The sequence below is a fragment of the Symphodus melops genome (assembly GCF_947650265.1).
Source record: "Symphodus melops genome assembly, chromosome: 6".
Lineage (NCBI taxonomy): Eukaryota > Metazoa > Chordata > Actinopteri > Labriformes > Labridae > Symphodus > Symphodus melops.
The window spans coordinates 15,645,534-15,767,429 of record NC_136696.1 but is presented as its reverse complement, the minus strand read 5'-3'; the positions used below and the strand labels follow the sequence as shown (position 1 = coordinate 15,767,429).

The 121,896-nt window shown below is 40.7% G+C and overlaps 4 protein-coding genes across 7 annotated transcripts in view; 2 read left to right on the top strand and 2 right to left on the bottom strand.

The window, feature by feature from the left end:
* The first annotated feature begins 748 nt into the window (after positions 1-748).
* On the top strand, positions 749-27,232 carry fkbp16 (FKBP prolyl isomerase 16). Its single transcript, XM_079345898.1, has 8 exons — positions 749-1,497; positions 1,701-1,870; positions 2,532-2,620; positions 22,916-23,133; positions 24,466-24,647; positions 24,821-24,898; positions 26,599-26,739; positions 26,823-27,232. Exons 1-8 carry the CDS (start codon positions 1,095-1,097, stop codon positions 26,907-26,909), a joined length of 1,368 nt encoding a protein of 455 aa, XP_079202024.1. The 5' UTR covers positions 749-1,094; the 3' UTR covers positions 26,910-27,232.
* A 106-nt stretch (positions 27,233-27,338) lies between these two features.
* Positions 27,339-37,990, bottom strand: rasef2 (RAS and EF-hand domain containing 2). The gene is made up of 17 exons (XM_079345895.1): positions 37,448-37,990; positions 35,524-35,676; positions 33,126-33,216; positions 32,787-32,882; positions 32,197-32,274; positions 31,992-32,107; positions 31,822-31,890; positions 30,779-30,860; positions 30,576-30,646; positions 30,290-30,479; positions 30,093-30,194; positions 28,698-28,842; positions 28,533-28,614; positions 28,322-28,436; positions 28,119-28,232; positions 27,932-28,008; positions 27,339-27,858 (listed from the first exon to the last, which is right to left on the bottom strand). The coding sequence occupies exons 1-17, from the start codon at positions 37,759-37,761 to the stop codon at positions 27,765-27,767; spliced, it is 1,989 nt and encodes a 662-aa protein (XP_079202021.1). The 5' UTR covers positions 37,762-37,990; the 3' UTR covers positions 27,339-27,764.
* A 279-nt stretch (positions 37,991-38,269) lies between these two features.
* sema4ba (sema domain, immunoglobulin domain (Ig), transmembrane domain (TM) and short cytoplasmic domain, (semaphorin) 4Ba) lies at positions 38,270-85,656 on the bottom strand. Of its 3 annotated transcripts, none has more exons than XM_079345892.1 (15): positions 85,100-85,656; positions 61,385-61,773; positions 49,247-49,407; positions 49,008-49,070; positions 48,012-48,110; positions 47,422-47,533; positions 47,110-47,226; positions 46,729-46,886; positions 43,967-44,148; positions 43,152-43,302; positions 42,746-42,956; positions 42,541-42,656; positions 41,989-42,146; positions 41,781-41,872; positions 38,270-41,576 (listed from the first exon to the last, which is right to left on the bottom strand). In XM_079345892.1, the coding sequence occupies exons 2-15, from the start codon at positions 61,500-61,502 to the stop codon at positions 40,801-40,803; spliced, it is 2,514 nt and encodes an 837-aa protein (XP_079202018.1). In that variant the 5' UTR covers positions 61,503-61,773; positions 85,100-85,656; the 3' UTR covers positions 38,270-40,800. The 3 variants fall into 3 exon arrangements, with proteins under 3 accessions (XP_079202018.1, XP_079202019.1, XP_079202017.1); XM_079345893.1 differs by lacking the exon at positions 85,100-85,656 and adding an exon at positions 77,043-77,405; XM_079345891.1 differs by lacking the exon at positions 85,100-85,656 and adding an exon at positions 77,118-77,405.
* A 30,405-nt stretch (positions 85,657-116,061) lies between these two features.
* The window catches only part of znf710a (zinc finger protein 710a), a 6,735-nt gene continuing 900 nt past the window's right edge, over positions 116,062-121,896 (top strand). Inside the window, exons 1-5 of one of the 2 annotated variants that reach the window (XM_079346845.1) lie at positions 116,062-116,171; positions 118,050-119,573; positions 120,288-120,479; positions 120,563-120,737; positions 121,159-121,896. The exon at positions 121,159-121,896 is cut by the window's right edge and continues 900 nt beyond it. In XM_079346845.1, coding sequence (XP_079202971.1) covers positions 116,127-116,171; positions 118,050-119,573; positions 120,288-120,479; positions 120,563-120,737; positions 121,159-121,328 — 2,106 coding nt within the window. In that variant the 5' untranslated portion in view covers positions 116,062-116,126 and the 3' untranslated portion in view covers positions 121,329-121,896. The remainder of the gene's footprint in view (positions 116,172-118,049; positions 119,574-120,287; positions 120,480-120,562; positions 120,738-121,158) is intronic. The other variant, XM_079346846.1, reaches the window with a different exon arrangement.

Sequence of the window (121,896 nt, the reverse complement as noted above, 5' to 3'; positions counted from 1 at the left end):
TTTTACAGCCGGGGAACAAAACGGTTCTCAAGCCTGAGCACGATTGTGTATGCCACTGAACACACTCCTGGTGAATGTGCTTTCCAGAGTCCTTCTCTCTGCCACTGTCACCAGAGAGTCCAGCTCTGTGTCCACCACAGAGCCAGCCTTTTATCACCAGCCTGTCCAGCCCAGTTTCATCCCTCTTCTTACTGCTTCCTCCCCAACACATCAAGATGACACTGGTCTCCAAATCACTGTTACAAAACACTGATGTATGTATTTAAGGCATAGAGGAAACAAAATTATACAAGTGGTTTACATGAAGATTATAAAAGAGTCAATTAAAGTTTGGCTCATGGTTTAAAAATACATACATTCTTTAAGTATTTAAGAATATTAATAGAATACACTGGACTGAATGACACACAAGCCATGATACATTTATTTTTAAGCAGTTTACACCATCAGTAAAATAATCAGTTGTCTCACATCTTGCAAATTGTAACTGTTACAATAAAGTAAACCGAAAACAAATCAGCAAATCTAATCAAGCAAATAAAGTTCGAAGTGGTTTCTTCTGAGATCTTATTGGTCGATTGCATTCATGGAAACAGCAATATGGGGCACAACGGTGAAGTCATTAAGAAGCTTACAGACGTTCTGGCAGATTAGGTTTTTCTCTTCTAATCCAGCAGATTACCACTGCACAGCCCTGTTGGCTGGGAGTGCTTCGATGTGCCGCACAGTTTCTTTAAATTGATCATTTTTTTGTCGCTGCGACATTGCTTGCTCACAGAAACTGAGACAGAAGAGGAACAAGCAGGAGTAAGCAGAGGTCAAAGTGTGTCGATGCACAGCTGTAGGCGGATGGAACCTTTTAAAATATTGTGGATAAAGCCGGGATTTCGGGGATGAAGTCCAATTTGAAGCGTAGCGTGGACTTTTGCAAATTTTAAGTATAAAGAGGTTCTTTTATTTTGAGAGCGCTTTAATAGCAGGAATAGATTCACAACAGAAATAATAGTCTACACGTTTGTAGAAGCTGGCTGGAAGAGGAGGATCATCTCCTTTGAAGAGCAGTGCATGTGGTATCCATCGCTCTCTGAGGGGAAATGGAAACAGATCAGTGTCGTCAAGAGCATGAAAACCCTGCAGGAAAGCCAACAGAGCTTGAGGTAAGAGATGCCATTTCTGAATCTGCTGACAAGGACAGCCACACGAAGCTTCTCTGTCGGCCTGCAGAGGAAAGTGAGGGGTTGTGTGTGAAAGATCCAGCTGAGACCAAATGCCCTTCTCATCCTGAGAGAGTAAGTGGAGTTGCAGAATACAAGAAACACAATCTGAAAAAAACAAATAGCTGGAAGATGGTTCGATTCCAGGACCCGTCAATGGATGATCAAGTGTTGGAGAGGGACAGCTCAGGGGAGAGTCTCTTTCCAGAATACGTGATTGAGGAGTGGACCTCCTCCACTTTTGAGAACCTGTTCATGGCAGAAGACTGGCAGGATATCACAGGTGAGCGTAAATTCTTATAGCTTCTCTTATCCGTCATTAAACACAATATCTGTTTCTACATCGAGCCGCAAAAAGAGAAAAGGATCAGAATGTGATTTAGATCAGGTCTTGGTGTTTGTGGGTGTTTGTCTAAATGTGTTTAGCAACAACTAGCAGATAATCCTTGCTCCCCACTGTTGACTTACTCTTCTTTCCTTATACAGAGGATCGTCTCTTAAGAAAGAAGGTGCTGGAGTCCAGGGGCCTTCATGCACTACAGCCTACCTGGGGTCAGGAGGTCACTGTGAAGATGCAATGTGTCCTGGAGGACCGTACTGTGGTGGAGAAAGACTGCAAGCTTGTCTTTGTTATCGGAGAGGGAGATGTAAACCAGGTAAATGCCTTTAGGTGCTTGTATTTCATCACAGCTTGTCAGTGACCAATAGAGACTGTGAAAACAGTTTGACAAGTTACAAAAGTTACAAACTAATGACACTGCTCTCCATTATGGAGGCCTGATATATATATTTTGTGTTGCTTTGAAAGTTGCAAAAGAAACAGGACTAGTTTGCAACAATGCTAACAATTAACTCTTACCAAGGATCGTTCGGTTAAAAATGCTAATATCACAGAATATAGCATATAGAATTACTATATATTACATATATTACTGTATGACGGTCTTGAGGTTGCAATGTAAATTGAACATAATAGGATGCTAATATGTTCTAACTGGCAATAGCAATATGTCTGAAGCTAAACATGCCAACATTATACTTATAATACTTCCATGTTGATGATCAGCAAGTATACTCTCTATTTACTTAATTTGGGAGGTTTTCAATCTTACTGTTGCCTGATAGAATGCTAATGTGTGCTTATTTGCACTAGCAATGAAGTCAATGTAGCGATGCAGGACTAATGGAAACATTGGGTGATAAACCGAAGCATTTATCCCAAGTCAGGATAAATCCACTAAATACTTCAAGGTGTTCTGTGTGATTATGTAAACAATAGATTTCGATATTAAGTGAGTTGGTCTTTGACACCTGTAGGCCCTGGAGGAGTGTGTGATGTCCATGCAGAAGGACGAGATCACATTATTGTTGGCAGATTCTCAGTATGCCTATGGACTTTTGGGAAGGTAAGAACATCCATACAGTATATTGTCATGTAATTGCACACTGTTGAATTGAGTAGCCTATTGAAGCAGAACCAACTCTTGTCCATCTAGATTTTTTAAAAGTATAATCTCAACAAGAAGCCACGAGTTCTTGTACCTGTTGCTGTGGGGGGTTAGCCTGGTTATCCAGAGGTAGCAGGGTTAATGAGCCATAAACAGGAACAGATGGCCTCCTCCTGACACCATTCTGAGGCCGCCTAACCAGGGTGTGTTTGTAACCTCCAGACCTATGGGAGGACACCACTCATATTACCACCAATGGCTTTGGTTTCTAACCTTTACACCATTTAAGAGCCTGAATAAACACAGAGGAAATTGGTGTTACATTGGAAAAAAAGGCCTTTATTTGAATGTTACTTTTGCTTTAAATAACGTTAAATAACTTGAGGCACATGAGAACTGGATGTTGATATCACTGTGATTTGACAAGACTTTGTCTTGTATAAGCTTTTATATTAATTATAGGCGGTATTTTTTGTGCTAGAGCAACAGTTAAAAAGTAATGGGACATGTTTTTAATGTGATTTAATTTTTTGTGACCGAGCTTTTTGATCAATTATACAGTATTGTCTTAAACATACAAAATATGACAATACATTTAATTCTGAAAGCAACCATTTCAAATATGCCAATGTTTACGTAAGCCTTCTCTCTTTATAAAAACTTCAAAATTATAAGCCATGTTCAAGGATTTCACCAGTCAGCTCCGTCATCTTAAACAAAGATGTGTTTTAATGTGAAGCTTGATTATAGCCTAAGGCCCTGTTTACACGACACAACGATTTTGGCCAAGAAAAGCAGCAACCTTTTTTACTGTTCATTTACAAGGCAACAGCTTTTTGGGTGCCTGTAAACTAAAACTTTGGAAAATGGTCCCACAGTACAACCTTTTGGAAACCACACCATCTCTGTCACTGTCTGAAATGGTAAAATGCCTCCAAAAACTGAAGTTACACATATGTTCATTTCTGTTACAGACAATAGCTGTGCACGACTCTTTGCTCATGCACAATAAGGTTCCAGTCAGCAGCCATGCACGAGTCAGTAGACTACAACAACATCAACAGAGGACTCCCAAGTTCTGTTTGTGCTGTGTGTAATATGCAGCCAAGGTTGGATTCAAACCAATGGCTACTGCAAAGAGGACTACAACCTACGTACAAAACCACTCGGCTATCCAGAGCCCAGCATTAGCCATTTCTGTATCTACCTTATCGCTTAGTGACAGAAAGTTTTTCCATTTCAATGTCACACTGCCAACTACGTCTTCAGTTGTTTTTGCAGAGCCAATTGCATGATGGTTGTTATCATAATGTTGTTTTCTGAATAATTAACTTTTTTGAAAAAGAAAAAAAGACTTGATGTTCAGGGTCTCTTACAAATGTGACCATTCACTGGCAGGATGAAACTGAACAGCATTGCTGAACAGAGGACTATTCCAAAACAACAAACTTGTTTGTTCAACCAAAATTATCATGCAGGGATAAAAGCCCATAAAAGGTACAGGATTTAGATGTGTCAAATCCATTATTACAGGCAGAGAGATTGAAGCAGAACATTGTTTACGACATAATGTTCAAATGTTCTGAACACTGCAGCGAAAGCATTATTTTTTTGTGGCTGCGTGTCTGCATGAGGTCCTGTTTTTAAAATTCCGATCTGTGTGAAGGGGATGATGGGACCTGAAGGGGGTGTGTGGGTCTCTGAGGTGTTATCTAGGATTTCACTGTCTGGCTGTGTGAGTAAAAAAAATAGCAGGCACAGAGAGGTTAGCTAATGATTGTTTTGATTCAGCTGATTAGGACTGTGTGCTGTGGAGTCTAATTTATCCCTGAAAGACAGGAGAGAATCAGCATTTCATGCCAGTCCTTTCAACACAAAGTAAACAATGAGGTTGCTCGTTGCTCACATTGGGATTTTTTTTGCTCGTTGAGTGGATGCAGTTCTTTATTATTTGGAATGACAAGGAGAGTCAGAAACAGTACAAAAAAACAATGAAAAATGCCACCAGCTTATTGACATATATATCTTGTTTTGCTGTTTTACCAAGATTTGAATGAAAAGATTGACACAACAGTCATGTCTCTGTCCTTAGTTTGATTCTACAGATCGCTTCACTGACCAGGCATACACGTGGTGAAGCATGGGGAAAGAACTACAAGCAAATGATGTCTATAGCTTGTTTTATCCAGACAATAACTGAAGCGTATGAATTAGAATTTCCCACTCATCTATCCATTGTGTGCCAGATATGTATTGGTTAAGAGCACAACATACAGGGACTATAGAAAGAAGATTACTCAGTGACACGTATGTACGGTATTGTAAAACAGCCAACGGATTTAAAAACTTTGTTTTACTAGAGAAAGAATAACTTTATTGGAGGAAATTTAGTTCTGAGGCAGGTAAGCGTTTAATCCATGTGCTAAACTTCAGTGTCATATAAACCTTATAGACACAAGAGTGCACATTATTTATTTTTAGATCTAACACAAAATGTCTATTTCGTTCGAGCAAATAAGCTGACAAAACAAAGAATCTCAGGCAGTGATGTTGCCGAGTTTGACAGGCTCAGCGTGTCTGTGCTGTAAATGACTGATGCAGTCTGGAAAATATCATTAGCCTCTCTGTTGTCTGCCAGATGCATTGATTGAACTCTGTCAGTCGCCTGTTGCAAACAGTGCTGCTAAGGGCACTTCACAGTTATCAGACAATGTACAAAGCTGGGTAGTGAGACACCATGATTCAACAGAGCACAGTCGAGAGGTCTGTGGCTCAGTGTGTGGGTGATGGGCATGCAGCAGAGTCTGATGTGATCAGGGCTGAAAATTGGAGAGAGCAAGGGTAAATGAAACCCCTGGAAAAAGTCTGGCGCATTTACCTAACTGTTTACAACAGATGGGACTAAATCACTAAAATATATATTTTTTCCTGTCATTCAAGCCCTGAGCCTTTGAAAGTGGAGCTCAATCATAGTTGCCTTTTCAAAGAACAGACTGCATCCTCTCAGTTAGTAGACCATTAACAGAAAGATGCTAACATCTGTTGGTCTGCGGACAGGAGCAACTCTAACACTCATTTAACCTCCTGGGGCCAAAGAGCCTCTTCCTTATCAGCCCTTTATGGACATACAGTCAAGAACATTTATTGGCACTGGCAGCTGCTTTATTTTTTTGTTCTGATAAAACAATATCTGCCAAACAAGACAGCAGAGTAAAATAAGCCAGTGCTACTTTCATTTCACAGTATCCAGTACATGGATATGTGAGCTGTGTATTGAAGGTAATACAAGCCTGGATGCCCTTAGTGTACAACTGCTGATTCACAAATCAGATTCACAAATGTGAAGTTGTGAAGTGATGTTGGCTGACTTTTAACAAAAGGAGGCTTTAAATCCATTCTTGGCAGTAGCGATGTCGCTGTACTGTTACTCTTGGCACAATTCTTAATTCAAAGCTCAGGTGGACAGAGTCAGCGTAAAGCATTTTACAGTTCCTTTTATGTGTCTTATGTTGCCTGTGAAGCCTGGAAAGTGATTTCCATTGTCTTCTTTTTTTTTTTTTTTTACATTAGATGCGGTCACAAAAAGAACTATGAGGGTTCTAGAATTGAAGCCTGGCGTATTCCACTAAAATACATGAAGTTAATAACCTATAAATAATCACATGCAGAAACTGTCAACCAAAACATACAGTGTATTATACAGTCAAATACTACAAAAGTATCTCATAATGCAACAAAAGAGACACTGTGCAGACAGCAGATGGCTAGCATTGTCAGTTTCTAGAAAACAAACAAGTTGTACTGGTGAAGGGGTGGGGGTGGGGGATCTCTCTCTCTCTCTCTCTCTCTCTCTCTCTCTCTCTCTCTATCTCTCTCTCTCGCTCTGAGCCTGGGGGAGGCCGTTGGCCTGATGGCTGTTTGAGTCTTATAAACACTAGATTTACTGATCTGTCAGTGCAGTGGCAGGGTGGAGTTAAGATGAGTGAGGCTTTGGTTCATGGGAAAGTACTTCAACACCTACAATGATGATGAGTAGTTATTGAGCAATATTCATCATCAGTTAGCAAGTAATCAGACTTTGAGTTTGTCACAGTATATAAATTGTGTACGGTGTCTGATAAATAATCCTTCAAATGACCTTATAGATAAAAATAGCTAATAAAGTCTTAGTTTTTTGTTTTTCATCTGTCCACATCACTTTATCATGACGACAATAGCATCACAAATATAAATATAGTTATTATGAACTCATTAACAAGATTCAAGAGTGTTGTTTTAACAGTCCATTCCAGTTTGTCTAATGTGCATGGTAACAATGTACTAAGGGCGAGTCCAACCCCACATTTACTACTGTAATGTCACAAAATCATGTATTCTATTTAATGATCATACATAGGTTTTAGGCGTAACATGGCCTGAGCAGAGGGTCTGCAGGAGAAGCAATAATCCACAAGAGCTAGAAGTAAAGCAGTAGGCAGGTTTGAACTTGTCTTCTTCTAGATCGTGGAGACATTATAATGTAAGAAGATGTCTCTGTGTTTGAAAACAAAGTAGGTTCATGAGTGTTGTATAACGATCTATGTAGGCACAATCTACAATCTTCAATCTACATTTACACCACATGTCACACCCATTCACACACTGAGGGCAGAGGTTGCTGTGTATGAAGACCAAGTAACTAATTGCATTCATACGCCGATGAAGCAGTGGTTTCAATTCGGGGTTAAATGTCTTCAGATATGTTGCTGCATCAGCTGGGGATCGAACCCTCATCCTTCCAGTTGAGAGATGATAACTCTATCACTGAGCCACAGCTTAAACTATCTGATGACAAGGAAAACGAAAAATAAATGTGACAGCATTTCACTGCAATGTGATTTTTCATTCCCTCTTCTGTATTTCCTTTGAAAATCCATGGAACTTTTGAAGTACTCCGATTTAGTTCTGGATCAAGGAGGTTGACAACCCAGCCACAATATAGCTTGGTTAAAAAAAGTGAAACCATTTAGTCATACAGTAAGTAATGTTGATGCAGGAAGATGATAAGGTAGAATGCTACACTAAAATTAACATTGAAAAAATGAACATTACAGTTCCCTTACTTGGCTTTGGCACACTTCAGAGAGATGTGCTTCAGCACGGTACTCTCTGTGTTGTCCTCTGATATGCAGACGCTGACTCAACTTAGTATCCCTTTTTTCTTTTTTTTCAAGTCCACCTGTTAATAAACTGAGCAAGCACCAGTGGGGGTGCAATCGCGTCATCATATTGGATATCCCAAAGGTCAAAACTGTGAGCTGGTTCATATTAGTGTGGCGCAACAACATGGTCTGATGCTACAGTAAGTTAAAGAAAGGAAGTGTACCGTGCCTGAGCAAGGTACGGAGTGGTCAACTGGACTTCAGGGTTGAAGCGTGCCTGGGCACAGTACGGATTGCCAGTGTGACTGCACCCTGAGACACACCCAAAGGCAGCAGGGATTGCAGATATAGAGAGGTAACAGTGGCATTACTCACAAAAAGGCATGACTGACTAGGCAATATGAGACATTCACAAAGCAAAGTGGAAATGTGACAAAGAGGTCAGACGTATGATGGTTCAAGGTGGACGATGACTGATACTTGTAGGTATAGCTGCAGTTTGATAGAAGTATGAAGTGCTTAGCGTGTGCTTGCTAGCACAAATGTAAATGCTATATTTGGTCCATTATGTCTCTTTTGTTAATCTTCTACTCTGAATGTGCATTTTCTGCTTTCCCTTGCTATTACCAGCAGGCAGACACAGTGACTCACCCACAGCAGAGCTGCTCTGGTGTCAGTCACTTATAGGCGTCACAAGCCTTCCTCCCCTTTGGCTTCAGATACATAAGCATGTTGTCCACTCAGAAAATCGGTGAGGTGGAGTTCCTCTCTGTGGTGAAGGTGGTGTGACTCATTCTGCAGAACCACCTGTGTGAAATGAATTATGTGACCTTTTAGTGGCTCCTCTGTAGGAAAACTGTGATGAAACTAAACTGTTTTGATTTACTTTGGACAAAATATCAGTTTTTTTGGGGAGAAACTGACACTAGTTCAAGAACACGTTTCTTTGTTTTACTGCTTGCTATTGACTGAGTATTCCAGCTCGAACCAAACTCATAGCAATGTCACGTGACTTGAACACTTTTACAGCAGCTTTTGTGCTCTGTGTGTGTGTGTGTGTTTCCCAGCACAGACCCAGCAGGCCACACCCAGACCTCACGTTCCAGGAGGAGGCCAGCAAACTCTGACAGCAGTAGCACGCTCTAAGATAACATCAAGCTTGGCTCTCAATCAGCAGGCTGTACTCTATTTGCAACTACCATTGCTACATCAGTCTGAAGCGTCAGTGTAGATCTAAAGCTGAATAGAAACGTGAGTGATTTAAATCTAAACAGATAGCAATTTTTTAAACAAATGGAGTAGTTTTGTTGCTGCAGCAGCAGCACATTAATGCCACTTAGACCAGTGTTTGAAATGTGCACGTACCTCGTCTAATCTCTCTGGATGTTTACTTTTCCCCTGACTGCTAGCAGGCTTATCGCTCTCATCGACACAGCTGTGGTTGTAATATTGTTCTGCCGTCAGTTTTATCTGCTTCTACTTTTCTTTGTCAGGGGGTAGTTAGTGGGATAGTAAATCTCCTAAACCAAAAAAAATGACAATTATTGTCTTGAGATAGATTAAAAAAGGATAGCGAACAAGAATGTACAGTAGTCAACAAAATCTAAACCGCTTGTCATTTGGATGGATTGACCAAACAAAAACAAAGAATTGAGCTGAACCACCAAAAGCAAAACTTGACTGTGTACATCCATTTGCCAAAGGGTTAGGGGTGTTCATGTGTTTTTCTCAGAAACCTAATGGGCCTATTTTGGGTCTGAGATTTTTTTGATGAAAGGGCAAACCTATTGAGTTTTGGAGGACTGGCCCTTGTTAGCTTGATCCTGATCCCAGTCGTTCTAGATAGATGTCAGAGAAATGTTTCAGGACTGTATCTTCTATGCTAGAAGGGTCACAGAAATCTTAAAATGCAATGTTCGAGGTAATTGGAGCCTAAACTTTTATTTTTAACAAACAATATTACCCACATAAACTCACTATGTATCATTTTTCCTTCTCTTTTCGGAGGATATTTTTGAAATAATTTTACATTTCATATTGACTACTAACATTCTTCTTCGTTTGAAGGTGCATCGTTTTTCTATGGTACTACTGCCAACAATGCCATAGCTGGGGACTGAACCCCAGAACTTTACTTGAAAGGCTACCCACTGTAATACTTAGCCACAGCAGCACTTGGTAAAGGTCTAGATGTTACCATCAAAATATACTAAAACAACTTAAATTACACATTGTGATTACATTAATATAATACTGGTATATGTCTGATTCCACCACTAAATGATCTTGAGTCTCAGCTTTGGTTGAAAAGGAACCTCATATGCACTTGTGTGTCATGGCTGACATATCCTTTTAGCTCAGTTTCTATTGTTTAGGCCTTATTAGTTCTCATCCTCTTGGCTGATGTTGAAATATTCAACTGTTCCAAAATATATATATATAACATGATTCCTCTCAAAAGTGTTCACATTGCTCAAAGGATTTAGGTGTTCACAAATACATCCATTATTATCTTCCTTGGTGCTATAATAGAAACTCATCTGTAGCTGCTTTCCTGCCCTTAACTCAGATCTGTTACTCTCATGTGTTGATGTCCCACATGCTGCATGTGCTGGAACACAGACAGCACTGTCATGCTTCACTGACATCACCTCCAGTTCACTAGCTGTGCTATGTTGTATAACCACGATGTTGCGACAGGATTGTTTTCCAGAGCGTGGCATGCAAGAGGGATACAAGACAAGCACACGTGAGACAGCACTTCCCTACCACCAGCACCTTCAGACCAGGCACTCATTTGAAATCCTCCTGCTGTGTACAATACACAAAATGAGAGGGGGATTAGTGGAGTATGACAAAAATAGATGGCTGCACAGCACTGCTTTTAAAAGTCGCCGATAATGTGTTCTTGATAACAGGGGGCAGTGCTGTCCTGTCTTGAGTAAATAAAATAAAATAAAACACCTTATGATAAAAAAAATAAAAATAAAATAAAGATAAAGGGAGTTTATTGTGGAAAGAGCAGGAAAAAGGTTCTGTGTCACTATTGCTCCCTCTATATTACCTTTGGAAGTAAAGTAATTAGTAACTTTGGAACCAATCTGCCAGCCGCATTGAGTTGACCAATCTTTTGGCAACTTGAAAAAGGAATATCTGCGGATGAAGACCAACAGGGGGATGTTCAACAAATCAGCACAAATGTTGGGACACACTCCATTGTCAACTTTATGTCCAGTGTTGCTGAGTTGTGTGCTGGAACTGAGAATTAGCTATTATGCCATTATCGTCCTTGATCAGTGTTGACTTAAAATGACGTCAGGTTCAGGGAGATACATTAGTCTCGAGTGATTGATTAGCGATTGATTCCATACTGAGGCCGTTTCAGGTGGAGATAACATTTTTCTCTGATACAGTGTATGGCTTTAACTTGGCAGAATGTTAAATGTGTATCCCTATAATCATTATGGTCACCAACAGCATGTTAGTAATCAATAGAGATTGCGTCACATTAGAAAACGTACACCTTCAAGTTTCACCATTTAAACCAGCTTGTACAAACTGTTGTCTAATTCAAACATGGCTTTTTATTCATGGCTGCTTTCAGTCGGTTTTTTCGTGCACAAACTCAGACGCTGTTTCTGGAATTCTTTGACTTCTAGGACCACGTAGTCCCACTCCTCATTTTTCGTTAATTCTAATGACGATTTAGCAAATCCAGAAACATGATTACAGTTATAAAACAGTGCAACCTTTCTTGTTTAGACTGACCGTGTTGTAACTGACACAGAGTTGACAAGTAATTCATGAGGCCTCTTTAAGCATTCACTGATGTGTAACGCCAGTAGAATTCATGCAGATGGCAAAGTGAAAGAGCAAGCTGTTATTTATAGTTGCACACTGGGCAGTCCCAAAAAGTCTACCAGGTCTAAATCAAATGGTTAACATGCTTTTCTTCTTATGCACTATGGCAGAGGCAGACAACGGTGCATTAGAGCAAAAAAAAAAAAAAACTCCTGTGTTTGTAGATCAATGTGGTGCCACTCTAGAGGGATATGAGGTGTCGTATATTGTTTGCAAGCCTGGAGAAAAGAGTGTGTGTGTGTGTGTGCGTGCGTGTGTGTGTGTGTGTGTGTGTGTGTGTGTGTGTGTGTGTGTTTGTGGATGAAAAGTCTCGTCAGTGGGGACGTGGAGTGTGACTCATCTCGTGGAGACGTCATTGCTCCGTCATCAGTCGTCAATAGCAGTCTTTTACACACACTCTCTCAAACACACACACAAACACACACACCCGACAAAATATTCATCTCAAAGTTAATCATTGGCAGACTCCCGCCGACAACCTCCTGAGCAATCACAATCAGATGTGCTGTGATTAAGCTTCAGGGATTAACAAAGTAGATCTCATTATAACTGAAACAATGAGATGATTTATAGCACTGATGGGATTAGCTGCACTACAGTGATGTTTTATATTGTCACTCCAGATGGTGAAGGACAACGCAAGTAAGCTCATGTGTCGCAAAACACTGCATTATCTGCACATGAAAACAAACATGCTGGAATTCCTCGTAAATAGGTCTGCAGGATGAGTTTGACCTCTGCCATAGCCACCAGCTCCGGTCAAGTAAATTCAAGCCCTCCCTCTTTAGAAATGTGGCTCTCTGACTCATGATTGATGGCTCAGGTCTTATAGCAAAGCCATCGGAGAGAGACTGAAGGATTGTGCTAATGGCCTTGCAACATTTTCTTTACAGAGGCTGCTCCACCTCTACAACATGACTAATAAATCAGGAGTGCAGTTTGCTGCCATTGATTCACATGCTGCACATGGAGGCAGGGAGGTTGCTGCTTGAAGACACGCTGGGTCTTTATTGGTTAGATGACAGACGCACACTCATCATATGAGACGTATTTCTCATGGACAGCGGTATGACAGAAGGTAAATGCTAATAGTGCGTTTTTTGTTTGATTAACCTACCCTATAGAACTTCAAATAAATAGTAAGTATGTAAAACATAATGTATTTCTACTCTTCGGACATATAACCAAAAAGCAAAGACGTAGAGGCCCAGTGCAGCTTCACAGGTGAACATAAGCAACAACTGGTTTAAAGTCTTGTCTCATTTAATATCCACTCTGGGAGTGTGATAACTTCTGTTCGTTTGTTGTTTGTTTAATTTGCAAAATGATATTCAAGAAAAGGTTACATTTTCTTATCAGGAGTTATCTGGTTTTGGCACATGCATGTGTGACAGCTCGGACCCCGAAGAGAAATTAATTTCCGATGAATATCTCTTTATGACATTTATTCCTCTAACCTAAATGTCACACATGAAGCAATGAGCTGCTTGTAGTCACACATGGTAATGTTCATGGTTTTATAACACACACAGAAACAAACAAATGAATTTCGCCACTATAGATAAAGCCAAATTCCACAGTCTGAAAATCAAACTTTGATCTTTGATCTAAAAGTGACTTGCACATCTTAACAGAAAGCATAAAACAATCTCCAAACATTTGTGGATTCGTAGGAGAGGCAGACTTTAGTGTGAAGCGCAGCAGTAATAGAAGCAAGGACTTTCATCTTTAAAAGGGAAGGATTTTTGGGCTCGTTGTTTTGGAATTTGTCGTAACTAAGAAAGCTTTGAAATTCAGAAATGAAATCCAAAACTGTCAGAGATTTGTTTTTTCATAATCGACAAAGGATCCACTTTTTTTTTTTTTTTTAAATTTAACCTCAGAACCACAGATAGTCAGAATTAACTGAAGGTTAACCTCACACCAAGTGGCTGAACAAGAAAGTTCCACTTGACCTCACTGAGCACACCTAAGAGACGTCTACTTGTTTGTATCGATTGATAATGGTGAGTCAATATACCAGGATGCAGTAAGATTTTTCCAACAGATGAAACGCAGCCTAATATCCAAGATAATGACCTCTGTTGTTATATTTCTGTGTCAGGTCGATCGATCTGTCATCCCTCTAAACGCAGACCCAAAGCCTTGAAGTTCTTTTGAGGAATTATTCATCTTGATGCTGCCACCTATTCCAGACCAAACCTGTGAGGGATTTCACATCATTGCATTAGGTGAAATCTGAAACCTGTTCTGCTGTGAGTCACAATGCAGCTGCTTGTTTTAAGAAACGTTCAACTTCCCTTATTCAATTACTCATGTAGAAAAAGGGGTGGAGTGCTCGTCTGACACCACCCAATTTAGTCGATGAATAATTTGACGGGAAATTTAAAAAAGCCTCTCATAAAACGAGGCTGATGTGAAGGATATTGAACTTACTTTTCCTCACACTTTGTGTTTCTTTAAATATGAGCTGCTAGCAGCAGTGAGAGGCTTTGTCAGCCATTGTACATTGAGCCTTGCAGCTCTCATTAGACCAAGGCTGCCAAGTTCTATCAAAAGTTTAAAGTAAGACTTCGGGGGAAGGGACCGTCAGTCGCTGGAAAAATAAATAGGGCAGTGTGAAGCCAGATATATACTAATATGTCATTTTAAATTAACATTAAGAACATCAGCATTCAGTTAACAAGAGGTTGGTGAAGAATTTCAACCGTGAAACTGAAAGCTATAGGAGGCAGATTTTGAATAACGGGTGTATTGTGGGCATCAAGCTAACTACTTCCTGCATTAAATGGAGGCATAAAGCATAAAATAAAGTACACCCAAAATTTGAGCTGCTTTTGTGCTAAGTATCTGTACTTCCATCATGTGTAGGAAAATATTAAGGCCATATTTAGACTTATTTAGCAACAAAACAGCAAGTATGGTCCTGTACACACTGTCAATGCAGAAAGATCTTCATGGTAATTTCTGTAATATCAACTGTATTTCTAATTATTACAGGCTTTTTTGCAAGACACACTCATTGCAGAGAAAACAAAGGTTGGTATAAATATCCTCAGATCATGACATCTGTAAACATTGAACTTAAAGGTACCATGTCAAGTTCTTTTCCCACTATTTATCTTCGTAACTATTATTTTGAGAAAGAAATGCCAGTGTTGTTTGTGTGTTGTACAGCTTAGGGGTCATTCAGTTCACATCAAAGCTACTCTCGATCAGTAAGAGACAGCTTTAAAACGTTGATCAGCTTTTGTAACCAAAGACTTTCTTTCAGTTGGTCTGGACTCCATACCTCAATGCCATTAAAAAAATCCACTCTATACCCTGCAGGTAGTCCGGGACTAAGATTGGATTCATTTTAACAGGCTAAAGAAATTTGCCTGATTATACAGAGACTTGTGATCAACAGCCAAGATGTATGGAGCAGCTTCTCTTGATCCCTCAAAGCACAAGCTCATTGCCGTAAGGGGAAATTAAGAACAAAAAGGAGAGGGAAGCACATGCCACGGCAGCAGCTGATGAAAGGTGTCATGTGAGTCAGTGATTAGAACCACACTAGCGCCGCTACGAGCTCAGTCAATGAGTTTGTTTTCTAGACCTCTGACTCGTAATAGGAGGATGTTATGCGTCAAACAAACTGGTGCGGCAACAGGCGAGGAAAAAAACAGCTGTGACGTCTCACCAATGCCAGGATTAAAGCTAAGCTTCTTTGCACGACTGTATCTCTGTGCTGTGTCCATCAAAGAGTCAAAACAGACACAGCGATGAACGACAGCAGCAGCAAACCTATTTTCACCGCTGTAAGAAAATAAACAACCTCATAAATCCTCTGGATTTTGTATTATCACAGAAGCTGCTCACAAGATTTATTACTGCTATATAATAGTTCACTATCTGAGGTTGTAACCATAGAAACCAGCTTGAGATACAGGGCTGGCCTTTACATCTTTTGAAACAGAGAGCATGACGTCAAAGTGACCACTGTTTTCCCTCTGAGGGAGATTTTCCTTTCATTCAGAGCAGTGAGGGGCCTGCTGGACAGATAACAGGGTGAGTCAGTGGCTCTATTATGCACCTTAATGAGGAAGTTTGGGAAGCCAAAACACGTATCAAATTCAGCCTTTGACGTGTGCATAACTGCCCCTGACACACACAGGGAAAACCTGTGGTTATCACATCACTGAAATGAACACATGGAGAGTGGAAGCAATCCTCTTTTAATCTAATCTGTTTACAGTCACAATATGACAATTACAACCATGTCACATAAACATCAGGCTATATAAAAACACTGCTGCATGACTGAAGTGTCTACATACACATGGGAAATTATTTCTGCTCAAAGGTCAGAGTGATTTTTTTTCGGAATATGTTTGATGATACCATTTTTGAAATGTTCCCTCTTACTAAGAGGGACAGTAAAAAATAACCTAATTGTTTATTTCCCATGGTTTCTCATCCCTCACAGGTTTTTTTTAGGGAATCCAAAAATAAAAGCCACAAAACGTAGCCCAACTTAGTCAGGCACCGAGCATCACATAAAACCTTAAGCTGCTGTTTAAACAATTTCTTTAATGACCTTAATCAGCAGACAGCTATAAAGTTTTATTATGTGATCTATTAAGGGAAGGGAAAGACATATTTGTTTTTCCTTTGGGCCAGCTCAGGTTAGATCGTTTTCCGTTTTCCAGTTTTTATGCTAGGTTAAGCTATCCATCTACAAGCTGAAGTGTTCCATCCATCAGAAATATTAAATATATATGTCAATATACAATACAGAATAAAACATAAATAAAATAATCTGTAAGTAACAAAGCTCAGAGTAAATAAAATAATAAGCTATACAAGCACAGGGCTGACTGTCTGAATAATGTTTGCACATGTTCAGTGTTGAACATGTAGATGTTGCACACAGGACTCAATGACGACAGGGATCTCGAACTCTCAAAGACGTGACTTATAGAGTGTGATGGCCACTGGCAGGCAAGACCTCCTGTGGTGCATCGTGGGGGAGATGAGTCAAGCACTCAATGTGCTCCTGTGTTTTGCCAGCACATCAGGCAGTGGGTGGGAGACATTGTCCAGAACTTTGACAGGATCCTTCTGTCTGACACTGCTGTCAGAGAGTCCAGCTCCACCCCACAATGTATGGCCCTTCAAATCAGTTTGTTAAGTCTACTAGCTTCAGCCTGCTGCCCCAAACGTCTGACAGCAAAAGGACCTCCAAAGGACCTCAGCCTCCTCAGGTTGTAGAGGCAGCTCAGCTCCTTCTAGTAGACGGCATCAGTGTTCTTTGACACGAACTGACAGTTATGAGAGTTATCAGTTCCCTCATCCAACTTATTACTAAAAGACAAAATATTATCTGAAAGGGTTAAAGCCAACTATAGCCACTCAGTCCCTGTATAGTCTCAATGTAACTTTAGCAACGTTATGTTATATTAGTAACGTTATCCTGCAGTAGTCTGTAACTGTAAACTATGCCACACAAACTGCGTTATATAACTCTGTTTGGTCTTAAAAAACTGAAGAGACAATCCCTGAACTTACTTTTTGTTTGGTCTGACTCATAAAACATTGTGAAAGCTCAGTATGGCTGGCCACCTGAATTCGCTTCTGTCTTTGTGTTAAAGTGCTGTCTTAGCTGCTGACTCAGCGAATGTGTCGTATCTTAGGCTCAGCTCAGCCCTGATCTCTTCTGTCCTCGGGCTCTGTCCTGCTGTTTATTCTTTCCTGCTGACATTTTTTTCTCGTTTGGGTCAGTTGAAAACTTGCTGGGTCAATTCTCTGCAAGACGTTTTTAACCTGAGAGAAAGAAAAAAAAAATCTCTTGTTTGTTCATTCAACTACATGGAGACCTGCATCATTAAATCAACAAAACAATGTGACAAAGGAAACATTTGATATCTTAAATGGCATCATTATTGCAAGGCTGTTTAGAGTTTTTACTTAAGCAAGTATTTTTTTTTCCCTTTGGCGATAGAGTGCCACTGTTTAGCACTAACGTGTTTAGCCATGCTGCATGCATTATAATTGTGGCGTCACTCAGCATCATGCATTTTGCTGTGATGTTTTAACGACAAGGTGGGTCCTGCTATGCTGGGTTTTTTATGCTCACCATATAAAGTGTTTTAAATTAGAAATGTACCAGCCTCAGTTACAACTCTGGGACACTTCCTAATATAGACCCAAACATGCATTAAATATGGAAACTCCATGATAATTTTAACTCCTGTTACATGACAATACTCTCAGAAGACTTCCTTTAAATTACAATAATAGCACTAATGTCAATACAAAAGATCATGTTTGTTTGATTTTTCTTTTCATGGCAGGGTCTGGTCCCACAGTGGCAGGTTTATGTTTCACCGGGATCTAACTGGGATCACCCCATTTACCATGCTTGCTTCCTGTTTGCACTAATAAGACCCTGGGGGCTCATTGGCTGAAGTCAGAGTGATGCTAATCACCATGACCCACATGACACAGTAAACCGTATAGATCTGTCAACGCACTGGGATTACACTCAACAAATTGCCAGTCATGATGTCTTTGTTTCAGTCTCATGACGGCAACAAAGAAGGCTTACCGCAAATGTATATCCCTGTTTACTTTTACAACACCATAACTACCTCTCCACTTTTTCTGCTTCTCACTCGTTCACATTAGCTGCTCAGCCTAATGACATGTGTGTGTGTTTTGTGTGTGTGTGTGTGTGTGTGTGTGATTTCGGTTTAGGACAACACCTGAGTTAAGATTCATTTACTTTGACGTTTCACATTAGTTTAAGCACAAAGCAACTGTGCCTGCATCGATAAATAAGAAATGACACATCTCTTTTCATCTTTGTCTGTGTTTATCTGTCTTTATCTGTGTGAGTGATGAGCAATGAAGTGTGTGTGTGTGTGTGTGTGTGTGTGTGTGTGTGTGTGTGTGTGTGTGTGTGTGTGTGTGTGTGTGTGTCTGTGCGTGTGTGCGTGCGTGCGTGCGTCCGTCTGTCCTCAGGATAAAACAAAATTAGATCAATGTTTAATGACACCGTGAGTAAAAGGATTTTTTATGTAGAGTTATTCAAAAAGTGTAAACAAAATGCCTCTGTGATGTTTAAGGCCAGGGGGAAATTATGGTATAATGTGAACATAGTTTCCTTTCTGTCTTTAAACAACACAATGGTTATTTAACCTGTTCCTCATTGAGAGTCAACATCGTCGGCTTATACACAGGCTGCTCTGCTCCTGTAGATTTACGACTCATAACTCTCATGTCTCACAAATATTGATAATGATAATGAGATTATGACGATAATGAGTTGTGTGTGAAACAATTATTTGCTTTATATTTCTTCATGTTTACCTTATTCTATTTCATAGAGAATGCAGGATGTATAATTGATGAACTCCACAGTGTCGTAAAACAGTTGCAACTGCGGTATGTACACCATTTTAGGTAGTGGTCATCTACCCTAACCCTAACCTTCTATCTATCCTAACAGAAATGACCCAAGTCTGATCATAGAACTCTTCAACATTTCCCCACCTAATATTTCATTACATCCTATTTTCTGTGTAAGAGAATATTACAGTTTTAACTCCACTATATTTACTTGAAATTGTATTATATACAGTATTAGAGAGGACATGTACACCTTTTTTACCTGTTCAAACAGTCCCTGTGGGCTGAATGAAACATCTGTTCTGTGCTTTGGTCAAAATATAACATGAATCAAGCAGCATACCCTGCATAAACCAGCTCTGTCAGAACGCTCCGTTTTGGTGCGTGTGTCTCTTTAAATGCAATGCGCCCCCCCCCTGAGTTACCCAGTAGACATCACTTCTTCAGTAGTGAGTATAAAAAATTACAGACCTCCACAAATGTTTTGTGGGGTGAAGTCCATCGGTGGAGAAAACAGTGGAGGGGAGCGAGGATTTTTTTTTTGTTTTTATTTTTTTACAACATTCCCACTTATGATGTCACAAGTTGAGAACATTGGAAGCAGAGCATTTTTCACTGGGTTGTAAGAACTACGCAGAGCACAAACAAAGGACTGGATGGATTTCTTTCAAATTTTGTGGGTCGATAGACGCTCAGGTTACCCAAATATATGTTCAAAAACACTGTAAAAGTAGATTTTGCATAATATGTACCCTCTAATAGAGGGTAAATGAGAAAACAAACATTGTAATCTCAGGATAAGGAGACAAATTGATCAGTTATCATGGGATAACCAGCTTTGTTATACAGAGATAATGTGAAAAAAGTTCCAGGTGTCGAGAAAACAACCAAAAATGAGTCATGATCACAGAAAAACAGAGTGAATGCAATGTATCAAACTAATCCTCCTCCCTGAAAGAGCAACTGTCAACAAGTAAACCACCGAGATATTTCAGATGCACCTTCAGTATTTTGGATATTATCTATGAACATATAATTCAGAAAGCCTGAGACAGCCACTTCCTTGTGTATCACTTCACTGATCTGCTCAGACTAACAAACAGTGTGCACCTAAATAGCATCGCTAAGCCTTCAAAGAGTAAGTGTATAATTTATTAATTGACTTAAAAACATCCAGCTTCGCTGAGAGTTCAGAGGTGAATTCACAGAAGTCCAATAATCTGGAGCTGGGCACAGTAGGCAGGACACGATGTGAATTATTGTTACACTGAGCGTACTCTTACATAATACACAGCCTGCAGAATATTGTGTAATCCTTTTAGAAAATGGTAAACAAGAGTATATGAGGACACAGCTACAGAATTCATCTGCTATGCAAACAATAATCTCTAAGGACGCCACTTTGCAGTGTTGAGTGATCACAGGGATCTGGATCAGGTTTTGGAGTGCCGAGTCTCAGCTGCAGGTTTCACACTTCGGTGTTCTCTCCTGTGAAAGCTGACAAGGTCCGGGTGAAAGGTTAATCTAACGCTACCTGCTGCCATGACCTGGCAGTAACGAAGGACTACACCTAATTCTGTTTGACAGACATGTGTTATTGATACAACAGGTTTGAATTATTCAGGACGTGACACAACTCCTATACTACTGTATATCTCTGCAGCAAACAGTGGGTGGGTGGAGCCTTCACATTGCTGTACATCCTTCTGTCTGACTTTATCTTTGTTTGGGACATTCACACTGACATGATCTTCTTTTAAGGCGATGGACTTTAATGTTAAAAAGATTGTTTTATTTTGGGAGCAAAAAAAACCAAAAACAAATTGTGTTTGGATTTTGAACATGAATCACTCACAATTTCTGTTTTTGTCTTGTCACAATAAATGATGCAGACAACTTTCAAATCCGCTCCTCAATATGTACTTTGTCATTTCTTCACTTTCTTGACCTCTCTCTCTCTCTCTCTCTCTCTCTCTCTCTCTCTCTCTACACACTGTGAGCCTCTGCAGAGTAACTGATAATGGTTCATTGTGTGCCATGTGGTCTCAGGAGTCAGATGATTGGAAACCAAATTAACGTTCCCTCTGAGTGACTCTTGAGTATGATGAAGCAGTCAATTGCTCATGGGTTCATACCAGTCTCATATGTATTACTGAGCCAGTCATTCACTCATCTTTAATGAGAGTGCGAGTTGTTGAAGCCAGTGGAGATCTTATTCGTATTTTAACTATGAGAAGAGCAGCCATCAAAGATTGTACAAAAAAGAACTGGTACACAGCTTTATGTTTAACAACATTTATTTGAAGCGCTCAAGAGGACGCCGTTTCACAAACCTCATTCAGCACAGATGTGGGATAAAACATGTTTGTTTTAGTCTTTGAAGATGGAGGACATCATGATTTCTGATTAAACTGGAAAATGTCTGGCTCAATTGAGTCATTGCTTTGAGGAATGTTTCTCCTGAAGGCAGATAAAAACCACAGCAGATTCATCTAAATGTCCACAATTCACATCTGAGCGTGAGAAAAATGCTGTTGTTGTTTTACATTACATCCCCAAATGTAAACATTTCAAATCAAACCCCCAGCTCAGAAAAAAACAAGCTGTCTTTTGGACAAACTGGAATGCTGAAAAACTTGGATCATAATCGCTTGGAGAGCATTACTCTATTTTTAAAATGGAGATTTAAAACGTTCTCCACCATTTTTGTTAAGTGTTAAAATAGTTTTAAAAGCACACCTATATGAGATGAACCACAGTTATGTACATTTTTTTTCTTTATAGAGGTACATAAAACACTGTTCTGTGATTGAGTGTTGTTTCTAAAACTTTTCAGAAGAATGCACCTACTGTGAGATCTAACTCGACTAGATGTTGCACTGCGTGTTTTTGGTATAAGATAGTCCCTATTCTACACACGCCTTAAACATATACATACAAATTTATTAAGACAAGGCCACATTACTACAAAAACATTACATGTGCACGTATAAGCAAAAGGCTGTTATGATTAAAGTAGAGTTGGTTTGAAATGAGGGCAAGGCCGATTTTTAAACACGTATACCAACATCTGAGTCTGGATGAAGCTGTGGATGTTAAGTAGTATCAGTGATGTCATGTTAACATTCACGATGCATTGTTTTAATAGGAGATAGACAAGATTTGAAAGCAAAAAAGGGGAGCAGATGTAATGTAATTCAGGTTTGTAGAGCATCAGAAATGTGGGTTTGTGGCTGATGGAGAGTTTACAGGAAGTCAAAACAGCTGTGTGTTAACTAAAGCAGTTTGCTTTCTATAATGTACCTGCATGCACCCATGATGCAACAAAATTGCAACGACATTTGATTTATGTTATTGAATTAGCATTGCTTAGTCACCAGCTATTTGACATCTGCTTTTATTTTTAAATTAACTTTCTTGTAAGTCTGCTTTTGCTAAATCACTTCATATAAACTCTGTGTACATTTAGATTTTGGACCAGCAAAAAGATGTTGTCCTCCAACCACGGGTGGTTGTGGAAAAGAAGATTATTATATATATATTTTTTAGAAACAAAACAAATAGAATGGTTTTAAACCTTTTACACACACATTTTTTTATTTCAGTATAAAGGGATTTAACACTTCTGCATTTCACATTTTTCACATTTCATCCCATTTCATGTGTGAAGCTATAATAGCATGTTTCTCTCGCACTTCAAAACAAATTGATTTCTTGGTCAAATTGATGATGACCCTTTCAAAGATTAGCACATTTTCATTTTTTTTTCAAGGACATATGACCCCAAGTTAACTCCTTCCTCTGTGATCAAATAGGTCATGCACCTGTTTTGTTTTTTTTGGTCTTTGTTTCCATGCAGGGAGCCTGATATTCCAGCTTGGGCTCCTTTACTCTACCAGCTGCAGCTGCTGGACATCAGAGAGAAACCAGACCCCTTCACTCTGCCTGTCGCAGATCGCATTCGCATCGGCAACCAGAAACGAGAGCGAGGGAACTTTCATTTCCAGAGGGAGGAATACAGCATGGCTGCCAGAGCCTATTGCATGGCTTTAGATGTGCTAACCACACAGAGCAAAGGTATCCCAGCATCTCAACCTGAATGTATTCATAGGAAATATTCAACCTGGCTGCATTTACCATAAACCTGTTGTAAGAGTTGTTGTGTTCTTTATTTTCTCGAGAAAATGGAAACAGTGTATAAACATTTACACGCACATGCATCTTAGGTTTAAAAGACATCATTTTACTGAGTCAAAAACACATTTCAACACCAATCTGAGCCCATAATGACATAAGAGATCAGTGCTCCCTTCAGTCTGTCACCACACTAATCACACTGTCACCATGCAGAGACGCATCTCTCTGAGCAGAGTGCCTCCAGTAATGTGTGTGCTTAATTCTTTTGCATAATCAGAGCTTATCAACTTTTATATGATTTCCACGTCCTTAATCACTCCAATCATCGACAAGGCAGGGTGGGCCTGTGAGAGAAATGTGCCTGAACAAGTGTGTGAGGAGAGAAACATGAACTGCTTCATAATGTGTCAATGCCGGAGGACCAGTGAGTGAACTGTTGGTGGATCTGAGAGGAGGAGTTCATCAGGGCATCAAGATGGTGCAATTAGAGTTTATGAAGACAACAAATAAATAGTAACGCCGAGGCACTAACATCTTCGTCTTTGTGGCAACAATAAACTTGTTTTAGAAATATGATTCATGAAATTAAGAGGTTAATACACTATTCAAGTTCATTTCTCATTTATAATGTGTAACTTAAAATCTTATGTAAAAAAAAAAAACCTGAATATTATCAGCTCAGTACCAACAGGCAGAGTAAACTATCAGCTGACAGTAAAGTCTTTCATTCAGAAAGGAGGCTCGAGATTGGACTTGTATTTGCTATGAGACAAAAACACTGAACCTGATGTACTTTAATCTTGCCCTGTATCTGCTGGAATGGTGAAGAGGCTTCTGAGTTTAAACACATCAAAGTGCACCCACACAGATGTAGTCCTTGGTTGCTAATATAGGTCACCTATCATGCTCTGGGCCTGGTTTAAAAAACCCTTTTCACTAACGTGTGCTCATTACCTGGGTCACTGCTGTATTCAGCTGGACATATTTGTGTCTAATGATGAAACCATACAGTTGTTAGAGCAGGGACTGACACACAATATCCAACTGAACAGAAAAACAGAACATGAACTGTCATTATAATGAAATCCAATGAGAGTTAGCCTGAAAAAAGGTTTAATATTTTTGATGTTCTTCAAGTCCTTTCCCAGATTTGATCTCTCTGCATGGTCAGTCTCTTTAACTTGTCTTTTTTTTGTTTTCACTACTTTTGCAGTATTATTAAAGAAGTTCAGTAAACATAAGAGGTTGTGTCGTGTTTGTGTCTGGCCACAGATGGCAGTGATGTTGGTGCAAAGGCAGAAGAGCAGGAGGTGAAAGACTACAGAGTAAAGTGTTTAAACAATCTGGCCGCTGCTCAACTCAAACTGGAGCAGTACGACGACGCTCTGCACACAAGCAGAGATGTTCTGACCCTCGAGCCCAACAACGTCAAGGCCCTTTTCAGGGCTGGGAAGGTAAGGGCCCATCCTGTCCCAAATGAATACACCATGATTTGACATTATAGTAATACTTAACATGGATCATTTTTTTTTGTTGAAAACACATTTTGCTGCACTTTTCTGATCTATCTGCCTGTTTTAATAGAAGCTCCTGCTGCACTGCTCACACTTTTGTTTTCCTCCTTCAGCTCCTGTCAGACAAAGGTGAATACAAAGAGGCCATGGAGGTGCTAAAAAGGGCCTTGAAACTGGAGCCCACCACCAAGGTGAGATGGGTGAGCTGGTCCATGCTCTCTCCCGTGTCTCACCAAAAACACACATAGGCCCATATGCATGTTATTTGCTAAACAAAAACAAAAAAAAAGTTTTAAAGGTTAAGAGATAAGTGTACTGACTAACTTGGCCAAGTTCATAGCTTTACCCATGCACTTTTACCTTTCTATATTTAAAGGTAGGGTTGGTAATGTTTAAACCATATTTACATCTGGACATTAATCATTAAATTCAGTTCTCCAAAACCCAAATGAAAAAGAGCAGTCATCCCTAGCTGAAACAACTCTAATCTAACACTGTTGTGAGGTCCAGATGGAAAGAACCAATCAAATACACTGGTTTCCAATCTTCTACGATCCAGCATGATTCTGTAATCAACACAGAAAATCATGGCAGACCGTCCTAAAGATTCAAATTTAGTTTGGACCAAAGTCAAGAGCAGTTGAGATATTGAATCCATAAGTCACAAATTTCAGTTGATAGTTTAAGTTCATGTAGATATATTGTGAGAGTAATACCTGTTGAAAACAATATTATGTTAAATCTCCAACCTGTCAAATCTGAATTTTGAAGTCTAATGTTAGTTTCAAATACAATCAAATTCAATTTACGGCCTCATTTGGAACATGTTATTCCCAGTTTCCTCTCGTCTTACTCCACTCCTTTAAATTTGACAACAGCTTGTCATGTGCAAATATGAAAGTGTCCAGAATTCAAAACCCTCGTTTGTTTTAAGAAAGTACAGAGATGCCTGGCTTGTTTCCCACCGAGCTGCTTCTGTTCGGGCCTGTTCTGCCTTGTTTGTGTGGTTCTTCTAATCTGCCAAATACTCTAGCTAACTGCACATCTGGCAGTCTGCAGATGTGACCACACAGCTCTGAGATGTCCGGCAAAGACGGTAAAAATAACATGTGCATGAGCTGAGTATTGTTACGCCAAAGCTCGGCGCACCAAAAGTAGTAAAGTGAAGGGAAGTGAGAGCCAGAGCCAACCTGGAGCAACAATTTAAAGTCCACTCTCGGTAAAGTTTTCTGCTCAGTGCTTCAGAAATGAAGAGCTATCACATGTTTTGAATCATTATTTAGGCTCTTTGGGTTCACTCACTGAGTGAGTTTGAGGAGAGCATTTCCCTCAGCTGTTTACGACAAACTGTTCCCAGTGCTCCAGTAGCCTCTGACCTATAGGGCACACTGCCACCCACATAAATATGTCTGCTCTTGTCTAGACAAAATGACAAAAATATCTTCTTCTATGGTAATTACACCCTTGTCTCAAGGCTGATTAAATAGGTTGGAGAAAACTGATTTAGCTTGTATGGGGAAAGTTTTTTGTACTGCAACCATAGACAGTCAAAAAAACAAAGACCTAATGAAGTGAGTTGAAAAGAACAACTTGCAAGAACAAACATGTTTTTATTTTACACATTTACTGAGAATTTACACCAGCTAATGACACTTTATTCATAAATATAATATGCTTTTTGTATTGACAACATAAAAAAAGTTGATTAAAATGACTCTGCTGCGTTCTTATTTTAGGCCACAAGTCATCAATGCTTTTTGTTTCAGACCTCTGCTCTCCCCTGCTGGACATTTTTAGAACTGCAACAAAACATTTGTCAATCAAAGGTTTCAGATGAAGCAAGCAGCTTTTTAACAGGAGATATAATCGCTTTCCCCCTGCTCTTCTTCAGGCAATCCATGCAGAATTGTCTAAACTGGTCAAAAGGCAGTCAGGAGGAAAAGACGTTCAGGGGTGGAAACCGAAACCAGCTGAGATGCTCGGAGACAACATTGCACCTTTTCTGATTCCTTCAAAGAGAAGAGAATCATCTGTAAGCCCCAAACGATAAGTCTTAAAAAAATTTTATTCTGATAATGTACTGGAGTTTCACTTTTCTTTGTCTTGTTGTTTTAGGGACTCTCCTGGAAGTTTATACTGGGAGCTCTGGTTGTGGCCTTGGGCAGCTTAGTGACGTCAATGGTTCTGACTGCAAAAAACTAAAATCCACAGCAGGAAACGCTCAATCCTCAACGTCAGCCTCCTCCTTTTCATTGTGTGCAGATGCAGGGTTAGGTCACCTGTCCTCTTAGGTCAGTTCATCTCATAAGAGTTTTTGATTAAAGGAGTCTCACACTGTAGAAAAACGGATCTCTGAAAGGGGTTCAGTATTTAGTATACTTAACTGTGAATGTCCAACATACACTGTTCCAAAAGAGGAGAGATTTCAAAGTTTTTATAATTTATATAACCAGCTATGTGTCTGTATTTAAAGGAAAAAATATCACAGGAAAAAAGTCATTCTGTTAATAAATTACTAATTGACATTGTTGAGACTGCAAAGTGATATTTCTCACAATGATGCTTAATAAAAAAATGTGAAAAAACATCTTCTGTTGTTTTTGTCACAACAGAAAACAATTAAAAATGTAATAATAGTAAAAATACATTTTATTTAAAGATGCCTTTCAGAAAACTCATCTTACAGAGCAGAAATAAAAACAAATGATTACATCGATAAAATTAACATCCTGTAAATGTAAAGACATTTACAGGATGTTGTGGATTTATATCACGACTTCCTTTATTTATTTAAATTTATTTAACTTGCAAATAACTTAAAAACCTAAGAAAAATATGAGTATGATCTCATTACAAGTATTTATATCTGTGCGTCTTCATTTTGAACATAGAAATAACATTTATGAAATATGTTGAATGCTTGAGTTAAAAAAAAAATCAAAATTCAAAAAGTTAAAAAAAAAAAAAAGATAAAGAAAAAAAGTCTTCATCTCAGAATACAAAAAACACTTGGTCCTTCATTGCTTCTTAGTTTTCAATGTGGTCTGTCCTGTACTGTCAACAGCAGCCGTTCAGACTCTTCTTCTGGTTGACTGGACTCAGTCTGAGCTGGGAATGGGACTGCCGCCTCTTGAAACTTTTCTTTACCTCCCTGTGAACAGATAAAACACGTCAAAGAAAAGGAAAACACTTCATACTGAAGCTGCTTCTCTTTGGCCTCCTACCTGGCCAGATGAAGCACGGCCTCCACGACGTTAGTTCCCTCTTTGGCACTTGTTTCGCAGAACAAGGCGCCGTACGTCTGCAAGCAAAGCATTGACACAGCTGAGTTCGCTTAGTTTATTTACACACCTGGGAGGCTTTGCGTCAGTATATACACATTTTCATCAGGGGGAATGAAAAGTTGCACACCTTCGCCAACTTCTCTCCGTGCATGCTGCTCACACACTTTTTCTCTGGGAGCTGCTCCCGGAGGTCCACCTTGTTTCCAATAACACACATGGGGATTTTTTCGTCTGTTGAATCCTGAATAAAAACAAAAGGTAACTATGAAATACACTCCTGCTGTTTGGGCTGGGTCATTCTATGTCACTAATTCAACATTCAACACTGACTTGGATCTGATCCACCCAAGCTCTGACATTAAGAAAGCTGCTCTCTGAAGTCACATCGTAGAGGAGCAGGACTCCATGAGCTTTACGGAAATAGGATCTGGCGATGCTACGAAACCTACAGTAACAGTAAAAAAAACGCTGCGTTTAGTTCAGTGTTGTATCATTATTTCTTCCAAAAAGAAAGAAGACGTAGTAATAGCTGAGGCCGTACCTTTCCTGCCCAGCTGTGTCCCATATCTGCAGATTCGTCGTCTCTCCATCCACCAGCAACTTCTTCATCTGGAAATCAACTCCTGAGAAACAAGAAGCAGATTTAGATCTCTGAATTCTCAAAATTGGTATTGAGTTTGATTCAATGTGACGTGTCTTCACTCACCCAGAGTCGTCTGAATGTCTCCTTTGAACTCGTTGAGCGTCAGTCTCAGCAGGAAACTGGACTTCCCTGATCCTGCGTCTCCAGCTAAAACCAGGCGGTACATTGGAGCAGGTTCCCCGGTTACTTCTATGTCTTCTTCTAAAGGCTTAGGAACAGAAGATGACAAGGTTAACCCAATTATGTGGAAATAGTTGTGTATTGTACTATTTACTATAAAGACAAGATAACAGTAAGCCATGATTATGCTTGGAAGGAACTTTTGCTTTTGACTTTTGTTAAAAAACTCGCCAGTAAACTAAAACCTCACTAGCGGACTTTCTTTCTTTCTTTTTTTTTTCCAAACATAAAATGTAATCTAACAGAACTCTTACACATTGAAAATTACACATTGTCTTGGTTGAAATTTCACATAAGTCTTGTTTTTGACAGCATTTCATCATGTACACATTATAATTAAGGCACCTTAAAGCTGCTCTATCTAAAGAAAAGCAGCTTTGTAAAACACATGGATTTATACTGCTGTCATCCCTGATAAATATATTTACCAAGTAAAAGGTCTCATATTCTGCTTTTTCTGTTTTATATGCTCTTTAGTGTGTTTTCCAGGTCTCTTGAGGCACAAAATCAAAGTCTGTGAAAACGCAGCTTCTCCTACGTCCTACTGTAAGCAGGAGCTGCATGTAATGCTCGGTCCCCAGCCCCTCCCTGAATGAAATTTGTGACGTCTTGTCAGTGTGATGTCACTGATCCAAGCCCATTGGCTCGTTTTCGCTACACCAAGCTGATGTGACATCCGTGCTGAGGGAATAACCAATTACAACAGAGCGGAACGGCCGACCAATCATATCAGACTAGGCCCACGTGGGGACGCTGATCATGGGGGATTCAGAGTGTTGCAAACACAAGCAGATGAGAGACGCTTTTTTTTCGAACATTCGCGATTGTGAACATACTTGGAAAAATGCATATTAAATTAGATATATAAACCCTAAAAAAAAGCATAATATGGGACCTTTAAATGTCAAACATGTTGTACTTGGTAGCTAAGCTTGTTTATAATGTCTCCATGGAAATCTAATCGCGTCATTAGACAGTAAATATTAGATGAATTACAGTTCGGACCTGATGCTTACATTATTGCCTCCTAAGCACAGGTTTGGGATCTCCATAAAGAGTTTCTGTGTCAGTGTGAAAAATATTTGTGTGACTTTCTTGATCTTCTATCATGACTAAAGAGATTAAAAGTTTTATTCACAGTGTCACAAAATAAAAAAAAAAGGGTTTAGAGCCTCTGATTTACACAGTCGTCAGAAGAACAAAAAATGATCGATCTATTTTTAACTGAGACTTGATAGGTTCTCATAAAATTCCTGCTTACTGCAGACACTGTGTTACCTTTGACGAAAAAGCAGACAAACGTCTTCGTAGTGATGACGCAATGGAGCTCGCCTGACTGGGCGCCACAGAGACAGCAGCTTCAGATTTCACTTCTGATATCTGTGGAAAAAAATGAAAAGCACTCATTTAAAGTTACAACTCAACAGCAAGTTGAAATTGTTTGGCAGAATTTTGAATCTGATGTGCGTTCTGACCTCTACATCCGAAGGGGCGCACGAGTAACTGTGGTGAACGGTTTCTGCCAAGCTCCTGTTGTCTTCGCTGTCGTAATCGCTGCCTGCGCTGTCAGCCGTTTCCATGGGCATGGACACTCCACTGTCCAGGTACTTATCAGCCCAGGAGGCCACGTGAGAGTATGTCGTTTTGCTTGAATCCAGCTCCGAGCTGCACAAAGATCAGACGCACACTGGCTCTAGTAGTGACAATTTAATTCACTGAGATCAATCTGCAGATTCAGAGGTGTGTACAAACTTTCTGTACCTGCCGTGGTTGAATGTGCTCTGTCGGAGCGGTTTCATCCTCCGGGCTGGGATCTCGTTTCGGGGAGACAGCTGTTGAGCAGATTAGAAATGTCAGGTAGGAAACTTTACACCTCAACCCGTGAAAACAATTTACTGTCAGCTTTTATCTGATGTAAAACCACGAGGGATGAGGAAATATGTTGTCAGCAAAGAGTGACTTACCCTCCTTTTGGCTGCAACCGTTTCACTGGCTAAAGCTGAGCGCAGCCCGTCGTTACTGTCATAAAGGTTTTTGTTCATTTCCCTAATTATGGGTTGAAGGGAGTACAAGACAGGGTCAGATAGGTGCAGCAAGATTTACTTTAAATACAGCTGGATAACCTGAATGGATTTCAGACTGCAGCATACATTCACAACCAGAGAGACAACTAAGTATTCAAGAGCCATTTAAATCATGCATCGTCCACTACGTAATAAAAACGCTGTGAACTAAAGGAGTCGTTTACAAAAATAGGATAAAAACATGGCAAAAGTGTGTAAAACTTCCTACTATTTTACTTTAATAAGTTAATACAAGCACTTATACATGTTTTTAAATCACAAGATAATTAAAATATCTAGATACGTAAAATACAACTGTTCATTATTTTCATTGGAAAGCCTCCAGGTAGAGTTCGGTCCTGTGTCCATCCAGCGTCTTTTCCGGGCAGAAAAGCGCTGGCTGTGCACTTGGGAGTGTTTGCATGAAGCGTTTGTTAGCTGAGAAGAAAAGCGCTGAGCGTCCATGCTGTCTCTATGACAACAGTGTGTTGACAACGGCCGCTGTACGACAACTCCTGCATGTTTTATATTTGAGATTTTTTTCTTTTTTTTTTCATCCCAGCAGACACGAAGCAAAGAGGTACAGCTACAAGATACGATCCGTAGGTGGCTGAATTACAGGGAATATCATACTTTTTGAAAATGTGGACGTCTTCAAAAAGAGGCATTGACTTCTACAGTGCCTTTTCTGAGAAGTTGAAAGATTTTCAACTTGAGTGCTAGGAGCGTGTGCACAAAAACGACAGAGCGCTGCTTAAAAATGGACGCCGGGGCTTTTTCTCCAGACAGCAGCTTTCTGTTGAAAACGCTGTCTACCCATTGTAAACAACTGAAAAAAGACGCTGGCACTGAGAAGAAAACTCGATGTGGACACGGGGCTTTTTCCCCCCATGAAATCCCTCCCTAAACGTCCACAGCAGATAATATGTTGTGAAAAACTTTACTGAAGAATCTGGATCTGGCTGGAGTAGGACTGGTATTCCTCAATCATCCTCGTCAGTTCTTCTTTTTCTCTGTCCAGAAATAAAAGTGACATGTCATTCTGGTGTTGTGATCTTATCTCTGGATTATATTAGGTGTTATATGTGACCGGAGCTTTGAGACGCTGCCTCACCTTTCATGCTGGGCTTTGTGGTCTGCATACATGTTCTTCAACTTGTCCAGGTCAGAGTGCAGGACGGCAATGCTTGTCTGGGCCTGCAGCAGAGACCCTCGCAGCTGCTCATTCTCCTTTGAGGAGAAATAGTGATTTACCGAAACAATTCTATACAACTTAACATATTGTATACACATGTTTGAATCAAACCAGAACTCCTTACCTGAGAGAGGTCGCTGATTTGTCTGTTCAGTCGGCTCATCTCCTCCTTAGATTCGTTAAAATTTGAATCCTCTTGGCTCTGGAGGACAGAGACAAATAGTATCTCAAACAGATCAGGAATGATCTATACTGTACAAAGGAAGATCAAGTGTAGGCCAACAAGAACAGAAAGACATTACTTAAACAGACAATTAATAAAGATTTTCCTTTTTCTTACTTTTTTGAATGTTTAAACAAGAAATGTAAAATGTGACCTATATTATGTCTTGACTATCAAATATTTTATTAACTTACAAATGACAGTTTGTGCCCTCTTACAGATGAAGACGCCCCATATCAGCCATAACCTACAATCTTAAAAGGGACACATCATCCATTTGTATTTTTTTTTTTTTTTAATGGTCTTGCATCCCACCCTCATTTTCCCCTAAGATGGCAAAGCTCCTTATTTCTTGCCTGAAAAGGAGCCGGTGGTCTGTCAGAGCGGCATGCTGCATAGTGTTTCAGTAAAAGTAGTTTGAAGGCTCTGTCTTCATTAAAACTGTTCAACATGGAAGCAATAAGTGACGCATGGTGTGTGAGGAAACCGACCTTCAACAGTCTTTCCACCGCTGCATGCAAGTCTGTGACCTGGTTCTGGTGCTTCCTCTGCATGGTGGCCAAAATCCCCTCCATTTTCTTGCGCTCCTGCACACATGAAACCAAAGCAGTGAGGAAGGTGCAGACTGGCTCGAGCCTGAAGAGAGGCTTTCATCTGACTCTACAGAGGCTCTTTGTGCAGAGATGTGTGATCTGCTGCTGTGTGCTGCCCAGCAAAGACACAGGTAGCCCACAGGAACCAACTTAGAATGTGTAGAGAGTTGAACTTTAAATATGCAGTCTTTCACTCCATCGCCTCTTCTGAAACTTGGCTTCATCCACTTGACTTACCTCGCCTCTCACCCTCTCCTCTGTCTTGGTCAGCTGTTGCTGTATATCCTCCTCCAGCTCTGTCAGCTGACTGTTGTTCATCTCCTCGGCTCTGTTTAAACCAAAAAAAAAAAGGGGGGGGGGACGTTTAAGTGTGTGGAAAGCAAAGAAGGACTCCTGTTCATATGCCAGTTCTACCAGACTGAGTTCGCTACAGTTGTGGCTGTCCTGCTCTCATCAACAAACATGTGACCCAACCAGAGTAGAGGGAGGGGAAAGTAACAGCATTAGAAAAGCAGACTCTGCATGTGGAATCACTGAGTAAGTTGTTCTCTAAAGTGCTGCACATTATATTTTAAGTTTTATGTCAAGATGACAAATTCATTCACCAGGAGGTAAAAGTACCATAGACCAATAGAGAGAGATGGACAGTTTGTTAAAGGGTTTGAAAAAAAAAAAAAAAAAAAAGACAGGGCAGCTTTTTAAGTTTTCCTGCTTCCTCATGCAAGGAATGTCACCTTTCTCATACTTAACCGTAAATGAACCAGAGAAGGAAGCAAAGAAAGAAAAAAACCGCTGACGTACATTGTTCTCTCCTAAGTGAAATGCCGACATTCAACAGTTAAATAAAAGGTTCTATGTGACGGATAACAATATAGATTTTAAGACTGAAATCCCATGTTCCTTAAGTGTGCATAACAGTGTTACCACTCGGATCAAGCTTTAATTCATTTTTCAGTCAGGCATCTTTTCTGTGAGCAATCTGGCAACAGTGAGGACCTCAAGACATGTCCTGAGTCAAATCATTGTTCTTCTGTTACTGTATCTTGTCAATACTTAGCCGTCTGTCTATGTCACAAGTTATGATTCTTTTTAAAAAGCATTAACTTGTCTCATGACTTTTTTCAGGAACTGGCCAAAGGGTCGTTTGCTATACAAACAGGACGGTGTTTTTAGAGCGTCTCCTTCACTGACCGTCCTTCAATTTAAATGGAATCATGCCTCTAACAACTCTTTAAGTTTCCGTCCTCACGTAGGACATGAAATGTAGACTTTCGGCTTAGAAGTTTCTCAAAATGTAAACAATTCTTGTGAAACTGGAGTACTCTCTTTTCTTCACAGATGAAGTATAACTAACTAAGTGCACATGCTGTTATGATGATCACCTGAAGAACAATCTTTATCAGAACCAATGAGCGTGTGATGGAGAGGAGCAGCAGTCTCCGCTGCTCTGGTTTTCATCCAGGAAATGAAATTGGTGGATTCATACATGACTTTAAGGTTCAAATCAATAAACAACAGGATCAGACTCAAAACACTGACGACTCATCAGAAAGGTAAAGTGCACACGGACCTTCCTGAGGATATTCAGAGCACCATCATTTGAATTTGTCAATCTTTGCTGTTCTTGTTCTGCAGTACGAGTGTGTGACTTTTATAGGAGAAATAGAAAAAGAGTCACACTTCAGTCACTAAAATGTTCTTAAAAGTCAGGAGATAAAGTTGTTCCGCCGTGAGCTTTACAAACATCTTCACCCTACGAAAGTGAAAAAATCTGTACAATAACCACAGACTCAAGGTCTGCACTCGTTAGTGTCATGGTCACCCATAAAGGATTTGACCAGCTGTGGAATATGGTGAAGATTTCCTTTTATGTTCCTGAGTTATAAAGTAGAATATGTGCTGGAAAAGTGTTTGAGGACATTGTGATGTCGGCTCATCCTCAAGTCAAAGTGGATAATTATTCAAAATGTTCTTCTGATTCCACAGCAACAAGTCCTACACTCAACATATAATATCTTTCTAAATAGCACAAACAAAGATGTGTTAAACGTTGAGAGAGTGTTCTGTCTCTTTCGCACACAGCAGCCTTCGGTTAAAACTTCCCTGAATATTTTCTAGTCTCAGTACATTTCCAAAACATCAATCATTTAAATAACAGTGTATTATTTCAATACAAAGCATTGAACAGTTTGACAACCTTCGTACGGATGAACAGAAAACTGAATGCCACTGGCTACGGTTAAGGCTTATCGATCCCCAGATACAGTTCCATTTCTTTCCACATTTATCTCAGTTCAGTTGCTACTTACCAATTTACAGCAACATCTAAAGGGGCAAAACAGATTATACATTCAATATGTCAAATATTAAAACTACATTAAAAACTAAAAGGATTGTTGATTCCACAAAACCACAAACAAAGGTCAAGCAGTTTGCCAATGCTCTGGAGTCCATATGATTTACAACCACAAGAGGGCAGCAGTCGATCGCTGAAGTGTAGTCAAAACACAACTTCAGAACTTCTGGATTTAGTAAGGTCTACTCTGACAATTGAATTACCTCAACAACTGATGGTCTTACAACTTGCATGTTTAATATTTGATTAGCATTTTCTTATACAGAGGTTTGCATTTACCGCTTCAAGCTCGTCTCCAGCTGTTCACACTCCAGCTTGCTGTCCAGACTTTGACTGAGCAGAGAGTGGATGATGTCCTCATACTGCTGCAGCACAGTCATGTCTGCAGAGGTGTAAATGGACTGGTAAAGCTCGGCCAGCTGCTCTCTGAGACTGAAGGAGGAGAAAAAATATACAGTAGTTAGTATACCAGCAATAAGAGGGTCAGCGGACATACGCCACCCAAAGTCCACTTTCTTTTTTGAAGGCCACTGTAATAGGAAGTAGTTTAATAGCAGGTCACAACTAAATTTAACCTCTCTAAACAGTCATTCAACATGATCCACATTTTTCTCTAAACTCAACATGTTTGAATACATATTTTCAGTCCTTCTACTTTTGTAACATAAGCTACTGCTACACCACTCAGACTGCAATGGCACTTATGGCAATAGAAAACATTCACTTTATTACTCCACAGGCAAGGACAGCAAAACATAGAAGCTGTCGGTACATCAGCACCATGTGCACACTTTAGTGGTCATGCCAGAATGCACACTCAGACTATCTTTTTCAGACACTTGCTTTAAGTCACATTATGTAATTAATATGTTGAATTCAAGTGACTGGACATTATTTACAAAAATAAGTTCTTTTACAGGTGCTACATTACCAATGTCAAACATGAACAGTTTTTATTCAGATGAAGTACTAAGCTATGTAGTTAGCTATGGTCTACTTTGTCTTAACCTGTTATGAAATAGTGTGACAGTGACAACCTTTTATTAAACAAATAATATGATGTGTGTCTAAGGCTCTATTTGATGATCACGAATTAGGCTCAGCCGCAGGCAGCGAGCAAACTGATACTAGGAAGGATATGACCTGAAGATATATTAATTAGACTCTCTCCTGTCCATGTTTTAAGGCCTGCAAACACACCTGGACAAAACAAAGTGATTAACCTATTGGAAATGTTTTTTAGATCAATCTTTAAATGTAATCTTTCAACTTGATCACTATTTGGTTTACTTGTAAATGATTAACCCTCGAATCTGTTAACTTAGGCTACACAGAAATATAAAAATCTCATTAATGATTATGGGCTCTCTCTCCTCATGTTTTTTTTTGTGTGTGTGTGTGTGTGTGTGTGTGTGTGCGTGTGTGTCCATATGGTTTCAATAGTTGCTTTCTCTGTTCATATACCTTTCCACCATTGGAATTCATCAAGTGAATTTAATCGATAAAGCACTTAGTTTTCAGTCTCCTTTCATTAAGTTAATAAAAACAAAACATAATTCAACTATTTACAAAGATGACATATTACATTACATACTAATTCTAAAGGCCTTTATCTAGGCCATGGCTACATGAGGTGTTTTGACTTTTGAATAAATGACAACCTCATTAAGTTAAAGTAGCATAGGCCTTTAGCACAGACTACTGAAAGGAATTTTCTTATTGTTCATGACAACCTGCAGCATACTTATTGTAATGTCAGGCTACTATCTCCATGACAACAGCGCCAACAGGCCTACCAATCAAAAAGTGAACCTTGAAAATGTTTTTTTTTTTTTAAAGTGTGATTTGAGCTTGCCTGGAATTTGTGGTAAACTGTCAATAATAAGGGGACTCTAAGTTGAATTTATTAAGTCAACGTTAAAGTACTGCTTAACTAGCCTTAAACATCACTTTCTGTCATGTGTGACCTATTAGGTCACGTCATTTTCATGATAGCCTACAATGTGTAACTTTTCTGTAGGCCTACGGCGTATCAAACACGCTCACAAATAATGTTAAAATGTTTACAATCAGACTGGAGCGCACCTGTTGAAGTAAGGTGACAGTTATCGACGTAAACAACGGCCCCAGGAGCAGCAGGAGCCGCGGGCCGGCTGAATAATGCTCAACATGGAGTGAGCGGAGCCGAATCATGTTACTCTACCTTTCAGAGACGGCGCACTCCGCATCTATCCTGCCCAAAAACTCTCCCCACGGACTGTTAGGATAATTGATCGAGCCGGCGGTGTCTAAAGACGCCAAGTTGAGAGTCTCTGAAACCTCCTGAAACCTGGACGAAAACTTGCTGTAAGTGATGGATCCGTCTCGGTCCTCGTCGAATTTGTTGAACAGAGTTTGTATTTCAGTTTTGGGGACGTTCAGCTCCTGGCAGACGACGGTGAAGTCCTCGTACTCTATCTTACCGGACTTGTTCACATCACAAGCAGAAAACAATCTGCGCAGGCTTGGTCTGTTCATGGTTCAATGTTTAAAAGAAAAAAAAAACATGCAGAGGGAATAAAAATGTGACGCTAAAATGCCAAAACATCGGCTGCGTGACGACCCCAATAAAATCCTGTGTTCAACTTTCAATGAAGGTTTTAGACAGGTAGTAAAGAGGCGCTCATTGGTCCGTGTCTCCACGTAGGCGGGTTTCGTCCCAACAAGTTGACCCAATGTCCTAATTCCTACTTGCTGCCATAGCAACCGTCGTTTATTTGATTGAATCCAGAAAAGATGTCACCAATATGTGCACTGGAACATGGATACAATACAAGTACAACAGATACGTAAGTGGCTCTATTTGTCTTTAAGGTGTGTGCATGTGACAGTTTTATCAGACACTCCTCTTAGTTCCCCTTTTGCAGAAGTTGTCTGACTCCACCCTCAAAGATTAAAGAGTGACACAGGTGGCCTACTAATAAAACCTGAAACACTGTAGGCTATGTAGAAATGTTTCACTTCATAAAATTATGAGCCATTCAAATAGAAAATTATCCATTTGATCTTTATTTGAAAAATTAAAATAAAGTGCTTTTTATATACAATACAAAAAAAAAGAAGAAAACAGTAGTGATGTATGATACAAAAAAATACAATTCACAATATTTTGGCAGCTGAATTTACAAATTTTTCTTTTTTACATAAAAACTCTTTTACTTACAACACATGTTGAGAAGAGTCTGAGCAACTTGTACTGTCACAAATAGAAGGCCAGACTACAGTGGTTTTATTTAGAGAGAGCAGACGACATACTACGATACTGGTGGCGTTATTATTTTTTAGGCTTGTATTCAGATAAAAGCATGTTCAATACCTGCACATATTTCACTCAAAATCAATGCCACTAAATATTTGTTCTGCATGTCGATTGAGGAGTGTTCGGATGAGAGCCACTTCACAAAAGCTGCCATTTGTTTTGTTTTTAAATAACAGTCAGAGCATGAGTGTTTCTTGACCTGGCATTGATTATAGGTGACCAGTCCTCGAAATTCACACCGAGTCATTTTTGCAGTGCCATTAAGAGAAATGTAATGTAATACTTAAGCTTATCTTTAATCCAATATTAAAACAAAACGTCCACCAGTGGTTATTTATGTGCTACAGTTTTAGAATAAAATCTCATCCCTGACAGATGTTGAAGCCACCGTAACAAATGATCAAATAAAACTCCTCATGAAGCCACACAGTACAATCTTGACAGTATCCAATCACACGTGTTTCCATGTTTTCACTCTTGTGTCTGAGCGTGAGCAGTCTCGTCACACCTGAAGCATAGTGTTCGACTCAACAGCACTACAACCTGGTGGGTTCAATAAGCCCAAGAGGCACATCTCTTGATTATTATTTCTGAAGGCATTATTCATTTACCTCAAGGCAGATTTGTTATCAAATCCAGAACCTGCATTATACTAAGGCTTTTCAGCATCATGTGCAAATCTAATGCATTCTGAGTCGAGCAAGTACTCCTTCCTGCATTTTTTGTGAGATTTGAATTTTGAAGGCTGCACAGCCAAAAACGAAAATAAGACTCCCATGGTAATGACAAATGCTTTAAAGTTACTCTAACAACTTTTATGGTTTATTATTCATTATGTCTGGAACATGTGATGGTTAATCAAGATGATGTTTAATAATGGGATGACAATGATTATTATTGCCTTTTTACAGTGGCCTTAAAGAAGTAAGCAGAGGGCATGTCTGCCATACTTCAGCTCTCACCAGTTCATGTGTTTATCAAAGATGATGCTGTAGAGATGTTTGTTATGGTTATTTACGTCAAATAACCAGCAGGTGCATTATTCAAATGTTGATTATACTTTCTTGAGAGAGTATTGAAGAATGACACGTTGAAGAATGGCGACGAAAAATGTCTTTGCATCCTTCTCCCTTAGACACCAGCAAAATGGCGAGAACCTCTTGCATACGTAGAGTTAGTGTGATGAAAGCAAAGAGTGTGTGTCTCTGTGTGTGTGTGTGTGTGTGTGTGTGTGTGTGTGTGCGTGTGTGTGTGTAAGCTAACTCTGTCCCGAGGAGAGGCCGTCTTGGTGTTTACCTCCACTTCACATTGTTTGCTTTGCATAGACTGCCTATCTCAAGATAATACCTGGAATGAGAGTTTTCCTTGATAACATTTAGAACAGAAAACACTGGAGAAAGTCGAGTCTCTCTACCAGCTAACAATACCAATAATAATAATAAAAAATATATATCTAACTACATAGGTTTTTTTGGTGTGTGTAGTGATTAAAGTGGTAAGAGTTTCTACAACATGTTCACTGAGGTGATTGCTTATACTGTATGTGTCTTCTTTATCTATGCTCTGTATCATTTATCTGTTGAAGTGTTATATTTAACAATAAGTATATCTGTGAATGCACACAGCCTCTCTAAAAATCTCTGTCATGACTTTTTTTTTTCTCTCCTTCCTGCCACTGGATTGTTTTGTATATTTTGGTGTGTGTGTTTACTTTGCTACAGAACAGTACATCGTGCATAGCCTCAGCAAAGGGTACGCTCTTACCATACAAGAGAAGAGGAAATAACACAGCACACACTGCGTCAGCTGTCAGCGGAAACCAGCTTGAATCTCACTCTGGCTTTCAAAGCACTGCCAGTGGATTTTATGGACGGACCTGGTTGGCAATGCTGTGAGAATCAGAATCATGAATCACTGAATCATGGTCAGGCCACCTACAACCTACGCTTGATACATTCCCCGTGAGCTGTGCGTGCAAAAACAAGTCTGAAGGCAAACTGGAACTTCTTCAGTGTGCTTTGAATGCACTGAGTACGAGGGAGTGAGAGGACAGTAATAAGAAATGCACATGGACCACAGGGATAGAACAAAAAAACAAAAAAAAAAAAAGTGCAAAATCTGTGTAATGAAATATCTCTCCACCAAGGGCCTGGTGCTCCTCAGTGTCCCCTCGTTTTTTTTGTTTTTTTTTTGTTGTGTCTTTCTCAACAAGTGCACCAGTTGAAAATGAGTCACTCCACTTTTGCATGAAGCACGTCTCAAACTATTGAGTCTTTTATCTCAGAGCCTAGTCTGACTCGTGGCCGTGGGCATGTGGGAGAGATCTCTACGTGGCTTTCCCTCAAGTTCAGAGGCCTCTTCTCCGATTCGGAGAAGCTCTTGCTGTTTTCAGGCGACGAGCACTCGTGCGGTGGAGTGCTACAGATGTAGTTGTCGTTAAGGGTCTGGTACCCTTTGTGGTCGGAAACCGACGCTGTGACTGCGCTGCCGTTCAGTGGCAAGTTCTCAGTGGGTTTCCCGACCACTATTCTCGGCTTTTTCTGCTGCATGTTCGGGCACTCTCCCTCCTTGAGTATGGACTTCATGTGGTCGCGGTGCCTGTAGATCACAAACAGAGAGAAGACGAGCAGAGAAAACGCCAAGAGGGCACACACCACTATCAGCTCGTTCCAGTAGGTCTTCGTGTTGATCTGCGGCGAGCGTGCCTTTCCTGGCAGGATGATAAACTCCTCCTGGGAGATCTGCGGCGTACGCGAGTGGCCTGTCAGGGTGGTGCTCTCCTGCTTGGCCTCGCCCCTCACGCAGTAGTTTGCCAGCAGCTGTTTGAAGCCTTCCTCCACTGACCAGCACTCGTAGGTCTCTTGCCTGTCAGCCTGAGCTACGACGACGAGCCCCCCCTCTGGGCTGGGGTAATGGAAGTGACCCGCGCTCTCACTGAACTCCCACCTCCTTTCAGCCAAATTAGAGCGCAGCTTGCAAGGCAGCACTTTGAACGTGTTGGCTGGGATGATAATCACCTGGCAAGACAACGTTCCTGTGGGAAAGCAGAGCAGAGACATACGTGGATGCAGTCAGGTTTTGCATTTAATAATCTCAAGATCGGTATTCAGAAAAATAATACTTTGATGCCAAAGTATATTTCTGATCAGGACTTAAACTGGGAGGTAAAGCGTGCTTAAAGCCAGCACAGAGCTGCTCTGGGCGTCTACGACAGTCAACAGAAGAGGAGGTCACTTACGTGTAGGTGGAGGTTTAGCAAACCGTGGGCTTGGCACCGTCTTGTTGCAGATAGCTGACGTGTCAGCCTCGTCAACATCCTGCTGCCACGCACTGAAACACACATTTTGAAATGCTCTTACCATCTGTGTTTTACATCGTTTGAGAAATGTTTCACTTAAAGCTGACACAGAACTGCGTGTGCGTGAGTTGACAAGAGGGATGCGTACTCGCTAAGAGCAGCCTGTCGGACATCCACACACTGCCTCCCGTTCCAGCCACAGTAAGGATCCCTGGAGAGGATGCACTCGCCGCAGCTCTGATAGTTTGTGCAGTTAGCGACTGGGACCTCCACCACTTCAGAGAAAGAGGAGACATAAAGCCGGCCCTGTGGAGGAGAGATGGCAGAGCAGGGGACAGGAAGACAATTCCCCACAGTTAGACAATGTTCCTGATGAAATATATAACTCTGTCTGATCCTGATCTAAAGAACAGCAAACGTTGCCTTCCTTAATAACCATTATTAGTATTAATTCTGGCCCAAAAGTATAATAGAAAAGCTGCAACTTAAGGAGATTGTTACAGTCCCAGCTGTTTGCAGATCCCCTGAGGGACGGTTGCATGTAATTATCTCATCGAACATGAGCTCTGCTTTAGGCTCTGACTCGTCACGGCTCATGGAATCTCTAAACTGCCAGTGAGTGTGTTTAGTCAGCTGGTCATGAGAGAACTCTGTGAAACGAGTTGGGCATGTTTCTCTCGCTGTGTGCACTCTGCCGTACCTTTTCAGTGTCCAGCTCAATGTGCTGCACCGGTTGGGAGGAGCTGAAGAGGACCATCTCCTCGATGATGTGCATCTTATTCCCCACGTTAATCGCTTTATGAAGCCTGCCATCATCTACAACACACAAAGGAAACCCGAATGAGATGAAACTAGCGACACAGGATGATTGAAAGGGCCGTTGATCCATTGTAAGAGTAGAGTACCTGTTCCAATGAAGAGCACATGATATGCCTTATTTGCCGGCTTGACTCGATGGACGGCAATCTGCGTGTATCGAACATTACGTTTCAGCAGGAGAGGCTGGCTGCGGATGACGCTGTCCATCAGGAAGTGATCTTTGACAAAATTCAGCACCTTGTCGGGCATGTGCAGCGAGGAGGAGATGCCCTGTTCCCTCAGAGCATTTGTGATGCACTGCGGAGGATATGTCACGTCAGATGATGACACCAACTGTCGCCGCAAAGCACTTTGATATTTCTCATCTTTGACTTTTTTTTTTTTTTTGGTTCAGAATATGATGGAATATCTCAATCTCCTGCACGCTTGATATGACATGACAGGCTGCACTGTACTGACACCTCCAGCAGAGGGCAGCAGGGGGTTACTCACCACTCCAGGTCGAGGCTCTGGCACCGGGTGGTTGTAGGTATACCACTGTTGAGTCTCTCTGTTGACCTCACGGTATCGCCCACTGAATGCTTTTTCCACCTGGTCCATAGTAAAAGAGCAAACTGCAGAGCTTCCTGAGGCACCTTTATACCTGAGGAGACAAAATCAAGCTTCGTCTCAATACCAATGAATCATCTATTTCAACCTGATCTTATAACCTTCAAGAGAGGACAACGTTATCTACTCAGAGTCTCAAAAACACTCTATTGGGTATGTAACTGCACATGCAACCATCATTCATTAACCAAAAAGAACACAATACTTGAGGACCTTAGTGTCCTTGAAGGCAGCTTCTGTAGAGCCTCACATGCATTTTTTTTTTTTCTTTTTTTCATATACTTTATTAATCCCGCGAGGGGAAATTTGGTTTTCACTCTGCATTTAATGGAGAGGTCTCAGAGTGAGGGGGCTGCCCACAGAGAGCGCCCCAGAGCAGTTGTTGGGGTTCGGTGCCTTGCTCAAGGGCACCTCGGCAGTGCTCAGGAAGTGGACTGGCACCTCTCCAGCTACCAGACCAATTTCCGGACTTGGTCCGTGCCGGGACTCGAACCGGCGACCCTCCGGTTCCCAACCCAAGTCCCTACAGACTGAGCTACTGCCGCCCCTAGTTCCCTAATTTTGATTTCAATCAAATATTCGCGTTAAATAACATGAACTAAGAGACATTTGTTCATACTTGTGTTCTCATAATGTGAAGGTCTCACTACACTAGATTTGTTGATGTGTAAATCAAAGCCGAGGAAGTCCGTCCTCACCACTGAGACGTGAAGACTCCGTAAAACACGGTGTGTTCCCACCCCTCTGGGCTGGGCGTCAGCACGAACATGTCTTGGATTATGTTGAAAGGGAAGCCATCATCAGGCAGAGAGCACAAGAGCTGAGCCTTGAGAAAGGTCGTAAATTTCTTCTGCAGGACCCTCTCGCCTCCTGTGTCCCCCTGCAACACAAGACGTTGAGAGGTTTCAGAGCGCTCTCATGCACGGCCAGTAGAGGGTGCCAGAATGTCAGTCTGACAGCTGTGTGAAGGGATGACGTTAAAAATGTAGCTGGGGAAAAAAGAAAGAAGAAGCTTGATTTGACGGGATCTGACAGGCTTGTAAAAGGCATGAAATAATGATGTACATCATACAGTGTGTTGCCATGGCGTGGATGCATAGCATAAAATACAATAACATATTATATGATCAAGAGTATTGGCAACATGACGCAGAGGAGGCATTTATCAATACTTAGATAAAAAAACACATATCAAGAGTTTATCCTGAGGCAGCAGATTTGATGTCAAAGCTTTGTGAAGTGAAGTGTATTGAATAAAATAGAAAAAGAGTTTAACAGTGACTTTTGGTGTGAACAAGCCTTAAAAAATAATAACTGACACCGGGCCTCCTTGACATGGAGAGACTAATTTGACTTTGTACTTCAGGATGTCTTTGCTAAATGGAGAGCAGCTACCTCTTTGACACAGTCACAATTTGAGGTGAATGCAAAACAGTCCAAAGGGAGTTCAGAAAGTTTGACTGCAGATGAGATCCTGACACAAACGAAGGCGCTCGAGATTCAAAGGGAGGGGGGGGATGTTGTCGTGAACCACCTACACTGTCTCACACCCTCAGGTCATGGTAACATTTTCTACAATTACCCCCACTGGTATAGATCTACCAAGATGAAAGTTGCTTCTTTAGACGAGTAGGTATTTTTAAAACGTGAAACGCAGAAGAGGAAGGAGAAACCCTAACTGATCTGAACTACCCTTAAAAACCCTTCATCATCAAGCTGCACTTGAGTCCACTCTACTGTTACATTAATCAAAGGAAATGGCAGCACTTGATGGAGAAGGAAATGACACATGACCATCATGAGCTTCTGAAGCAATTACTTATTGAACTAACCCAGGCAGATAATGAGCAACATGCAGTGTACTCTCCAGTCCTCCCAGCTAAACCTAGTTTTATAATTTAATGCCGCTCTGTGCTTAAACTGCCTGCTGAATAATTGAAGCAAATGCACCCTGTTCATTAATCTTTTGTAAAAGCCTCTCTTGTTCAAAAAAAAAAAAAAAAACATGGCAGGAAGAGAATGGTGGCTTCTTTCTGAGAAACAGAGATGAAAACATGTGTTTGTTTCGCTCTACTTGTTTCCTGCTAAAACGCTGTTTATCATTCCGTAGTTAGCCTTGTGTACTAAACACCTGAATAAACAAACAACAGCGGGACTGAAGCTAACATTACAAGTCAAACGAGGGATAAGAGAGGGAGGGAGGATTTAAACTAAAGAACGTATTTGAACAGGGATCACTGTGTTGTGTTATCTAAACAGACTGACACCATATATCCGCTGAGCATTTACATAACATGTTAAAGCTTTATCGTGCTCGACGTGTGTGGGAGGCACACTCCCATAAAGTGACGCATTATTACTCATTTCCTTATGGGTCATCTGTCTGAGGATATTTCGAACTCGGCGCATATCTCAACCCTACGTGTGAAAACCTCTGAGTCAGGTCTTTCATATCTCTGTTCACTGGACTGCTTTTCCTCAGCTGGATCTGTGGAGAAAAAAACTGAGTGGATCATTTCGTGACACTGCAGCAGCCTCAACCTTGTGGGCAGTCTCTGACTTCGACGTGCCTGTGAGTCACAGCCGTACTTTTAAAAGGTACCACTCTGAGCGGTTGATATTTGAGGAACGCTGTGGGAGGAGTCCACGTTTTCACATCGCGCTGATTTTGGAACATCTCGACGTGTGCGTGAAACACAGCGGACTCAACATTTTAGTGCGCACCGGTTATACATAACACGCCTGGAGATAAAAAGGAAAAAAAAGAACATAAAGGCTCTCCATGTATACCTGTGAGGTTGTGATCAAAATACTAAATACAAAAAATCCTAAATTCACCAGTTTTGAAACACAAACAAAGTCTAAGCAGTCATCAAAAGACAGCAATAACGTGAGTATTTAGTTATGAACACAACTGTTTTCACTCAGACAGGCAGCTGTTTGATCAGGAGAACAGGATTGTGACATTTAAGAAACTAATCACACATTAATATACATTATGTACACATAATGGGTAAGGACTGAATTTCGGTGTGAAGCTCTTAGTTTAAGAACGTCAGCTGGTTGACAGATACAACGTTTCTCTGCATGGATCTTTTGCCAAAGTCCTACAGGCTACCGAGTTCTGTCTGAACACAAATATTTAGTGAAACATGATAAGAATTGAGGGAGGAGAGGATCGGGAGAAAAAGAATCAAACAGAGGGAAACATGCGAGAGGAATGTTTTTCTGTAACAAGAGAACCTGCGTCACTGCATGGAAAGACTGAGCTCGGCTTGTCTTATTAGAGCTGTAAGAAGACTGCACACATACTGAATGCTCGTGTAGGAGAATATATTGAACTGAAGCACAAAAACAGAGTGTTCCATTTGATTTCTATGTCAAATAAGATGGTGTCAGGGATGGTTGCTGAAGTAGAAAAAAAAAGGCCCCATCATATCTGCCTTCAAGGATCACTCACCTTACACACGCGAGCAATGCGTGACACAATGGTGTTGTCAAAGAAATCAAACTCCTTTCCTGCTTCACTGAAGAAGAAGTAAATCTTATCGTCATCACCCACCACGTTGCCCTTGGGCAGACTCTCCTGTATGTAGGCAGAGCCAACAAAGGCCGGGTCTGAGAGGAAAAGAACGAGAACAAAAACGGTCAACCTGCAGGTTATAAAACTCAAACATCCAGGAAAAAGTTGCTCCCTTTTTTACCGACTTATCTACACACTAACTCTGACGGTAGGTGAACACTTTTAATGTCTGGAATCTCTGATCATTTCATATGATGGACCTTTCATGCATCATATCAAACATTTAAAGACAATGATTCGTGGTCATGCTTTCTGTACCTTGGAGCCAGTTGAGTGAGTTTTCCGTTTTAAGAGCAGTCCCTTGGCTGAGACTCTTGTAAATGATTGGTTCATTTCCTTGGAAATTACTGACTGTACCAGCATACAGCTCTCCATCTGCGATGCAATGAAGAAGACCAGTTTAATCACAGTCAAGCAAGAGGGAAAAGGCAACTTCAGTGTCCTCCACTCTAATGAAGTCCAGATGATACGTCTTTACTTTGTCACCATATTCACCGCCTTTACCTTTACTGAAATCATCAGTCAAAACGCTTAATTTAATGGGCAGCTATCGGCCTTTCTGCGACCTACCAGCCATGATTGCGGTTGACTTATACTCCGGGTTGAACGGACAGCGGCTTCGTCCGTCCTCTGTTACAATCTCACCGGTCTCACTCTGGACCAGGGAGAAGTCGGCAGTGTTCTGGAGAGGGACACAAACACACATCACATGTCACAGTTGAGATATAGAGCTGTAACCTGCTCTGACAGAGGCTGCTGTCTGTTTGTCCCACAGCGAGAAGGTGGTCAGTGAGTCTCTGGGTAAAGTTGAAGCGCAGGTCATCCCTATGTGTTTGTAATGGATTCTTCTAAAAGGCTGTAAAAAGATTTGTAGGAAACAACTGAAAAGTGGGTCGATTCTTATATAATCTTATAACATACATTAAATATTTGGATCCATTTCCCTGAGGTACAAGAGGTAATAAAATAATGCACATTCAGTATATTGTATCTCACTTGGATCGGGCCTCAGCCAGCCTTCTATGTGAGCTGAGAGGCAGGAAGCAGCAGCAGATTTGAGATGCTCTTCATTTACATCAATGCAACAAATGAAAACTGCTGAAACTACAAGACAAGAACAAGTGTCTTGCCAGATGTGACTGCTTTATATAAACACTTACTATGTAAGCACAGGTGGGGCTGAAGGCGTACGTTCCACAAACATACAGATGAGTGCTGTTCAGCGGCAGTAAAATCTTGATGTAATTGAAGCAATCCGTCTGTCAGAGAAACAAAAGAATTTGGGAGTCAAATCAGTAGGTCGACAAACAAACATTTAAAGAAAGTTTAATGACGTTATATTCTTTTTGTCTGGATCTTTCCATTTGTACTAAACAATTCTCCACATTTTTTTGCAGGAGGGCAAGATAACTGCAGATCCTTGAGTGTCCACTAGAGGCTGGCTCCAAAAGCCCCATATAAACACCAGATTAAAATGTCTGTTTTGACAGTAGAAATATGTTTACGGTTGGGAACAAAAAAGATTTAAGTCTAATTCGTTAATGTTTTTATCAGCACAAACTGTACAGGGGATTCATTACTTTGATTTTATGAAGGATATGAATTATTCATTGTTAAGGATGTGACTGATCTGTCAAGAAGCGGCGAACTGTACGTTTTTCAGAAGGCTGACTGAAAGTTTGATAGAGCGAGCGTTTCCAATGTGGCGACCACCAAGGATTGGATTCCAAACAGCCCATCAGAAACCAATGGGTGACATCACTCAGGATTTGTCCATCTTTATAAAAAGTGAAAGGTCAGGATATAGTACTTTCTCTAAGTGAAACTAAAAATGTGGTTTTGTTTTTCTCAGCATTTCTGGAATGTGTTTTTTTTTAACATTTTAAACAAAAAGATCCTCATGGTCAGGTGTTCCTCTTGACCATAATCATAACTTTACTTTGTTCTTGGCCTAAGTTAACCTTTAAAAGTTGAGATGACAAAAGAGTCTCATTGATCAAGTTTGTTTGAAAGGAATGGAAAAAAACCCAGTGTTAGAATGGAAAGTAACAACTGATGGTCTGTGTTGTGCAACGGTGTGACGAAAGAAGCAAACTTGCAGTAATGTAAATACAAGTATTAAGCTATCTGAGCTTTTACACCAGCGGTTCACTCGCCTGCAGGTCTTTGCCTTTGAAACTGCACTCGGCTCTCTTGTTCTCTGGAGTTTTCCACGTGAGCTGGAGGAGAGAAACATTTTCAGATGAATGCTAGAGGAAAATCACAGTGACGTATGAGACTGTATCAAATGTATAGCCATATTCTTATTGCACCACTGGAGTGCAGTTTGAACTACATTAATACTGATACAGTATACTGTTAATGAAGCTGCAGTTTACAGTCACTTGGCTCTTACATTTCTTTGTAGCTTGACTGCACTGATATCACTGAGGTTGAGAGCAAAGAGAATCTCCCGAGCGCCGATGTAAAGCATGTTGTCTTCTTTACTGAGGAGGAGGGACGTGTAGTTCGAGACCCCGCTGACTGAGAAACCTCTGGTGGTCCTCTCCCTCGCATCTAGACAAAAAAAAGAGGAGAAACGTCGTTGTTGAATCTGAGCATGCTAAACATTAAGAGGTTATCATGCAGTACATTATGATGGCTAAAAGCTCAGGCACTTCAATGTGCAAATGGAGGCATTTTGAAGAGGCTTCGGCTCAGGTAATCAAACTTGATGCATACCACACAAGTTCTGTACATTTTCTGTCTTAATTAAAGACATTAGCATAATGTGTCACTCCAGGAGAGGCTCGCAGAGTCAGCTTGTTTTTTCGCGACAACTGCTCAGCCCAGAAACCTTTACTGTTTTTTAACGTTGATGGAAATGAGGTTTCATCAAAAGAAATACAGAGAAAAACAACTTTGCATAGTGTTTGACTTAAAGTGGGGATGTTAAAACCACATCTTGAGGATTTCAGGGCATTTTCAAGTCTAAAGATTGTTTGCTCTGGTTTCGAATCATAGCCCAGTTTACTTACATTGTTGCATAATTACCTCAATTATTGCCTATGTTCACACCTTACAAGCAGACCAAAACATGTGATATGCAAGGAAATGCTCTCTAATTGGTTAGAGCTTCCTTGACGTTAAAAATCCAGGAAGTAAACAAAGCCGCAGCATGCACTATCCAGAGTTAGAATTTCCTTAGCTACAAGCTATGTCAGTCATTGGAACAGTCACATGGAATTGGCCAGGTATACATACATCAGAATAGCAGCAGGCAGTTTTTATCAACTTGTGTTCTCATTGGCTATTATAGGCTGGAAGGTTGTAATTGGCCAAACAATGTGTCACCCAAAGGTCAGATTAGGGCTTCCAGCATCGCAATTGAATGATTTGTATTCACAAACATAACATATTACAGAAAATAAAGCGGGATATTGGGAAATCAATGGATATATATGGATTTAATGTGTTTGGTTTATGTCTTTAATTAGGGACCTTTGCCAAAGCAGCTGGTGTGTAGTTTAGTGGATAGATGAGTAGATTTTTGCTACTGCATTGATTGGATCTTGAAATGCTTCACGTGGTTGGAATGGCAGGAATCATATCCTTTTTAGGGATGTAAGGCATAAGCAATATTTACGGTTACAGGTACAGTTGTTTGGTCTGCACCAAGGTTCGATTGGCAGCTTTCATGCTTTAAACTTGAAAAAAGTGGACACAAGTTTTTAATCAAACAGGTTTGGTGTAAAAGCGCCCTTAGTATTCCAAGTATCTTTAGTTGAATTTATCCGACTATCAATGTGGAAATTGGACATCAGCTTTGAATGAGAACATACAGCAGCTAGGGGAGAATTAAAGATCTTCAGGATATATCCAAAATTAAAAACCTAAGGAAAAGAAATATACATGTCTGTGCGTTTGAGAGTACAACTGCACCTTTATAATTCTGCAAGTTCCTCATATACTGTAAGTGACAGGAAGAGAGGAAACACAGGGAAAAGAAAAAACTCCTATTCCCACAGAGTACATTAATGGTTTTCTCCCGTTATATCAACACCTCCTGACTGTAGACAAGAGTTAGGTCATCAGCTTTCTCTAATCACTTTTTTAAAGTTCCTGATGTGTACCACAGATCTGCAGCATGCTGAAGTCTTTTACCGCTCTCTCTGGTTTAAAAAAAAAAAGTTTCTAAATTGCATGCCAACATAAACAGAAGCAGAGAGCTGATGGAAACCTGATGTGACTAAACAGGACCTTTGCCCCCGTGATGTGACGAAGGAGGAAACAATAACAGACCAAGGAACTACAGTCATTTTATTGAGGGAGGTACTCAATTAGGAATGAGAATTAGAGAAATGCTGTCTTATGTAAATGTTTCGACTGTATGAAGATGAGTGCAGATTGAACAGAGTGTTTCACTTTTGAAAAACATCAAGGCCCTGCCTAGAGTTAATATTTTCCTCAGACTCTCCTCTTGAATCAACATCCTCCCTCTGAAGAAATGTGAAATAACATAACATGCTGGACTTGTTCCACTGTACTCATGATCTTTTAATTAAAGAATACATTTCAGATAACCGCTAATAAAACAAATTCAATCAGGGCTTGGTCTGTATCTATATTAAGTAATTGACATAGTGTGACTTGTGTGTATAATATTAAGCATTCTTTTTCTTTTCTTTCCTTTAATATAAATATGTGTTAAACCCACTGATATATGTGATCTAGTTCAGCTGGAAGGGGTGGAGTGGCTGTTGGTAGAAAATACATTCATTCAATTAAATCAGTGAAGAAATACATTCAAAATCTAGGGTGGGAAACCTGGGGCGTATACATCAAGCTTTCTAGTACCATGAGTTACTCCTACAAAGCTCTCAAAGAATCAGATTCTTAGAATCATGACAAGAGAAAAATAACTCTCAACCCTCCTCCCTCCCCTGCTACCAATACAAAGTTCTTCTAACCCTAAGTGACTTTCCCTTTTGAAAGAGAGGCATTTGTTTCATACTGGATGAAAACCACAGTTGCTGGTGGTAATAATTAAACTTGTGGCACATCCTGGTATAAAACAAACCCAGTCCAGAAAGAGTGAGGTGTCATTAAGTTGTGCTGAAAATTGGCACACTGTGTGGTTCATACCCTGTGGAACATGTAACCTGGTATAACCTCACCTCAGTGGGAAGGGACAGAAGGGTGAATGACTTCCTCTCCCTCAGGAAAACAACAGCCCGTCACCATGGCAACACAGGCCCATATTGTAGTTAAATCTGTCTCTAAAACCACAAGAGGCTCTGCTCGACGTACTGTACATGGACTCATGGGGATGCTCTCTTTCCTTGTCACTGTGATTTCAGCATAAATAGAGTGCTGGTACAGTTAGCCCCCTCAATTTTCTCCCCACAGAGCCTTAGGCAAGTTTAACAGCGATTTACAGAGCACGAAAGACAAAGGCCAAACGCTGGAATCAAAACAAAAGTTTTGACGGATTTTCACAGAGAAGTATATCTATTCAGTTATTGTCTGGAGTCAGATCACCACTATCATTGTCGGCAACCACAGCTGACAAAGAAAAACAAAACGGCCTCTGTAATTGAGTATCATTAAAGAGATCCAGGAGGGTTTGTGCCCGCACAAAGAATTCCATTCACAATGTTAGGAGCACAGTGATCAACTTTTAGGATAATCCCTTTGGTTAACATGCCGGGGCGCCGTTAGCTTAGCAGTTATGACGCCAACCCCGTGTAAAAGGGCAACAGTCCTAAGCACAGCAGTCATGGGTTTCGAATTCGACCTTAGCTGCAAGTCTTGCTCTACTCCCAGCATATATTGTCTCTCTTCAGCTGTCCTATCTAATAATAAGAAAAATAGATTAAAACATGCCATATTCCTCTGAGGTCATTATTAGACAATTCTTTCCCATTCTCTAATAAAAGCTTTAAGGAATAAATACAGGAGTCTTAAAATGACATGCTCAAATTTTCTTTGCACTGATTATTTGTATGTATATTTTTTCTGGCATCTTTTTTTACTTCATTTTTCTTTAAAGCCTGACATTTCACTTATAAAAATTAGGGAAATATATTTCTCTTGGTGGAGACCAAAGCAGAATATATTTCATTCTCATTTTTGAAAGAAGGTATTTGTCGAAACACTCCCTAATGCTTTCACACAAGAACAGGACGAGATATGTCCAGAAAACACAATGATGAATTGAAAAGGTGTCAGAATTAAGGGCAGAACTTGTTGTGATGTTAAATTGAACCAATCAACAAATTCTTAACAGTTTACCTAAGACAGATAAGCAGCAAAACAGTCCTGACACCACAAAACCCAGATAGAAAAAACTGATGGAGGTCAAACATCGTGCAGCCGTTCTCAAATGCCATCACAAGCTATTGGGTGTACCTTACTTGAACTTGTCTGACACCACAGTCTCTTAAAAATCCCCTCAATTGTTGTCTGTCTGTTTGAGGTTGTATCCTGAGGGGCTGCTTTATGACAATGTAGCCCCAGAAATGTTGTGGTGGACATCAGGAGGGGAACAGTCAGGGGGGCAGCAAAGAGGCAGGGCAAGAGTGAAAGAACTCGGACCTGCTCCAGATACTGACACAAACTACCAGCAGAATTTACATGAGAGCAACACTATGGAAATTAAACTTCTTAAAATAGATGTTTCAAAGGTCAAGTTAATAGCACAATAACTTTGAACAGGGAGAATGGCATCTCTACCATGTCCACACTGCGGACTGATTGCCTGTTTACTGCAATGTTAGTTGGCAGCAAGCTGAGGTCATCTTGCGAGAATTCCCTATGCTTTATGGAACCGGTTTATACACTACCTGCAGTTTTAAAAATGATCCACTTACTGTTTTACTGAGACAATGACTAAGGCTAAGAGCAGGAAGATGGTGACGGCTGAAGTTGAGAAGAGTAATAGAGAGAGTGACCGAGCAAGAATCAGAGTACTGCAGATATTATTCAGACTTTGATGTAACGTTAGGCTGTACTCTTACTGGTGTCATCGTTGTCTTATGTTTAGCAGCTTTACCTGAAGTAATCTCTTTCCTTATCTATCTTTAAGTTAGCTTTCTACTATTGGAACATTTAAAGCCTATATAGCGTTACCCTGTCCAATGTAGCCAAATTAAGCCACAGCACATGGTTATCATGGCAACAGTTAAATACACAAACACATACTCCACATGCACAACAGTTTGCAAATAATGGCCTCAAGACGCTTGCAGAGTCACATTTGCGCAAAATCCAGTAATAGTCCTGGACCTGTCAGTCAGTCAACATAGTTGTTTGGCTACTCGCAATGTCATCGCACAATCTGCTTGTAAACAAATGCATGTTGTCTAAGTGGGACAGCGCAGTTGCACTCAGACCCCTTAGGTGGGCGCCAAAGCCCACCAAACCAAATTCCTACATATTGTTGTTTTAAGTAAAAAAAAACAACAACAAAAAACAGCTTGCCTTTCATGTGAGCTGAACCATCAATAAGCTTTGTATCCAAGAACAGATGGTCACGTCTTTTAAGGTTATGATTAGGGCATGAACATGAGCCTTGTGACTTCTGTTCCTTTTTTTTGTTGTCATAAGATTTCTACTTATGAACTTAAAATCATTTTCCGAACAAGTAGCCCTTTTGAGTCAAATTTTAAAGGACATCAGGATAGAAGGACACTGAAGGTAACAAGAGATTAGACATACAACTCATCTTATAATAATTATCCATGTGTCCAAATGTTTTGTCCTTGTGTACAAATGAGGTTAAATCCAAGAGTAGATCATAAAGAATAAGGAGCGAACAAACAGGACTTAAGTGGACATCAAAAGGCGATTTGTGATTGGCAGCAGCAATGCTTCAAGTTGCAGTTACCTAAAGTTTGTGTTTTGCGACTCTTCTCAATAGCTGGGTGGTCATTTTGTTGTTTCAATAGTTTTTCAGTATTGTATTCCTATTACTAATCAAAAGGTTTTGTTGTGAACACAAAAGCCACGCTTTACACTAAAACTCAGGCACAGCAGACCTTTCTCATTCTTATCGGTTAAGGATCAGTATTTGACCTTACCTAAATGGACCTGTGCGCTTGGGGACTGAGGCACGAATCTTTGCCAGATGCTGATGGCAGCACTCAGAAACAGAGGACCACCTCATACAAGTTCAATGTTTCAAGTGAAAAGACGAAACAATGTTTTACGGTGCTAATTTCTCAACCCCGAGATGTTGTCTCAAGATATCCAACATACATTTAAGATCAAAAATGACCAGCTAAAGGCTAAATCGCACCCAAAAACTAAGAGCAGGTTTAACACCCTAAAGGCACATAGCAGATCATAGCAATCCTCTCCTCTCCACTTTTCTGTCTCTGTTTGACTTGCAATTAAATCAGGTCAGAGGTCAAGCAGGCAGCATGACCCTTCAAAACACTACACAAAGAGGGTACCAGCAGGCAGTAGGGGATGACTTTACATCTCCCTGTGTCACCACAGCCAGACTTCTGATCCAGACAGAGCAGGTCTTCTGCTTCACAGCACTTCCATGACCCTTTCTTGGAGTCTACGAACAGCACACACAAACGTTCAAACTCTGGCAGCTGTAAGCAATACAAGATCATTGCCATTATTATGTAATTAAAAGTAATTTCTGCAAATGACACTGCTAAATGGATTGAAACACCCGCCTAGACTGCCATGCTAATCTATTTAGAAATTAATTATATTGGGCTTAAAGGAATCCTACATTTTTACAGCTGATTTCCTGATGGTTTAAAAAGTAGGGGGATAATTAAAAGCTGAGAACTCTCCCTCTAGAGAGGAACTGCAGAGTAATTTGTCCTTTGGTGACAGAGATCTAAGAACTTTCTTTTGTAGGGCAGCTGTAACAGGCTGATTCAATCAGTGCCCTCCTCTATCAGGGGGCTTCCTTTATCTGCTCTTACAGCTGTTCTTTCAGGAGATCACAGAGTTGCATACCTCAGTGAACGCACACGTTCTTGTTAAATCTCTGAAGAATTGCATGGCAATGTTGATGCAAACAAATACATTGTAAATCAATGGCTAACTACTTTACACCAAATTTCTCATTCAACTTGATCAGAGCCTGTTTAGAAGTGGTCTGTCAATGCAAATATGGAACATAAAGACATGTCAGCATAAGAAATTCCAACTTAAATGTCAAGGTGACAGGTCTTAAAGTTTTACGAGTGTCAGTGGATTTAAAGTTCAGCAGTACATGACCAGGAACGCTTACTATATCACTGTTTTAAGATCAGGAGAAAATCTCAGACTCTTAATGGGTCGATTTAAAGGGCCGTCAGATGCCCCTTTTTCAGTCAAGTGACCAAAAACAATACAACAGGGATGATGTGCTTTTATCCTGATTCAATTTTATCTCGATTCCTCGGTTATTTTTCCGACTGTCTATTTTTACAGCAACACTTTCCTTGATAGGTTGTGTTGTACGGCTGTCAAGCTAGAGAGAGGTTGTCCCAGGGTTGTGTATGCCTCTATCAAGCACTCAGCTGCAAAAATCCAGGTGATGTGTTCCCCTCAAATGTACCTTTACTGTGACAAGCATCTGTTTTCTTTGTTACGTACTGTAGGCGACGAGTCACACCCCCAATCAATGACTCCACATAAACCTACACGTGTGCATTCTTGTTTCTTTTCATTTTTGGCAGCATTTTTGTTCCCAGCACATTAAAGTTGACAGTTTTCGAAATAAACCGTGCTAGGAGGACACTAGCTTGGAATTTATTTAGGAATAGTACCTATGAGTCAATGTCATACATTATAAGTGGGATTTCAATCATCTGAATTAAAGGAGAGGCCTAAGTCCAGTGTTTTGCACAATCACAGATAGATGTAATTTTTACCCTGCATCCAGACAGAATGTGTCAAAAAGAAAACAGAGAGCGAAATGTAACATTAATCCTTGATGTCAGGGGGGGGGAACTGTGATTTAATTGTTGTTTAAAGTAAAGGCCAGAGATAGAAATGACACTTAAGAGAAATATTGAAGAACTTCTTCATGCAGACAGCAGAGACAAGTCTCAGAACAGATGAAAGTTTGTTCATCCAATTGCTTAAAGAATTGATTAGGAAGGACCCACTGCTTATATCGAGGCCCTGGCCACTGCGACAGGAGGCTGGATGGCCAGCATGAATCCCACTGGGTCAGTGCCAGAGCAGTACCCACTGTTGTCACATTGTGCGGTGACAGAAAACAGACCACACTGGTGAGCTGACTAAATTATCCCCAAGTCATTTTGAACCACCTATCAAGAGCTGCTGCTGAATGGGTAATTGTTTGTGAGAGCAGACCTGGAAAGCTGAAGGACAGAGACTGAAGCATCTGGACTGCATTAAAACAACAGGGGAACAGGGTCAATTCACCGGGACATTCATTAGGCAAGCTGTGAACCTGCTGTTTGCATTGCTAACGTGTGGGGCTGCATCTTGTTAGCAGGATATTGTCCCCGCAGCACCACACTGATGCTGAGATTAGTGGCAATTTTGAGCACAGTTTCAGGAAGCAGAGGCTGGAAAGTCTTATTGTTAATGCTTCAAATGCTCTTAATGCCGGAATGGAAGTACCTTACGTATTTCACACAGCAGGGACGAGCAATAAAAGGCTTTGGTGGTGCAATTCATTTGGAGACAGGAGCTAATGCATCTGTTAACATTTAAATAAAACACCCTATTTGAAATCTATTAAAACTGCAGTTTGCAAATGAGCCTGCGCCAGAGCTCTGAGGAATTCTTTTCCCATGGAAAAAAAAGTTGACAGGGCGATCTGTTGGGCAGAGAGCAACAAAAGCTGACCCCAGATTAACCAGCATAATGTAAAGCAGCTGCTGCTGCTTTATCAGGAACCCACCATGACCTCTTCCTCTGAGCAGTGCTGGAGCATCAAGAACAAAGAGTGTATATGGGGTCGTGACATGTTCCTGACTGTACAGCGGCACTCTGACCTGAGCAGCCTGACTGCATGCTGTGTATTTACTCTACAGAGACACTGAGCCGGGTTGAAGGGGGGGGGATTTACAAACTGCTCTGTGATTGATTCGACAAAGTAGGCGTCGTAAATATCAGGATAAATCATGATCGACGGTCTGTCCTGTGACGGCTTGAAAACTGTCAGAATGATGGACACTGGTCAGTCAAACGCATGATGCCAAACAGAGTACAATCGAAACATAATAACCTGTTTTATTAGCTGACGGATTAATCACATGTTGGTGAAGTGCAAATTACTGGAGATGCCAACAGGCGAACACAGCTTTGTAGATCATGTCAATGAATTCTACAGAACAATCTAGAACTAAAATGGTTAATGATGTAAAAAAAAAAAAGTGTGTTGTGAAAACTGAAATGTGCAAAAACTGTGTTTGCTGACGCATTTATCAAATTCAAAACATCTCTTCAGGAATATATTGACTATTTACTTAGGCAGCTAAAAAAGGGTTAGGGTTAAGGATGTTAAAAAAGAATGTAAACTATTCATCAAGATTCATGATTGTTATTTTAATACATAAGGCTTCTATTATGCTTTATTCAGTCTGAGGCACTGATATTTATTATCGTTTATAATAAATCGAATAACCAAAACAAAATAATATCATCATAAATAGAATTCATGTCACTGTAATGTTCCACATGTTTGAAACAGGTGATGTGTATTTAGGCATCCATGCTGCTATGATATGCTCTTGAGCAATGTGGCACTAACACTATTGCAAAGCTGTTATCTCACTTGACAATGCTGTCATTTTGAATAACTTCAAAGAGGTTGATTGGACCTCCAGACATGACAGCTCATAAATAATTAAACATGGTTTGCTCTGAGTGTTGCTTGGCCCCTTAGCAAAAAATTACATGACGACTTTATCCCATGTGATTTCTAACCGGGCTGAGCCGGCAAAGCCAGTCAACATAAACAGCTTATAGACTAGGTGTGCCATTAAATAGTGTTCCAGCACACAAAACCGTCCAGTATGGTTTGTGTTAAAGCCGGGGGAACAAAAGCAGAAAGAAAAGCAGATGCAAGCTCGACTCTTTGAACCCATGATCCGCCTTGATAGGCGCATAATGAGAACCAGAAGAGTGTTCACACTATAACACATACAAATCCCCATTCATTATTCATGGTAGATAAGCCTCTTCATGAAGTCATAGGCGAGGACCAAAGGGACAGAGAGGACATGAAAAGGAGGGAAAGTTTGTCAAGTTATATGTAGCTCTTGACTGCCTACACAACTGAAGTTCAGACATGCAAACTGTCAAGCTAGTCGACATCCAGTTAAGACAGAGCGGACCAGAAACCATGACCAGACCAGGCAGTGTCTGCTGTATAAAGTTCAGATCCCTGACGCCTGCAGCTCTGCCTTCTGCTTTGATACTGTAAACACAATGTGACAAAGCCCTTCTGCGGAAGGCTGGAATATGTCAGGGTAGCAGAACCAGCAAGAACACAGCAAGACAAACTCTATTAGCAGGCCCTGCAAACACTCATCCGGTATAAGAAGTTTGTTTTTTGGCCTATATTCAAAACTAAACACACACACTTTTACAGACTAATGTCTTGCAAAGTGTGTCAAGGAGAACAGTCTAACCTTCTGCCATGTAAATTATGAAGTCAAGATGATCCCTTGACTTTAACAAGATCCGTCTAATGACTCCTTGTTGAGTTTTATACCTGTGTTGTAAAAGTTGTGCAACATCCTGCATGACTCAGCACAAAGGTCAGAGACAGAAAAAACAACCTTCTTTGTTTTGGCTTTGGGATACTAAATCCATATCACATACACTCTGCCCAGTAGGTTTGCATCATGTCTTCTGACCGCATGCCCTGGAAGCAAACCTTACCGTCCAACTGGGAGAAACGAGAAGGTGAGACGTCTTTTCAGTGAGTGACTGATGAGGTGTGTTGTTGTGAAACACTGCGTCGGGGTCGAGCTGTGTGAGCTTTGTTGATGCTGACAGGTGAGAGCGATTACCTGTTGGTAGAGGTCCGACATCGGGGAAAGGTACATGCTCAGACAGAAAAGACCTGCTTGAAAGCTCGCCCGGTTTAAAGTAAGTTAGAACTGGAAGTTGTCTCCATATCTATTAAAGATTACACAGCCAGAGATTTGTCAACAAAATCTTCTCTGTTGTTAATGATGCCTGAATGTGAGTCACTAACTGCAGTTTAATCATTAAACGCCCGCATTGATCTTCGCAATTAATCATTTTGTTAAATTTACCATGGAGAAACGCACTAAACAGATCTTAATCTATTGTGTCATCCTAAATGCACTGGTGCATTCTCTAAAAAAAAACGACATACTGTAAATCCTGATGCACAGATACCGTGTGAATAGGCAAGTACAATGTCAATATGGTGCAAAACGTATTAGAAGAGTGAAATATGGCGAGTGCAAGCTCACTGAAAAACACATTATATAACAGTAATAACTGTCAGTGCAGTGAGACTGTGTAAGTCGCAGCACAATAGGCTTGTTCATTTTGTAATTACGTCTGACCTGTAGGTACTCGACAGGGCCGCGCTGATGGAGCTGCCATTCACCGTGTGGATTTACATGGATTTGAAAACATTATGCTGTAGACAAACACCATTTCACCCGTCCAAATTCTTTGAGCTCTTACAAAGGACACACATGAGGTGCATTGATATTCACTTAACATGCAGAAGTTGATCAACAAGGAGACAACTGGAAATTGCTCAACCGGTCAGGCAGGACAGAGGGAGAGTTTGACAAATCGCAGTTCTTCCTGTTTATGTTTACCGTCTGTAATAAATGAGTTCTCAGATTAGACAGTTGTACTCTGAACAGCTTTTCACTTGCAACAGAGATAAAACACATCAGGAGGAATTCGAAGTCCAGCTTACCCCCCCTCCAACCTCCAACCTATACAGTACATATATGGGCTTATTGTAAATTAGCACATCGACTAAGCAAGTCCCCATACTGAGTACAAAGATGTATTTATGTGCTTCAAGTTGTGAAAAAGTCAGAGTTTGCTTCGGCTAAGGCATTTAAACACTATGATTATCAAGGGTTAAAGACAGTCATTTGGATAATATTAAGTCTGCAACTACATTTTGTAGTTGAAATTATTCTCTGTATTTTAATACAAATACATTTATTGTACGACCACTGCTTAGCAACCGTCACCTGGGGGATTATCTCTTTATAACAAACTTTATAAACAGTTGCTTGTGACCTGGTGCACAATATACATACAGTATAAGGTTGTGTTGCGTGTATTGTAGGGACAATATTGAGTATTGATCGTTCACAAAGAACAGCTGTGCATATATAATACATCCATCAAAGCCCAAAAGGGAAGCAGCAAAGTTGACACCATCCTTTCTTTTCAAACCAAGACCAGCCCAGTCTACGACACTAGCTTGCACTTATTTGGGTGATGTAATCATGTGATCAAGCGATGACCTCCATGTGACATCATTTAGGAGAAAAATCCAAAACATACTTGGCGTGTTGCTTGTAATTAAAAAAAAGTTGGTCAGACTTACTGTAGGGGAATGAGAGGCGTGGAGTGACATCGTTTTCCGTGAAGGCTGTGTGAAGGCAACAGACAAGCAGGACAACATAGGCTGGGAGATGGAGCCAAGCCATACTCATTGTCCACATGCCTCCCCTCAGGACCGCCAGCCAACTCGCAGTGTTTGCCTTTCAGGATTTAAGGGAATTCATGTAGCTCGCCTTTTTTTTTTTAAGCCTTGTTTGTTTTCCTTCTGTCCATGCAGTTCCAGGCTCCTCGGATGGCAGGCCTTTGCACTCCTTCAGGCCTGTAGACGACGATGCTGGTTTGAAGTGACGGCCAGTGACCTCAGCACAGGACAGAAAGCCTCCACCAGTCAGCCTCCATGCATACGCGACAGCACAGGGCTTTAACTGTGATCTGCAAAGATGACAGATTAACATTTAGTTTGCTTTTATAAGAAAATGTATACTGTATGCTAAAAATACTTGTTCAGCATTAACACTGCTCAATGGTTGTAAATTGTCACGGTGACTTCCTAAAAAATGGGTACACTATATTAGCAGCATCTTTTACAGCTGCAAGGCTTCCACAAAAGTGTCTGTAAAATGTTTTTTCTTGTCATTGACGGTCTGAAGAGAGATTCATTCCTTCTGACAAAATGAGATATATACAAGACCCACATGATGAAATCACAGTCTGCAACCTCTGTTTGCAAAGCTTAAGTTGACCTTAGCACTCAACACGAGAACTGAGGTTGCATGGTGCTGTTCATTGCTGTTTGTTTTTCTTCAGAGGGGTTAGGAGTCAGTGAGTATTAGCAGAATACTACACGAATGAGCTTTCCACGACGCTCAGGTCAGCTGAATCTGATACTATCAAATACTGACGAACAACCTTGTGCTTCAAAAGCCTTTATCTCCACATCTGAACAGCTCGTACCTGCTCTATTGTGCTCTGCACAGGGAAGAAAAGAAGGGAGAGACTTATTGGAAAGCTTTCTTAAAGCTTTAAGACAATGAAATGGGGTGACACCCAGTTAACTGCTCATATTACAGGAATTACAGGACTTTCTGCCCCACTGTTTCCTCAGTTGAACCCTGGTGTTGAGAAATGGTGTTTATACATTTTAACCACTGATAGTTTAAAATGTTTGGATTCCCACAGGTTGTACAAGGATTTTTGGTTTTGCCAAGGATTATTTTTTTTTTTTAGATAAAAGTCTGTGAAGCTAAAGGAGATTGGTTAGATTTGTTTTAATACAGTAGTCCTGCTGTTTCCTCCTCTCATCAAAACTGATCCCTGCAGTGCAAGGAGTTGACACCAACTCTTTATCCATCTTTAACCCCATAAAAAGGACGGGTACAAATACAGATTTTCAAAATTAATACAGAAAGTTAATTCAACAGGAGAGCTTACAGATCAAAAATTTTTTTAGTTTGTTCGTCTCTTGCGTTCTGTCCAGAATTGTAAAAGTTGAAAATGATAATCAATGATATCTGAAGAATATATAATTGTAACATACAGGCAGCATACGGTGACTCTTAATGATCATGATGACAAGAGCAGATGAGGTTTTACTAAGCCTTTCCTTTCAAAAGCTGCAGTCTGGGTCACTGTCTGACTTTGTGTGTGTGTGTGTGTGTGTGTGTGTGGTGATGCCCCCTGCCAGCAGCTTCCCCGATGTCAGTGGACTGTAATATGTAATAGACATCATTAGTGTGCTTTGTGTGGAACGGTTCAAAGTGAGACACCACTTGACCGAGAACCAGTGAAGCTAACATTAATTCTGGGTTCGTGTGGCAGTCAGAAAAAAAAAGAGGCCCCACATGCATCGAGATGAATCTGACTGAGGTACGTGGAGGGAGCTCGACTCGGCGTGAGCGAGAGAACAAGGACTCCTCTGACAGCGCAGAAATCTATATGCAGCGCCGCACTCCACTGCTCTTCTCTGCGTGATGCATAAACTGAATCATCCCTTTCACTCCCTACACAGACGTGACAGTGTGCTCTGGCTGTGGATGATACTCTCCCATCTCGCTGTCTATGATCTCCTCTTAAATCTTCCTGGAGTTTCCCCATACACTCCCTCCAGCCACACATCAAGTCTGACACAATCATCGCACATGTCAAACTCTTAGCACAAAATACGACACACTGAGGGTCAGAAGCATACGTCTGGTTTTATTGTCTTCCACAAGACTAAGTCACTACCTTCAAGGGATTATCGATGCGTTTGTTTCTCTGTTGAATAGTTCACAACTTTACATTAACAACGGACAGGATATTTACCACTGCTCTTCATGTCTGTGTATGAAACAGTTGCCTCCAACCTGAGAGCCTGATTGGACGAGAGGCATCAAACAAGCAGCGATATATAGAGTGTAATAAAGGTGGGGCAACAGGTGTATGAAAGAAACACTCCAGAACTTGAATTGGTTTTTTTTGGTTTGTTTTCCACCCAGAAATCTTTTAGCATACGCCGAGTAGTTTTTAGAGTCCTGATGAATGTCCATAAGCTTCCTGACGATCTGTGTCAAACAGCATGACCCCCTCCATCAATCAGAGGATTAGGTGATCCGTCATGTGTTAGAACAACAGGCATGTAACTGAGGGCAACTCAGAAGAATGAATCAACAATATCAATCTGAGCATCTCCTACCTGGATTATACGGGACAGTAAGTGAGGATGACAAATGAAGATTTCCAAGAGGGGCTGATTTGACACTTAAAAATCACCTAGGTAAATAATCAGGTGAAACACAGAGTTGTCAGTATTTGACTGACAGTACAGAGGCAATTAGCCACTCATTTATATAAGTAATCATTAGCAATACAATTGACTGCCATTCAAGGGCATATAATTACTTTAGGTGGGAGAGCAAATTGAATAAAGCTTTCCTGGGAGAAGGGAGGAGCTTCTATGTGCAAGAGATCTAATTCATTCACACACGCATTATGGTGAAGAGATTAAAGTGATTAGTCCAAGTTATTATAACTTATACTATAATACTATAACTATATTAAGCGTCCTTGTAAAGTGTAAAGAGCATTCTTCTGGGCGTTTTTTTTTTTTTACCCAGTAAAATCTTTCAGAGCAAAATCATTGTCAACAAGAGAGAAAAAGTTGTATATTTAACCCAACAGGAAATTCCCAGCCCTCCACACCAGTCATTTCCAGTAGTATAACTCATGGTGAACACTAAAACGATCACTATATATCACTGAACAGCAAAGACCATCCAATGACAGCACTGCTTCTACGACTGTGTGTGTTATAAATAGCAGCAGTGCGTACTGCTGAAACAGGTGGCACCAACATTAGCATTGACATCTGAGAAGAATGGGAGGAGTCAAGGCTTGCTGGATTTCAAACACAGCCTGTTGACTGGAAAAGTGTTGATGGATAAGTACGACCTCTTGGCATGCCTGTCACCTTATGTGGCCACCTTGTACACACACACACACACACACACACACACACACGTACACCTACGTACACAGGCCAACTACATCACAACAGTCAGACAAACCATGTCACATGTTCCCAGATGTGGCCTTCAACCTGTTACCAGCACCACTCCCCCCCCCCCCCCCTCCTCCACACACACACACGCACACCTCCACATCTCTAAAAGACTCTCAGATGTGTGAAGGAGCAGATGTGAGAAGTGGAGGGCATTGTATGTCAGAAGAGGCTTTAATGGACACAAGGACACAATGTTAAGAGTGGCTGTTCATCAGCAGAGTGGTGGTGTGGGAGTGCAGCGTAGAAACAGCTCGACACGCACCTTTCTGCCTCCTCTTCTTATCTCTCGACCACTCATCACATTTTTCAGATGTCTATCTCCTGTGTAAGACAGCGCAGGAACCGTAGCAGAGGTCAGGTATAAGTTCCAAAGAACTCTGTGACAAATCCAAATGACAGGAAACTTTATTCAGGCATAAAATTACAAAATACTGAGATCAAGGTTGAACGTCATTAAAAATAGAGGAAATCTAAAAAATAATCACTATCCTGTATAACTTCCAAAAAAACCCACAAAAGACTCCTCCCATCACTCACCACCTTCACAAAATCCCTAAAAAACTCACCTCTTTCACCTCGCCTACAAGCACTATCAAACTCAATTCTCACCCTTCTTCTTTTATTTCTTCCTTGTATTGTTATAAAGCATTATTATTATTATTATTATTATTATTATTATTATTATTATTATTATTATTATCATTATCATTAAGTAATAAAGCACACAGTTTTGTGAATAGATGAAAACACTAATTGAGTAGCTCGTAGCTCCTAACAACTTACGAGGGACTTTAGAAAGATACAAATTGATTCACAAATAGCTTAGGCACCCCGTAGTGCTCCCCATTCAATAGTTATTCAGAAGTCTGTATTTCTAATGAGGTGACTCAAGTCGGAGGAGAAATTCCCTCTCTTTCCTGCCCGATCCATTTAAAGCCCAATCCTTAGACCCAGCAAAGAATAATTAATGGCTCATTTTTCCCTGAGTGAACCATACAGCAGTAATTATGACCATATGCTGTTCCAAAGACTTTTAATTGCCTAATTAAAATGGTATTTAACTATTGAACAGAGATAGGGGAAAATTTGAACTTCAGGTTCAAGGGAGTTGGATTCATCAAGCCCACTTCTCCTCTGGAGAATGTGACACATGGTCAGAGGTTGAGAATTTTATCACAAGCGTTGACTTCTTCGAACATCCCCAATTTAAAGTTAAGAATGTATTGATAGATAACAGAAACACACACAGTACTGCTGTGAAAGTGGATGAGCACATTTCATCATCCCAGTCTTTGAAACCCATACAAGGGTCTAAATCAAGCCCGTTTCAGGAGTGAAACTATTTGAAATGATATTCCATTTCATTCCATTTCCCCTCTGTGCAAATTTCCATAGCAGATGTGGAGGCAGCAGAAGCAGCTTGCTGATGAAATGTTAAGTAGCAGAGCAGGCTCTGAGGCTGGGGCTGCTTTAACTATCAGGACCTAAGTGTGTAAAAAAAAAAAAGAGCAGAAAGGTCTCCGTGGCATGAACACAAAAGGACATTGAAGCGCAAAAAGGACAGAGTACTTGAGGTATAGGAGCTAATACGCTTATTCACATTTCTCACTTTGTATTTCTAACCACTTCATCATATTCTCAAATGAAGCTAGAAGTCACCTTAAACATGTTTTGTATTTAAGGATAAGGAGATTTGTGTCTTCTCCCTCTGTATTTATTTCACTTTTCAACAATCTAGTGTTTTCTGAACAAAGTGGAATTTTCTATTCCCCACATTCAATTTGGGCAGATGTCACATTTCTGGCTTAGGATAGGATCACTTATGTATTTGACAGTATTTAAAGTTCAGTCGTTTTTATTCACCTTGTAGGCCTCAGGGCTATGATGGAAACATATTTAACAACAAATAGGTGGAATTCGTCATAAAAACTTTAATACAATCTCTGATAAATGTAACCTTACTTCAGTCTAACCTCACAAATACTTATGAGCAGAGTATATTCATTCTTTTAGAGTCTGGCTCTCCTTCTATTTTAAGCATTATTAATACAAAGCAGTGGCTTGCAGAGTCATGTACAGTTTAGTCAGGATCACTTTGTCAAAATGGAGATTTTGATGCAATTATTTAAATTTAGCCGTATGGCTCTGAGGGATCTTCCTGCCCTTCCACATGCTTACGTGGAAAGCATTAGGCAGGAACAGCACACATTCCTGTCCTTCCCGTGCATACAAGGAAAGCTATAAGGCAGAAAGATAAGCAGCACCCCCCCATGAGCAAGCATCAATGACAAGCATGACATTGATTAAGTCAGAATAGCATAAAAGGAGGAGCAGGGGAGGTGGAGGGATGCAAATGCGACATGGAGGGAGAAAAGAAGCATGTTGGAGCAGTTTAAATATGGCTGCATAAAAACTGTTTGGCCAATAGGATGCTTTCATCAGACCATCTGGCCATCAGCTGATGAGGGCTTGCGTGAGATCAGCTGAACCAGAACTCTGACACGATAATAGTGCATGACTCTGTGGCCTGCCTGAACTAACACAAGCCTCCATCAGAAACTTAATAGTAAATTGTGTAACAGTGTTCAGTTTGGGACCAGCCAAAAAGAAATGTGACCATTTGCAGTCCAGTCTACTAACAGAAGTTCATTCATCACAGACTTTTGTTATGAGAGATATAAAAACACAGTATTAGATAGTTCACTTCAGTGTTTTGAATATATGGAGGCCTGTTTTTTTTACGAGTTGTCCTGGCAGCTAAGAGACACAGGTGAGAAGCTGTTTGAGCCTTGGCTGCTGTAAGTAGGTCAGGCCTGCTGAAGCACTCACTTCTATACTCAATATCTTTTCTTGTTTGCCATATAATCACAACAGATTTTAGTGAGTTAAATAGGCCCCTATAGAGCGGGCGCTTGTACAGCATCCACATGAGACCTTTTCTTTAAAGTGTCACATTAGATGCTCTTAAGGACATGTGATTTATATGTTGCTTTTTCTTTATAAACTCAAATGCAAAGAGAGTTGTTGAGAATGTGCTTTAATGGATCTCGCCTCTCATTTAGGTATAAAATGATCTGAGCACAGAAATCAGCATAAGAGCAGACACTGTAACTGTCCAGATTTTTGTCAAGGATGATTAATCTACAAGGTAAAGAACTGCATCAACATTTGCTGAGCATGTAAATTCATGGACTACTTAAACATCAACAAAAATTTGAAATTGATTCGGCCGGTGTGGAATCCATGAAAGGCTGTAAACAAAGCAGCGTGGCTCTTCTCCCTTGATGTGCGCAACAAGAAGCTGCACGCATTCCAGTAGCTTAGAAGCTTAGACAGAAGCTCAGGCTACAGGCCACTGGGCAAGTGCTGCACACATCCATCACTGTGTGAGACCGATAAAAGGCTCAGAACGTCCGATGGTCCACATGTCCATCAACATCACAGCCCGCTGACCTGCCTTAAACACAACTCAAAGGGCTTTATCGGCCTACGAAGCGCTCTCACTACAACACACACGGTCAAACTTTTAGGTTCAAGTGGGGGGTTTTTTGTAAGTAATGCAAGAGAACATGAGCGCCTTAAAAATATATGGAGGAATCATTGATATCAATATGTCGAGCTCCTGAATGGTTCCAAAGTGCACCAACTTACATCCAAATTAATTAGCAAGTAGTTAACTTCTTTACTGCTCTTACTGACTCATTGCTCCACCGTTGGACATCCCCTTCACCTGTAGTTCAGTGGAAAAGCACCATTGGAGAGATTTTATATTTTTATTACTCATCTCCTACCAACAAAGGACCGACAAAACCAGGACATGTCATATGACAATATGTCAGAGACTCAGCCTCTGACATCAACTAAATAACCTCTTTAGCCCAGTTAGCTGGGCAGCTAAGAACTCTGGAAAGCGGTTTGTTGCTTATTTTGCTCTTTTGAGCAGCTTGTGACCAAATGAGTGTTTTAGTATTTGGCAGATAGTTGAGAAAAAAACATGTGTTTTTTTACACTTAAACATAAGTAAGTACAGAGACTAACGTATGCATGCAAGTGTTAAAAGCTTGATTTTCAATGTTCAGTCATCTATTGGATCTCTCTTTTGAATATGAAACTATTGACAAATGTTTAAAGGCAGTTGTCAATTTGACCGATGATGCCTCGAGCTCAGGTAACATATCTGACATCCAGCTTGCAGGAAGCAGAGAGAGGTTTAACATTCATAAACATGTTGTGATATAGCTTGAGGGGAAAAAAAACTATTATTAACTACTATGAAGGAATTTGAATGAAGCATTAGTAAGTCTTGCCATTTAACATACCCTTGTTTCCTTTTATGAGATATAACAGTATGTTAAAAGACATCAAAGAGGGATTCAGAGTATGCTCTTTGAACACAAAGAAAAAAAGAATGTGACAGTGCAGACAAGGCTGACTGATACTCTCACATCGCAGTTTATAAGATTAGAAACAAATTATTAACCACTAATACGGGAGTGACATGTACTCTGCTCTACTTTGACCCAGGTAAAAGTCAGACAACTTATCAACGATTGCAATCTTTCCATCATCGATCTCATCAACAGGGACTAATGCTGCTTCTGCTCAGAGAGTTATACATATTTGATTTCCCAACACAGAAAAAATCTGATCACCCATACTATATTGAAAGCCCAAACAGACAGAAAACATACCTTGAGTTCTGTAAGAAGTATACACTACCCGCTCAAAAGTTTTGACCAACCTGATTGAAATGCATGTTTTTTTTACTTAAAGAGGTCAGAAGAGCTCACAGGGCATCTCTGTTTCTTTCTCTCTCTTTCCCTCTCTCCCATTGGCGATCTATCTAACTCCCTCTGTTATCTAATAATAATATATACAAATAACTAAAAAGACAGGACGTTCGTAAACAGAATAATAGAATGTGCGTTGCATCGGTCAACACCATCCATATTTCTGAAGTGTATCAGTTAAGATATTAAAACTCAGCGGGGGGAATAAAAGCTGTGTCAGCGTAAAAGTTTAAGTATTTGGTGCCTTTCAACAGGGCTGTGAAGTAGCGTGATTTTAAATGAAGCTTCATTTCAGAAATCGGGCCACTGGATAGATTCGAGGATTCATTGTTTCAGCCTGAAGCACAAGTCAAACTTCGATATGACCTTTTTATCCCACAAACAGACCACATTAGAATATGTTTGTAGGGGGGAGGCTTCCCCCTTTTATGTGGGTTCTCAGAGTGGGGCAGCTGCCCCCCACATGCAGTGACCTCACTTAGCAAAGATCAATAGAGAGCTGCACATTCCTCTCTCCAAGTCTGCATGAGTTACTCGGGCCTTGGTATCTCAGTCATCCAAGCCATCTCATGAGTCCTTTAGCGTGCTGATATTTGGAGTAAATTCCAATCATTGACATTCGACATCCAAGACGACTAGGTTTGACCTTCAAGGTCAACACATGTGGTAAACAATACATGGGAGATGAACTGTTGTCAATCATGAGTATCACGCTTTATGCTATGCTAATTCAGGCAGTCAAGGGCAAATCTGTCGAGTCAGCATTGTTTATTCTTTTAGGTCTTATTCGAGAAAATATTTAAACCTTACATGTTTTCCCCTTGCCCTTTTTCCACTTTCTCTAACAACAGCACTGTACAACAGCCGAGCATGCAGCAAAAATGATGGGGCCCACATTGAACTCCAGGCTAGATGATTAAATGGCTGACTGACTCTTCAATTTAAGCAGACAAGCATAATAAGGGGATTAGCAACCTATCAGATGACAGAGTTCAGTGTGCTTGGCTGCAGGTATACAGGCAGATATCCTATTTCACATGATTTGCTAATGACTGCAGCTAGAGTAAATGAGTTCCTTTCTGTTTAAGTTATAAGTCAATAAATAAAATAAAAAGACTTGAGATGTAGAAAATGAACCAAAGTTCAGGACATTCTTTCGCTCTTAAACGTTTGTTTAAATGATCAAGGCTTCCGAAGAAGACTTGAACTCCACGCTCTTTTGTTTGCAGTGAACAAACGCAAACCGGGTCGATTGCGCGTGAGATGCAATCAGAGCCTCGACACGTCCGCACAGCACCCAGACCCCTATAGCTGGATGTGTGGAGGTGGAAGCTGATGTCATGGAGAGATGGAGGTGAAACGATCTCTCACTAGAAAGCCGAGCCTCTTCGCGGCGGTATCAAAGCACATAGCATAGCCCTCAGAAAACTTCACCCACTTTCTCACACGCGAGAGGAAAGACTGATCAACGATGTTGCAACCACACCGAGGAGAGCTGATTTTCGTCAGAACAGTTTACTGAGAAAAGGGAACAAGTGGTTCGGGCGAAGCAACTGAGTCATGTTAACAAACATCTATGTTCTCACAGTGAGGGGGCGGAGGATGTCATTTATCATATTATTTAGATGTGAGGTCAGTGACTTGACACTTAAGCTGGGACCGAATCGATGGACTTGTTTTGCTTTTATGACAAACAAATGTGGAAAAACTACGAGTCTGTAAACACTGTTTTTCTCAAAACAGGAGATCTCAATACATCTGTGATTTACAAGGGATTCTTATGATAGTGTCATGAAGTGTCATGCAAAAAAACATGACAGAGCGTGAGCGTTATGTCTCAATAAGGACTCTTTCGCAGTGACTTCTGGGTATTTCTCAAAGGATCAGTAAAACGATTCTTCGACTGTTCAGTCGCGTGTGTCAAAAAGACAGATTCTCTTTGCTATTGAATTGCGTGTATGCCTCCCTCTGCTACCTAAAGCAGCACCGTTCACTGACCAGAGCAGGAGTCATTGGGGGAGAACAAAAAAAAAAAGCAGGGAAAAGTCACAGTTATGTGCGCTTAAACTGCACCTGCATTCTGAACAATTTTCATCCTCTCCAGATGTCTAGAGGCCTCGCTCGACCAAGCGCCAGCACATCTATTACTGTCTCCTCGGCTGGCCCGACTCTAGTGGATAACTGCCAGTAAAGAAAGAAGAGATGCAGAGGGGATCTGAGCCCTGCAGCCACTCCGCGCTGTGCAAAAAAAAAAAAAAAAAAGTGCTGAAGGAGGCCAGAAGACGGTTTGTGTGCTGTGTCTTAATATATCACATCTTCACTCCGTTCTGATGAATTATTCACACGGCGCTTTCTACAGTGCCTCTCACCTAAAACATCTGCCCCTGCCAACCCGTCTGCCAGCTCTGGCTTATACTCTCCATCTCTTCCACAGGAAGCTTTTAGTCTGCTGCCGTCCTGTGGTCTCTGTTACGTCGAACCCCCTTCCTCTATCTCTGTTTCCATCTCTTGGACTGGAGGAATAAAGATGAAGCTACCATGTCACAGATCTGTCCGTAGATGATGATGAAAAAGGAAAACAGGATCTTTTTTTTTGCTTCTGTGCAAGGATCTGTGTTATCATAGCTGGTCTGATCTCGAGGAGTGTTGCGTTGAACTTCCCGTCTCATGAAGACCGCGAGAAAAGCCATCAATCTGAATGTAATCAAGGGGCTTTTTCTTTCTGCATTCACACCACCAATAGGAGCTCTGATGAGGCATTAAACTTGCTGGCGGTTGGTATAGCAACGCAAACATACAACCCCATGATAGAGGTTGCCTTTGTGACCAAGCCAGCGCTATTTGCATCAAAGTTTACATAGGAATAGCTGTCCGACAGATGTGCTGAAACGCTTATTTTCAACAAGAGGCATCTTTTTTTTTTTTTGGAGTAAACTGCTTTTTTTCTTGAGGTTGTAGCGTACAGTAACACATATTACAACAGCTTGTTTACAGTGGGGCAATTAGACGCCTGTGATCAGAGTAACGGCAGGAATGTCTGAGGGGTCAGTGGCACCATTAGCCGAGTGAAGGGCACAACCTGGAATGCTCAAAGATATCAAATCACAGCGGTGGGGGAGGGACAGGCTGCTTAACAGGGCTCAGTTAGAGGCGGATTCCATTAATCAGGACTCCTCTCCGACTCATGTCAGGAAACACACGGACGTGTACGACCGCTAACAACAACCTGATGCGTGTTTGCTGTACGCAACACCTTATGGTCGTCCTTCAGGTCCCAGGTCAAACGTACACATAGCCGAGAGGATTCAAATAGAACTTTATTATTAAACGGAACAGGTGTTTGTTGGAGGCTGATGGGAACACACCCCTGAAAAGACAAGTTTGCGATTCTGACACCAGCACATGAGAAGCTGACACACACACACGTAAACCTAATCCACACGTTTTCCTGAGAACTTTTACATAACTTGAGTTAATATAAGATGCTAATGCTCCACGAGAGGCCTTCATGTTTGTGATTTGTTTTTGTGCGTATTCGTCAAGGGTTAAAAGTCAGAGCTTGGTTCCTCCGACAGACATGGGCCAAACACAGCGTCCTGGCCATGTTCCATGTCTTCAGTCATTTCCCACATCGTGGCACAGTGCTGGACTGGGAATAAACAGAGGAGCCCGCTGTGCTCCCAGAATGCATGTTTGCAGAGTTCCCATCAGTGAGTAGACAGTAATAGGACTCCCTGAAGGCCTGTATTTAACCTTTAGGTTACAAGTAGATGGCCACTCCACAGGCCGACCCTCCCCAACTCAGCGATTAACCCTTACTTACTCATTTAAGTCAGCACAAACAGAGATAAAGTCACTTTTTTGAGATCATATGATGCAAATGAAAGACTGAGGAAATACTGTCATTTGCTCTTTCCAAAGTTTAAAAATTGACTTTGAATTCTCGCCATTTTAGACCATGAAAAAAAGAAAAAGAAAAAAACATTGACAAAAAAATATTCAAGAAAACTGTCCAAACTGCTGATGAAGACCATGTGACAGGAAGACAAGACCTCATGTCAGATACGTTTAACTGACATGACTCAGTCCAACAACCAAACAAGATAAATAAAGCAGAGGACGACTGTCCTTCTTCATCTGCAGTCAACAAATTAACTTGATGGCAACAAAATAAGATTTCCTAAAAATAAAAAAAAATAAAAAAGAGAAATGGATACTTTCAATGCAAACCCTCTGAGTCTGTATCATTTTGCTGTCCTGCGGAGTAATCAGAAGAGACACTGCTGAAAGCATGGCTCTCGTCTTGAAAGGAAACACACGATTGTTGGCTCAAATTTAAAAACATACCTCGAGTTCTGCGAGAAATATTAGTCGGGGCTAAAAAGTTTGATCCAAATCAGAGCTTGTAACATCAAACACACTTTGCTTTAAGAATATTGTATTTGTTTCATTGGAAACAAAACCATATAGAGAGAAAAAGAAAAAAACAAGAGACCCAATGACAGGGAGAGAGTCAACCTGTCTAGATGAAGGAGAAGGATCAGAGTGGCCTAATGCTGGGAAAATGCCCTTGGGATATGCTGACAGAACGGAAACATGTGCATTGGGGCCGGCATGGGGGAATAAGCTGTGAAAAAAAAGAGTAGGATTTATTGTGTCATTGTCATTTCTCCTGTAAACACATTGAGTAAATTGCAACAAGTTGTTCGACAGACAGAAGCATCATTTTATCCTTCTGCTTAGTTTCCTTTTTTCGTAGACGTTAGACACAGCTGACTGCTCCAGCGACACTGTGCAGGCCTGATGTTCTGGCTGTCTCTGCGTACAACTACCGCCACATAAACTAGATTTGAGTCTAAAAGTCTGGATTGATAGTACAGGCACCGTGCTTTTACCAACACGCCGAAGCTTTTCTGACAGAGTCATACAGACGCTTCATTGTGAAGGCCGCCGGCGTCCAGAATGCGAACTGCCAGCTGTTTTCTTTGTGGATCAACCCGAAAGAAAACAGCAGGCCAAGGTCAGCACAGACTGGCTTTTCCCCTGCATCAGACGGATGAACATCCAACTACGAGGCCGAGAAAACAAAAAGTCTCTCCGTCACAGCTGAGACAGATAATATTCAGCCTAGAGTTGGTCTTTTTATTCAGGTCCCGTTGGCTTATTGTTCAAGAGAATCTGTGTCTGGAGGCGGGTTTCCATCCACTGATTGTTATGCACATTTTCATTATAAGTCGCTCAAGTTCGTTTTAGCCTTGAAGAAGTAAATCAATGAAAGCTAAATACAAAAAAAAAAGAGCAATAGCGATGAAATCACGAATTATGTAACCTAAAAAAATAGCATCATAAAAAAAGCCTCAGATGAATGCAGCACAATAAGAAGACTTTAACATTCCTGAATTCAGAACATGTATGAAAGCACGACTTTTACTCTTTGAGGTTCTAATGACACTTATTTAATGACACTACGATGTTGTTCCCCTGAAGCAGCTTTTCATGGAACCTGACTGTAGAAATGTAGCACCAGGGTCTGTGAACTTCGGCACATTCACTCCTAAAAGGTTTCAGCAGATGGAAACCTGCTTTTCTGACATTCTGGTCTGGTAGACTTTCTTCAGACCGAGCTGTTCTGAACCGCTGGAATGAAAACCTTAAGGGACAGCTTGGTTGGCTTGTGCAGCTGTACTGTTTGATGGACTGGCTTCTACGAGGCATGCAAGGCTCTCTTGATGACACGCTGCAAAGATGACAATGATTCTGATTTTCCACTTAGGAAACTAAAGAGGAACAACTTCCTATTCCAAAAAGGGAGTGCATTCAAGCAGGGTTTCATGATATCACACGCCAAATGCTGGTAAAGTTCTGAAAGTGGCTGGTTGGCTTCAGCCACAACAAATGACTTCATATTGGTCATATGTGATTTGGGAGTCCAAACACTTTTGTGTCAGTGGCTGACAGATGTTGACATTTGAAGAAGTTTGTGTCCTGTCCAATGGTAGGGCTGTGTGTCGAACCAAAACCTACAATTATACGGTGGTTATGATATAATATAAAACAATACCGGCTTGAGTTTTTTTTTTTTTTTCATATTAAATGTGAAGAAATGGCCACCATGTGCATGTTCATTTTTTCTTATCCCACTACACACTGATTGTCATGTAGAAAAATAAACGCTCTACATCCACTGCTTGTATCAGTAATCGGATTAAAATCATGCTTGTAAACAGATCAAAAAATAGAGAGAGGGTATCGATGTATTGAAAGATATTATGTCACCCTGCAAAGAACTGTCCTTCCTCTGATGGACGTGTCTGACAGGGACTTTATGGGGATATTAAACACCAAAGTCTACCTTCCACTGTTATATAAAATAATGTGAATTGTTTCGGTTTCAGTCTGTTTCATAAGCAGTTCAAAAGTCCTCACAGGAGCTTAACACTCGATCGACACAGGAGACGCAGCACGAGGGCTTTAAGAGTCAGAGATACTTGACTGTGCACCTTCAAACATAAGCAAAAATCTTACAATGACCCTCAATTCACTTTTGACAGACTTTTAAATTTCACTACATTGTCTATTACCTATGCTGCTAACAGTCTGCTATTAGTCTCCATTGTGCTGCCAGCAGTGTGTGGGAGAGAGATTTAACTTTCACACAGTCACACCTGATGCTTCTGTGTTGACGCCCCATCTCATCATGAACCCAAAAGTAGAGTCAAAACAAAAAATAGCCTCTCACATCCACATGCAGCGGAATCAGTGTTTATATTGACGTCATCGCTCTCACTAATAAACTTCCAGACGATGTGCGCCTGTGCACGGGCTGCCACAATTCACTCACTCCTATATCTGAGGAGAGAGGCCCCACTCCCAGCCACGGGATCACCCCTGATGAGCCTTTAAGCTGAAAAGAGTCAGAGCTGTCCTTCTTCTTTTTCTTCTGCATGCAGACACACAAACCAGCAAGTCCACACATATAACTCAGACAGCTCAAACATGGCCACACAGCCAGGTAAATAAGCTGTGTCTTCAAAGGAAATAAGTCCAAGACCAGCATCTCTTAATTGAAGGGTTCTTACACAAACACCCACAAATAAATGCACACACACACACACACACACACAGAGAAGTTCAGACTGGGTTTTAAATGACCCCCTTGCCCTGCTATCACCTTGCGATAAAGACCTACTGGAGAGGGAGGACCAACTGTTGCGTCTCAGCTCACACCCACTTATCCTTTAAAAGACAGAAACTAACAAGAAACCCCCACGCAGACGAAGTCATAAAAAGTTTATAGCCCTCTAACAGGGGGAATGACAGGTTATACTGGCATCATTTCAATAGGTAACCAGACCTGCAAGCGTACTCACATCAATGATTCATGAAGCCACGGCGCCACACAGTTAATGAACAGGAGGATGGTCTCTAATAACAGCACTACTTACACTCTGTCCCAGGAAATGAGAAGCTTCTGTGAAATGAAAGGGAAAAGTTTCCCCCCCCCCCCCAGGTGACAAAGATCAGAGCGATTCCTCGTCCAGGAAGTGCCAAAAGAAAATCCAAGAGAAAGGACAGTTTGAAAAGTTTTAGTACAGGCGACAGGTTTGAGCCAGCAGGTCCACACTCTCGCTCTCCCTGACACAGTGTTGTACTACAGCCTGCCTACAACCACTCAGCAACTGGAGCTCCTCCCATCACACGCTGTCAGAGGGAGAGAGGGAGGGAGGGAGTTAAGAGAGGCACGATCTTCACTCTTTTTTTTTTTTTTTTTTTTACTTTTACCAATGCTTTTTTTTTTTTTAGCAGCATGATAAACAGTTGAATAAGATCACAATATGATCCCATGCTTTTGAGGCTCTGTTTCAGTATGTTTTTATTCGTAGTATTTAGGCTGTTCTACTCAATAAGGAATTTATTTTGTCCTCCCCTCACACTTCAATGGGATTTGGCTTTATTTAAATTTCTGAAAAGGAATTTAAAAAAAAAAAAAAGCTCCCATCCTGAAACTTTCCAAGGCTGTCTAACTTTCTACATTGGAATAAATCACAGCAAACGAAGAGGCAAAAACTCATTCCAAAGTGACAAAAGTTAAAATATTCAATCAATAAGAGATCCCATGACTGAAGATTTGCTTACGTTTCTTATCAGACAGCCTCTGAGCTCCCCTGGGAGTACGTTTCCTTGTTCTGCAGATGTTTGACTCCCTGCCAGCTGCTTACTACCATATAAAGACTGCCTTTCATGATCGTAATTACCAGTAACTGCTGTACTTCAGGGTACAGCAAGTCGACCACATCTCTGTGCCCTACATCATGTTGACTTAACAAAATGTGTGTGTTCTGCTCAGGGAAGAAATGAACAAGTCGTTCATTTGTGTCACTTTAAACTCCACATTTCTTTGTAAACAGCTTCAAAATTTCAATTCTGGTATAAAAGATTGAAAATGTCACAATTTGTATTTTGTGTCTCCTGCTGATTGTGCCTTGTAAACTACAATCATGCACAGTACAGAGCTTTTTTTATTTGCAGACTTCAGCTGTACTCCAACAATGTTTCTTAAAAAAATATATTTTTTATTTGAAATGTTCTTCTAAATATTTTTTTCTTAATTTCAGCTGAATCCTTATAATAATAATAGACTAAATAACCTGATTGTTAAAGCGGCATTTTCAACACAGTTTCTTTACAGGCTCCACAAAAGCCACATAAACTCCAGTCAAGATGTGAAGACAAAGCCACAAAGCAGATCTAATTCTAAAAAAAAAAAAAAAAAGAATAATCACAACCCCGACAAGGACACAGTTTTTAGGCCAGGACACTGAAAATACAACAGGAGTGATGCAGCTTCTCAAAGGAGCCGTTTCATGGTATGTAAAGAGGACAGCTTGAATGAACCTCTTGCTCCTCCTTATTTTTTGTATGAGCAGAGCTTTGATTTCCTTTTTTGAACTCTGTGTTTGACCGCATTTCATTCAAGAGGGGGAAGTACACGCGCATGTAGATTTTTAAGTGAAATCATTTTATTTGCGGAAACAGATTTGTTACCAAATAACTTCACAAGACTTTTCCAAAAATATTTCCAGTGTAAATAGAGAGAGGTGTAAGACAGCGGGGTGCGAAGACAGGGACGCCGGTATCCAAAATAGCAGATGCTAATTATACACTATAGGCAACTGCTAAGGAGGGAGACGGGTTGCCAAGTTTGAGGTGTTGGGATTCTGAATGCCGGCTCAGTGTGTGCTGTGCAGAGTCAAGAGTCCAGGCGGTCACCTGAGACGCATTTAGGCCACAGCACGGACACACTGGATGTCTCATTTACAGCTTGTGTCAGTTTAAAATGCTGCAGGAACACACCTCTTGTTGAGTGGGACCACCTGTCACTGCCATGCAGACAACCTTCTGTAAACAACCACAGAACATAAAGAACCCTTGAGCCGACACCCATACACGTGGCTCAGATCAGTCAAACACATCGCGGCTGGCCATTCTCAAAGATTGGGTCCATTTTGAGTCCTTTTATTAATGATTGATTTTTGTTGCCTTTTTTGAGCTGTCATGACATTGGACTGAGTAAGAACTTAAGTTAGCATCTGAGGAACATCCGCTTCAATACCACAGCCTGTTTGTGTGGCTGTGTCTTTTGCCTCCATTAATCTGTTACTCTAAAAAGTCATGCCGCACCAAAAAAAAAAAAGTAAAATATAAATATGATAAATATTTTGTTTCATTTGCTTTTTGGTTGAGGCGTTGTTTGGACAGTGAGAGCTATTTCAAAAAGAGGATCTTGAATCATTAAATAAAAAACAGACTCTTCAAAAATTAACTTGGTCGGGTCCTAAATTAGTACTAGTATCTAAATTAGTTAGCCTACTGCTTGCGTCAAATTTAAAACCCTGCTGCTGGCTTACAACAGCAGCACAAACGGTTCGTCCATACCTCAAGTCTCCAGGTCTGTTCCAAACCCCAGTCAATCTGCAGTCCCTTTGCTCCTTTAAGAAAAAGCTAAAGACCCATCACTCTCATGAATTTCTATGACCTGAATGATGAGGACGATGGTTTGGATATTACTGATGATGATGATGGTTTCTTTGCTGATTAAAACTCTCAAGAACTGCTGCCTCTTGTTACCGCCTGTCAGCACCTTTGTCTGATCAAACTTGCAGCTGTTTGTTTGCACTCACTGACATCTTTTCCTACTTTCCAGATCCGTGCTTGTGTTGTGCTTGCTCTCTGTTGTACACGCTTTGGCTAAAAGCGTCAGCTGCACGAATAAATATTAGGTTAGAGTTCTGCTTCGAAGATTTAAAGTTTGGTTTTACTGGTTAATAGGTAGAAGTGTTGCTTTGTCAGGAAAATCTAATCAAGCGTTTCAACGATTAAAGGCTTAAATTGAAAGGTTGTATGCGCTGGCAAAGATTTGGAATACAAACAAGTGTGGAAGTAAATGTTTTTTTAAAGCTATATAACAGTATTTTGTCGAAATGATAATGCAAAGTTTTGTTTGATAACTAGATGACTGCAAGTCACAAATATTTTTTAAATATTTATAAGAAAAGATTACAAATAAATACCATGCTGTGGAAGAGTGTCCTACATTTTATAATAATTACATTTAAACAATATCACACGATAGAAATGTTCTCTGCGTTCTTCACACACAGCCAGTAAAAGTGCTGACAGGTCATTCTATATAAACGAGCTACGGACGAGGAATTAGAGTGCAGAGATAAGCCCTCATGTTTCACATATTAGCTTAATGGAAATACACAAGATAGCAGCTTTAGGGCTCCTTAAAGAGTCGCAGAGGCGGACAGAAGCACTACAGACAACCAGCAGCTTTGGCACTCGACTCTCAGCTGTGTTTCTGCACTTCACAGCCCGGCTCAAAGTGTTCAATCACAGTCATTTTGTGCTTCATGCACTGGATACAACTTTGATCAGGTCCTCTTTTGTTTGCATTTATCCTCACTGTATACTGTATGTATTTATCTCAGAAGCTATATATCACAAAAGTAATGTAAAAGAGCTGTACATATGGAGGATGGAGTGCCAACCGTTTTTGTTTTTTTTAAGTCAGAGAAAAGGCACAACAACATAAGGACTGCAGCATGTTTTCAGCTCTTGAACATTTAAGTGAAAAAAACAAACATTCAAACTAAGGGCAAAAACAACCTTTAATGTTTCTTATGTTGTCAGTAGTTGCATGGTAACAGCAGGTCAACACTTCACTTCAAGCATCTGTTTAGTGCGAGAAGCTGAGATGAAAATCCCAGTGAATAAAGTAAGCTAAACATTCTTCCAGAGTTTCTCCGTCAAAGCGTCACCTTGTTTTCACACCTCTTACGTTTGTCCCTGGCCTGATTTTTCGGTGCCTCAGAGTCTTTATGAAAATCCAGGTCACTGCAAAACACTGATGATGATGAGTCATTATTTTTTGCAAAGTTTGGTTTGTTTAACGCAAAATTGACAATTTTCCTCTTCGGGAGCATAAAGGTTAACAACATCTAAGTCTGCACTGTTCAAACTATTTCAAACCATTCCTTAAATCTATACAGTATGTTGTTTCAGAGTGAAATACATGAACTCATACTTTACACTATGCCATGTGCTATGCTTATCCTTCTTTGAACAGTGATTTATATTTTGCACTTCAGCACCCACTTTCTCCATCTGACACAAACACAGTTTTATATATTTATTTTTTCAAGCCCAAGCCTCCAAGTGTTTTCAAAAATAAGAGTGCAGTCTAAGTGGAGTCTACCTTTCATAATTAACAATACCATACACTTTCCCAAAATTTAGCCTGAATAAATTTGCATTTGCAAGGTTTGGAATCTAAACTACATTTAAAAAAAAAAAAAAAAAAACTATTGGAGAAAAATGATAACCTGCACAGCATTTATCAGTAAAGACGAATACACAAGCCTATTACTGCATGTTACGAAGGGCTTTAAAATACATTATATTAAAGATTTCCCTTACTTAAATAGAAGTTTTTGCTGATTTCTGTCTTTTTTTTTCTTTTACACGTGAATGAGCTGTTGGGGAAAAGTACCAGCTGAGGTGAGGCGAGTGACTCATTTTGGCATTGAGTGTGACTGGTTCAGCATGCTGGCTGAATAATATAAAAATATACAGAGTGTATGATATGATTAATCATACTCAGATCGTGTGCTCTAGGTAGCATGTTGAAGTGTTTCGTTCTGTGCTTTTTCTGTGCTGGCGAAAAATAAGGCTTTGATTTCTCTGCGTGACACAAGGTAAGGCATTACCGTCCACACCTGACTCTGAACATATCCATCAGAGAGGGTTTGTGGGATAGGTGCCCTCTGGCAGGACGGTTGTGCCAATAAACAGTCCCGGAAGTGTGAGTGAGTGTTAGTGCTTTCACACAGAGCTGAATTTTCAGAGCTTTGTGACTAACCCCTCGTCCTTTCATTACACTGTTGCATACGCTCATTTTGTCTCAGTCGCCAGCCTATCTATTACTCAGTAGTCTGAAACCGGTACTGGAGTTCCCAGCATTACAAGTCACATGGCCACTACATCATCATATTGTATGTGTGACTAATCACACCATGCTCACTTTCAGGTGCTTGTTTTGCAAGCAGCTTTTCCGCCCCCCCGTCCTTTATCAAATGTGTCTTTGTCTTTTCAAACAGAAATATGATTGAAGTCGCTCTGACGGCCAAACTGTTTATTGGATTATCACTTTGTGAAAGCAGAGCCAATGGCACAGCTCCAAAGCGAGCAGGTCTGCTTGAAATTCAACAGACAGAGCAAGTGGAACAGCTCGGATGCTCGTCAGGTGGCCCTTCATGTCCGTGTGGCAGCAGCTCAACTTTCCTGTGTTTTCTACAATCTGAGGTCCCCCCCTCCCCCACACATGCACAACGCTTACCATCACAGACTGTAACAACTATGTCCACCTCTTTCCCTGAACAGAGGAGGGATTTAATCAAGAGTTGTGTCCTCTCTTATTGTGATCAATACATCCAAGAATGTCTGTATGGTTTCTCAGATCTAATGCCATAGAATAAAAGGGAAGGATACACATGCAGGGAATGGACATCACCGACAATTTGCAAAGGTGCCTTTGTTGATATCCTATAGAGCGCCACAGGAATGAGTCCTAAAACCTGGACGTGAGTTAGCATTTAAGTGCCATCCTCTCAAAGCCAAGGAAGATTTTAACAGGGTTTCAGACGCCTGATGTTGGCATTTTGTCAGATGAGATAAACTACGTTAGCTTAAGAGCTCCACTTGTGAATTTTTAAGTTTTTACGCATCCTTAAACGGCGGTTGCTAACAAGTGGCTAATTGAGACGACAGTCATTGTCAGGGACATTAAACATCTTGACGCCAGGACCTCTCTCAGTAGTCCTACTTAGAGCCTGTAGTTGTGTTTTTCAGTGCTCTTGTAAATATTTGGTTCATAATCAACTTATCAAGCTACGGTTTTGCTAGCTTATCAAAGCCACTGATTGTGTCGATGAAGCATAATGGCCGTGACTTCAAAATCTTCCAACCGGGGTGTAGTTCGTTTGTAGAGCTACGTTAGCTTTTTTAGTTCTGTCAGCTGCAGTAATGCTTCATGTGGTGTTAATTTGTAAAGATTGACCTGCTGAACAAAACAGCTACGCATCAGGAACATGTGTTTGCCACAGAGCTTATTTTCTGCAATGACCCAAAATCCAATGCAAAAATCACATTCTCAATTAGAGCTCATAGCGCTCCTTGTTCCAAGTTGGCCAACAAAAATATGTCATTCTGTTTGTTCCCTATGGTGAAGTAGTTTTGGGAAATAAAGAAAAAGGGAAAAAAAATGCAACATAGATTTTTTTAAAGAAAAAAATATTTAATCGCAGATTTTGAAGCAAAAAGAATCCATCAATAAATTGCTAAATTAGACAAGGTCACAAAGACACCATCTACTCAGATATCTAGAGAATAATCCTGAAATATTTTGATGCTTTGTAATTTCAGTAATTAAATAAAAGAAAAATACGACAAGTATTTCACCAAATCCAATAATTGTATTCATATTCATGTAAACAATCCTAGAGAACAAAAAGTGTATCTCTCAGTCCCACTTTATGGATCATTTTGTTACAAGGTGGAAAGACCTTCATGCCATAGCTAATGGGCTTTTTTTTGTGCATTGTTAAATTCTACTTGCTAAATGAAGTCACCTTGTATGTCCGGTGCTGAACTGAAAACCGTGTAATATTGTATGGGCTCTATCAGATTCAGCTGTCCTTTAATGCTGTCTTCGGATGGATTCCTCATTAAATGCTGAAGAAAAATGGCCTGAGGGACAATATGCAGTGACTCCATTGTGTCCCAAAGATCCATTACATTGCCTGTAAACATGACCCATTCCCCTATGGGACATCATAAAATGACCCCCTGAAGTACCACATGCTTTCTCTCAACTGGGACCCTGGCCCAGAATGTACGCTGATACCATAGGTCTAAATGAGGTGTGTGTTAGAGATGTGTGACTTCATAAAGCTGACAAAGACATTGTATAGAGACAGAATAGTGATGACTCAAATGCAGGAAAAATCCTGAGGATAAATTAGTTATAAGGCTATCTACATGTGGGGCAGACGAGACATGAAATATTAAGTTAGCATCTGAGGAAGTGCAAGAGTTAAGGTTAAACAACTCCTTAAAAAAAATCTCCCTCTGTACATCTAGAACTAATGCACTCATGGTCCTGTGCTATAACATCACATCCTGTTAAAGGCAACAGTTCAGATAAAGAATTTGGTAAAGCATCTATACGTAAAGTACCGTAAATCACTGATAAATGCATAGGCGGTCAACAATCAGATCACTCCCAGCTTATCATTCATCTTAGCTTTATGACTGTCATTGTACACGCCCAGTTTTAGTAGAGCAGGCAACTCAAAGTGATGCATTTGTTCCAAAGAAGTCGGACAAATAATAATCTGATGACACTTCATCTTTTCTTATCAAAAAGTAAAATATTTTTTTTTTTTTTTAAATCCAATAGAAGTGAACAATGTCACTGTAATCTCCCTCATTAATAATGCAGAAGAGATGTGAAATCACTTTACACCAAAGACAATTTTAGCTTTCCATGACACATGCTGAATTAGCCCTGAGCCAGCACGGAGATCCGTCTCATCTTTACCATGGAAACCAACACCATACTACAGCACATCCACACGCACCGTCAGGGGGAAATTGCCATGGTATCCAGCATTGTGGCGACAAGAAGCTCTCAGCGTCCAGACCGGTTTACTCAGCAGCTAAGTGGACACTCAGTCAACCGTCTATCACTCTTCTATTTAACTCTTTCTCTTCCGCTCTGCACCCCCCCCCCCCCCCGCCCCCCCCTCCCTCGTCACTCTCTTTTTACAATGAAATTTCTTTTGCAACAAGCCTCAAGAATTACCTTTTATCAGCAGTGGACGAGGTCTTGCAGTGCTCAGTAGGAGCGGCTCTCAGTTGAGTGGTGACAGAGGGGGGGGGGAAAAAAAGAAGCTCTGCAGGGATCCCGAGAGATGCTTAGAGATGCAGCTGAACCGGCGCCGCACGCACGCACGCATCCACCACCACCACTATCACCAGTGAGAGCAGCCGCGGCAGTAGCAAATCGGAAGGGGAGGGGAATAATTGTGAAAAAAAAAAAAGCAGGAGAGGGGGTTGCTCTATCAGCAGCAGAAACATTACATCATTGACTAGGAGAGGAGTGGACGGAGAAAGGGAGGTGCGCCTTGTAGCAGCACTCTCTCTGTCACTGCTGGGCTCTTTTCAGAGCATGCACAAGCCCACATTTAATATTAATGATCTGGCAACTGTAAAATACCCTCAGAGGTTTGAGTCAGACCAGGAAATAATGAAATCAAGTGCTTTTAATTGTGTACATTCAGTGGGGCTTGTTGTCAAGGTGAATATAATAGCATGTACAATATAATGTGGCTTATCCCTTTGGGGCAAAGGCTGTGTGTGTGTGTGTGTGTGTGTGTGTGTGTGTGTGTGTGTGGGTGGGTGTGTGCCTAAGGCAATGCTAGCTGGACACAAAGTCTTTTCTGTGTGGTGATTCGATTGCGTGACCAGGGCTTTCTCAAAAAGCTTGGCAATATTCAACCTCTGAGGAAGGTCGCCTGAGATTCCTCACAGCAGCTTTAAGAAGGATATATACCGTAAATTCCGTACTATTGAGCGCACCTGGATATAAGCCGCACCGGCTAAAAATAAGTAAATAAATGTATTTGTACATATATAAGCCGCACTTGATTATAAGCCGCAGGTGTCCACGCTATAACAAGAGCTATTTACACAGACGTAGGCTACCGGTAACATCCGCAAATACTGTAGCGTCCGTACGGACGTTAAAGGACGACGAGAGCGTTCAAAAAATAACTTTTAATAACCCGATCACTGTCGGCCGTGACCACGCCGTTTACAGCAGAGAACAACACATAACTTGCCGTAACAATCCAACTCTCTCCCCCAGCGTTCTCTCATACAGCCACTCAACACGTTCTCGCTGGTGCATTCACTGACTCTCCACATAATCGGAATTATGAACACATTATCAACTACTGACTTTACAACATGAACCGTTACAATACGAAGCCTAGCCGACGGTGTCTGTAACACGGCTGATGAAAAAGATGACCGTAATATATTTCACAAGAAAAAGTCCATCCATTCACTGCCTCAGAATGACTTCATTACTCACTTCCTCAGTCTCTGTTGTCGCTGTCAGTGTCATCTTAACGTGCAGCAGCTCTGTTAGCTTCTTTGACAGCCAGGTCGATCGCCTTTAACTTGAAAACTGCATCATATGTATTTCTCCGTGTGTTTTCCATGATGAGGGTGCGTGCATGAAGCGCAAAATGACTGATATTAAGATCCGACGTGACGAAGTCAAATGTTTTTGCGGCAGAAGCTCATTGTCCCCCAAGAAAAATCCATGCATTAGCCGCACCGGAGTAGAAGCCGCAGTGCTCGAAGTGTGAGAAAAAAGTAGCGGCTTATAGTCCGGAATTTACGGTAGGTCAAATAATTGGACCCAACATCTGCTCACAATGAGTTTTATTTCTACTGCGCTGTCACAACAAATTTGTCAAAAAGTTGTGTGTGTGTGTGTGTGTGTGTGTGTGCCGATTGGAGCACAACTGGCAGGCATGAGTCTGCCTCCCTAATGGGGGGGGGGGAATGTAACGGTCCCCTAATCCTTGTGGTCATCATTTAACCTTTAACCACCTGGTGCACCGCAGACCACGGCCACCACCGTCACATGACAACAACACTCCAAACAGTGCTTAGTATCAACCACGTGATCTCGATGCTTCCCAACAAATACAAACACACGCCCACGTGTGTGTTCGTGCTCGTCAAATAGACAAACACTGCACTCGGTTGAACATAATATTGCCAAACAGAAGAAAATGACAGGCTTTCTCTGCCAGCGATGACTGGTTGTTGGGAGCACATTGGAAAGATCCCACTGCACCACTGTTATTTTGTGTAAGTACTGACAAAACTGACAATTCAATTGACAATTCAATTTCTTACTGGAGCTTGCAGGTCACATGGTTTGTATCGCTCCGTCTCAGCCGTATGTTTGTAAGTTAACATTACAGCAGAGAACTGTTGTCTTCATTCAACGAGCTGGAACCTCTGAGTCACAAAATAGACTCCTACGTAACTCGCTGCATGATAAACATTTATCCCTACCCCAAGTGCAACATCATTCCCTCGCGTGAAATTGATTAAATGAAGTACTCTATGAATAAGATGAACACATGCAAGCGATGGCATGAGGTTGAAGGACTGCTGTGTATCAGAGCCGAGCTCAAATAAAGGGTCGAAGTTTTCACTGCAGCACAGATGACACAGCTCGCCCTGAAACCCGGCAAGGACAGACCACAGAGACCTTAAATGAAAGGCCGCATGGTCTGATAAAGACTGCGTGGCATTTGTGATATCCAAAGAGCAACGGTATACTTACGTTCACTCCGACATATAAACTATATAAAGGGCAAGTGAGTGATAAGTTATGAGATAAATAAGGCCCAAAGTGTCGTTTCTCTCTATCACACACAGGATAACTCAGAGTACAAATCAACAATTACAACTTGCAGATTTGACCTTCAGAAAGAAACAGTAACAATATCATTACAGTCACAACACATCCAAAATAAGGGGAGGGCGGCGGGACAAAGGAGCATTGAGCATTGCGCCAGTACAAAGTGTGACAGTGGAAGCACTGTGACAGTTTTTACAACGGAGCGTACGAAATTCCTCACATGCCGAATAGTGTAGGTTAGCTGGAATGCACACTGTACTCAGATAAGGCTGTGGGATTTCCAGTGTGTGTGAGTGTGACACTATTCAGCGAATGACGCCTCAGGAATAAGGGTACCTCAGAATGTAAACAGCACTCCACATGGACCTGACCTTTGCTAACATAAATTGGTTGAACCCCTAATGACCGCAGGGGGACAACAGCCAGGAAATATTATTGCTGAAGCACACAGACGGTCATTCTGCACACTCAATGAAAAGCCTCTTCCCCCCCGACGAGCTGATCCCTCTCACTGGTGCAAATGGATTCAAGCATTTCTTTCAAAAGACAAAAAAAAATAATACAATGGCGGTATTGAGATACTGAGTGAGTGACCTTGACATGAGACCATCATGCTCTCAAGGAACACAGAAAGCTTTTTTTTTTCCCTGTGGTTTTAAATAAAGCCATGTAAGATTTGTCAAGTGTAAGCGTTACAACACCGGCGGATATGAAACTTTGACAAGCAAATCATTCACATTAGATAAATGAGCTAAGACTTGGAAACACTTTGAGGGAGGTTTCCTCGGCAGCTTTTTGAGTGAGGTCACTTTAGAGTTAAATAATGTTACACATCTCTACAACTCAAACTCTACAGGCTAAAGAAGTGCTAAAGTGAAAATGTAATTTACAGCACAATTCCCAAATGTGCCTAAACAATTTTGTTTTCCCAAACTTGATGAATGATAAAAAAAATAAAAAAAGCCAAACATTTGTTGCTTACAGCTTCCTGATGGAGATTGATTTTGTGAATTTTGAGTGTAAATAAACAGCAAGGAGTTTTTTGTTTTGTTTTGTTTTGTTTTCATATCTTTGGACATTTTTTTATAATAACAATTAAAGGAAAATAATTCAAAAGTGAAGACCCTTTTTAATAGCCCAACTTCTATCATTGCTTGAAATAATCATTAGAGGAGGGGGAAAAAAATTGAGATTCATTTTTTCCAACATTTATGATTCATGGCGTCTTATCAATAATAGCAACTAACATTCACCATCAACAACAAAAATGGCAAATAATAGATTGCCACATTGCCACATAATTAACCACTTATATTTCCCCACACTTAAAAACAATTGAATTAATATAATCAGGCATTTACTTGTCAACATATTGTACAGAGTGATTTATTTTACTCATCAAATCAAGTAACCCATCCCCTGAAGGGTGAGGTTACAATGAATTAGTCAAAAAAAAAAAAAAAGTCCCAGATGCAAATTGGATTGGTAAACTGGGAAAGTTGACATGGTGTTGACTGATCACAGCAGCGTCCTCAGTCCACCCCCCCCCCCCCCCCCCCCCCCACCCCCCCCCCAAGCCCTGGGAGACTTCTTCAAAAGGTCAAAGGCGATTGCCGTCCCCTTCAGTAACCACTGAACTGAACGGCCGCAGGAGTCATTAACCATCATGAATTACACCCTCATTGAACCATTGTGTCAGATGGAGGGTGGAATGTTCCGGTAACATTAGCATAGTCAAGTCAAGCCGCACACAGCTATTGCTACGTGCAGGAGAATTCAAACAGACCAATACTATTCTGTTTCTAATATTCATTTTATTTTTCTATACTTGATGAGAGTACATCATAACTCTCAAAGTGTTAAATGGGTATCCATCTGCAGCATGTTTTTTGGTAGTTAGGCAAAAAAATAAAAACTATTCTCCAACAAAGTGTCACATTACGAGCTTGTTGTGACTGTATGTTGTTCCCTGTGAGGTTTGTCCCCCCCCCACCCTTATGTTGTGCTGTAACAAGCTGGGATAATTATTTTAAGTAGTCCATAGTAGCTGCGAGAGAAAACACTCAATCTAATCAGGCAACAACGTTTCATGAGATCGCTTCAGACCTCATAGTGGGCTTGTTCTACTAACCAGTGGTCACAAATGTTAGCTGTCTAAACACTTGATTTCAGTCCCAATGGAACCCTGGCTTTTGTCTGCTCAAAGCATAATCACATGTCCAACATGTCTGTTAAACTACATAAACACAGCAGACTATGAGCAGATGGGTTCAACATTTGTTTTACGAAGGGGCTACTGAGTTGCCTCTGTGTGAATATATACACAGATTCACACACACACACATTCACACAGAGGCCACTCTAATGTGTATGTATCTATATATATATATACACACACATACAAACACAACCTTTTCTGTAAACCATGACTTCTTCCCGATGCATCCTCACCCACATCCGAGCTAAAGACTGCAAATAAAACGAAGGCAAAGTCCCTGCCTTGTAGGAACCAATCAGTTTGTGTCGTTCGACGGCTCTTTTATTTATTTTTTTTAGTACTTCTTCCACTGCCCTGTAGGTTCTGTGGGGTTTTTTTTTAGTCATAAGTGCAGTTGCATCTTAATTCTGTGTCTTGGAATAGTGATCTTAATCCCCAGCCTACAGCACTTTCATCTGAAAGATAAAAAAGTCCCGCTGTTGGTACCCTTCTTCGGGGGTCTTACAAGCTTGAGTCCAGCTGCTTTGATGAAGCTCTCGCTATGTCAGACATTTATAAAACCCTTTCATACCACTATCTGTTATTTGAGTAAGGCTAACTGCCTTAAATAACCAACAGGAGGGCTGGCGATATTAATGATGAATGTCATTGGTAGACAGGTTTCCTGATAAGGTTTGCTTTGGTGGAACCATCTGAACACTGAAATAAACGTCAAAATGTAGGGGAAAAAATGACTTTCTGCCTCCATAAATGTATGAAACTTAACAAGGCACTGACACTGTTTTGGAAATCCCTGCTTGTCATGAAATGCTACATGATCATAGGTGACTGTTGCTGATCTAAGACACTACAGGTAACCACGTCAGGCTCTCGTGTTACAGCACCACCTAACCACCTTGTTTTCTGACTCTCACTGCAGTATCATGTTCCAGGTTACCACGGCAACGCAGGGTTTATATTCACCTCTCCATTCACGTCCCACTCTCGTCCCCCCAAGAAACACTCTTCTTGTCACCACACTGAGTTGACAAAGGAGCCATGTTACAATAAGCATTGTTAGGGGGATCTAAAGAAAGCTCGGAGGCCCTTTGGCGAGGTGAAACATCAAACACATCAGGGCATCACAGCGTCATGAGTTTAGATAGACGATAGGGAAACATGTTCTTTTTCACCATGCGCTTTGACGTGCAACTGCAACTATCTGTCGCAAGACAGTGTCGAGGCAGAGAGGATTTGACAAAGTTAAAAAGCAAGTTTATCTCCGGCCTATGGAGGAGGAGCGTTGCTTCCCATCCTTGTTCCCATCCTGCTTAGAGTGGAGGTGTGAACTTTCTTATGTAGGCACAACTTTCTATCTTAATCATACACCCTTAAAATAGAAAATAATCCATTCTATTAGCAGCAGAAACCTGTAGGATTGTGCACAGAGTTTTTCTAAGTCTTGAGGCTCCTTCATTGTAAGTCTTACTCTACATGAGATATTAAGGGTATGATGCATGCTGGCAGTGGTGCAGGCCCTAGTACATGCTTCAGTCACATTAGGCAGCTTTGGTGGGAGTTTTTTTGCACAGAAGTGAGTTGTATTTTTGCTCACATTATTGAATATCATTGAATCCTGTTTAACCTTCAAGGTGATTTTTTTTGTATAAAGTGATCAAAATTGATATGGTTTAAAAAGAAATACTCACACTATGCCGTTAAGGTAACTTTTTAAGTATTTTGTTGTCAATTAATTCAAAACAATAGGCAAAAACATCATGTTTTGGTTAGGTGTTATATTGATCCAAATGTACACTGTAAGTCATGTTGTCTGTCTACTACAACATATGGGACTGTTAATATTAGTTTTCTGTCCACAATGGAGCGAGCTCAGAGGAAGGAAGATGGGACGGAAAAAAAACATGTTGAGGTTCTAAATAAGATCTCTATTTCAAACACAATGTTCTCACCTCTAGATAAAAGAGGAACGCTGAGAATAACACAATGTGAGATTTTCCTCAGCCTTAGTACTGACCATAATAATGACTTGTGGCATTCATGTGTTTTTTTTTATGATGGGATACCAACAATCCAGTTATTTCTGCATATGTTTGTTTGTTTTTAAAAAGATAAGTGATTTAACCCTTTCAGAAAAAACTATAACAGTCACATTTTTTAACTTTTAAAAGGCCTGTAAATATGTTAGTCCAAACACATTCAGGTAATGTTGATATAGCCATATGCTGGATCGACATAAATGACATTTGACAGTTAAGCTTGGAGCATTACAAATCTAGAGCTGTAAAACAGCATGTGTAAGAAGTGATAAATCAGTCTATGGAATAATGTAATACCAAAATGCAAAAACCTATCTCATCTTATATTATGAGTTTCTCAATTTTATTATGGGGCCAGCTCCTGCAACAGAGATGTTCTATTAGTTTATATTGACATTTTGTGAATGCTGGTTCTGTTCTGTTTATTATTTGTGTCAGCAAAAGTACGCACAATGTTCCATTTGTGGCTATTTATGGATCAACAAGGCATGTCTGTTCAGCTTGGAGCAACATGGAGCATTACAAATCTACAGAGCTGTAAATGTATCTACACGCTAATTTTTATTTTGGTTTTCACTCTTTGACTTCAAACCACCCCTTTGCCATATGATAACCTGCTAACTTGTAAGCTGAAGTGGAAGATGGTCCAACTGTAACTCGCTGAAAGGGGAATATCGCCACCTACAATAACAGTGCGACATTTTACTGTCAATGAAAGGATTGTTCCTTGAGTGCATATGTTCTGGATAAGGGCAGTGTTTCAATCAAATAGGCTTCACTGTGCATGTCAACATAAAGCTGTAGAGGTATTATCTAACCATTGTCTGTGACTCTTAAAACCATCAAACCACATGACAAGAACAGAAGCGCAGGAGTAAAAAATAGCTTCATGTCGTACATGACTGTCATTCTTCAGGGTAACACATTTAGAAACCATTGTCCTGTTACGACTACTGCCCTAACATTACAGTATCTCATTCATGTGTTTGCTCAAGGCCTGAAAAAAGGAAGCTTGGATACTAAATAACCATAAAATATCTACTATAAAGGAATGGTTAAAAAAGAAAATCAACTTCCTAAGACACTGAAAGTTGTCAAATAATGTCACAGATTCCTTATGTGATTTCACAAACTACTATGTTTGAAACTATTTTTCTTTTTTTAGTCGCAGTTAAGCCAGCACAGAATTCTGCAGGTTATCCTAACTTCAAGAGCTGACCAGGGCACGCAGGTCACGGTCGATAAAGCCGGCCTCCGTTTTTGTGCCTCGCCCAAAAATCCTTTCAGGTCACACTCCTCTCTGTAGGCCTCTAAAGTTAGCTCAACCCAGAAACAGACCAGATCAGAGGATATCTGCTGGGTCGCAGTGGCAATCCCTCAAAGGGTGCGTTGATATGCGACAACTGCTGGGTAACCCCACGGACAGCATGGAAGCACAACTATGTAAAAAAACCGCCAAGTACTGCAGACAACAGAAAGGCAAGGAGATATCACTTGGCTGTAACATTGAGTGGTTTCCAAATGATATCTTAATCAACATTTTAACTCTAACAACATTGCTAAGGCAGACAAGTCTTTAAAATCTAAATTCTAATCAGTCAAATTATCTTTTGGGCCTTAAAACAGTGGTAGTATGGTGGGGGTTTTTTCCAACATCATTTAAATGGATTCTTTGTCATAGTTGTGGATTCTTGCCCTGGACTAATTGGGCTCTCTTGGTCAAAATAAAAATTTTTGTCCAATTATTTCTTGTCAACTTCAAATAATTCCACACAGTCATTTCCACAGGTCCATTCTTGGCTGCCAAGTCACCATACTACAATCTGTTCAGCCGAACTACAACCTCATGTCCTCCAGGCCAGCCTGCCTACGTGGTCAATAAGCATGTACTGATAACAAATGATGAACAGACCTCTGCATGCTCATTGACTGGTGCGTGACATTGATCGTGCCATTCCAATCATGCTCCCAGCTACAGGGATTTCTATTGGTTGAATAGGATTGATGACCCCGTTGAAAAGCAGACAGGTTTTTGGCACATGGTAGCAGATTTGCTGACATGGGCACTGCAGACAAAATGTGCTGGAATATCAGTGTTGTTAACCCAGCCATTAACATCTGGTTGTGCCCAGAATCAATTAGTATGCTGCTACAAATGGGACTGACGAGGACAATAATAACGATGTGAAGACTAGCTATCAGTTGATGCATTTATTTTCATCACCGGGAGAGAGAAGTATCAGGGATTTGTAATTTTTCTTTTAAGTATAAACTGCCAGTGGCAAAAAAAAAATAAAAAATCTGAACTTGAGATTGGTAACGTTTTCTCACAGCATGCTGCATTCTGTATCTGTAGCCAAACAAAGTGTTATAGAGAGCAGCGTTTAGTCCAAAAAGATAAAGAAGTCCCTCAACATGAGCCCCCTCCGTCTGTTGTCTTGTCTTACTCAGATAACACACACTGCATGACCAGCCTGTGCAATAAAAACACACACAGACACTTAATGACAGGTGTGTGTTCAATGTTGTTAAAGCTCATATGAGGAAAAAAAGATGTATTAAAAAAAAATTAGGTAACCCTTCCTTTAACAGTCCCCTAATTACCATGTATTTACCAGGTAAAGATATGGTAATTCATAGCATCTTATTGTGTATAAGAAGGTAAATACATGGAAACTACAGCTGAAATACAAAGTATTTATCCAGTAAAATATTTTACAGTGCACCAATTACCAGGTATTAACCAGGTAAAACATAGAATGTTCTTGTGAAAAGTAGGTAAATAATTATTTACCTGGTAAAATACATTTCAGTGTGTTATTGGGTGATTACTTCTGGTAACAATAAAGTAAATACTAAAAAAACTACAACTGAAACAGAAATAAATAAATCCCCACTGCTGCCCATCTTTTGAACTGAATCACGTAGTAGACATGGTTTAGGTTCCTTTGCCATCAGGCTAAGATGGAACAGTAAGAACACTGCGTGGCCTGAGTCTGACCTCTTGATGGGTTTTAAAATAGTCGCACACACTCACAGAGAACTTGGGTGTTTTTTTATCCTGAAACAGGGTTGAGAGGTTACAGAGAGGAGAAGCAACCATTTCTGAACCGTGTACAAGCAACCACACAGAGCTACAGAATCCTTCACAACATTTACACGAAGAAAAACACCTGACTCAGTTAGCTTTTGATCTTAGGTCTGGAGTGAATGTTCACATAATAAAGGAGCAAATACACAAATAGTACATAAAAAAGAAATCACAGACAGAAACACAATGCAGGATGCTGAAGCCTGTACGTTGTTATTTTGAACAAAAAATTCAGACTGTTGGAGCATGATACTTTCTCTGATTTATCACAGTAAAAGGAACTGCGGTCCCTTCAAACCCTCACCAAGCTCTACCTCTCGCAGCATTGTCTTCACTCATTGTGCACCACCAACACGCTTCTTGCATCCGGATACTGACACTTTCTGTCTCACGTAGTTTCTATTATCAACGTCACCTCTCCTTATATTTCAGTGTTATATGTGTTACATCTCAATGTGCTTGCTGGAAATGTTTGGTGAAATCGTGTTCCAATAAACGGTGACATACAGGCTAGAAATAGCCCGTGCTTTAGGTTGGAAAACGCCACATCAGATCAATTCTACAGTATTAGACACAGGGACAGTGGAGGCCTCTAGCTGCTGCATGCTGTGATGAAGCCTGCTCAGTCCACTTTCTGCCCATCTGTCATTTAAGGCCCATGTTGACAACTGGAGTGCTTGTTAAATCCCTTCTTTTGAAAAAAAAAAAACCTGTAACAGAGGCTTAACCTGAACGGATTCCTGAGGATGACTCTCAGGAGGAGATGATGTCAGCGGTAAAACCATGCGCACTCACCTCTTCAGGTCCATTGACGCCTCTGTGAATTCATTAAAATACAAATCCATACGCTACTATCTATCCGTCCATCCATATTCCAGCTCTCCTTCCCTAAGTCCAAATATGTATAACACCTTAAAATAGAATGCAATCTCGCACAGCACACAACAGAGCTGACCCTAATTTCTTTAGATCAACGCTTTGTCTAGCCTGAGATCTTTCAGATATACACACCAAATACTTCAACTTGGGTACAGTAAGAGGTGCGACAACAGTGTATAGAATAATGTATTTCCAAAGTGCAAAAACCTATCTTATCTTATATTATGAGTTTCTCTATTTTATTATGGGGCCAGCTCCTGCAACAGAGATGTTCTATTAGGTTATATTGACAGTTTGTGCCTGCTGGTTCTGTTCTGTTTATTATTTGTGTCAGCAAAAGTACGCACAATGTTCCATTTGTGGCTATTTATGGATCAACAAGGCATGTCTGTTCAGCTTTCTTCCTTGAGATTCTCAGTGGGGTTTTTTTACCAAACCTTTAAAAAAGCTTTAAATGCAGATTTGTTTGAAACATGTCAGTATTTCATTTCAATACTAAAAGATCCTTAATATCACTGACATGGTATCTCCTCACAAACACGTATTGGTAAGGCTTTCAGCAGTCTTTAAGATTCGGTGTAGAGTGGTTGTAAAGAGCTGAACACTAAGGCAAACTTAACTCTGTGTTTGTAGAATCAGATAATTGAGTTCCCCAAAGTCCCCGCCGAGCGAACGGTTGTAACTTTGTCCAAACAATTCTGTGAAGAGTTTAAGTCCTGTACATTAACAGTACAGCAAAGGCCTTACACATATGCAGCTGTTTTCCAATGGAGGTCAAAATGTCAACTGTTGCCTTTCCAAGAAAGTCTGAGACAAAAACACTCGTCACATTGGTACAGGCTCTTCTCTTTCAGTCCACAAAGAAATAAAAGGTGATCCAAATCAAAGTAGCTGCTTAAGTAAAACCGTGAACCTTTTTTCATACCTAGATTTTGTCCGACTGTGTGGATGTAAAAATACAACATTTACTTGGAGTTTATTGGGACAAGGTCACCGTCCGATTTTGCACCTTGGTTAAAAGGCCACGGTTCGCTACAACAAAGAGAGAAAAACAAGAAAATGATGAAAAAAAAATAAAGAGCAACACTGACTTAAACTGTCAAATAAATTAAATTGAAATTAAACTTAACATTTAAAATTAAACTTTCAACTTGAGTCAACAATGAAAGTCATCAGAGAGGGACAAGAAAGAGAGAGCTGCTCAGCTCGGCAGAGTCATGAGGATAGGTCAAAGCGTACATGCTCAGTTGACTCTCGTATCAAACTAGTGAATGTTTCTGTGCCATGAAATTCATCTAATGCTCTTTTATTCTTGTCTCGTGGCATAAAACAAAAACGGATATTCCACGCACAGGTATAGCTAACAGCTCAGAGAAAAAAACATCCTTAACCTTCGTTTTATGAACATTTCACTCGTAATAAATGACAACAGTTGCCTTTGCAAAGACTATAAAGACAAGAGGAAAGTAACTGTGGATCTGAACGTGACGAAAACTGAAAGAGATATAGTGAGTAGTAACAGAATTCCTTATCAAAGCCCAGAATTAGGCCTCCAGCACAACATCCCACTTAGCACAGAGACCTATTGACTATCAGTAGCCTGAAGGGGCCTTGTGCTGGAGTTTCAGTCAGAATCACAGTACAAAGTAGCACCAAAGAACACTGGGAGATATTTGCCTTCATCTCTGGCTGGGGATTTTGGATACAGCACATATCCACTTACAGCGCTGCAGTGAGTTCAAAGTTAACGCTATCTGTTCTAACCTGACTGCTGTTCGACCCGACCCAGTCAAACTGCTCAAGGTAAAGGGAGTGGAAAAAGATACATCCTCACGCAGGTTGCACATACTGTGGCATGCTAAAGATGGTTAAAATGTAAATGCTGAAAGTCAGTATATGATCACATTTGACCACAAAGTTATCGTGACGGGCAGGTTCATAAAACATTTCAATCCAAGTTTGCAACAAAATCTTCTTTTTAGTGTTCATGTTTCTATAATAATTAGATCTATGGCTATCAATGGATCAGTTTCCAAGCTAGAAAAAAAAATTAAATCACATTTCCTGTTCAGCAATGTCTGTCTGAGTTAGAATTTTACTGACCACCTTTTAAACCTACTGAACCAATTTCTACATCCATTTAATCTTTTTCTTCATTAAAAAATCAGTTAATTGGGCACTGCCCCTTGTGTGGAGGCTATAGTCCTCAAAGCCATCGGCCCGGGCTCAACTCCAGCCTGTGGCCTCCCTCCCGCATGTCACCCCCCCCCCCCCCCCCCCCCCCCCCCCCCCCCCTCTCCCTGATCCCTGATTCTGTCCCCTATCTCTCTCGGAATAAAGGCATAAAAGGCCAAAAAAAAAAATTTCAAAAAAATGTATTTCATTTATGAAGCATTTTGGTGATCTAACACCCAATTAAACTTTGTTTTAACAGTGTCGTTTATTTCACATGTTAACCATACCATAAACGGTGCATTGTATGGAAGATTAGTAACAAACGTCTCGACTTAAAGCATAGCTCTTTGATTTATTATGCATTCCTTTCAGGTCACAGTCTGCCTAACAAACAGCTGGAAGAGACTCCTGTTATCCAGTTTAGAATTACCTGTTCACCTTCGAGCCTCAGAAAATCCACAAATGAAGTCACTAGTAGCCTCACTAGGAGCACACACGTTTGAGGGAACATAAAACGGAGTCAAGGGAGAGCATCAGATTTTGCACCAGGGTGTTGGACCGACACACACACACACACACACACACACACACACACACACACACACACATCTATATCAAAGAGCCCTTCTTGAGGCTTTGCATAGCAAACAGGTGCTAGATTAAATCAAAATGGGGAGACAAAAGCTCTGTGTCTGTTACTTGGCTTGTCACCACAGAAGGCAAGTCAAAGCTTGAAACATTTAAACCCAGTCTGGGGTTTAAAGTGAAAGGAGTTAAAAGACAAGCGTAAATGTCAATAAACACAAATAAATCAGATCAATCGTCGATTTCCCCAAAGATACTGTAACAAAGGGAATCATCATTTCGCTTCACCAACTTCAGCTCAGGCAAACACCATAAACTCACAAAGTAATGAGGGTCTGAACTGCCTCAGCAGAGCTGTGAGATAACAGCTGATAGAAGCAATCCCAGATCCACATTTATTTCAACTGATAAGCCTTGTGTCATTTTGTATCTCTGAATATTGTAGAAACATTTCATTGAAAGCAACAACAACATGTGTGCACTCTAGCCTATGTCTATTTATGCCCACTGAAGACGTTAATGTGTTGGCAGCAGTAGTGTATGTGGGATTGTCTCAAAATAAAACTGTACTCCCCATTCAGCAACATTAATGTAGGAGGTCACAAGTAGGAAAACGTCCTTATAGTGAGAGTGAATCACTTTTGATTTGATGATATTTATCGGGCCTCCCCCTAAATGACAGCAGATCCAAATATGACACTGTTTACGTTTTGTCCCTGATCTATGCGCACACTTTCCATTTTAGAAAGGTTTGACTGTTTTGTATTTTAACTGTCATCTATCACGCACGGTTTCACTTCCATTTACTTTGCTCATATAGAATATTCCTGCATTTCTAACTATTGGTAAGAATCTCATTCAGTAGAGCTCTTTCATTCTCCTTGTTGGGGGTTGGTTTTCGTGGTGCATGGAGCCTTCTCAGTAACATTTAAATCAGGCACTACCATTAGCTGAAACCCATTTTTTTGCATTTGTAGCAAACACTAAAAAACAGCCTCAGAATTTTCTCAATTTATTGTGTAATAATTGACCAGGTCCCTAGAGCACGTCTTCTATCTTTGATTTATCTTGTCAGAATTACACAAACAAACAGCTTAGTGTTTGATTTGATAAAGAAACATGAACTCACATCTTTGCTTTGTAACACTCTCCAGTTTAAGTGGTTAGAGTGGATATGGCCGGACTCCTTTTTTTTTTTTTTTTTGCAGGCAGGTTCACGAGTCTTAATACCCCCATGTGTGCAGTTAGAACAAAGTTCCTGGCACAGCGATCATAAATAATGCATTAAGCTTTAAGGCACTGGCTGTTCTAAGAACAAAAGAAGTAAATCAACAACAAAGTCATGGGCAGGACAGGTCTGCACCTGTACAGCTTGCTGCTGAAGGCCATGACATCATGCACAGAAACATTATCCCCAGACAGCTCTGTTGCTCTGACTTGTGAGCAAGACTGAGAAGGGCTTGTTCTAAACCAGCAAAACAGTGAATAAGGTTCACCATTTTAATACAACACAGCTTTTCAGCATACTACATTTATTTAAATGTATCTTTTCCATAAAAACAAATTTAATCTGTAGAAAATGTCTCCAGATTCCCGACGTCCAGAGCTTTTTTTTTGTTTATCAAGATCAAGTCCCACTTCCATGCAGGCAGCATCTTAAGAGCTGGGCCAAAACTTCCTCTGTTCCTCATCTGTTCACTGTCAGTCTCAGCAGCATCTCAAAGCCTTCTTAAACACATCAATCATGAAAAGCACACAGATGTTATCTATGGCCGTCTGAGTTTGTAGATGCAGCTTGAGATTTTCTGGTTTCTGGAAAGAGATATTAAAAAGTTTTTCAAGATAAATACAAGCCATGACTTTGACGTGGTGCCGTGAATCTAATTGCAGCAGTGGTTGATCAAATATAATGGCTGCAACGATCAAACTCACAAGGAAAATAATAATGACTTTATTTCAATTCAGACAATTTGGTTAAAAAAAATTAAGGACTTGTTGGATTACCCTTAACTGTGTCAGAGGCAGGAAGCTGATCTTCTGAGAGCTAAGATAATACATCAGAATCGTTTATTTATTGTCATTGTTAAAGGCACAAGTGCAACGAAATTACGTTGGCCGAGGACCGATCTGCTGCGATTGTTCGCGCAGACACTACATGCTAATAAACATGTAATTTATTCAAGCAACAAGCCTATTCAGAAGTGAAGTTGTCCATGTTTACAGTCTATGAATGTAATGTAAAGTGCTCTTTTGCGAACCCAACACTGGGTTTAAAAGTGAGGCCATACTTTGTGTAAGACTCCAGAAAATCTGAAGTAAGAGGGTCCTAATATTTTTAACCAAGGGGAGTTCGACCCGGGGTAAAATTATACTACAGTTGAATTAATCTGAACACAATTGTTATGATAAGCTTTCACAAAAGTAATCTTTGAGTTTGATTATTTATTTTACATCATACAGTTGCTTTTAGTGTGTGAACCCCAGCAAAATACACTCTCAGCATTATTAACTAAGGCCACATGTTCATGGACACTGCAGTGAATTATGAAAATGGATAAGGTTCCCCCTAGTGGACTAATAAGAAATTACCTCAGTCAGCATTCTTGATTTTGGTTTTATTAATTTAGGTTTGGCCATTGTATTCCGCTTTGATTTACACCTCAGCACGATAATGAAGGAAAAAGTCAGAGTAGGCTAAACAGCTATTTTGGAAACATATCAAAAATGTATTCATAACCTCCGTGAAGTTGTTCATTGCAAAAGAGAAAAATGAAAACGCAGAACAGAAAAGATTGTTAGTGAGCAGGGGAAGAGTTTTAGCTGATTTGTATCTCTGTATTCTAGAATTACACGGTGATGACGTAAAGCAGATCCAATTCTACATTGAATCTCTCATTACACAAATAATTGTCGATTGTAGAGCTATTACAAGCGATGATTGATCGACTATTCCAAACTTTTGACAATGGAATATTTCCATCCCTACATCAAGAACTAAACACATACAAAATTATGATTCAGAAGATTTATGATTACGATGATTATGATTTTAAGACGCAGAATCTGGAAAATTGTAATGGGCTTTTTTCACTATTTTCTTAGTTATTTGTGAACAAATTGATCTGCAGCACTGTTTATAATGGCAGAAGTAAATATTTGGTTTTAAATACATCGACTACTTAAGACTTGTATTTGTATTATTTCACAAGCAAAATTGTACTTGTACGAGTAGCCTATGCGAGACAAAGAAGGCGATAGCGAGCAAGGAACTCGTGAGCAGGCCCCGTGGGAAGCCCCGTGGGAAGCATAGGAACCCTTCTCTCCCAGTCAGGGTTCCAGGTCGTGATTATTTTATCCCAGTTTAGTTCTATTGCAACTGCATTTAGCATCATAGCTAGCATACAGGTGCGCTAACTCGCGTTGGAATGCATTTGTAGTGGGTTCTTGTTGAGATGTTATTTATTGTGTTGCAGGCAGCACTGGTGTTAAACAGACCATGAAGGTAACACTCACCTTGGTTTTAAAGACATTTCAACAGTCCTCATTGACTTGTCTACTTTGATGCAGCAGGGGAAATCCTGAGATGTAACAGCAGGGAAAAAGTTACAGTAGTTGTTTGTTGAGTTTCTCCAGCTAAACAAAGATGGACGTCAGAAGTACAAAACTATAACCTAATGTAATTTCAGATCCGCTTTTCTACAAATTACAAGATCAGGATCTCGTAATTGCATGATAATGTGCTTTTTTTCCCCTTTGATCTATCTCTCTCTCTCTCTCTCTCTCTCTCTCTCTCTCTCTCTCTCTATGTGCTTGCCAATATATATTATTATTGAATAGTTATTAATTCAATAATATGGTGTAGCCTAAATATGAGATGGTATTGAAAACACACCTAACCAGTCCATTTTTTTATAAGCACTAGTGCCATCTACTGGAATATTTCTGAAAACACATGTTCCCAAAGACCCCAAAAATAGCAATAATCCACCTGCATTAACTCCAGTGGGGGAAAAAACAATCTTTTTCCATTTCATTAATTTTCTGCATGATACTTTTAACTGTATCACTAACTCAAAGATGTGAAAGCAATTGTTTATACTATAGGGGCTTTATAGGAATGAAACTAACGCATTTCTCCTACAGCCAAAGACAAATATCCACTCAATCATACTTAGGAACATGTACATAGACAGGTTTAGAATAAAATGTATTAATTACATAATATAAACTATAATTTGTGTGTTCAGATAGTCCAAAACTTTGTAAAAAATAAATGTGTTGTTGCTTGATATGGGTATTGTTGCACTCACAAATTTAGAGTCCATAAATACCAGGCCTGATCATACGTTTAGGGACAGTTGAGATACTAATTTAAATGAAAGCCAGATCTGTGTTGAATTCAAACAAGCAAATCTACTTAATACATGCAAGATGGCATGCTCAAGATTTGAGATAAATCGGGATAACAATTACCCCTTTAACATTGAAAAATAGAATCCCACTTTCTAAAGGCATTTTACCACTCCAAATATCTCTATCAGACCAAATATAACCATAGTCCCAAACAACAAACATCATTTTAGACCCAGTACGTTTTATCTTGAGGGAGAAGCATGTATCTAGCCCTTCAAAGAAATAAATCCCCCTCCTCCTTTCATCATTACTTTACAGGGAAAGACAGCACCCTGTAAGAAAATGGCTAAAGATGCACATGACCCTCTTGGAAACAGTAATAATGCATACTCTGCCTTGCTTTGAAGAAGTGTGTGTGTCGAATCGTATTTCCTCGTTTTCAAAACACTATCATGTATATATATTGCTGTTTCACTGTGCATTGCCTTTTATTTCCAAAAAACACCTTAGTGTCAGAGATAAATATTGTTATACAGAAATAGGGGCAAAAATTACCAAAGCCAGCATTCAGTTTAAAGCGTAATCAAATGGAGAACAAAAGCAATACATTGTTATAAAAATGACTAAATTAAATGTTCTTTTTTTTATTTATGGAGAACGTTCTTATATTTAAGTTTCAAATAAACTACTGCAGCCCCCTACATTTTGTAATTCTCTGCATGTACAAGAGGCAAAGAGCAAGAGTGGGGGATCTAAGCCATTTTGGTGTATCTCACACTCGGTGGGTGAGAGCTGGCAGCCCTGTCATGTTCAACCAGCAGAAAACTTTTTACTTTCTTCCTTTCTTTTTCTTTGTGTGAATCCGAGGGGAACAGCACCTCTCAGAGGAAGCACTGGCAAAGCAGAGTTACACCTGAGGGCATCCTCGGCATAGGGATGCGCAGCCAGCGCTAAATGACCAAATGACCAACGTGAATTTCCTGTTGTTTGTTACTCACTAAATGACATAAATGTCATGTATGAGAAACAAGTGACAGTAGTGTCAAGGTAGTAGTGGTCTGTAGCATACCATGTCATTTACTGCTATTAATGTGTACATTCTATGTCTTTATTGACAGCACGAGTGGAACATTCTTGAATATAAATTTATATACTTGTATTTTCTCATGTACAATGTTTATATATTGTGATGACAGATGATGAAGTAGATTCATCCATCAATGCCGATGGTACCAGTAACATCCTAGCCAAGATAATCTCAGCTAACAGGAATAGTCTAGACACCAGGGCCAGTCAAAATAAACAATTGCAGAATGAGTGTGATCCCAATTGTACTCATCATAAAAACACTGGGCACTTATGTCACTTTAACATTTATACCAACCACTGACTTTGACTCAGAAAACTCCTCCTTGGGGAAATAATTTTAATGGCCACAGCATTAACTGTTTATAGAGCAAGACCAATGTAATACCTTTACGTACGCATCATGGTGGTGGAAGATGGGCAATACTGATGTGAGAGATGAGTGGTACATGGCACTCAGCCCCCTGGTGGAAAGCCATCAGCTACAGCTGATGCAGCAGAACTTGAAGTGCACATGACGCTGGAAAACTTGAGGTCAATTTTGTGTGACCAAGGCACTGCAGAGCCATGTAAAGATTGCTCTCCTGGCCATGGGAGAGTGGACCAACTCTTCTGCCTTACAGGGCTTCTGCCGTGCACATGGGAGTTTGTTCATCCAGACTGTGTGTTTTGTAGACGTGGAGAAAGTGTATTACAGTGTCTCTCCTGTTAAAACTGTCTTGAGATGTGTACCCTGTGCAGGAGTACTGCAGGAAAAATGGTTCCTGGGGATGTTGCTACCAGTCATGTGGCCCCTGTATGACCAAGTTAGAGCTGTGTCCGCATCCTTGGCACAAAGTCCGACCCGTTCCCATTGGCCTCCTCCAGTTTCCTACTGTGGTCGATTCCGTTTGTGAATTTCATGGACAGGAGCTTAATGCGAAACCATGGGCAAAGAGAGTTTCCAGTATAGGGACCTACAAATCTTGCATTGTTTGTAGGCTTCCTCAGGCTGGGACCTCAAGCAGGCATTGGTGTGATGGATGCCGCACCTTCAAGTTTGAAGACAAGGTTTTCTGGATTGCACTGTCCAGGTGGGGAGTGACTCTATGCCAAAGGTGAAGGAGTTTAAGTATCTCAAAGGTCTTGTTCACCAGGTAGAATAAGATGGATGGTGCAGCCATTATTGTGAAGACTGCGCTGAGCCTGAAGGCAAAGCTTTTGATTTACTGGTTAATCTTTGTTCTAACCCTCACCGATGGTCATGAGCTGTTAGTGACCAAAAGAACAAGATCATGGCTACCAGCAGCCAACATTATTTTCCACCAGAGAGTGGCTAGGCTCAGCTCTATAAAATAGGTGAGAAGCTTGGAGTGGAGCTGCTACTCCTTCGCAACAAAAGGAGCTAGTTGACGTAGTTTGGGCATCTGACTAGAATGTCTCCTGGATGCCTACATTTGGAGGTTTAGAGATCCTCAACTCAACTTCATTTCAAATATGACAGTTCTTAAAATGGGAATATATTCAAGATTGACAACTTGTGATATCTTGGTCTATTTCAGTTGGATAGAGTTTATAAAACAAAATCACAAATGCAATCAGGGCATGATTTCAAAACTGTTTTATTAATTGCTGGATAGAACACTGTATAGCAGCCAGAGATTAAGATTTCACTGACAAGATATTGAGTAGTCTCGTAAAATGTAATTTAGTGTCGGAATAGAATGCTCAATATTTGTTGGGATGTTAAGCTTAAAAAGTAAATAGGAGTGGGTGGCACAAGTAGCATCCCATAGTAGTTTTTATATTCAGAATTGGTGAAAGCTGCAGTGTTTCCAGTTTTCAAAGGTCACCGTATGCTTAGAATAAAAAATGTCAACATCAACACAAATCTGTTATGAAATTGAGAAATTACACAACTGTAATCCCAACATTAACCCAACATTAATATGATGAACCGAGGATGCATATAATGTATTTCACTTAGCCCTTAGACTCAGCACCAGTCCCTTTTCAATTTCCTTAGTTGAAGATAGTACGAGTTTTTATTATCATTTTATTTTTACTGCAGGGGATGATCAGTATTTTAATTGATTTCGACAGTTCATCTTGCAGAATTCAGGGAAAAGGAGCAGAGGATACACATCACAGGACAGTTTTAACAGGACTCAATCCTCTTTCAGCAAGGGGCTATAATACCAACAGCTGACAATCATATTACAAGGTTTTACAATCAGATGTAGCTCAACTTCATTCTGGTTCCTCTCCCCAGCAGCCTCATATGGTTGACTTGACAGCAGGAAGGTCTTACACTTGTTGTCTTAAAAGTAGGTAGCTGGTTTTCATGGAGCGGTGCCCAATATTATTCCAAACAATGTGTTGTGGATTATTTGGAGATTTTTTTCCAATCAAGCTCGAGTCATATCTTTGCTTCTTTTTCCACAAGTGATCACCTTGATCACCTTTCCTTATTAGCCTACTTTTTACAAACAGATCATCCTGGCTAGTACTTGTGAAGAACATAAAAGCAAAATCAATCAGCACCAATACAATAAGCATTTTTGTAACAGAAATAATAACTGAGTTCAGTGAGGAGTACTGAGCAACTCCCCAGCCTCCTTGCTGCAGAGATTCCTCACTAAAGTAACATATGGCAACAGCTTCTAAAATAATTAATTTGTGGATTTAAAGAAAGCATTACTTAATTTAGGTGTTCTGTCTTGAGTCACATGAATAAATGGTGACTAATTGAAATCTGATGGATTCTCACTAAACAGTTGCTGTGCGATGAGATACAGTATATTACTCCCAAGAAGAAATGTCCTTATTCCCAAAATGAAACTAAACTCTTACTTCAGCTCTCCTACATGTGCACTGTGACTGCACATATGTAATGTATATTACTTCATTTAAATCATCAATCTATGCACGCCTTTAATGTAAATACAGATAAAGTCATGTAAATTAACCCATCAGTCACATAATTACTAATTAATTAATTATTAATTATCAAGTTTACAACTCACCACTTCAATACTTACTTATTATTATTCTTTGCTTATTTTGTGTTTATTGTCATATTTCATGTTATACCTCTGTACAAGGAGAGCACAGTTGATCAGAGTTAAATTCTTTGGGTGTGTAAGCATACATTACCAATAGAACTGATTGTGATTCTGATATAGGATGTTTGCTTGGCTTAAACGAAGATTATACCTTCATTGTGTGGAAGGTGCACAAAGCTTTAGCAACTCATTGCATGATATTTCATATAAGCCAACACAATTATTATTGTTTTTTGTTTTTAAGTGCATCTTTCCGAGAGCAGAGCTAGAAGGTCAACGATTTCAATTACAGATTGTATTTCTGATACCTAGTATCAGATTCTTGATCATGACATCACTGATGCCAGTGGACAAAGTTAACCTCCAGCAAGCCAAAATGAACAGAGAGCCAAGAACAGTTCCTCTATTGAATCAGTGTGTCTACAGACTCATACATGAAGTAGAACAGGAAATACACACATCTTTCGATCTATATCCACTGATCTACCTATTAACTAATTTCTATCAATACAAACAAACATGCATACTGAATATATTTATATTCAAACTGGTAAGAGAAAAGGAAAAACGTACATTAAGATTAATATTGAAATATCAATAAGGGGATAACTTAGAAAAGTGGAATTACATGAATGGTTTGATTTTTTTTTACTTATACTGTATAAACTTTTTGCTAGATTTGAAACAATTAACACAATTGAGCTAGACAATAAAAGTGGAGCACCACAGCTTGGAAAGCTACAAAAGCTCTCTAATCAGCAATTTGTTTGTAAGATTATGAACTAGATTTTTTTTTTTCAGCGACCATTTTCTCAAATCTTGAAGTCATTGTGAGGTTTTAGGGCTACCACTAGGCAAGACAGGTTTTTTTTTTTTTTTTTTTTCATATAGCCCATTTTAGCAACACACCAATTGAAAGCGCTTCAAACAAGTTATCAAAAGCATCTTTTCTTTTTCAAACCAGTAAAGAGATAAAACCCCTATAACACTGTTAAATCCCATGTACTTCCGTGTTTGTACAGATTAAACATTCAATAGGTTAAAAAAAGAAAAACAGCTTCAAAGGTGCTTTTGGGCTGTTTCAGTTACCATGGCTTGCTGTCTTCCCTGTTCTCAGTTTTGGTGTTCAGCTAAACTAACCAGCTGCTGGCTGAGGCTTCATATTTACTGGAGTTATATTTACACCTAAGCAAAGTGAGTAAATAACAGATTTTCCAAAATGTTGCTTTTTCTTTAAAATTCTTGCCAGTCGTGCAAAATTTCAGTGTGTATTTCTTTAATAAATCAATCTAATCAAATAATAATACTGTTTAATTCCATTCATTGTATGATAAGCTCAAAACACATGTACCTCTTTCAAATACGAACACACCCACATGATGTAAGACACTCATAACAACAAAAGTGTTCTGACAGACACAATGATGATGGTGATGGTTATGATGTGATGTAAAATGCCTGGAGGTTATATTACATCCAGATCTAATCTGTTTGGTATGCTGTGTGACATTAGTTTTTAAAGTGAAGACCCATGATTTGAATGTCTTTTAAATACGAGTCATTTAACAACCTTTTTCAGTGCGTTTTTTTTTTTTTCCCATTGTTTTTACATTTCTCTGGTTTTAATTTAGTCTTGGTCAACTCGTTACCATGTGTCATTAATTACTGAGGATTTTGTCTATTGTACTGCTTTTATTGATTTAATACTTTTATTTTATTTTTATCTTATTAAATACATTTGATCCTTTTTAAATTGTTTTTTTAACCTTCTTCTTTTAATCTCGTTCTCCAATTTCTGTTCTTTTCTGTCTGTTCTTTTGTGAAGCACTTTGTGTTGCATGTTTTTATGTATTAAAAGGTGCTTTATAAATTAAGCTCAGAGAGTGCTTATAATGTGTACACTTTCAAATATTCAAAGCATTTCTCTTGATGGTTTATCTGCTCTATGTCTTTTCTTGGTATGATTGAGAACAAGCCATTCACTCAGCCTTAATAGCTGTGACTGTTTACTAAATGCAAATAAAAGTAGCATAGCCTTTAGGATTTGCACAAGCTCTACTGTGATTAACAATTTTCTAGCCCATTTTGGCCCTTTCCAAAAAAAATAACCCCTTTCCTTTCCAATATGCTGCTTCCCTCATTTTCTTCTTAGCATTTATTTCCACTGAAATGTTCCTGTCTTTCAGAGCTTTCAGTGTTTTTTTCTTTTTTCCTGTTTTTCTTTTTTTTTTTTTCACTGCTATGCTTTTCTCTGCCTGCTTTATGCTCCTTACGCTCTGTATCTTTTTCTGTCTCCGCTCCCTCCCTGTCCTTCTTTCTCTCCTTTTTTTTTTTCCTTTGGCTGCTTTTCATTCTGTTTTCTTTCATTGTTTTTCTTTTCTTTCTCGCCTAGGGACCCCATTTTTTTTCCCTCTTCTTCTATTCAGGTTTTCTTTATTCTCTTTTCTGAATAGTTGTGGTACTTTAAGGGGAAGGGGAAGGCGAGGGAGAGGGGAGGGAGGTTAGTTTCAGTCAAAGCTGCAGAACAAAACTTCCTCCCACACCACATGCAGTGTCTCTTGGAATGAGTTTGTCACTGACTTGAAGACACACACTCCCCCTCCTGTGTATACCACCACGGATGACAACGTAACAGTGAATTGGTGTTAGGCCAACACACGTACACACACATTTTAGGGGCGTAGATTGTCCTCTTAATGGGGCATGTTGTGAAATTCTTCTGTGTCCCATCTCTGTTTGTGGTTAGGCAGTCCGGTAGTTGTATGTTCAGTATCATGGTGACACATGATGTGGTGGTTTGTTCAACCGAGCACAGCTGTGTGTGAATACGATTATCTCCCAACTGAGGTGCATAGAGGGAAGCATTTGCGCTTCACAAGAACATCTTCATCACTGCAGAGAAATGACAGGCTACCTTACAGGAGGCAGCCCCACATCCAGGAGCTCTGCCTCCTTGTTGCCTTCGGTCTCAGTGGGGCTCCACTTAGATAAGCACAAGTCGGTCCACTGGTGAATCAAAAATAATACAATCACAAGTGCTGGTTTCTAAATTTGTTGATGTAAACTGGCTGTGGATAGGAAATGGGAAAGTAACATGTGGGGAGGAAAAAAATCCATTACTGCACTCCTGAAAGACAAAACCTCAGCAGCCAGTTAATCTCAGGATATCATGACAGACATCATTTCTTCTTCTTTATGATGGCAAGAGACTACATCCTCCTGCACCTATGCTTTCCACCTCGCACATACTCGCACGCACACACTCAGCTCAAGACAATTTAATGCATGACTCAATGGCATTGAAAGTGGGTTGGATAAATTGGAAATGATTAAAAATGCAGAATTGACAGAGAAAACGATAAAACTTTCTCTCTATAAGTAAGAACCAAAAAAAGCAGCATGATGGAATGGCAGGCTTGAAGGGGAGAGAAAGGTGAAAGACAGATGAAAGTGAAGAGAGATAAAAGCCGGAGTGAGGAGGGTGTGGGATAAAGCAGGAGGAAGGGAGGCAGAGATGAAAGCAAAATGAGAAAGATAAGAACAGAGTGAGAGAGACAGAGAGGGAAACGGAGGAAGAGATAGATAGTGTACAGAGCAGAGAGAGAGGTAACCATGGAAACAGGAGGAAGGTACAAAAGAAGAGATAGACAAAGGGGGTTTGATTTAAAAGAATGAAACTTGGACGAAAGAAAAGTAATTCCGACTGAAATTTGTTACCGGGAGCTGGAGGAATAATACAAAGGGGTGACGGCCATAGAGGGACAGTCGCTGCGTCCTCACTGTCTGTTAGGGCCAGTTTGAATGCGGTCGCCTCCAACCAGCATATAAGGCACTCCAGAGACCTCTAGTGTTAATAGGCTTCTGTGGTTCATTGTGGGCCTCACCTTGAGTAAATCTAGGGCCATTTCACTATGTAGGACAGTTGCACGTTTGTGAGAATTGTTCAGTGTTCTTTATGTCTGTCTGTCTTTTCGCACTGACAAAGAGAAAGAATATGCAGAGTTTAGAGCATATATTTTATAAGCATACTTTTCCATGAATCACATAGAAGGAAGAGACTTCAGAGCGACTAAAATAGGATGAAGCACCTTGGTAAAATTCCTCTCCCACCTTACTGCAATAAAAAAAAAAAAAAAAAAACTGCTTTCCTGATAAGAAGATATGAGTTCTCCTATAGTCCGACATTGTGTTTGCCGACTTATTGAATGAACTTGAAATCTGTGCTGTCGACTATCCTTTCCCCGTTAAAGGAAATGCAATGTGCCCATATATTAGGATTCATATTTGTATATCTATATAGAGTTACAGAGAGACAGAGGGTTTTTTTATTCTGTGGTTTTTAAGTCTCTTGTGGCTATCCCTCTTTCTCCCTTCCCCCTCTCTGTTTTTCTCTCCTCTCTGTCTTTCTCTTTCGTCCTCTGTCTCTGTTTCTCTCACTCACTACCCCTCCCTCTTTCTCTTGATCTCTCTCTCCTCCTCTCTCTCTTGCTCTCCCATGCCCCCCCTCTTTTTCTTGTTTCTCTTATGCTCTCTCTCTCTCTCTTCTCTCTTTCCTTCCATAGCTCTCTCTCTCTCTCTCTCTCTCTCTCTCTCTGTCTCACTCCCTCGCCCCCCTCTCTGTTCCTTTTATATCCTCCTTGCTGAATGCTCTTCTCCTCTCCTCCCTCAACTCTGTCTTTTCTCCTTTATATTCAGTCTTATTTTTTTTTTCAAGCTCTCCCCACACTCCTTTCTCCAGTGTTGTCTCCAAGCAGAGCTATTTCATTGCTAATATTCTGTCTTTCCATTTAGTAGCCCCACTACAAAAACGGGGAGAGTAATCTTTTATTTAGGGTTTTTTGTTGTTGTTGTTGTTGCTGTGGCCATCTCTGCATCCTGTGCGTTTGTGTTTGTAAAAAATGGGATAAAAAGGCAAGAGCATGTATAGATTTCTGTTTGTTTGATTTGCTTAAAGTTGTAAGCGATCCACCTATAGTTTGTTAAATTGAATCACATGAGCATCAAATCAAAGTATTAAAGTTGCTCCCTTCCCAGCAGTGTGTGAAGCAATACTGACAAAAGACTGCTGCTTTTTTTTTTTTATTATTATTAGTTTCAGTTCTCTTGTCTGTGTCCACTCTGTTCCTATTGACCTTAATGGAAGGAGCTGGAGGCGTGCAACACGGGTGTGGCTGCTTCTTTTATACACTTTCAGAATATTCCATCTGCATTGATTCAATTCAAGCCCTTTGATTATCGCTCATGAAAAAAAAAGCCTGCTGAGTTTTCGCCTTTTTTTCGGGAGGGGGGGGCTGAAAGCTTAATTACAGCAGCTAATCATGCTTTAGACTTATCATTTTATCTGCATGCCGTTTAAAGGTGAGACTGGTATGGCACTGGAAATAAGAGAAGATGTGTGGGCTAGATGCCTTAGTCTGAGAGGACTCAACACCAGTCCAATACCTCAAAGTTCAAAACACGGAGCAAACCGATTCCTCTCTTCTCTTTCTGATCATAAGAATAAAATCTCACCTGAACACTGTCGCTATAACGACCCTATACACAAACCTACACAGCTCCCAGTTTGCCTGACAGTGAAAAGGGTGTTGAATTTTATCCATCACCTAGCACAGTGTCTCACACACAGTCAGTATGCAGCCTGTCACTGGGGCTGGATGAAGAAATAACATGGACGGTGTCGGCTCATTAACGTGCAGCAAGAGGAGTGGACTGTGTAGAAACACAGACACTAACCTGTGGCTGATGAAGTTTCTCCCCTCAATTGTCTTTTGCGGAATGTATGCTCACTTTTGCTAACACCCCCCCCCCCCCCCCCCCCCCCCAAAAAAAAAAAAAAAGTAAGTAAGTAAGAAAGACAAAAAGGGAGTTGTCATCAATGAGTCCTCTGCAGTTTTATGATTCATTGAGCTTTTCTCAGGGGTAAAACAGACAGCTGATATCTGAATCTGCCCCCCCTCCCCCCTCCCCTCTCTCTATCTCTCTGGCATGTTCTCTTCCTCTTGTTTGAAACAAACAAAAAAAAAAAGTTATAACTTTGACCTATATCACAGAGAGGATGTGACACTGCGCTGCATAGTTTGTCCTCTTATAGTTTTTACGGAGAGGCAAAAAAAACAAAGCCGTTTAGGAAATGGACAAGAAGAAGAAGTCACTGCTAGAGACACAGTTTGTAAGTAATATGGACACCCGTATCAGAAGTGTGTTGTTTCAGTGCTGAGGGGAACTGAAAGTGTGCTGATGTCAAACGTGTGTGTGTGCGTGTGTGTGTGTCCCTGATCTCAAACATCAGACAAATGCACGCACGCAAAAAAAAAAAAAAAGAAATCCCAGATGAGGGTTAGTACTCTTGAGAGCAGGGCAACAGCTTACTTCTCTCTCTCTCTCTCCTTTGCCTCATATGCAAATAGAAACCTGTATAATCTAAGGAATGAATGAAATTTTACGCTTATTATCCGCTGTAGCTTTCTCCACTATTAGTTTTCCATTGCCCTATGTGCAAATGTACCCAAAGTAACTGGACAGGCGAGCAGGTTTTACTGTTAGGAAGACTCAGGCCCTGGAAAGGAGCCAGTGCATTTCTTCCCCAAACTTTTGTTGTCTGTGTCTTTTTCATTTTCCCCATAGGCTAGTTCTGTGTTGTTTTATGTACGTGTCCCTTGTTGTTTCTTCCATGTGGTTTCTTTGTCTTTCAGCCTCTTATCTCTTTGTTTCTTCCCTTGCTCTCCTTCTATTTTCTCTCCCATTCTCTCCCTCGACTTCCTGCTATCTCTCCCCCTCACTCACACCCTCACTCAATCTCTTTCTCTACCCCCCCTCCCTCCCCTCCCCTCCCTCCCTCCCTCACGCTCACTCTCATTCCCTATCTTTCCCTCCTCCTCCACACCCCCCCCACCCAGCCTCCGCTCCCCTTTCTCTGTATCTTTCTCATTCTCGCAGCACTCCCAGCCGCTGATGATTGATCAAGGTTTTCAAGGTTTGCCCTTTCCTGTTATTTAGTAGGAAATGTTTATGCACAGTCCTCAGCCCTACAGTCACAATTGGCATGTGTCCACTGAGTGTTTGTCGCTCTTGCCTGTATCTTCACACACAAGTCTCAAATGGACTTTTAGATATGCATGTAAAAAAAAAATAGTTGAAAGGTAAGGTTGTCTCTGATATATTAGATTACCTGTCTAATCATCAGGATCATCTTCAGTGCGGACTATAAGCACACAACCTGTACTTAGCCCGCAGGTACTCTGCCGCACTGTTTCTCAACACAGCCTGAAAGAAATCTGGAAGTTCAATAGTTAATGTCTTCCCTTGCTGTTTTTCCTTTTCTTCACTCTCTCCGTCTCTCTATCTCCTTTCCTCTCTTCATTCCCTTTGCTCTCACCCCCCCCCCCCCACCCCCAGCACCACCACAAATCTCCCTCCACCTCCTCTCCTTCATTCTACGCCCCCCCCTTTCCTTTTCTCTTGCTGATGGACTCTTCTTTTTTTATTTTCACACTCCACCATCCCCCTTTTTTTTCTTCTCTCTTTTTCTCTCTCCTTCTTTCCTTTAGCACCCCCCTCCTCCTTCCTCCCCCCACGCTCTTCTCTTTCACTGCGTTTTCTTTCAAACCTCCTTCTATCTCTCTTCCCATCCCCGTCCCCCCCCACTCTTTCTTTTCTCTCTTTCATTCTTTCTCTTTCTTTTGCCACATCCTTTCTTATGCCTGCTTCCCCCTCCTCCCTCCCTCCCCACCCGTCTCTCCTTTCCCTTCTTCCTCCTTTTTTTTTTTTGCTGCATTCTCTTCTTCCCTCCCCCCACCCCCGCTCTCTTTCCTCTTTCCCTTTTTCTTTCTGTCTCTCTCACCCCCCCCCGTCCCTGCCCCCCCATCCTCCTCCTCCTCTTCCTCCACTCAGCTTCACTCCCCCTCCCTATACTTCTTTCTTCCTTATTCTTTCTCCCCCACGTCTGTCTCCCTCCCTCTCTCTCTCTCTCTCTCCCTCTCTCTCCCTCCCTCCCTCTCCCTCTCTCTCCTAACTGCTTTTCTCTCTTTTCTTTTGTCACTCTTTTTTTCTTGTGAATTTCTCAGACAGTATACTTCAGGCTGTCTCAATAGTTAATTAGTTTGAATCAGGAAATAATAGCAGCAAACTACACAGTCTCTGGAAAGTTACAATTTTTACCTTTTGACAGACGTTATCTTTCTGATGTTTTGCAAGTGACAGACGCACCTCCACCCAGAGTGTGTGAGCATGTTGTGAAAGTATACATGTGCGTGCAGTGAGTGCATGCATTCATACACATACACACATCTGTATACATACATATACACAGTATGCATACATATATATTCATACAAGTGCGTATATACAGTATGTGTATGCACATATATAGATACGTCATATCTGTAAACATGTTTGTGTGTATGTGAAAAATTTCCATTACATTTACACATCTACCACACAGAAAAACTACAGATGAGATTTTTAGAATTGTTTGTCCATCTGAGCACAGGCTCATAAAGAAGGAAATGCAAAGTATAAAGTGTGATCAAGAAAAGATAGAGCTTGTTTCTCTGTGTGCCTTAAAGAGAAATGTGTGTTGAAGGGTCATGCTGAATTGTATGTAGTGAGAAAGGGAGATAAGATGTGTGTGTGTGCGTGTGTGTGTGTGTGTTTGTAAGAGAAAAGGAGAGAAAGAGAAGTGAGATGGGAAGGAGGAGAGGGTGGGAGGAAGAGAAAGAAATGGGGTGATGCTGTGTGTGTGTGTGTGTGTGTGTGTGTGTATGGGGGGGGGGAGCTGGTGGAGAGGGAGGGGGGCAGGCACAGTCAGTTCTGATAACAGCAACAGTAGGAGGAGGATGAGCCGTGGGACCGCCCCACTCTCCCACAGATATAAATAGGAGGTGGATTTTTTTACTCCACTCATTTCTCCTGAAGGATGAGATCCCTGAAACACCTCAAACATCACTCCAGGAACAATGTGGTGAGTTTGTAACCTAAAGATGGAGAAAGATTATTTGCTGCTAACAACCATGGAAGTGATTGTGGTTACTTGTTTGCAGTTTGTTAGTGAGCTGTTTACACTCTTGTTTGTCTGGGAGTATGAGGGAAAGCATGATTACTTTTCACATTCATGTGAATACTGCAGTGGGAACGTCTTTTCAAAAAGATAAGTTGAGTTGTTTTGCAGCACTTTTTTTATGCTTGTGCTCTAATTGATTGTCCTTAGGTGTCTTTCAAATGCAACTTTATGTTTGAAAGTACAGACTCTTACAATTACTACCCTACCTTCTCTGTCTCCTTGTCATTTGTCTTTTTTTCTTTCATTTTGTCAGCCTTTCATTTTGCTGTGCTTTTTCTTCTCTCTCCAGCTCCCCCTCCCTCCTTCCCCTCTTTCACTCACTCACTCTGTCTTTCTGTCTCTCTTCAACCACCCCCCCCCTCACACACCCCCTCCCTCTCCTTTTCCTTTCTCTCTTCCCTCCTCTCACATGCTCACTCAATCTCTCCTTCCCCTTTCCTCCCCTCCCTCCCCTCCCCTCTTTCTTTATCTTTCAGCCCCTCCATCTCATTTCTGTCTCCGTCTCCCTCCCTCCACTCCTCCCCCGCCCACAGCTCTTTCTCCTTCTCTCCATACCTCCCTCCTTCTCTTTTCTCTCACTTGCACACACACACACACACACACACACTTTCAAATACACACCCAGTCTCTTTCCTTTTCTTTCTCACAAACACACAGTCTGTCTCTGTCTGACTACTTTAAAAGCAGTAATTATAAATGACGTGGTTATCAGGGCATCCAGGTCTACTCCCCTCTCCCTACACACTCACAAACACACACCTTTATTCTTGCTCTATCTCTTCTTCCTTCTTCCCTTTTCTCCATCCATTCTTTTCTTTTCTTTCAGTGTTGTGCCAGGAAAGGAAGCAGCCCTTGCTCTTATGTGTGGCACAAAGTGAAGACTTGTGTAAAGTGTGACAGGAAAGTAGGGGTCAGAGCTTTTCTCTATACATTTTCCTTCCAGTCAGAGGCTTGCTGAGAAATAACCTGAAACCAGCAGCCAGCAATTTAGGATGTCCCTTTACCAGACAGGCAGTTTTGTTGAGCCATAGTTGATTTCTCATAGGGGTTTTTTTTGTACCACTTTTACAGGTGGGGAAGTAAATATGTGCAAGTGGGTCTGTATCACTTCTGTGAGTCTTATGCGCATCAGGCTGGAATACAGAATGAACTCAAAGCTCAATCGAATATCTGTTATGGATATGAGTCTGCCTGGCGGCATATATCATCTTGTTAGGAAGTCGGAGAGGCAAGCATCACGAAGTCGGTTAAGAGGAGTTAAGAACTGAGACACTCTGCTCCTCATGAATGGGACAGATAGAACCAGGGATGAGCTGACTTTGGTCAGCAAGGCTGCCCCGGGACCCCAAAGGAAGTGCTGAGGACAGTCCACGGAAGTCAACATCCTGGCTGGACCTGCATCCCTTGTTGTGTTCTTTATTATTCTAAAGCCTGTGAAGGAAGGAAGCCGGTTGCTAACACAGATCTGCCTTATCTTCTCTATCGACTGTTCTTTGGATTCAGAGCAAAAAAGAACGTGTCCTTTGTCCGAATGTGGCTTTTAGAGTAAACCTAAAAAATATTATCCTAATTTTTTCCTGGAGTCTTGGGTAACTTTAATTTTGCTGCTTTTTAAATCTATCTATAGCAGGGCAATGCAAAGTCTTCTGTTTTTATTTAATAGGAAGGTCCCCAGTATCAGGAGGCTACATGGTTCTATGAAGAAATATTTGTAAGAAATATTGTACAAACACAGGTCTACGTTGTTAAAACGGGTGTCGTTTTTGTGTTTTCTTCAAGGAGGAGGAGAGTAGTCGCTTGGTGCGGACGTACCCAAAGATGACTGAGGGCCAAATGGATGTGGGTACACAGACGGAGCCTGTGGTGGTGCTATCTTTGGCTCAGGCTGCAGTTCTTGGACTCATCTCCCAGAATGAAATCTTTGGGGCCACCATAGCTCCTAATGGCTTTTATACAGGGGAGCCCAGAGAGTGCCCCCCTCCTCCAACAGAAGCAATGGAGTATGAGTATGCTGACCAGCTAATAGGTGCAAATGGAGACTACCTGGCTGAGCCTGCCGGGGAGCAAGAGCCGCAACCCCACTGCAGCGAGAGAAGGCGGCCAGGGCCCCGTGGAAGGACCAAGAGGCCCAGGAGTGAAGGAGAATTGGAGGGTCACACACACAAAGAGCCAAATCCACAGGCTCAGGTTAAAGGTGAACGGCTCGAGACTGATATCCCTCCTTCGTGCATTCACATGAACAGCAGGCAAACTCCTGGCAAGTCGGAGGGTCCAGTCACCCAACAATCTTGTCTGAAAGAGGAGCAGGCCTGTGGAAACTGTGCCTCGTGCGAGCGAGATACGTCCAGGCCACAAACAGATGGACAGCAGAAACAGGAACGAGAAGTAAACACTGGCAAAGAAAAAGAGAGGAAGGAAGAAGAGGTGGTAGTGGAGGAAGAGGAGGAGGAGGAGGCACTAAACCTCAAGACAAGTAACGGGACTGGCAGTCCTCTGGGGACCCGTTTTTATGAGTCCAATGAGGTGGCCTACGAATCCTCTGACATGGCCCTGCCAGGAGAGTATGAGGACAACAACCAGGCCATGCTGTGGTCGGATCCAGAGGGCCTTGCCAGAAGAATGCAGATAGACCGACTGGACATCAATGTACAGATTGATGAATCTTATTGCGTAGATGTAGGAGAGGGTCTGAAGCGCTGGAAGTGCCGCATGTGTGAAAAGTCATATACATCCAAGTATAACCTTGTCACTCATATTCTGGGCCATAATGGAATTAAGCCTCATGAATGTCTACACTGTGGAAAGCTCTTCAAGCAGCCAAGTCATCTCCAGACTCACCTGCTCACCCACCAGGGAACCAGACCTCACAAGTGCACTGTTTGTGAGAAGGCATTCACACAGACCAGCCACCTGAAGAGACACATGCTGCAGCATTCGGACGTCAAGCCCTACAGCTGTCGTTTCTGTGGTAGAGGATTCGCCTATCCCAGCGAGCTTAGGACCCATGAGAACAAACACGAAAATGGTCAGTGCCATGTCTGTACCCAATGTGGCCTTGAGTTTCCAACCTATGCGCACCTGAAGCGCCACTTGACAAGCCATCAGGGCCCTACCACCTACCAGTGTACACAGTGCCACAAGTCTTTTGCGTACCGCAGCCAACTACAGAACCACCTGATGAAGCACCAGAATGTGCGGCCCTATGTTTGCCCCGAGTGTGGCATGGAGTTTGTTCAGATCCACCACCTTCGACAACACGCTCTAACTCACAAGGTACTGGCAGCGCACACCCTCCCACTTAAGGTATTGCACATCAAAGATGTCCCTTTGTCTAGCAGTTTTATACGTTCAAAAAAACTTGCCTTATGTAACCACACATTTCTAAACCTTGATTCAAAATAGAAAAATGTCATTATCCAGATATAAAAATAAGGGATTTAGGGATTTACCAGAAGACATTTTAGCTTCACTCACTCAGAGTCCACTGTATGATTCCTCATATAAAATGGGGATATATTGCACACTTACATCACAGCCTTTCTACAAAACCAGTTGCTTTGTAAACATAGCCTTCAAAGGCCTTGAATTTTTGTGTGCGGCTCAACCCCCCTCTTGCATGCGCTTTGTGTTGTGTGTCGTTTGCAGAGCTACTTCCCTTTGTGTCTGATGAATCACTCTGTCTCTCCACTTCTGTTTGTAGTCCGTTTAATACTATAGGAAAAACATCTTAGTCATTGGGCATGCCTTTGCTAATTAATAAAATAAAAGTTAAGTAAATCTTTAAGTTATTTTCACAAGACTTTTTCCACTCTTCTTTTAAAACTATGGGAGGTGAATGTGGTGGGGGGCGATGGTGGGGGGGTGGCTAGTGTAATCTACATGAGCTAAAACCAAAACCAGGGTGCAAATGCTCACATGCAAGCTCCTTGTTCATTTTCTTCCTGACTCATTGAGTTCTGTAAACCGCATACTTAGCCAAATGAATTAAAAGGCCCAAATACTTTCTTGTTCCTTCAGGGTATGAAAGAATTCAAGTGTGATGTCTGTGCCAGAGAGTTCACCCTGTCTGCCAACCTGAAGAGACACATGTTGATCCATGCCAGCGTGAGGCCCTTCCAGTGTCACGTCTGCTTCAAGACCTTTGTCCAGAAGCAGACCCTTAAAACGCACATGATTGTCCATCTGCCCGTCAAGCCTTTCAAATGCAAGGTGAGTGAGGCATGTGGAGTCTCTGTTCAGGACAAACTCAGCGCAGGGAGTGGGGTACTGACTTATGGACTTGTGTTTCTCAGGTGTGCGGAAAGTCGTTCAACAGAATGTACAACCTCCTTGGTCACATGCATCTCCATGCCGGTAGCAAGCCCTTTAAGTGCCCTTACTGCACCAGCAAGTTCAACTTGAAGGGCAACCTCAGCCGACACATGAAGGTCAAACATGGCATCATGGACACATCTATAGAAGGACAAGGTAAAGAGCTCTATCACCTATCTCAAATTGCCCTTCTCTGCTTGTAAATAGATAATATTCCTTTAAGAAATTTGAAGACACATGATTTATGTGTGGCTAATTTCCCATTTGGACTGATTGGTTGGCTTCATGTTGCATTACTGTCATGCAGGCTGTTTCTAATGCACTTTGACTCAGCATGTACTGTAATACAGTGGCCAAGTGTTTTGGTGTTTCTCTGTCATCCCCTCTGTGAGTTAGTAAATATAGCGGTGCCTGGATTAGATATGCCTGTCTCTATCAGTAAAGTCTGATACTGAGGCGGTGGAGGAAGGGCAATCTATTGGTTGTCCTCAACAAGGCCATGTGTCTTAAGGAAATGTGTTGTTTGTTTTACTGAGGGCAGATTGGATCAAGCTCGTTTCTTTGATTTCTTTTTCAGAAACACCACAAGACCCGGAAAGCCAAGAGGACTTCGAAGAGGAGAGCTTTGAATTCAGTGAACGAGAAAACCGGGCTAACAACAACAACACTCCAGACATTGCTAAACTCTCACAAATAGAGTACTACAGCACCTATGGAAAGGGCTCAGGGCGCTTCAACACAGCATGATTCATTAAAATTGACCCCAAACTGAATAGAACGGGGGATTGTTTGGGTTTTGGTTTTTTTTATCATTGAGATGGGGCTTGGGTTTTTCTTGAAGGTTGTGAAAGAACCCAGCAAACTGCACATTCATATGCACTGGAATCACTCATATTGCTACAAATTTTGAAAATTTGACTATTTTACATCATGTTCTTTTCATCTCTAAAAACAGCAAATCTACTTATGAAACATATATTAAAAAAGTGGACTGTCTTAAACAAGCATTAAGGTAAAAAAAATTATATATATATATGTGTGTGAATGTGTTTATGTTGTCATTTGTTTGACTACAGAAACATCTGAGCCTAATTTTAAAGCGCATATTTTGCTTCCATCTTCAAAGCATATGATGGTGGTTTACTGCACTTATTTATCAGACAATCCCACTCTCTCTCGGCCGTTTGGGTTAATGTGAAGGTTAAAGAAGGGAAGTGTTACTGTCCATCTCACTTGCCAAAGCTTTGATTTATACTGTGATAAATCAAATTTGATGTCTGTAAAATGAGTTCCGTTCCAATGGATTTACAATCTG

Excerpts from the sequence above, each read along its gene's own strand:
- sema4ba (XM_079345892.1), bottom strand. The coding sequence starts at position 61,502 with ATGTGGACAATGAGTATGGCTTGGCTCCATCTCCCAGCCTATGTTGTC. Across the intron at positions 49,408-61,384 it reads ACGCCTCTCATTCCCCTACA|ATGCGAGGGAGAGGACCACC; the intron begins GTAAGTCTGACC and ends TTTTTTGTCTAG. Across the intron at positions 43,303-43,966 it reads GGAGTCTTCACGTCTCAGTG|GTATAAAGGTGCCTCAGGAA; the intron begins GTGAGGACGGAC and ends TTGTCTCCTCAG.
- rasef2 (XM_079345895.1), bottom strand. The coding sequence starts at position 37,761 with ATGAACAGACCAAGCCTGCGCAGATTGTTTTCTGCTTGTGATGTGAAC. Across the intron at positions 31,891-31,991 it reads CACAAAGCCCAGCATGAAAG|AGAAAAAGAAGAACTGACGA; the intron begins GTGAGGCAGCGT and ends ATTTCTGGACAG. Across the intron at positions 30,480-30,575 it reads AGCACATTCAACCACGGCAG|CTCGGAGCTGGATTCAAGCA; the intron begins GTACAGAAAGTT and ends ATCTTTGTGCAG.
- fkbp16 (XM_079345898.1), top strand. The coding sequence starts at position 1,095 with ATGGAAACAGATCAGTGTCGTCAAGAGCATGAAAACCCTGCAGGAAAG. Across the intron at positions 1,871-2,531 it reads GAGAGGGAGATGTAAACCAG|GCCCTGGAGGAGTGTGTGAT; the intron begins GTAAATGCCTTT and ends TGACACCTGTAG. Across the intron at positions 26,740-26,822 it reads CAAAGAGAAGAGAATCATCT|GGACTCTCCTGGAAGTTTAT; the intron begins GTAAGCCCCAAA and ends TTGTTGTTTTAG.